Raw genomic sequence first — 144179 nt, 5'->3', positions numbered from 1 at the left:
CTTAGGATGGCATAATGTACTGTATGGGTAGAGCTGTATGTAATGTACTTAGGATGGCATAATGTACTGTATGGGTAGAGCTGTCTCTGTATGTAATGTACTTAGGATGACATAATGTACTGTATGGGTAGAGCTGTCTCTGTATGTAATGTAATTAGGATGGCATAATGTACTGTATGGGTAGAGCTGTCTCTGTATGTAATGTACTTAGGATGGCATAATGTACTGTATGGGTAGAGCTGTCTCTATATGTCATGTACTTAGGATGGCATAATGTACTATATGGGTAGAGCTGTATATAATGTACTTAGGATGGCATAATGTACTGTATGGGTAGAGCTGTATGTAATGTACTTAGGATGGCATAATGTACTGTATGGGTAGAGCTGTCTCTATATGTAATGTACTTAGGATGGCATAATGTACTGTATGGGTAGAGCTGTATGTAATGTACTTAGGATGGCATAATGTACTGTATGGGTAGAGCTGTCTCTGTATGTAATGTACTTAGGATGGCATAATGTACTGTATGGGTAGAGATGTATGTAATGTACTTAGGATGGCATAATGTACTGTATGGGTAGAGCTGTCTCTGTATGTAATGTACTTAGGATGGCATAATGTACTGTATGGGTAGAGCTGTCTGTATGTAATGTACTTAGGATGGCATAATGTACTGTATGGGTAGAGCTGTCTCTGTATGTAATGTACTTAGGATGGCATAATGTACTGTATGGGTAGAGCTGTCTCTGTATGTAATGTACTTAGGATGGCATAATGTACTGTATGGGTAGAGCTGTCTCTATATGTAATGTACTTAGGATGGCATAATGTACTGTATGAGTAGAGCTGTCTCTATATGTAATGTACTTAGGATGGCATAATGTACTGTATGGGTAGAGCTGTATGTAAGGTACTTAGGATGGCATAATGTACTGTATGGGTAGAGCTGTCTCTATATGTAATGTACTTAGGATGGCATAATGTACTGTATGGGTAGAGCTGTATGTAATGTACTTAGGATGGCATAATGTACTGTATGGGTAGAGCTGTCTCTATATGTAATGTACTTAGGATGGCATAATGTACTGTATGGGCAGAGCTGTCTCTCTATGTAATGTACTTAGGATGGCATAATGTACTGTATGGGTAGAGCTGTCTCTGTATGTAATGTACTTAGGATGGCATAATGTACTGTATGGGTAGAGCTGTCTCTATATGTAATGTACTTAGGATGGCATAACATAATGTACTGTATGGGTAGAGCTGTCTCTGTATGTAATGTACTTAGGACGGGTCGGTCAGTGCTAAAAGATGTCCCACTTCTGTTCCAGACAGCAAGACAGAGAAGCGCTCTAGCACAGACGGACTACAGGAGCTGTACAAAACCCTGGAACACGCCAGCCTATCAGCATTCGGGGAGCAGCGACCTTCAACCAAGCAGGAGTTCAGGAGGTCATTCATAAAGCGCTGTAATGACCCCGTTATCAACGAGAAACTTCATCGTATCCGGGTCTTGAAAAGCACTTTAAAAGTAAGTGTTATACCTAGATTATTATACCCCTTTCACAGAAGTCAGTGTTATACCTAGGTTATTATAATTCCTATCACAGAAGTAAGTGTTATACCTAGGTTATTATAACGCCTATCACAGAAGTAAGTGTTATACCTAGGTTATTATAACTCCTATCACAGAAGTAAGTGTTATACCTAGGTTATTATAATTCATATCACAGAAGTAAGTGTTATACCTAGGTTATTATAACGCCTATCACAGAAGTAAGTGTTATACCTAGGTTATTATAACTCCTATCACAGAAGTAAGTGTTATACCTAGGTTATTATAATTCCTATCACAGAAGTAAGTGTTATACCTAGGTTATTATAATTCCTATCACAGAAGTAAGTGTTATACCTAGGTTATTATAATTCCTATCACAGAAGTAAGTATTATACCTAGGTTATTATAATTCCTATCACAGAAGTAACTGTTATACCTAGGTTATTATAACGCCTATCACAGAAGTAACTGTTATACCTAGTTTATTATAACGCCTATCACAGAAGTAAGTGTTATACCTAGGTTATTATAACTCCTATCACAGAAGTAACTGTTATACCTAGGTTATTATAACGCCTATCACAGAAGTAAGTGTTATACCTAGGTTATTATATCTCATATCACAGAAGTAAGTGTTATACCTAGGTTATTATAACTCATATCACAGAAGTAAGCGTTATACCTAGTTTATTATAACGCCTATCACAGAAGTAAGTATTATACCTTGGTTATTATAACTCCTATCACAGAAGTAAGTGTTATACCTAGGTTATTATAACTCCTATCACAGAAGTAAGTATTATACCTAGGTTATTATAACTCCTATCACAGAAGTAACTGTTATACCTAGGTTATTATAACTCCTATCACAGAAGTAAGCATTATACCTAGGTTATTATAACTCCTATCACATAAGTAAGTATTATACCTAGGTTATTATAACGCCTATCACAGAAGTAAGTGTTACCTAGGTTATTATAACGCCTATCACAGAAGTAAGTGTTACCTAGGTTATTATAACGCCTATCACAGAAGTCAGTGTTATACCTAGGTTATTATAACTCCTATCACAGAAGTAAGTGTTATACCTAGGTTATTATAACTCCTATCACAGAAGTAAGTATTATACCTAGGTTATTATAACTCCTATCACAGAAGTAAGTGTTATACCTAGGTTATTATAACGCCTATCACAGAAGTAAGCGTTATACCTAGGTTATTATAACTCCTATCACAGAAGTAAGTGTTATACCTAGGTTATTATAACGCCTATCACAGAAGTAAGTGTTATACCTAGTTTATTATAACGCCTATCACAGAAGTAAGTATTATACCTAGGTTATTATAACGCCTATCACAGAAGTAAGCGTTATACCTAGGTTATTATAACTCCTATCACAGAAGTAAGTATTATACCTAGGTTATTATAATTCCTATCACAGAAGTAAGTGTTATACCTAGGTTATTATAATTCCTATCACAGAAGTAAGTATTATACCTAGGTTATTATAACTCCTATCACAGAAGTAAGTATTATACCTAGGTTATTATAACGCCTATCACAGAAGTAAGTATTATACCTAGGTTATTATAATTCCTATCACAGAAGTAACTGTTATACCTAGGTTATTATAACTCCTATCACAGAAGTAACTGTTATACCTAGGTTATTATAACTCCTATCACAGAAGTAAGTGTTATACCTAGGTTATTATAACTCCTATCACAGAAGTAACTGTTATACCTAGGTTATTATAACTCCTATCACAGAAGTAAGTGTTATACCTAGGTTATTATAACGCCTATCACAGAAGTAAGTGTTATACCTAGGTTATTATAACTCCTATCACAGAAGTAAGCGTTATACCTAGGTTATTATAACGCCTATCACAGAAGTAAGTGTTATACCTAGTTTATTATAACTCCTATCACAGAAGTAAGTGTTATACCTAGGTTATTATAACGCCTATCACAGAAGTAAGTGTTATACCTAGTTTATTATAACGCCTATCACAGAAGTAAGTGTTATACCTAGGTTATAATAACTCCTATCACAGAAGTAAGTGTTATACCTAGGTTATTATAACGCCTATCACAGAAGTAACTGTTATACCTAGGTTATTATAACTCCTATCACAGAAGTCAGTGTTATACCTAGGTTATTATAACTCCTATCACAGAAGTAAGTATTATACCTAAGTTATTATAACTCCTATCACAGAAGTAAGCATTATACCTAGGTTATTATAACGCCTATCACAGAAGTAAGTGTTATACCTAGGTTATTATAACGCCTATCACAGAAGTCAGTGTTATACCTAAGTTATTATAACACATATCACAGTTGTAAGTGTTATACCTAGGTTATTATAACTCCTATCACAGAAGTCAGTGTTATACCTAGGTTATTATAACGCCTATCACAGAAGTAAGTGTTATACCTAGGTTATTATACCCCTATCACAGAAGTAAGTGTTATACCTAGGTTATTATAACTACTATCACAGAAGTAAGTGTTATACCTAGGTTATTATAACGCCTATCACAGAAGTAAGTGTTATACCTAGGTTATTATAACGCCTATCACAGAAGTAAGTATTATACCTATGTTATTATAACACATATCACAGAAGTAAGTGTTATACCTAGGTTATTATACCCCCTATCACAGAAGTAAGTGTTACCTAGGTTATTATAAAGTCTATCACAGAAGTAAGTGTTATACCTAGGTTATTATAACGCATATCACAGAAGTAGGCGTTATAGCTAGGTTATTATAACTCCTATCACAGAAGTAAGTGTTACCTAGGTTATTATAACGCCTATCACAGAAGTAAGCGTTATACCTAGGATATTATAACGCCTATCACAGAAGTAAGCATTATACCTAGGTTATTATAACGCCTATCACAGAAGTAAGCGTTATACCTAGGTTATTATAACGCCTATCACAGAAGTAACTGTTACCTAGGTTATTATAATGCCTATCACAGAAGTAAGCATTATACCTAGGATATTATAACTCCTATCACAGAAGGAAATGTTATACCTAGGTTGTTATAACTCATATCTCAGAAGTAAGTGTTATACCTAAGTTATTATAACGCCTATTACAGAAGTAAGTATTATACCTAGTTTATTATAACGCCTATCACAGAAGTAAGTGTTATACCTAGGTTATTATAACTCCTATCACAGAAGTAAGTGTTATACCTAGGTTATTATAATTCCTATCACAGAAGTAAGTGTTATACCTAGGTTATTATAACGCCTATCACAGAAGTAAGTGTTATACCTAGGTTATTATAACTCCTATCACAGAAGTAAGTGTTATACCTAGGTTATTATAATTCATATCACAGAAGTAAGTGTTATACCTAGGTTATTATAACGCCTATCACAGAAGTAAGTGTTATACCTAGGTTATTATAACTCCTATCACAGAAGTAAGTGTTATACCTAGGTTATTATAATTCCTATCACAGAAGTAAGTGTTATACCTAGGTTATTATAATTCCTATCACAGAAGTAAGTGTTATACCTAGGTTATTATAATTCCTATCACAGAAGTAAGTATTATACCTAGGTTATTATAATTCCTATCACAGAAGTAACTGTTATACCTAGGTTATTATAACGCCTATCACAGAAGTAACTGTTATACCTAGTTTATTATAACGCCTATCACAGAAGTAAGTGTTATACCTAGGTTATTATAACTCCTATCACAGAAGTAACTGTTATACCTAGGTTATTATAACGCCTATCACAGAAGTAAGTGTTATACCTAGGTTATTATATCTCATATCACAGAAGTAAGTGTTATACCTAGGTTATTATAACTCATATCACAGAAGTAAGCGTTATACCTAGTTTATTATAACGCCTATCACAGAAGTAAGTATTATACCTTGGTTATTATAACTCCTATCACAGAAGTAAGTGTTATACCTAGGTTATTATAACTCCTATCACAGAAGTAAGTATTATACCTAGGTTATTATAACTCCTATCACAGAAGTAACTGTTATACCTAGGTTATTATAACTCCTATCACAGAAGTAAGCATTATACCTAGGTTATTATAACTCCTATCACATAAGTAAGTATTATACCTAGGTTATTATAACGCCTATCACAGAAGTAAGTGTTACCTAGGTTATTATAACGCCTATCACAGAAGTAAGTGTTACCTAGGTTATTATAACGCCTATCACAGAAGTCAGTGTTATACCTAGGTTATTATAACTCCTATCACAGAAGTAAGTGTTATACCTAGGTTATTATAACTCCTATCACAGAAGTAAGTATTATACCTAGGTTATTATAACTCCTATCACAGAAGTAAGTGTTATACCTAGGTTATTATAACGCCTATCACAGAAGTAAGCGTTATACCTAGGTTATTATAACTCCTATCACAGAAGTAAGTGTTATACCTAGGTTATTATAATGCCTATCACAGAAGTAAGTGTTATACCTAGTTTATTATAACGCCTATCACAGAAGTAAGTATTATACCTAGGTTATTATAACGCCTATCACAGAAGTAAGCGTTATACCTAGGTTATTATAACTCCTATCACAGAAGTAAGTATTATACCTAGGTTATTATAATTCCTATCACAGAAGTAAGTGTTATACCTAGGTTATTATAATTCCTATCACAGAAGTAAGTATTATACCTAGGTTATTATAACTCCTATCACAGAAGTAAGTATTATACCTAGGTTATTATAACGCCTATCACAGAAGTAAGTATTATACCTAGGTTATTATAATTCCTATCACAGAAGTAACTGTTATACCTAGGTTATTATAACTCCTATCACAGAAGTAACTGTTATACCTAGGTTATTATAACTCCTATCACAGAAGTAAGTGTTATACCTAGGTTATTATAACTCCTATCACAGAAGTAACTGTTATACCTAGGTTATTATAACTCCTATCACAGAAGTAAGTGTTATACCTAGGTTATTATAACGCCTATCACAGAAGTAAGTGTTATACCTAGGTTATTATAACTCCTATCACAGAAGTAAGCGTTATACCTAGGTTATTATAACGCCTATCACAGAAGTAAGTGTTATACCTAGTTTATTATAACTCCTATCACAGAAGTAAGTGTTATACCTAGGTTATTATAACGCCTATCACAGAAGTAAGTGTTATACCTAGTTTATTATAACGCCTATCACAGAAGTAAGTGTTATACCTAGGTTATAATAACTCCTATCACAGAAGTAAGTGTTATACCTAGGTTATTATAACGCCTATCACAGAAGTAACTGTTATACCTAGGTTATTATAACTCCTATCACAGAAGTCAGTGTTATACCTAGGTTATTATAACTCCTATCACAGAAGTAAGTATTATACCTAAGTTATTATAACTCCTATCACAGAAGTAAGCATTATACCTAGGTTATTATAACGCCTATCACAGAAGTAAGTGTTATACCTAGGTTATTATAACGCCTATCACAGAAGTCAGTGTTATACCTAAGTTATTATAACACATATCACAGTTGTAAGTGTTATACCTAGGTTATTATAACTCCTATCACAGAAGTCAGTGTTATACCTAGTTTATTATAACGCCTATCACAGAAGTAAGTGTTATACCTAGGTTATTATACCCCTATCACAGAAGTAAGTGTTATACCTAGGTTATTATAACTACTATCACAGAAGTAAGTGTTATACCTAGGTTATTATAACGCCTATCACAGAAGTAAGTGTTATACCTAGGTTATTATAACGCCTATCACAGAAGTAAGTATTATACCTATGTTATTATAACACATATCACAGAAGTAAGTGTTATACCTAGGTTATTATACCCCCTATCACAGAAGTAAGTGTTACCTAGGTTATTATAAAGTCTATCACAGAAGTAAGTGTTATACCTAGGTTATTATAACGCATATCACAGAAGTAGGCGTTATAGCTAGGTTATTATAACTCCTATCACAGAAGTAAGTGTTACCTAGGTTATTATAACGCCTATCACAGAAGTAAGCGTTATACCTAGGATATTATAACGCCTATCACAGAAGTAAGCATTATACCTAGGTTATTATAACGCCTATCACAGAAGTAAGCGTTATACCTAGGTTATTATAACGCCTATCACAGAAGTAACTGTTACCTAGGTTATTATAATGCCTATCACAGAAGTAAGCATTATACCTAGGATATTATAACTCCTATCACAGAAGGAAATGTTATACCTAGGTTGTTATAACTCATATCTCAGAAGTAAGTGTTATACCTAAGTTATTATAACGCCTATTACAGAAGTAAGTATTATACCTAGTTTATTATAACGCCTATCACAGAAGTAAGTGTTATACCTAGGTTATTATAACTCCTATCACAGAAGTAAGTGTTATACCTAGGTTATTATAACTCATATCACAGAAGTAAGTGTTATACCTAGGTAATTATAACTCCTATCACAGAAGTAAGTGTTATACCTAGGTTATTATAACTCTTATCACAGAAGTAAGTGTTATACCTAGGTTATTATAACTCCTATCACAGAAGTAAGTGTTATACCTAGGTTATTATAACTCATATCACAGAAGTAAGTGTTATACCTAGGTTATTATAACTCATATCACAGAAGTAAGTGTTATACCTAGGTTATTATAACTCCTATCACAGAAGTAACTGTTACCTAGGTTATAATAACTCATATCACAGAAGTAAGTGTTATACCTAGGTTATTATAACTCCTATCACAGAAGTAACTGTTACCTAGGTTATAATAACTCATATCACAGAAGTAAGTGTTATACCTAGGTTATTATAACGCCTATCACAGAAGTAAGTGTTATACCTAGGTTATTATAACTCCTATCACAGAAGTAACTGTTACCTAGGTTATAATAACTCATATCACAGAAGTAAGTGTTATACCTAGGTTATTATAACTCCTATCACAGAAGTAACTGTTACCTAGGTTATTATACCCCTATCACAGAAGTAAGCGTTATACCTAGGTTATTATACCCCCTATCACAGAAGTAACTGTTACCTAGGTTATAATAACTCATATCACAGAAGTAAGTGTTATACCTAAGTTATTATAACTCCTATCACAGAAGTAAGTGTTATACCTAGGTAATTATACCCCTATCACAGAAGTAAGTGTTATACCTAGGTTATTATAACGCCTATCACAGAAGTAAGTATTATACCTAGTTTATTATAACGCCTATCACAGAAGTAAGTGTTATACCTAGGTTATTATAACTCCTATCACAGAAGTAAGTATTATACCTAGTTTATTATAACGCCTATCCCAGAAGTAAGTGTTATACATAGTTTATTATAACGCCTATCACAGAAGTAAGTGTTATACCTAGTTTATTATAACTCCTATCACAGAAGTAAGTATTATACCTAGTTTATTATAACGCCTATCACAGAAGTAAGTGTTATATCTAGTTTATTATAACGCCTATCACAGAAGTAAGTGTTATACCTAGGTTATTATAACTCCTATCACAGAAGTAAGTGTTATACCTAGGTAATTATAACTCCTTTCACAGAAGTAAGTATTATACCTAGGTTATTATAACTCCTATCACAGAAGTAAGTATTATACCTAGTTTATTATAATGCCTATCACAGAAGTAAGTGTTATACCTAGTTTATTATAACGCCTATCACAGAAGTAAGTGTTTTACCTAGTTTATTATAACTCCTATCACAGAAGTAACTGTTATACCTAGGTTATTATAACTCCTATCACAGAAGTAAGTGTTATACCTAGTTTATTATAACTCATATCACAGAAGTAACTGTTATACCTAGTTTATTATAACTCCTATCACAGAAGTAAGTGTTATACCTAGGTTATTATAACTCCTATCACAGAAGTAAGTATTATACCTAAGTTATTATAACTCCTATCACAGAAGTAAGTATTATACCTAGGTTATTATAACTCCTATCACAGAAGTAAGTGTTATACCTAGTTTATTATAACGTCTATCACAGAAGTAAGTGTTATACCTAGGTTATTATAACGCCTATCACAGAAGTAAGCGTTATACCTAGGTTATTATAACTCATATCACAGAAGTAACTGTTACCTAGGTTATTATAATGCCTATCACAGAAGTAAGCATTATACCTAGGATATTATAACTCCTATCACAGAAGGAAATGTTATACCTAGGTTGTTATAACTCCTATCACAGAAGTAAGTGTTATACCTAGGTTATTATAACGCCTATCACAGAAGTAAGTGTTATACCTAGTTTATTATAACGCCTATCACAGAAGTAAGTGTTATACTTAGGTTATTATAACTCCTATCACAGAAGTAAGTATTATACCTAGGTTATTATAACTCCTATCACAGAAGTAACTGTTATACCTAGTTTATTATAACTCCTATCACAGAAGTAAGTGTTATACCTAGGTTATTATAACGCCTATCACAGAAGTAAGTGTTATACCTAGTTTATTATAACTCCTATCACAGAAGTAACTGTTATACCTAGGTTATTATAACGCCTATCACAGAAGTAAGTGTTATACCTAGGTTATTATAACTCATATCACAGAAGTAACTGTTATACCTAGGTTATTATAACTCCTATCACAGAAGTAAGTATTATACCTAGGTTATTATAACTCCTATCACAGAAGTAAGTGTTATACCTAGGTTATTATAACTCCTATCACAGAAGTAAGTATTATACCTAGGTTATTATAACTCCTATCACAGAAGTAAGTGTTATACCTAGATTATTATAACGCCTATCACAGAAGTAAGTGTTATACCTAGGTTATTATAACTCCTATCACAGAAGTAAGTATTATACCTAGGTTATTATAACTCCTATCACAGAAGTAAGTGTTATACCTAGGTTATTATAACTCCTATCACAGAAGTAAGTGTTATACCTAGGTTATTATAACTCCTATCACAGAAGTAAGTATTATACCTAGGTTATTATAACGCCTATCACAGAAGTAAGTATTATACCTAGTTTATTATAACGCCTATCACAGAAGTAAGTGTTATACCTAGGTTATAATAACTCATATCACAGAAGTAAGTGTTATACCTAGTTTATTATAACTCCTATCACAGAAGTAAGTGTTATACCTAGTTTATTATAACGCCTATCACAGAAGTAAGTGTTATACCTAGGTTATTATAACGCCTATCACAGAAGTAAGTATTATACCTAGTTTATTATAACTCCTATCACAGAAGTAAGTATTATACCTAGGTTATTATAACTCCTATCACAGAAGTAAGTGTTATACCTAGGTTATTATAACGCCTATCACAGAAGTAAGTGTTATACCTAGTTTATTATAACTCCTATCACAGAAGTAAGTGTTATACCTAGGTTATTATACCCCTATCACAGAAGTAACTGTTATACCTAGGTTATTATAACTCCTATCACAGAAGTAACTGTTACCTAGGTTATTATAACTCCTATCACAGAAGTAAGTGTTATACCTAGGTAATTATACCCCTATCACAGAAGTAACTGTTACCTAGGTTATTATAACTCCTATCACAGAAGTAAGTATTATACCTAGGTTATTATAACTCCTATCACAGAAGTAAGTGTTATACCTAGATTATTATAACTCCTATCACAGAAGTAAGTGTTATACCTAGATTATTATAACTCCTATCACAGAAGTAACTGTTATACCTAGGTTATTATAACTCCTATCACAGAAGTAACTGTTACCTAGGTTATTATAACTCCTATCACAGAAGTAAGTGTTATACCTAGGTAATTATACCCCTATCACAGAAGTAACTGTTACCTAGGTTATTATAACTCCTATCACAGAAGTAAGTGTTATACCTAGATTATTATAACTCCTATCACAGAAGTAAGTGTTATACCTAGGTTATTATAACTCCTATTACAGAAGTAAGTGTTATACCTAGATTATTATAACTCCTATCACAGAAGTAAGTGTTATACCTAGATTATTATAACTCATATCACAGAAGTAAGTATTATACCTAGTTTATTATAACTCCTATCACAGAAGTAAGTGTTATACCTAGGTTATTATAACTCATATCACAGAAGTAAGTATTATACCTAGTTTATTATAACTCCTATCACAGAAGTAAGTGTTATACCTAGATTATTATAACTCCTATCACAGAAGTAAGTGTTATACCTAGGTTATTGTAACTCCTATCACAGAAGTAAGTGTTATACCTAGGTAATTATACCCCTATCACAGAAGTAAGTGTTATACCTAGGTTATTATACCCCCTATCACAGAAGTAAGTGTTATACCTAGGTTATTATAACGCCTATCACAGAAGTAACTGTTATACCTAGATTATTATAACTCATATCACAGAAGTAAGCATTATACCTAGGATATTATAACTCCTATCACAGAAGGAAATGTTATACCTAGGTTGTTATAACTCCTATCACAGAAGTAAGTGTTATACCTAGTTTATTATAACTCCTATCACAGAAGTAAGTGTTATACCTAGTTTATTATAACGCCTATCACAGAAGTAAGTGTTATACCTAGGTTATTATAACTCCTATCACAGAAGTAAGTATTATACCTAGGTTATTATAACTCCTATCACAGAAGTAACTGTTATACCTAGGTTATTATAATGCCTATCACAGAAGTAACTGTTATACCTAGTTTATTATAACTCCTATCACAGAAGTAAGTGTTATACCTAGTTTATTATAACTCCTATCACAGAAGTAAGTATTATACCTAGTTTATTATAACTCCTATCACAGAAGTAAGTGTTATACCTAGGTTATTATAACGCCTATCACAGAAGTAAGTGTTATACCTAGTTTATTATAACTCCTATCACAGAAGTAACTGTTATACCTAGGTTATTATAACGCCTATCACAGAAGTAAGTGTTATACCTAGGTTATTATAACTCATATCACAGAAGTAACTGTTATACCTAGGTTATTATAACTCCTATCACAGAAGTAAGTATTATACCTAGGTTATTATAACTCCTATCACAGAAGTAAGTGTTATACCTAGGTTATTATAACTCCTATCACAGAAGTAAGTATTATACCTAGATTATTATAACGCCTATCACAGAAGTAACTGTTATACCTAGGTTATTATAACTCCTATCACAGAAGTAAGCATTATACCTAGGTTATTATAACTCCTATCACAGAAGTAAGTGTTATACCTAGATTATTATAACGCCTATCACAGAAATAACTGTTATACCTAGGTTATTATAACTCCTATCACAGAAGTAAGTATTATACCTAGGTTATTATAACTCCTATCACAGAAGTAAGTGTTATACCTAGGTTATTATAACTCCTATCACAGAAGTAAGTATTATACCTAGGTTATTATAACTCCTATCACAGAAGTAAGTGTTATACTTAGGTTATTATAACTCCTATCACAGAAGTAAGTATTATACCTAGGTTATTATAACGCCTATCACAGAAGTAAGTATTATACCTAGTTTATTATAACGCCTATCACAGAAGTAAGTGTTATACCTAGTTTATTATAACGCCTATCACAGAAGTAAGTGTTATACCTAGGTTATTATAACGCCTATCACAGAAGTAAGTATTATACCTAGTTTATTATAACTCCTATCACAGAAGTAAGTATTATACCTAGGTTATTATAACTCCTATCACAGAAGTAAGTGTTATACCTAGGTTATTATAACTCCTATCACAGAAGTAAGTGTTATACCTAGGTTATTATAACGCCTATCACAGAAGTAAGTGTTATACCTAGTTTATTATAACTCCTATCACAGAAGTAAGTGTTATACCTAGGTTATTATACCCCTATCACAGAAGTAACTGTTATACCTAGGTTATTATAACTCCTATCACAGAAGTAACTGTTACCCAGGTTATTATAACTCCTATCACAGAAGTAAGTGTTATACCTAGGTAATTATACCCCTATCACAGAAGTAACTGTTACCTAGGTTATTATAACTCCTATCACAGAAGTAAGTGTTATACCTAGATTATTATAACTCCTATCACAGAAGTAAGTGTTATACCTAGTTTATTATAACTCCTATCACAGAAGTAAGTGTTATACCTAGTTTATTATAACTCCTATCACAGAAGTAAGTGTTATACCTAAGTTATTATAACTCCTATCACAGAAGTAAGTGTTATACCTAGATTATTATAACTCCTATCACAGAAGTAAGTGTTATACCTAGATTATTATAACTCCTATCACAGAAGTAACTGTTATACCTAGGTTATTATAACTCCTATCACAGAAGTAACTGTTACCTAGGTTATTATAACTCCTATCACAGAAGTAAGTGTTATACCTAGGTAATTATACCCCTATCACAGAAGTAACTGTTACCTAGGTTATTATAACTCCTATCACAGAAGTAAGTGTTATACCTAGGTTATTATAACGCCTATCACAGAAGTAAGTATTATACCTAGGTTATTATAACTCCTATCACAGAAGTAAGTATTATACCTAGATTATGATAACTCCTATCACAGAAGTAAGTGTTATACCTAGGTTATTATAACTCCTATCACAGAAGTAACTGTTATACCTAGATTATTATAACGCCTATCACAGAAGTAAGTATTATACCTAGTTTATTATAACTCCTATCACAGAAGTAAGTGTTATACCTAGGTTATTATAACTCCTATCACAGAAGTAAGTATTATACCTAGTTTATTATAACTCCTATCACAGAAGTAAGTATTATACCTAGTTTATTATAACTCATATCACAGAAGTAACTGTTATACCTAGGTTATTATAACGCCTATCACAGAAGTAAGTGTTATACCTAGTTTATTATAACTCCTATCACAGAAGTAACTGTTATACCTAGGTTATTATAACGCCTATCACAGAAGTAAGTGTTATACCTAGGTTATTATAACGCCTATCACAGAAGTAAGTGTTATACCTAGGTTATTATAACGCCTATCACAGAAGTAAGTGTTATACCTAGGTTATTATAACTCCTATCACAGAAGTAAGTATTATACCTAGGTTATTATAACTCCTATCACAGAAGTAAGTGTTATACCTAGATTATTATAACGCCTATCACAGAAGTAAGTGTTATACCTAGATTATTATAACGCCTATCACAGAAGTAAGTGTTATACCTAGGTTATTATAACTCCTATCACAGAAGTAAGTGTTATACCTAGGTTATTATAACTCCTATCACAGAAGTAAGTATTATACCTAGGTTATTATAACTCCTATCACAGAAGTAAGTGTTATACCTAGGTTATTATAACTCCTATCACAGAAGTAAGTATTATACCTAGGTTATTATAACGCCTATCACAGAAGTAAGTATTATACCTAGTTTATTATAACGCCTATCACAGAAGTAAGTGTTATACCTAGTTTATTATAACGCCTATCACAGAAGTAAGTGTTATACCTAGGTTATTATAACGCCTATCACAGAAGTAAGTATTATACCTAGTTTATTATAACTCCTATCACAGAAGTAAGTATTATACCTAGGTTATTATAACTCCTATCACAGAAGTAAGTGTTATACCTAGGTTATTATAACTCCTATCACAGAAGTAACTGTTACCTAGGTTATTATAACTCCTATCACAGAAGTAAGTGTTATACCTAGGTAATTATACCCCTATCACAGAAGTAACTGTTACCTAGGTTATTATAACTCCTATCACAGAAGTAAGTGTTATACCTAGGTTATTATAACGCCTATCACAGAAGTAAGTATTATACCTAGGTTATTATAACTCCTATCACAGAAGTAAGTATTATACCTAGATTATTATAACTCCTATCACAGAAGTAAGTGTTATACCTAGGTTATTATAACTCCTATCACAGAAGTAACTGTTATACCTAGGTTATTATAACTCCTATCACAGAAGTAAGTGTTATACCTAGGTTATTATAACTCCTATCACAGAAGTAAGTGTTATACCTAGATTATTATAACTCATATCACAGAAGTAACTGTTATACCTAGTTTATTATAACTCCTATCACAGAAGTAAGTGTTATACCTAGGTTATTATAACTCCTATCACAGAAGTAAGTGTTATACCTAGATTATTATAACTCCTATCACAGAAGTAACTGTTATACCTAGGTTATTATAATGCCTATCACAGAAGTAACTGTTATACCTAGTTTATTATAACTCCTATCACAGAAGTAAGTGTTATACCTAGGTTATTATAACTCCTATCACAGAAGTAAGTATTATACCTAGTTTATTATAACTCCTATCACAGAAGTAAGTATTATACCTAGTTTATTATAACTCATATCACAGAAGTAACTGTTATACCTAGGTTATTATAACGCCTATCACAGAAGTAAGTGTTATACCTAGTTTATTATAACTCCTATCACAGAAGTAACTGTTATACCTAGGTTATTATAACGCCTATCACAGAAGTAAGTGTTATACCTAGGTTATTATAACGCCTATCACAGAAGTAAGTGTTATACCTAGGTTATTATAACGCCTATCACAGAAGTAAGTGTTATACCTAGGTTATTATAACTCCTATCACAGAAGTAAGTATTATACCTAGGTTATTATAACTCCTATCACAGAAGTAAGTGTTATACCTAGATTATTATAACGCCTATCACAGAAGTAAGTGTTATACCTAGGTTATTATAACGCCTATCACAGAAGTAAGTGTTATACCTAGGTTATTATAACTCCTATCACAGAAGTAAGTGTTATACCTAGGTTATTATAACTCCTATCACAGAAGTAAGTATTATACCTAGGTTATTATAACTCCTATCACAGAAGTAAGTGTTATACCTAGGTTATTATAACTCCTATCACAGAAGTAAGTATTATACCTAGGTTATTATAACGCCTATCACAGAAGTAAGTATTATACCTAGTTTATTATAACGCCTATCACAGAAGTAAGTGTTATACCTAGTTTATTATAACGCCTATCACAGAAGTAAGTGTTATACCTAGGTTATTATAACGCCTATCACAGAAGTAAGTATTATACCTAGTTTATTATAACTCCTATCACAGAAGTAAGTATTATACCTAGGTTATTATAACTCCTATCACAGAAGTAAGTGTTATACCTAGGTTATTATAACGCCTATTACAGAAGTAAGTGTTATACCTAGTTTATTATAACTCCTATCACAGAAGTAAGTGTTATACCTAGGTTATTATACCCCTATCACAGAAGTAACTGTTATACCTAGGTTATTATAACTCCTATCACAGAAGTAACTGTTACCCAGGTTATTATAACTCCTATCACAGAAGTAAGTGTTATACCTAGGTAATTATACCCCTATCACAGAAGTAACTGTTACCTAGGTTATTATAACTCCTATCACAGAAGTAAGTGTTATACCTAGATTATTATAACTCCTATCACAGAAGTAAGTGTTATACCTAGTTTATTATAACTCCTATCACAGAAGTAAGTGTTATATCTAGGTTATTATAACTCCTATCACAGAAGTAAGTGTTATACCTAGATTATTATAACTCCTATCACAGAAGTAAGTGTTATACCTAGATTATTATAACTCCTATCACAGAAGTAACTGTTATACCTAGGTTATTATAACTCATATCACAGAAGTAACTGTTACCTAGGTTATTATAACTCCTATCACAGAAGTAAGTGTTATACCTAGGTAATTATACCCCTATCACAGAAGTAACTGTTACCTAGGTTATTATAACTCCTATCACAGAAGTAAGTGTTATACCTAGATTATTATAACTCCTATCACAGAAGTAAGTGTTATACCTAGGTTATTATAACTCCTATCACAGAAGTAAGTGTTATACCTAGATTATTATAACTCCTATCACAGAAGTAAGTGTTATACCTAGATTATTATAACTCATATCACAGAAGTAAGTATTATACCTAGTTTATTATAACTCCTATCACAGAAGTAAGTGTTATACCTAGGTTATTATAACTCCTATCACAGAAGTAAGTATTATACCTAGTTTATTATAACTCCTATCACAGAAGTAAGTGTTATACCTAGATTATTATAACTCCTATCACAGAAGTAAGTGTTATACCTAGGTTATTGTAACTCCTATCACAGAAGTAAGTGTTATACCTAGGTAATTATACCCCTATCACAGAAGTAAGTGTTATACCTAGGTTATTATACCCCCTATCACAGAAGTAAGTGTTATACCTAGGTTATTATAACGCCTATCACAGAAGTAACTGTTATACCTAGGTTATTATAACTCCTATCACAGAAGTCAGTGTTATACCTAGGTTATTATACCCCCTATCACAGAAGTAAGTGTTATACCTAGGTTATTATAACGCCTATCACAGAAGTAAGTGTTATACCTAGGTTATTATAACTCCTATCACAGAAGTCAGTGTTATACCTAGGTTATTATACCCCCTATCACAGAAGTAATTGTTATACCTAGGTTATTATAACGCCTATCACAGAAGTAAGTGTTATACCTAGTTTATTATAACGCCTATCACAGAAGTAAGTGTTATACCTAGGTTATTATAACTCCTATCACAGAAGTAAGTGTTATACCTAGGTTATTATAACTCCTATCACAGAAGTAAGTGTTATACCTAGGTTATTATAACGCCTATCACAGAAGTAACTGTTACCTAGGTTATTATAACTCCTATCACAGAAGTAACTGTTATACCTAGGTTATTATAACTCCTATCACAGAAGTAAGTATTATACCTAGGTTATTATAACTCCTATCACAGAAGTAAGTGTTATACCTAGGTTATTATAACTCCTATCACAGAAGTAACTGTTATACCTAGGTTATTATAACGCCTATCACAGAAGTAACTGTTACCTAGGTTATTATAACGCCTATCACAGAAGTAAGCATTATACCTAGGTTATTATAACTCCTATCACAGAAGTAACTGTTATACCTAGGTTATTATAATTCCTATCACAGAAGTAACTGTTATACCTAGGTTATTATAACTCCTATCACAGAAGTAAGTGTTATACCTAGGTTATTATACCCCCTATCACAGAAGTAAGTGTTATACCTAGGTTATTATAACGCCTATCACAGAAGTAAGTGTTATACCTAGGTTATTATAACGCCTATCACAGAAGTAAGTGTTATACTTAGGTTATTATAACCCCTATCACAGAAGTAAGTGTTATACCTAGGTTATTATAACGCCTATCACAGAAGTAAGTGTTATACCTAGGTTATTATAACTCCTATCACAGAAGTAAGTGTTATACCTAGGTTATTATAACGCCTATCACAGAAGTAAGTGTTATACCTAGGTTATTATAACGCCTATCACAGAAGTAAGTGTTATACCTAGGTAATTATAACACATATCACAGAAGTAAGTGTTATACCTAGGTTATTATAACGCCTATCACAGAAGTAAGTGTTATACCTAAGTTATTATAACTCCTATCACAGAAGTCAGTGTTATACCTAGGTTATTATAACTCCTATCACAGAAGTCAGTGTTATACCTAGGTTATTATAACGCCTATCACAGAAGTAAGTGTTATACCTAAGTTATTATAACTCCTATCACAGAAGTCAGTGTTATACCTAAGTTATTATAACACATATCACAGAAGTAAGTGTTATACCTAGGTTATTATACCCCTATCACAGAAGTAAGTGTTATACCTAAGTTATTATAACTCCTATCACAGAAGTAAGTGTTATACCTAGGTTATTATAACACATATCACAGAAGTAAGTGTTATACCTAGGTTATTATTATACCCCTTATCACAGAAGTAAGTGTTACCTAGGTTATTATAACGCCTATCACAGAAGTAGGCGTTATAGCTAGGTTATTATAACTCCTATCACAGAAGTAAGTGTTACCTAGGTTATTATAACGCCTATCACAGAAGTAAGCGTTATACCTAGGATATTATAACGCCTATCTCAGAAGTAAGTATTATACCTAGGTTATTATAACTCCTATCACAGAAGTAAGTGTTATACATAGGTTATTATAACGCCTATCACAGAAGTAAGTATTATACCTAGGTTATTATAACGCCTATCACAGAAGTAAGCGTTATACCTAGGTTATTATAACGCCTATCACAGAAGTAACTGTTACCTAGGTTATTATAATGCCTATCACAGAAGTAAGCATTATACCTAGGATATTATAACTCCTATCACAGAAGGATATGTTATACCTAGGTTGTTATAACTCATATCTCAGAAGTAAGTGTTATACCTAAGTTATTATAACGCCTATTACAGAAGTAAGTATTAAACCTAGTTTATTATAACGCCTATCACAGAAGTAAGTGTTATACCTACGTTTTTATAACTCCTATCACAGAAGTAAGTGTTATACCTAGGTTATTATAACTCCTATCACAGAAGTAACTGTTACCTAGGTTATAATAACTCATATCACAGAAGTAAGTGTTATACCTAGGTTATTATAACTCCTATCACAGAAGTAACTGTTACCTAGGTTATAATAACTCATATCACAGAAGTAAGTGTTATACCTAGGTTATTATAACGCCTATCACAGAAGTAAGTGTTATACCTAGGTTATTATAACTCCTATCACAGAAGTAACTGTTACCTAGGTTATAATAACTCATATCACAGAAGTAAGTGTTATACCTAGGTTATTATAACTCCTATCACAGAAGTAACTGTTACCTAGGTTATTATACCCCTATCACAGAAGTAAGCGTTATACCTAGGTTATTATACCCCCTATCACAGAAGTTACTGTTACCTAGGTTATAATAACTCATATCACAGAAGTAAGTGTTATACCTAGGTTATTATAACTCCTATCACAGAAGTAAGTGTTATACCTAGGTAATTATACCCCTATCACAGAAGTAAGTGTTATACCTAGGTTATTATAACGCCTATCACAGAAGTAAGTGTTATACCTAGTTTATTATAACGCCTATCACAGAAGTAAGTGTTATACCTAGGTTATTATAACTCCTATCACAGAAGTAAGTATTATACCTAGTTTATTATAACGCCTATCACAGAAGTAAGTGTTATACATAGTTTATTATAACGCCTATCACAGAAGTAAGTATTATACCTAGTTTATTATAACTCCTATCACAGAAGTAAGTATTATACCTAGTTTATTATAACGCCTATCACAGAAGTAAGTGTTATACCTAGTTTATTATAACGCCTATCACAGAAGTAAGTGTTATACCTAGGTTATTATAACTCCTATCACAGAAGTAAGTGTTATACCTAGGTAATTATAACTCCTATCACAGAAGTAAGTATTATACCTAGGTTATTATAACTCCTATCACAGAAGTAAGTATTATACCTAGTTTATTATAACGCCTATCACAGAAGTAAGTATTATACCTAGGTTATTATACCCCCTATCACAGAAGTAAGTATTATACCTAGTTTATTATAACTCATATCACAGAAGTAACTGTTATACCTAGGTTATTATAACGCCTATCACAGAAGTAAGTGTTATACCTAGGTTATTATAACTCCTATCACAGAAGTAAGTATTATACCTAGTTTATTATAACTCATATCACAGAAGTAACTGTTATACCTAGGTTATTATAACGCCTATCACAGAAGTAAGTGTTATACCTAGGTTATTATAACTCCTATCACAGAAGTAAGTATTATACCTAGTTTATTATAACGCCTATCACAGAAGTAAGTGTTATACCTAGGATATTATAACGCCTATCACAGAAGTAAGCGTTATACCTAGGTTATTATAACGCCTATCACAGAAGTAAGTGTTATACCTAGGTTATTATAACTCCTATCACAGAAGTAACTGTTACCTAGGATATTATAACGCCTATCACAGAAGTAAGCATTATACCTAGTTTATTATAACTCCTATCACAGAAGTAAGTGTTATACCTAGGTTATTATAACTCCTATCACAGAAGGAAATGTTATACCTAGGTTGTTATAACTCCTATCACAGAAGTAAGTGTTATACCTAGGTTATTATAACTCCTATCACAGAAGTAAGTATTATACCTAGGTTATTATAACTCCTATCACAGAAGTAAGTATTATACCTAGGTTATTATAACTCCTATCACAGAAGTAAGTATTATACCTAGGTTATTATAACTCCTATCACAGAAGTAAGTATTATACCTAGGTTATTATACCCCCTATCACAGAAGTAAGTGTTATACCTAGTTTATTATAACTCCTATCACAGAAGTAACTGTTATACCTAGGTTATTATAACGCCTATCACAGAAGTAAGTGTTATACCTAGGTTATTATAACTCCTATCACAGAAGTAAGTATTATACCTAGTTTATTATAACGCCTATCACAGAAGTAAGTGTTATACCTAGGTTATTATAACTCCTATCACAGAAGTAAGTATTATACCTAGTTTATTATAACTCCTATCACAGAAGTAAGTATTATACCTAGTTTATTATAACGCCTATCACAGAAGTAAGTGTTATACCTAGGTTATTATAACTCCTATCACAGAAGTAACTGTTATACCTAGGTTATTATAACTCCTATCACAGAAGTAAGTATTATACCTAGGTTATTATAACTCCTATCACAGAAGTAAGTATTATACCTAGTTTATTATAACGCCTATCACAGAAGTAAGTGTTATACCTAGTTTATTATAACGCCTATCACAGAAGTAAGCGTTATACCTAGGTTATTATAACGCCTATCACAGAAGTAAGTGTTATACCTAGGTTATTATAACGCCTATCACAGAAGGAAGTGTTATACCTAGGTTATTATAACTCCTATCACAGAAGTAAGTGTTATACCTAGATTATTATAACTCCTATCACAGAAGTAACTGTTATACCTAGGTTATTATAACTCCTATCACAGAAGTAAGTGTTATACCTAGGTTATTATAACTCCTATTACAGAAGTAACTGTTATACCTAGGTTATTATAACTCCTATCACAGAAGTAAGTGTTATACCTAGGTTATTATAACTCCTATCACAGAAGTAAGTGTTATACCTAGGTTATTATAACTCCTATCACAGAAGTAAGTGTTATACCTAGGTTATTATAACTCCTATTACAGAAGTAACTGTTATACCTAGGTTATTATAACTCCTATCACAGAAGTAAGTGTTATACCTAGGTTATTATAACTCCTATCACAGAAGTAAGTGTTATACCTAGGTAATTATAACGCCTATCACAGAAGTAACTGTTATACCTAGATTATTATAACTCCTATCACAGAAGTAACTGTTATACCTAGGTTATTATAATGCCTATCACAGAAGTAACTGTTATACCTAGGTTATTATAACTCCTATCACAGAAGTAACTGTTATACCTAGGTTATTATAACTCCTATCACAGAAGTAAGTGTTATACCTAGGTTATTATAACTCCTATCACAGAAGTAAGTGTTATACCTAGGTTATTATAACTCCTATCACAGAAGTAAGTGTTATACCTAGGTTATTATAACGCCTATCACAGAAGTAAGTGTTATACCTAGGTTATTATAACTCCTATCACAGAAGTAAGTATTATACCTAGGTTATTATAACTCCTATCACAGAAGTAACTGTTATACCTAGGTTATTATAACGCCTATCACAGAAGTAAGCGTTATACCTAGGTTATTGTAACTCCTATCACAGAAGTAACTGTTATACCTAGGTTATTATAACTCCTATCACAGAAGTAACTGTTATACCTAGGTAATTATAACGCCTATCACAGAAGTAAGTATTATACCTAGTTTATTATAACTCCTATCACAGAAGTAAGTGTTATACCTAGGTTATTGTAACTCCTATCACAGAAGTAAGTATTATACCTAGTTTATTATAACGCCTATCACAGAAGTAACTGTTATACCTAGGTTATTATAACTCCTATCACAGAAGTAAGTATTATACCTAGGTTATTATAACGCCTATCACAGAAGTAAGTGTTATACCTAGGTTATTATAACGCCTATCACAGAAGTAAGTGTTATACCTAGGTTATTATAACTCCTATCACAGAAGTAACTGTTATACCTAGGTTATTATAACGCCTATCACAGAAGTAAGTATTATACCTAGGTTATTATAACTCCTATCACAGAAGTAAGTGTTATACCTAGTTTATTATAACGCCTATCACAGAAATAAGTATTATACCTAGTTTATTATAACTCCTATCACAGAAGTAAGTATTATACCTAGGTTATTATAACGCCTATCACAGAAGTAAGTGTTATACCTAGGTTATTATAACGCCTATCACAGAAGTAAGTGTTATACCTAGGTTATTATAACTCCTATCACAGAAGTAAGTATTATACCTAGGTTATTATAACGCCTATCACAGAAGTAAGTATTATACCTAGTTTATTATAACGCCTATCACAGAAGTAAGTGTTATACCTAGGTTATAATAACTCCTATCACAGAAGTAAGTGTTATACCTAGGTTATTATAACGCCTATCACAGAAGTAAGTATTATACCTAGGTTATTATAACTCCTATCACAGAAGTAAGTATTATACCTAGGTTATTATAACTCCTATCACAGAAGTAAGTATTATACCTAGGTTATTATAACGCCTATCACAGAAGTAAGTATTATACCTAGTTTATTATAACGCCTATCACAGAAGTAAGTATTATACCTAGATTATTATAACTCCTATCACAGAAGTAAGTGTTATACCTAGGTTATTATAACTCATATCACAGAAGTAAGTGTTATACCTAGGTTGTTATACCCCCTATCACAGAAGTAAGTGTTATACCTAGGTTATTATAACTCCTATCACAGAAGTAAGCGTTATACCTAGGTTATTATAACTCCTATCACAGAAGTAAGCGTTATACCTAGGTTATAATAACTCCTATCACAGAAGTAAGTGTTATACCTAGGTTATTATAACTCCTATCACAGAAGTAAGTGTTATACCTAGTTTATTATAACGCCTATCACAGAAGTAAGTGTTATACCTAGTTTATTATAACTCCTATTACAGAAGTAAGTGTTATACCTAGGTTATTATAACGCCTATCACAGAAGTCAGTGTTATACCTAGGTTATTATAACTCCTATCACAGAAGTAAGTGTTATACCTAGGTAATTATAACGCCTATCACAGAAGTAAGTGTTATACCTAGTTTATTATAACTCCTATCACAGAAGTAAGTATTATACCTAGTTTATTATAACGCCTATCACAGAAGTAAGTGTTATACCTAAGTTATTATAACTCCTATCACAGAAGTAAGCGTTATACCTAGGTTATTATAACTCCTATCACAGAAGTAAGCATTATACCTAGGTTATTATAACTCCTATCACAGAAGTAAGCATTATACCTAGGTTATTATAACTCCTATCACAGAAGTAAGCATTATACCTAGGTTATTATAACTCCTATCACAGAAGTAAGCATTATACCTAGGTTATTATAACTCCTATCACAGAAGTAAGTGTTATACCTAGGTTATTATAACGCCTATCACAGAAGTAAGCGTTATACCTAGGTTATTATAACGCCTATCACAGAAGTAAGCGTTATACCTAGGTTATTATAACTCATATCACAGAAGTAACTGTTACCTAGGATATTATAACGCCTATCACAGAAGTAAGCGTTATACCTAGGTTATTATAACTCATATCACAGAAGTAACTGTTACCTAGGATATTATAACGCCTATCACAGAAGTAAGCGTTATACCTAGGTTATTATAACTCCTATCACAGAAGGAAATGTTATACCTAGGTTATTATAATGCCTATCACAGAAGTAACTGTTATACCTAGGTTATTATAACTCCTATCACAGAAGTAACTGTTATACCTAGGTTATTATAACTCCTATCACAGAAGTAAGTGTTATACCTAGGTTATTATAACTCCTATCACAGAAGTAAGTGTTATACCTAGGTTATTATAACTCCTATCACAGAAGTAAGTGTTATACCTAGGTTATTATAACGCCTATCACAGAAGTAAGTGTTATACCTAGGTTATTATAACTCCTATCACAGAAGTAAGTATTATACCTAGGTTATTATAACTCCTATCACAGAAGTAACTGTTATACCTAGGTTATTATAACGCCTATCACAGAAGTAAGCGTTATACCTAGGTTATTGTAACTCCTATCACAGAAGTAACTGTTATACCTAGGTTATTATAACGCCTATCACAGAAGTAAGCGTTATACCTAGGTTATTGTAACTCCTATCACAGAAGTAACTGTTATACCTAGGTAATTATAACGCCTATCACAGAAGTAAGTATTATACCTAGTTTATTATAACTCCTATCACAGAAGTAAGTGTTATACCTAGGTTATTGTAACTCCTATCACAGAAGTAAGTATTATACCTAGTTTATTATAACTCCTATCACAGAAGTAAGTGTTATACCTAGGTTATTGTAACTCCTATCACAGAAGTAAGTATTATACCTAGTTTATTATAACTCCTATCACAGAAGTAAGTGTTATACCTAGGTTATTATAACTCCTATCACAGAAGTAAGTATTATACCTAGGTTATTATAACGCCTATCACAGAAGTAAGTGTTATACCTAGGTTATTATAACGCCTATCACAGAAGTAAGTGTTATACCTAGGTTATTATAACTCCTATCACAGAAGTAACTGTTATACCTAGGTTATTATAACGCCTATCACAGAAGTAAGTATTATACCTAGGTTATTATAACTCCTATCACAGAAGTAAGTGTTATACCTAGTTTATTATAACGCCTATCACAGAAGTAAGTATTATACCTAGTTTATTATAACTCCTATCACAGAAGTAAGTATTATACCTAGGTTATTATAACGCCTATCACAGAAGTAAGTGTTATACCTAGGTTATTATAACGCCTATCACAGAAGTAAGTGTTATACCTAGGTTATTATAACTCCTATCACAGAAGTAACTGTTATACCTAGGTTATTATAACTCCTATCACAGAAGTAAGTATTATACCTAGGTTATTATAACGCCTATCACAGAAGTAAGTATTATACCTAGTTTATTATAACGCCTATCACAGAAGTAAGTGTTATACCTAGGTTATAATAACTCCTATCACAGAAGTAAGTATTATACCTAGGTTATTATAACGCCTATCACAGAAGTAAGTATTATACCTAGTTTATTATAACGCCTATCACAGAAGTAAGTATTATACCTAGGTTATTATAACTCCTATCACAGAAGTAAGTGTTATACCTAGGTTATTATAACTCATATCACAGAAGTAAGTGTTATACCTAGGTTGTTATACCCCCTATCACAGAAGTAAGTGTTATACCTAGTTTATTATAACTCCTATCACAGAAGTAAGTATTATACCTAGTTTATTATAACGCCTATCACAGAAGTAAGTGTTATACCTAGGTTATTATAACTCCTATCACAGAAGTAAGCGTTATACCTAGGTTATTATAACTCCTATCACAGAAGTAAGCATTATACCTAGGTTATTATAACTCCTATCACAGAAGTAAGCATTATACCTAGGTTATTATAACTCCTATCACAGAAGTAAGCATTATACCTAGGTTATTATAACTCCTATCACAGAAGTAAGCATTATACCTAGGTTATTATAACTCCTATCACAGAAGTAAGTGTTATACCTAGGTTATTATAACGCCTATCACAGAAGTAAGCGTTATACCTAGGTTATTATAACGCCTATCACAGAAGTAAGCGTTATACCTAGGTTATTATAACTCATATCACAGAAGTAACTGTTACCTAGGATATTATAACGCCTATCACAGAAGTAAGCGTTATACCTAGGTTATTATAACTCATATCACAGAAGTAACTGTTACCTAGGATATTATAACGCCTATCACAGAAGTAAGCGTTATACCTAGGTTATTATAACTCCTATCACAGAAGGAAATGTTATACCTAGGTTGTTATAACTCCTATCACAGAAGTAAGTGTTATACCTAGGTTATTATAACTCCTATCACAGAAGTAAGTGTTATACCTAGGTTATTATAACTCCTATCACAGAAGTAAGTATTATACCTAGGTTATTATAACTCCTATCACAGAAGTAACTGTTACCTAGGTTATAATAACTCATATCACAGAAGTAAGTGTTATACCTAGGTTATTATAACTCCTATCACAGAAGTAAGTATTATACCTAGTTTATTATAACTCCTATCACAGAAGTAAGTGTTATACCTAGGTTATTATAACTCCTATCACAGAAGTAAGTGTTATACCTAGGTTATTATAACTCCTATCACAGAAGTAAGTGTTATACCTAGGTTATTATACCCCCTATCACAGAAGTAAGTGTTACACCTAGTTTATTATAACTCCTATCACAGAAGTAAGTGTTATACCTAGGTTATTATAACTCCTATCACAGAAGTAAGTGTTATACCTAGGTTATTATACCCCCTATCACAGAAGTAAGTGTTATACCTAGTTTATTATAACTCCTATCACAGAAGTAACTGTTATACCTAGGTTATTATAACGCCTATCACAGAAGTAAGTGTTATACCTAGGTTATTATAACTCATATCACAGAAGTAACTGTTATACCTAGGTTATTATAACTCCTATCACAGAAGTAAGTATTATACCTAGGTTATTATAACTCCTATCACAGAAGTAAGTGTTATACCTAGATTATTATAACTCCTATCACAGAAGTAAGTGTTATACCTAGGTTATTATACCCCTATCACAGAAGTAACTGTTATACCTAGGTTATTATAACGCCTATCACAGAAGTAAGTGTTATACCTAGTTTATTATAACGCCTATCACAGAAGTAAGTGTTATACCTAGTTTATTATAACGCCTATCACAGAAGTAAGTGTTATACCTAGGTTATTATAACTCCTATCACAGAAGTAAGTATTATACCTAGGTTATTATAACTCCTATCACAGAAGTCAGTGTTATACCTAGATTATTATAACTCCTATCACAGAAGTAAGTATTATACCTAGGTTATTATAACTCCTATCACAGAAGTAAGTATTATACCTAGGTTATTATAACGCCTATCACAGAAGTAAGTGTTATACCTAGGTTATTATAACGCCTATCACAGAAGTAACTGTTATACCTAGGTTATTATAACTCCTATCACAGAAGTAAGTATTATACCTAGGTTATTATAACGCCTATCACAGAAGTAAGTATTATACCTAGTTTATTATAACGCCTATCACAGAAGTAAGTGTTATACCTAGGTTATAATAACTCCTATCACAGAAGTAAGTGTTACCTAGGTTATTATAACGCCTATCACAGAAGTAAGTGTTATACCTAGGTTATTATAACTCCTATCACAGAAGTAAGTATTATACCTAGTTTATTATAACTCCTATCACAGAAGTAAGTGTTACCTAGGTTATTATAACTCCTATCACAGAAGTAAGTGTTATACCTAAGTTATTATAACTCCTATCACAGAAGTCAGTGTTATACCTAGGTTATTATAACGCCTATCACAGAAGTAAGTGTTATACCTAGGTTATTATAACGCCTATCACAGAAGTAAGTGTTATACCTAGGTTATTATAACTCCTATCACAGAAGTAAGTATTATACCTAGTTTATTATAACTCCTATCACAGAAGTAAGTGTTACCTAGGTTATTATAACTCATATCACAGAAGTAAGTTATACCTAGGTTATTATAACGCCTATCACAGAAGTAAGTGTTATACCTAGTTTATTATAACTCCTATCACAGAAGTAAGTGTTATACCTAGGTTATTATAACGCCTATCACAGAAGTAAGTGTTATACCTAGTTTATTATAACGCCTATCACAGAAGTAAGTGTTATACCTAGGTTATTATAACGCCTATCACAGAAGTAAGTGTTATACCTAGGTTATTATAACGCCTATCACAGAAGTAAGTGTTATACCTAGGTTATTATAACGCCTATCACAGAAGTAAGTGTTATACCTAGGTTATTATAACGCCTATCACAGAAGTAAGTGTTATACCTAGTTTATTATAACTCCTATCACAGAAGTAAGTGTTATACCTAGGTTATTATAACGCCTATCACAGAAGTAAGTGTTATACCTAGTTTATTATAACGCCTATCACAGAAGTAAGTGTTATACCTAGGTTATTATAACGCCTATCACAGAAGTAAGTGTTATACCTAGGTTATTATAACGCCTATCACAGAAGTAAGTGTTATACCTAGGTTATTATAACGCCTATCACAGAAGTAAGTATTATACCTAGTTTATTATAACTCCTATCACAGAAGTAAGCGTTATACCTAGGTTATTATAACTCCTATCACAGAAGTAAGTGTTATACCTAGGTTATTATAACGCCTATCACAGAAGTAAGTATTATACCTAGTTTATTATAACTCCTATCACAGAAGTAAGCTATAATATTTTTTACCAAACATCTGTATTGGGGTGTTGATTTGTCGTTTATGGAACCCACTAAAGTGCTAGTTACTGTATGTACTAAGATGGAGTTAGGAAGTGTACCCATCTGTGAAAGCCGCCTTTTTTTGGTATATGTGATGACAAAGTCTATTAATTTATTTGTAGGCTAAATATTGCTTCCTCCCACACGCTGTGTCTCCCTCTTCACTATGGCAAAGTCTGAACAAAAATGATATACTACACATACAATTTAGTACATTTATATATATATTTATTCTTTACAGGCAAAAGAAGGGGACCTGTCAGTCATAAACTGTCTCCTAAACGACCCAGCTTTGTCCTCCAAAAAATTCAAAGACTGGAAGCAAAAAAACATTGAGTTCTTTATGGATATTTGTGAGTATAGCGGAACCCTGAAACCTCACAACGGTGCCTCAGAACTCGCTGCGCCAGCACCCCAGCTCACGCACACACATTCCTTCATTGAAACGCACGTCTGACCGGCAGCAGCGCCAGGGGAGAGTTTGGTTCCTGCCCTGGAGGAAGCACTGTACTTTTTGTACATAATGTACTGAAATGGACTGTAAATAGATTGGATAAGACATTAGTGCCACAGGATGCCTATGACATTGCATGAACAAGCCAGTATTATTATTTGGTCAACTCTTTTACTTTGCTGTTTGTATCAGGATCTGCATCTCCATACTGAATTATTAATGAGTTTCTGCGACGCCATTGCCTACACACAGCGGAGCCATTCGGTGTCTCTGGTGCCTGCAGCAATTCAAGGGCGTTTCTAAGGGGAGAGTGTTGGGGACTGCCTAATGCTTCAGACGCACCTGACAAGCCACACCCCAAATGTGACATAACCACACCTCCTTTCAAAGGAATGCGTGGCCGTGTTCCGATGTAGTCGTAAACGCTGAGGCACCGATAGGTAGCATGCTAGTTCAGTCCACAAAATGTCTGTCTCCGCCGTGTGTAGGTGATCGCTGCTCTCTATGTACTGTATAAAGTGATGAACTCCACGCGTTTTATATATTTAGATATGCAAGCACTGTCTGTATTGGACACGGCATCTATGTATATAAAATGGTACATAATAGCCAAATGTTACAATACGATAAAATATTTCTGGTCTTTCATACCTAAGTAGCATTTCGGTCACTGTTAACCATTATTACACATTTTTGTAATTAAGAACTCCCAGGAGCAGAGGAAGACGGGATCCAGACTAAACAGAAATGGCTCCGCCCCTTAGTGCCTTAAGATGTAAATTGCGCATCCTGCAAACAGCGATTTCCTTGTAAGAAAGAGAGCTTGGGACTCGCACCACCAGGCCAGGGCAGCTCCAGGACTGTTTACGGGATGCTTCACCTAAGGTGGCTTTCAGTCAACTCCAGAGTTCTCGGAATCTAAAGGGACTTGTCTTAATGATAGTAGTGATTGCAGGATGATCGATCTATCCACTGTGATTCTAGTGCCACTAGCCTGTGACTTAAGTCATTTACGATACCATTGTACCAGAGACTGAATGGGGAATGCAGCGGCTCAGTCATGTTCACCGGAAAGTGAATTTTCTTTTTGTGAAACGCGTTACTAATAAGATGCAACTGGACACGGGGAGCGAGGTGAAACAAATCCAATACGTACAATAACAGTGGGCGCTGTTCGCTAGGTTCTTCCAACAGTTGTCCTGTTTATTGCTTTTATAGCCAAGGTTTGTCTCCTGTTAACTGTTAGCTCTTTGTGGCAAGTCACATGTGTTACTTTCAAGGGCAGCCCCTCACCATTGTCACACACCAGTAGAAATGCCTGTGATATTCTGTAGCATGTATGTCCCGTGGGGACAGCTCGGCCGTAGTAAGGGCATGGAACGGATTCACTAAGATTACTCATTATGACGTGCAGGTTCGGTCAAACAATGTGAATATCGGACTCTACAAGGCACTTGAATTTTACGGCATGTATAAAAGTGGAGAATAATGTATAAGGTGGAGATTAGGCTAAAAATTCAAATTTATTTTATTTGGCAAATTCAGGTGCAGAAAAGCTCACGACACAAACACTAAAGCTTCAAACAAGTGATCACATGACCGCTAACTACACCGGCGGGTGTGATGACAGCAGATATTTGGTGAACACGCTACGACAGTACTTGTTACAATGTTACATCTCATTTTTCTTCTATTTGCAGACTTTTTTTTTTTTCCCATTGTAAGCAGCTCCCGTCCCGGGTGTCAGAATAGGGCTCTCCCGATAGAAAGGGCGTCTCTTTAACATTACACGACTGGGCTCTGATCAGGCTACAATGAGGCAGGGGGCCTGATTGAGACCCGGTCGCAAGCGCTGAGCGTTCGCAACCGGGTCGATGGTGGCCCAGAGCGCATGCGCACGATGGAGCCGGCTCCGTCGTGCGCATGCGCGAGACCCGGATAGCGACGGGCAATCCGTCGCTCCGGGTCTCGTACCAAAGGGGGCGTTCTGTCGATGTTGAGTGACAGCACGCCCCCTTTGGTGGGCGGGCCGGGGGAGTGGCTGCCCAAGCGAAGGCATTCCCATGTGAACGCCTCCGTTTGGGGGCGGCCCCACTGACATCACGAGTGATGTCTGTGGGAGAGATTTCGGCTCTGTTAGAGCCGAAATCTCTCTGGGGCTTGCGGCAACGAGACCCTACCACAAGGGTCTCGTCGCGATGGTCTTGACCGTCGCGACCATGTTCCTGGCCGCTCGCTATAGCTGTGGGTGGTCACCCACAGCTATGCGAGCGGCCAGGAGGCCATTCTAAAAAAAAAAAATAGCCCAACCCTGATTCAGAGCGACCGTTCTGTCAGAGCGTCCGGCTCTGAATCAGGGCCAGAGTCCGGAGAACAAACCGTAGTCTAAATATTACTTTAATTTTGCTCCAAAAAGCTGACGCGTTTTACATTATGTCCACTTTTATCCATGCCAACCATTCTATTTTAATGAAAATATATTTTTATAAATATTTATTGAATAAAAGGCATCCACCTAGGGTTTTTTTCTTATTTTAAACAATAACAATTCCCTAATACCAAATGGGCACATTCACAATTATCTCCCCCCCAATTTATGGATGAAAGGGGGATTTCTCCAGCCACTATTATACCATTAATTACAGCCTGACCTCTTCTCCTGCCTCCCACCACTATTAGTCTGCCAGCCTGCGGATGGGCCGGCATGGTGGTCATCCTACGTAGAGACCAACCCTCTGTACTCCCGACCATATTAATGGCATAAACTCCTTTATATACAGCCGGGTGTAATGCTGACTGATCACTGTTATATAAAGTAACCACCTATCCATGTCCTTCTAATATTGGGATTTTCAAAGTACTTTGGTATTATAATTATTACACCACCGTGCATGCACTGCTGTGTATTCTATTGCTGATAATGAATCCCTTAGTAATCGTTGTTGGAGATTATAAGAATATTTGATTTCCTTGGAACGTAAATCATTTTCTTTTATAAAGGAGACAGAATTCTGAGAGTATAAATATCCTTATAAACTTATTCATGGCAAAGGCTATTCATTGTTACGCAACCTAATATAAGGAACCGATGGCAATATTAGTAACCAATGTTAGGTTATAGACAGGGAGAGAGCGGTATATTAGTTATCACTTATTACACTGTATCTCAATATTCACTTTACAGCACTAGTTATCCCAAATGGATTTCTCAGGTTATTTCCCGCATCTGTAACCTGTGGCAAACGGAACCCTTCCTGTGTCCATCCGCTCCTACGCCAATGTAAGGAAGCGAGAAGACAGACGCATCTAAACGCACAATGGCAGCTGGCGGGGTTTTCAGGCCTAAACCTACAATAGTAGGACTCTTCTCATGTATCCTCCCAAATTACCAAAATGCTGAGCTCCACATTACTCCTAAATGCTCCTAAAAACGTTCCCTGGGACAGGTCACTGTGATTACTACGCTGTTCCCAGGGGACGCAGAACATTTGCCACCCATTAAACTTCTCATTGCCATCCAAATACTTGGTCCTCAATGGGACGTTTTGTGTTGGACGTGTCACTGTGAATAACGGGGGGATCACTTCTAGCTGCCGCTGTGATTTGGGCATGTTTGTCTTTCGAGGAGTCGGCACCCTATGGGCAAACCGCTGACCTAGCTGGTGTCTCAGTGTAGACTGATGATTACGCCCAGGCTGTTGGCCTGACCAAGGACACAATCATACCTCTGTATCATCAACACCCATTAGCCATAAACTGGGGATGTTGTCCAATACATGTAGGAATAGAAGGTGCCTGCTTTACTCCCGGATTATAAATGAATGAACCTTTTTCGGCAAAGGGTTGCCAAATCTGCACATAACGGAAGAGGCAAATAATGGCAACTCCGAGTTCTGTAAATATTTAATTTCCCTGTAATTCAGCTGAAAAGCTTACATGGATTTCTTACATAAATATATATATATATATATAGGCACATATATAACTGAATATTTTTTATAAATTATATTACTCCGTATTACCACGGGACGAATGTGACACACTGAGGGAAAAATACTGATGTACAGTATATTACTTATAACAGTTATTTATTTGTTCTATATGTAGGAAGTTAAAAATTAAAAAAAAAAAAAAAAAAATTTTGTTATTAAATAATAAACAGTTTTGCAAAACCTGCATCCAGACAGATCTGCACTGAACTTTTTATTACCTTGTAAATGTTAAACAGCATTTTTATTTAAACGCTCCAGAAAAAAAAATGTTTAATTGTATATTGATTACAAGCCAATCACATAATGCACTGTACTCCGGGGATCGAATGCGGCTGTTTCTATATTATATTGCGCTAGTATATATACGATCGCCTACAATTTCTGTATCATGGGGCATCCACTGAAAGGAACATTCTCTTTATTTAATTTGTTTGCAAATACCGACACATGGACATGAGCCCCAATCCTAGCTGCCCTCCCACAGGTACCAGGGTGTATAAGATAATATACTCCCTAACGTGTGATACAGATATCTGATGCAAATCTAATATCTGTTATCATTTACAGCAGGGAGTGCATTATTCATGATCATGCACAACTTTTCCTAATAAACAACCTAATATACAATATATATACTGTGTGTGTGTGTATATATATATATATATATATATATATTATATATATATATATATATATATATATATATATATAATACAGACTCAGGGGTGCAGTATTTGTGTCACCATACTGTTTGTCTGGATTAAAACAAACATAGTTATGCTTTAATATCACTATTGTACAGTAACAGAGAACAAGAAACAACCTCGCCCCCCATTCAGGGCACTACCTCACTTTTCAGCCCTAAGGGCAGCTAGTCTGCGCACAACCTCACACAAAGACTCGGCCCTTCCTGCTTCTTGCAGGTATGGCCAAAGTCCTTCTGGTCCCCTGGCTTGGCTGCTACAGCCTCTTCTAGGCTGTATAACGTGGTTACACCCATTTTTTAGACCTATTTGGGCAGATCCCACCATCCCAGCACAGATTCAGTGGCTCACCAACGCAACCTAGCTTCATTCTACCACATATGGGTCTCACCAGCTCACAACCCCTGGGGTGAGTGAATTGGGAAGAGGCATTTTCTTGGCAAAGTCCCTCTTCACTTTTTCTCATCAGGGCATTTTACCACATCCAAGAACAACATCCAGACTCTTCTGTCATCTGGGGGTCTCATTCTCCAAGTTCCTGTGTTTCTTCTTTTTCCTGAGCTAATGGAACTTTATATATTCATCTGAATCCTCCATCAGATGTTTCATTGTGCTTTCAAACTTAGCAACAATATTCTGCATTTTAACATATTCAGATAAAGGCTTTAATGTTTCTTTCTCTATTTCAAAACTTAAAATTCTTTCTCTTGAACCTCTACTGTAGCCCAACATTCTGTACAGCCCATTCATCTATTTTTGGCTATAGTTAAGAACCTACAATTTCCCCCACATCAGAAGGGAAGAGCTTAGGACCTTCGTCCTGCACCATTTTTGTGATGTCTGGAATTAAAGAAGCAACATCAGAGACCGTCCAGGAGGTCGAGATTTTGTAATTTCTCTTCATTTCTTTCAAACACAAACAAATTTATCTGTAGTAGAAGTTTCAACTTGGTTGCATAAAGTTTCTGTCTCATGTACAGGAGCATAACTCCTCCACACTTGATATGAACTTCCTGCAAGGTTTTGCTTTCATCTGCAGAGGCGTGTGACATGGTCAACTCCATGGTATTCTGACCATATGGAAGCATTAGAGTCTTATCCTGGGAAGCCATAGATATTTTGGAGTCTTCTGTATGTCTTGTACCTTTGCCTCATTGGACAGAAGATCACTATTTGTCTTTCTTAACTCCATATATCAGCTTTATTATTGGACTTGTAACCATCTGGGAGAGGTGCACACTTTTAGATTTAACAGGGAGCTAAAGGTTTCTGCAAGTCATTTAATTTTCTGTAACATATTCTTTTGGGGAGTTTTTCAGCTGTGACTCACTAATACTAAATGGATCACTCTTAATAACATGGGCAGACTCAAATTCCAGGGTGTAGTCCAACTTCTTTTCCTTTTCTGTTTTTTTTCCACTTCCAAGTAAGAGCTATTGTTTCAGTGCTTTCCAACTTGCTCTGAGTCTGCAGAAGATTGCTCTCCATATCTTAAAATTTACCAAGTCCCAACTTTTGTTCAGTTATTCCAGATTCCTTTCAGTTTACACTCAAGCTCTTTTTCTCTGGCACTCATTTCCACCTGGAGATTGTGCAACTGTTTCTGTGTACTTGACAGACATTTTTCAAGGTTTATATTCTCGCCTTGCAACTCCTCAGTCACACCACATACACATGGTAAAGTTCTTTCTCCAAAATTTCACTATGTTGTGCTGTTTAATGCAGAATTTCCTCTAGAAATAAATTTATTTCAGCAAGACACTGAAGTTGCTCAAGAAATAGCTAAGTTGGGCCGGAATGTTTATATTTGCTCTTCAAAACTTGCTTGAAAATGATCCCCATGTCTTTTATATCCCTGTTGCTCTCCCACTGAGCATAACTCTGCAGTATATAAATATATTCCTCTTTTTTTTCAAGAGCTTTCATGGAGATTCTCAGTTAAACAATTTCTCTCTCATTTACATTTTGAAAGTTTTGCTTGTGTGGACACACAGAGTATTTTTATTTCATTATCAGAGCTAAATCCACCACTTGTGTGCACCCTGCATCACTCTGAAATCATTTTACACATTTGTTTTAAATCTTCCACTTCTCGCTGAAGTACCACACACTTTTGCTGTGCTTCAACAATATCTTGCTCTTTCTCTGCAAGAAGCATCTCATTTTCATGCTGTTTTTTTGAGCATAGATTCTTTTAATACTTCAGCCTCCTCAAAAAGTTCAGACATGCCAATGTGAGGTCTGTCTCTTTAAGAGCTTTAATTTCCAACTTTATTTTTTTTATTCCTCTTGTCTATATTATATTTTTAAAGCAAATAATTAATTCTGTAACTTTTCAACAATTTGCTCATGCAACAGTTTCTTTTCAGCAGACCTTCACCTATCTGCTCCACCAGACACAACAGACTTTCACCTATCTGCTCCACCAGATACAACAGACTTTCACCTATCTGCTCCACCAGACACAACAGACTTTCACCTATCTGCTCCACCAGATACAACAGACTTTCACCTATCTGCTCCACCAGATACAACAGACTTTCACCTATCTGCTCCACCAGATACAACAGACTTTCACCTATCTGCTCCACCAGATACAACAGACTTTCATGCAAAACTTTATTCATATGATCAAATTTGTCCATGCTGACATGGCCATCTCCTGGTAGACCCAGCACCATACACTGACCACACACATGGTTAGTTTTACACTACTTTTGCATTTTAGATGTTTCTTTCTCTGGAACATCACTTTGCAACACAACATCTAGGAACTATTTATCCTCCTTTTCTAGTAACATGCTTCTTTTTATTCCCCATATTTATCTGCACACAGTATATACAGGAACAGCTTTTCTTATTTTACAGTATCATACTTTGCTTCCAAAGCTCTTCTCAACACAGCAAAGCACTTTATCTGACACTGCAGGTGTGGCACCACAACCAATTGCATGTATCACAGTAATGGGGCACATCCACTAGACGATCTACTCCTTGTCCAATCTCTAAATGATTTTCCCTTGATTTTTTCCCTTGAAATGTTATCTTTCAGTCTGAACGATTTGCAAACTATCTTTAATAGATCAAGTGAAATTGACCTGCATGTTCAGTCGACTGACGAGACGATCAAACGACCAGCGGGAGCACGCATCGTTGATCGTTAATGACCAAACACTGCACGATTTATAAATGATTTTTAAACAATTGAACGATAACGACGTCGTTATCGTTCAATCGCCTGCTAAAATCGTGTAGTGGATGCCCCCCTTGACTGTCCCTGTAATTGCCTCTGCATAGGTATCTTACTCTGCACCACGCCCAAATCTGATGAGGAAGATTAAAACTCTTGTTTTCTTCAGCAGAAATACACTTGTATTTTCCTCTATTAACCCCTTCTTTGTCTGCACACTGCTGTATCACTTCACAAACACTTGCTTTTATTTGCAGCAATTCCTGGGCAACTTTATACACCTTTTTATTTTTCTTCCTCTCCAAAGAAAAAATGTTTCCACTTCACACGTGATTTAACACACTTATTTTCTAGCAAATCCAGATATTTCCAGCCAATTCTCCACCATAATGTGACGTTCTGGGTTATTGTGCTCAGTAGAATGGTCAGTGGTGCAGGATTTGGGTGCACAAATAAGGGTCACCATTCCGCTTATCCAGGTTACAACAAACAAAATGGTGCTTTAATATTGTCAGCACACAGCAACAGAAAATAAATACAACCATTCAGGGCACTACCTCACTTCTTCAGCCCTAATTATCAAGGGCAGCTAGTCTGCGCACAACAACCTCACACAAAGTCTAAGTCCTGCCTGCTCATTGCCCCCTGGCTTAGTCACCACAGCCCCACCTGGGCTGTATTCTCTGGGCAGCAGATAGGTGTGGTCACACCCCTCTTGACAACTTTTTGCCCAATCCCACCATCACAGTACAGATTCAGTGGCCTACCAGCGCCACCTAGCTTCATTTGACCAATAAAGAGATACATTTAACACCTCTTACTTAGAAATGAGGCTTAGTAGGTAACTTTATCCATTCTTACAAGAACGTCTGCAGTTCTTAATTGCAAATACGTCCTTTCAAGAGCTAAGAAACTAACTGCAACTGGAAGGTACCAGTGACGTCATACAGCGTTTTAGAAAATTGCAGCCTGCAAGATTAAAGCAGACATTTAGGGGCTGCGGCAGAGCGGGTATGACGCCAGTTGGCGTGGAATATTTTGCGCACTTTCTCATTGTTCAAATCCTGAAAGGAATCAGACACAAATGCGGGAATATAGAATGGGATTAATTATGGAGGCAACGAGCTGTACGACCGGAAAGGGCAGCACGGGGTGTGAAGGGGCGTTCACGTAAATGTATCTTATTTAGGCTATAAAGTGGGCATATATATGCCTATTAGAGGGCGTATCTTCTGCACCTGCTACATGGAAAGGGCAGTTACACACTGACAATGATGACTTGTAGGGAAGTAGGCGCAGATCTGGATGCATCTCCAGATGTTTACGGCTCCGTATATGTATAAAAGACGCAATTTGTGCAACAACTAATTTTTTTTTAGTAATCTGCACCCATTGTGTTTCCACCTGTACATCTGCCCCTTAATGCTCAGCATCTAAACAGCGCAAAATATCTACTTCAACTCCATTCATAGATAACTTCTTACCATGGATGTGCTGAACCCCCAGCTAGTATAGATCTGTAATCGTCCACTGTTACCTTTGACTTTAGTCATTTAATGCCTTTAGCGAAACTGTATTGCTCACAAATAATCATCTTTTAGTCCACAGATTTCAAATGATACTAAAATAGGAGTTATTTAATCATATTAAAGTTATACTGACCACCCAGAGCTACGATACTGGTTGTTACTGGCACCTTTGTGCCCTTGTCACTTAGGGGGTCCCCTGAAAGCAGTTCCACAAAGGACATATGACTGGATAATAGGACACTTCTCAAAAATGTCCCTAAGTTTATTCATAGTTCTTCATTCACAGATCACAAAACATTAACGAGATTAAAGACAAAACATTGTCCTTAGAGAAGATGATGTTGAAGTAGAAGATATCCGGGTAAGGAGGATATAAGGAGGAAATAACATTGGCTGCATGGATACAGGGGCCAGGACAATGGCTGAGACCAAAAGCAGCCTCTCACTGCCAGGGGACCAGCAGGAAGGCACTCTGAATGACAGGTCAGATAATAGCCCCTTGGTGAGGTCCAGTCATGGCACTTTTAGTAAAGGGACAATTGCATTTGGCCCACAATTACATTAATAATAGAACCCGCATACAAGACACCCTAAAATGACTTTTATCTCTGCCACCCTGATGTCACAGGAATACTAGAGACCCCTTATGGAAATATTTACATCAACATTAAGATTTCAGTCATAATCGGATTCGTCCCCCTTACAAAGCCTGAACAACATCCCAAGTCCTAACTATGAAACTATTGTAGTGTAGAACCATCGTCAAGCCCCCAACACATGCTTCTTTGGGGTACGACTGAAGTTTCACGATCATTTTTTGCAAAGAGGTTTGAGAACCTGCTAATGTCTTAGAAGGGGTCTGCCTGACATATACATTAATGTACGTCGCCATAATGGTAGTGCCTTGGCTTATAGGTCCCACCCAGGTAAGCTCACTCACATCTGGTCAAATGGACAAACAGTAACGGAGAACAGAGAATCAACTAATGCCAGGAAAGGGTACAAAATAAATTCTATATTAAGGGGGAGATTTATCAAATCTTGAAGAAAGATCAAGTGTAGTAGTTGCCCATAGCAACCAATCAGCGCCTAACTGACATTTCACAGGCTGTTCGAGAAAAAGTCAGAAGCTGTTTGGTTGCTATGAGCAAATTCTCCACTTTATCTCTCTCCAAGATTTGATAAATCTCCCCCCTAAATGTTTCTCAGCAAAAGATGATGTTGAACATGTAACTATTTGCTCTTAGTACTGCAGTTATTTAATAGCGGATAACTAATATTTCATCCATTGCTCAATGGCATATTATTATTTTATACCTTGCACATTGTACATGATAATGAGTTTCTACAGTAAATACTTCTATAAAGCTCCATTTCCTTGTAATATCTGTAATAATTTATAAAGCAGAGTTTGCATAGGCCTTCATTCAGAGCCGTACGCTCTGAGCAGAGCGCACGCTCTGAATGAGGGCCGGGCTCCATGAAAATGGAGCGTCCTCCTGGACGCTCGTATAGCTGTGGGTCACCACCCACAGGCTATACGAGCGTGCATTGTGATGGCCGCGATGGTCGTGACCATCGCGACCATCGAAATTGCGAGCCGGAGCCTGCGGTTGAGGTTTTCAACCGCAAGCTCCGGAGTGATTTTGGCTCTATCAGAGCCAAAATCACTCCCACTGACATCACTAGTGATGTCAGTGGGCCGGCTTTTGACGGGAGGCGTTCCCGTGGGAACGCCCCCATCAGGGAGGCACGCCCACCAAAGGGGGCATGCTGTCAATCAACATTGACAGCACGCCCCCTTTGATCGGACACAAGGAGCGAAGGACTTTACTTCGCTCGTCGCGTCTGGCGCATGCGCACGACGGAGCTCCCTCCGTCGTGCGCATGCTCAGTCCATAACATCGACCCACTTGCGAGCGGACAGCCGCTCGCAAGTGGGTCTGAATCAGGCCCTTAGTTCCTTAATACTGAAGTCTATGGACACTAGTCACAACATCTGAACTTATCACTTCTATATCTATAAGAGCTCATTTGTCTATTATATAAACATATTGCGCTGCAGAATACATGGCAGTCTACACGTGAGCCCTGTTATCTGATGGCCATTATTCCTCCCCCTTAGCACAGAAAATGCTGAAGATTCATTTATCACCATTGTTTGGAAATAACTTGTGTCTGTGACTCAACTTTCCAACATGGCACAAACAAATCATTAATGTTTCTGGTCACCCTCCCCTGGGCTGCTGTGTATACAAGTAACAGAGTGTGGGATGTGTGTGTGTATCACCACATGGAGCCTGTGTCACCCACACAATGCCACAAAGTTGTGATGTTGTAGCTTTCCATGCAAAAGGAGGTTAAATTGCACTAATACACCCCCCCAGATATAATGACACTGACGCGTGGTTCCGCTACCATGGGTAACCGTTATGTAACCGCACAAAATGTATGTTTTACATGGAATGTTATAATGATGCGTAACTTTATGGAAAGGATCAATTTCTCTTAATGCCAGAAGTATTGACTCCAAAGCCTGTGTCCAATGCATAAAGTGTATTTTAGTTTACAGTACGAACTACGAAGTCTGGCAGCGAATTTAAGTTTCTTCCTGGAGCCACTAAAGTTTCTCCGCTGTATATATAACATGTTCCATATTCCTGCAGCAATAGATTATATGAAACCAAACTGCACAGGACTGTTTTAGCCTAGAGAGGCTCATTGCTCGGTCCTCGGTTTAGTACAGACTTGTCCCACTAGATGGGGCTATTTCTGTTTACTTCTGTGATTATGTACAGTATGTACATAAAGGCAGAACTGTTATTTTATAGACATTCATACAATTTTTGGGGGGGTCTGGGGGGTTATTTATTTAACATATTGTGAAGAGAACAAGCTGTATCTGCGTTTGGAGGCTGGCGTGGAGTTAACGCATGTACATCATAATGTATTTCATTTAAAAGAAAAAAAAAAGACAGACAAAACATTTCCCCAATTTACAACCACAGTGCGAGCTTCACTGAATTATTGTTTAAAAATAGTTGTTTTCACATTTATTATCAATACTATTATTTTGATACGTTTCCATACCAACTGTGTAATCAATAAAATAATTAAAGGGGAGCAAATAGTGTGTTATTTTCTTGGTAATAGACCTGTCAATGTGGTCATTTCATGGATATATGCAACAGTTTATTTATATGGTGTCACCAAATGCACGCAAGCAGGCGGCTTACTGTACAAATGACCAGCAAAGGGGAGACGACGGGGCCTAAGAAATCCTAGCGTCATATTCTCAATGTAATAATACAAATACAAAAAGAAATATACTGTACTTGTTTTAAAACTCCATGGAGAGCGGACAGTGATCACCCAGGACAGTGTGATGTACGGGGTGTGTCCTGCCACAAAAGGGCCTTTTTTTTGCACAATCTAATTTTGGCTGATTGTAGATGTCGTATATATATAGATGTCGTATATATAGCGCGCCATCTAAATCTTCTGCACCATATAGAGAAGTGCTACAGAAAGGGCAGACACAAGTCACGTAAACTAACATCGCACAAGAGACAACATGGTACAAGTAGTAAGACACAAGTCACATAAACTAACATCGCACAAGAGACAACATGGTACAAGTAGTAAGACACAAGTCACATAAACTAACATCGCACAAGAGACAACATGGTACAAGTAGTAAGACACAAGTCACGTAAACTAACATCGCACAAGAGACAACATGGTACAAGTAGTAAGACACAAGTCACGTAAACTAACATCGCACAAGAGACAACATGGTACAAGTAGTAAGACACAAGTCACGTAAACTAACATCGCACAAGAGACAACATGGTACAATTAGTAAGACACAAGTCACGTAAACTAACATCGCACAAGAGACAACATGGTACAAGTAGTAAGACACAAGTCACGTAAACTAACTTCGCACAAGAGACAACATGGTACAAGTAGTAAGATACAAGTCACATAAACTAACATCGCACAAGAGACAACATGGTACAAGTAGTAAGACACAAGTCACATAAACTAACATCGCACAAGAGACAACATGGTACAAGTAGTAAGACACAAGTCACATAAACTAACATCGCACAAGAGACAACATGGTACAAGTAGTAAGACACAAGTCACATAAACTAACATCGCACAAGAGACAACATGGTACAAGTAGTAAGACACAAGTCACATAAACTAACATCGCACAAGAGACAACATGGTACAAGTAGTAAGACACAAGTCACATAAACTAACATCGCACAAGAGACAACATGGTACAAGTAGTAAGACACAAGTCACATAAACTAACATCACACAAGAGACAACATGGTACAAGTAGTAAGACACAAGTCACATAAACTAACATCGCACAAGAGACAACATGGTACAAGTAGTAAGACACAAGTCACATAAACTAACATCGCACAAGAGACAACATGGTACAAGTAGTAAGACACAAGTCACATAAACTAACATCGCACAAGAGACAACATGGTACAAGTAGTAAGACACAAGTCACATAAACTAACATCGCACAAGAGACAACATGGTACAAGTAGTAAGACACAAGTCACATAAACTAACATAGCACAAGAGACAACATGGTACAAGTAGTAAGACACAAGTCACGTAAACTAACATCGCACAAGAGACAACATGGTACCAGTAGTAAGACACAAGTCACATAAACTAACATCGCACAAGAGACAACATGGTACAAGTAGTAAGACACAAGTCACATAAACTAACATCGCACAAGAGACAACATGGTACAAGTAGTAAGACACAAGTCACATAAACTAACATCGCACAAGAGATAACATGGTACAAGTAGTAAGACACAAGTCACGTAAACTAACATCGCACAAGAGACAACATGGTACAAGTAGTAAGACACAAGTCACATAAACTAACATCGCACAAGAGACAACATGGTACAAGTAGTAAGACACAAGTCACATAAACTAACATCGCACAAGAGACAACATGGTACAAGTAGTAAGACACAAGTCACATAAACTAACATCGCACAAGAGACAACATGGTACAAGTAGTAAGACACAAGTCACATAAACTAACATCGCACAAGAGACAACATGGTACAAGTAGTAAGACACAAGTCACATAAACTAACATCGCACAAGAGACAACATGGTACAAGTAGTAAGACACAAGTCACATAAGCTAACATCGCACAAGAGACAACATGGTACAAGTAGTAAGACACAAGTCACATAAACTAACATCGCACAAGAGACAACATGGTACAAGTAGTAAGACACAAGTCACATAAACTAACATTGCACAAGAGACAACATGGTACAAGTAGTAAGACACAAGTCACGTAAACTAACATCGCACAAGAGACAACATGGTACAAGTAGTAAGACACAAGTCACGTAAACTAACATCGCACAAGAGACAACATGGTACAAGTAGTAAGACACAAGTCACATAAACTAACATCGCACAAGAGACAACATGGTACAAGTAGTAAGACACAAGTCACATAAACTAACATCGCACAAGAGACAACATGGTACAAGTAGTAAGACACAAGTCACATAAACTAACATCGCACAAGAGACAACATGGTACAAGTAGTAAGACACAAGTCACATAAACTAACATCGCACAAGAGACAACATGGTACAAGTAGTAAGACACAAGTCACATAAGCTAACATCGCACAAGAGACAACATGGTACAAGTAGTAAGACACAAGTCACATAAACTAACATCGCACAAGAGACAACATGGTACAAGTAGTAAGACACAAGTCACATAAACTAACATCGCACAAGAGACAACATGGTACAAGTAGTAAGACACAAGTCACGTAAACTAACATCGCACAAGAGACAACATGGTACAAGTAGTAAGACACAAGTCACGTAAACTAACATCGCACAAGAGACAACATGGTACAAGTAGTAAGACACAAGTCACGTAAACTAACATCGCACAAGAGACAACATGGTACAAGTAGTAAGACACAAGTCACGTAAACTAACATCGCACAAGAGACAACATGGTACAAGTAGTAAGATACAAGTCACATAAACTAACATCGCACAAGAGACAACATGGTACAAGTAGTAAGACACAAGTCACATAAACTAACATCGCACAAGAGACAACATGGTACAAGTAGTAAGACACAAGTCACATAAACTAACATCGCACAAGAGACAACATGGTACAAGTAGTAAGACACAAGTCACATAAGCTAACGTCGCACAAGAGACAACATGGTACAAGTAGTAAGACACAAGTCACATAAACTAACATCGCACAAGAGACAACATGGTACAAGTAGTAAGACACAAGTCACATAAACTAACATCGCACAAGAGACAACATGGTACAAGTAGTAAGACACAAGTCACATAAACTAACATCGCACAAGAGACAACATGGTACAAGTAGTAAGATACAAGTCACATAAACTAACATCGCACAAGAGACAACATGGTACCAGTAATAAGACACAAGTCACATAAACTAACATCGCACAAGAGACAACATGGTACAAGTAGTAAGACACAAGTCACATAAACTAACATCGCACAAGAGACAACATGGTACAAGTAGTAAGACACAAGTCACATAAACTAACATCGCACAAGAGACAACATGGTACAAGTAGTAAGACACAAGTCACATAAACTAACATCGCACAAGAGACAACATGGTACCAGTAATAAGACACAAGTCACATAAACTAACATCGCACAAGAGACAACATGGTACCAGTAGTAAGACACAAGTCACGTAAACTAACATCGCACAAGAGACAACATGGTACCAGTAGTAAGACACAAGTCACATAAACTAACATCGCACAAGAGACAACATGGTACAAGTAGTAAGACACAAGTCACATAAACTAACATCGCACAAGAGACAACATGGTACAAGTAGTAAGACACAAGTCACATAAACTAACATCGCACAAGAGACAACATGGTACAAGTAGTAAGACACAAGTCACATAAACTAACATCGCACAAGAGACAACATGGTACAAGTAGTAAGACACAAGTCACATAAACTAACATCGCACAAGAGACAACATGGTACCAGTAGTAATACACAAGTGGGGGAAATGTGATGTGAGTAGTAATACAAATGGTTTATTACAAGGAGAAGCCTGGGAAGGAGAATGCTGGTAGCATTGTTGGGCGACGATATATCGGAGGATATAGAAGAAGGTAAAACATTGCGAAATATAGTGTCAGGAGGAGAGTAAAGCCGGGAGGGAAAGGCGAAGTAGCCGACCAGGACAGAAGAGAGATTGGGGAAGATAAGAGGAAGAAAGGCCCTGATTGTGAGAGCGGGAATGAGAGTGGGTGCCACATAGGGGGCAGTGCAATTATTTGTGATGTGCAGCCGCGCGCATAATGGGTAATTAGGGGAGAGCAACATATTTTACCGCTAAAATGTTCAGTGAGCGATGTGGCAGCCACATTCTGCCGTTACAAGTGTTCCTATGCCATTCTGACGTCATATCACCAGCATTGTACATAACTGAATCGTTAGAGGGTATGTAGCTGGAGAGTAGTGGGGTGAGCTTAGGTTTTAGGCTGTTAGGCTGTGGTGATGCTTTGGAGGCCGGGGGACACTCTGATAAAGCCAGGGAGTTTGAAATGTGTGGAGTCAGCATGGTTGAATTCTTGGGGTCCAATGGCTGACTGGAAAGGGTAGAAGCAAGTGTGGAGGTTTGGGGTATAAGGGGCAGGAGGAGAGGGATAAAGCTATAAAGGTGAGGTTGAATTGGAATCTGTAGGGGATAGGGAGCCAGTGGACGGATGGGCAGATAGGGAAGGCAGGTGCATAGTGTCAGGAGAGGAAGCATAAGAAGGATGCAATAGTGAAGGTGAGAGGTGATTACAGAGCGGATCAGTTTGTTGCCAGTGTTGATGGAGAGGAAGGGTCTAATTCTTTCTATATAGCAAAAATGGAAATGACAGGGGAGACGGACTGGATGTGGTAGAGATGGAGGACACCAGGATAATGCAGAAGCAGCGGACTTGAGGAACTGATCAGATTGTAGCATTGTCAACAGTGGTGGAGGCATGAGAGGGGGGGAAGACGAGGAGTTCAGTTTTGGAGATATTTGAGAAAGTGCTGAGACATCCAGGAGGGGATTGCAAAGAGACAGTTGGAAATCCAATGGAGGGAGAGGTCATGGAAGGAAGATGCAGAGTTGGGTCCTGTTGATGAACTGCAGACAGAAAGAACTGAGTGGTATCAAGTAAGGAGGTAAACGGGAAAGAGGTTTAGTAGGAGCTAAAGGTTTACCCATGAGAGGAAAGTAAGGGGTGAACGGTGCACAGTAGAAGGCGGTCCATGGTATCACAGAACTTATAGAGGTTGATAAAGTTACAGTAAGTGACCTTTGGATTTGCCAGAAAGGAGATAATTTGTGAATTTGGTCAGAGTAGTTTCTGTTGAATGGAGGAGACCAAAGCCAGTTTGGAGAGGTCAAAGAGGGAATGTGTAGATGAGCCGCTCAGGTATTTTGGATGTGAAAGGGAGGAGAGAGAGGAGTTTGGCAGTGAGACACGGCTGAGCATAGGATTTTTGAGAATAAGGGGGTGACAAAAAGTTGAGTTTGAAGAACAAGAAAAAATGCTGGTGGAGAGGTTAAAGTGGTGGAGACAGGTGTCTAGGAGATGGGTTGGAGGTGGTAAGAGAGAATAGAGTAGATGAGCCAGAGGATGAAAGTAGAGCATAGACTTTATCTTCCATGGTGGGATGGAAGAAGCACAAGGACGGGCCACTAGAAAGGGGGTGAAAGTTTAGGGGCAGGAATGGGCCTGAAAGCATCTCCAGCTTTGATGAATTGTGGAAGTGAAGAAGTGAATCGACGGCTATAAGAGTGGGAGAGAGGAAAAAAGGGGGGAGGAGGAAGTTTAAGGCTGGATGCCTGGGAGGAAATGAGAGACTTAAAGAAGGATTATTTAATGTTGGAGTAGGCAGATTTTCTTCTTTCGTGTTCAGCTGTGCAAGAACATTTTTACAGCAACTGGGTCTGTTTAGAGTTCCATGGTTGGGAGAGGTGGTCCATTGAAAAAGGCTAAAAGTGAGGAAGAAGGATTGGTGGTAGCAATATCCAAGGGTTCTCAATGAAGATATTGAAATTGTCCAGGATGAGAGTAAAGGAATCTCAGAGGACCGAAAGTGCAGAGACCAGGTACAAGTGGGAAGTGGGTCCCGCCAGGTGATATGATTTGAAGTGGACAAGGAAGAAGAGATGAATCGAGTGGATTTTAAAGAGTATGAAGAAGTTCCGGAGAGCATGCAGGGGGTGTCCAGTAGCCACTGACATGAATGGGCAGGCTGTGGGGGTGGAGGAGACTAGTTCAGGGGTTTTCGCCTTGACGATGGATATTACATAGACAAGTGCTTGCCTATGGGATTGTTTGGTGTGTTGTGCATTTTTTCGAGTGGTTCAGCACCTTTTTGCATTGGTGCACTCAGTCTGACTGTAGAGGTCATGGGATAGCGCATTACCTCAATGACTTCTTTTGCTCCTTCCTTCCCCAGGTGCATTCTGATCATTGTATGGTTTTGTTGCCTTTGAAGGACCTGTTTGTCACGTTTGGGGTACCCATCGCTGCAGACAAGACAGAGGGACAGACTTATTGTGTGTCCTACTTGGGTATTGAAATTGATACTCTGGAGGGATGTGTCACAAGCCAATGCTGGGCGGGGTGAACGCCGGACAAGCATTTGCTGAAGTCTCCTCCTTCCTCCTTAGGATCTGTGGTTAGCAGCATATTGTTTGCAGTTCCAGTCTTGGTTGCTGCTGGGCCTCTGCACTAATTACTGCCTGTCTGTGTGCACTATCAGGTGCACACTGATTGATTCTCCTGTCTGAACACAGCCCAGGTGCTCAATAATCTGTCATTAAGGAGACTTGCTCTGGTTGGGCCCTGTTTCTGTTATATTCCAGCCAGCCCTTCACTCCTTGCCGGTGATAGAGTTTCTCGTGCTTACGGTTTTTCCAGTCTCCTGTTTAGTCAGTTGGGTTCCTGAGCCAGTTTGCTGTGTCTGTTTGTTGCCGTTTGCTCCATCTAGGCGGCACAGTCTGCATTCCACCTCCTCGTGATGTTTGTGTCATCCAGGCGGCACGGTGCACTCCCTCCCTCCGAAGTGCCATATCCCTGTCAGGCGGCTTGTGTCAACTTGTCGACACTAGCTGTCTCCCTGCATCCAGTGCACTTACCAGTGCATCATGGCCAGTGTCAACCCGGCGACACTGGTCGCAACTCTGCGTCATCAGTGCGCAATTTGGTGCACCGTCGCCAGTGTCATCCCGGCGGCGCTGGTACTGTAGCTATTCAGTTACTGTATCTCGGCCCAAGGCCGCATCCTGTCAAAGTTTTCCTGCCCTCAAGGCAACAACTCAGCCCAGAGGCTGCTACCGGCCCAAAGGCCGCATCTCAACCTATAGGCCCACAGGTCTCATCCAGCCCAGAGGATGCTACCGGCCCAAAGGCCGCATCTCAACTATTAGGCCCACAGGCCTCATCCAGCCCATTGGCTGCAACTGGCCCAAAGGCCGCATCTCAACTATTAGGCCCAGCCCAAAGGCTGCTACCGGCCCAAAGGCCGCATCACTACTTACTGGACCACAGGCCCATCCAGCCCAGGGGCTGCTACCAGCCCAAAGGCTGCACCTCAAACTATTGGCTTTCAAGTCGTATTTGGAGCTAGCTTCTCCAGCCCTTCAGGCATCCACCCGTCCGCATCCAGCCAAAATATTTGAACACTCAAGGCTTAGCAGGACTATTCCTTTTGGCTACCACTGTGCCATAACATTATCACCGGCCATAAAATTATATGCCCCCAGGGGTTGACGTCTTATCATGGACCCCGGTCAAAACCCGGCTCAGATCCTGGCTGGTCAAATCCAGTTGTTGACTCAGAAGGTGCAGGAGCTGTCACTCCGTGTCGAGGAAACTCGTGGTGCCACTGCTTCCAGTATAGTAAAACCCAAATTGAACTTGCCTGACCAGTTTTCCGGCACCTGGAAAGATTTTTTGAATTTAAAGAAAGCTACAAGCTCTACTTTAAGCTCCGGCCCAGATTCTCGGGTTCTGAGACCCAGCAAGTTGGCATAATTATTTCTATCCTTCAGAGCGACCCGCAAACTTGGGCTTTCGGGCTTCCTTCATCCAGTCCAGCTTGCATTCTTCACGGCTCTTGGGGTACTCTACGATGACCCCGACAAGGCAGCCTTGGTAGAGGCAAGTCTCAGAGTAGAGCTGCGGAAGACTACAGCATGGAGTTCCGCAAGTGGGCTATTGATTCAGGTTGGAACGATCCAGCCTTGCGTAGTCAGGGTCTGATTCAGAGCCGGACGCCATTTGCGCTCACTCGTTCAGAAAAAGGGGGTGGCTATTTAAATTAACCATTCGCTCTTTGCGGTCTGTTGACGCCTCTAGGTCTGAACGAGCGAACAAAACATGCAGACTTTTTTTGTAAAAAACGCCCCCTGGCCGCTCGCATCATACGTCATGTCTGCTATTTATTAGATTAATCGAGTATATCGAATGGCGTCTGAACTGCTCGCTGTTCTTGTGGTTGGTTTTTCCTACCGCAATCATGCGAGCAGTTCTGGCTTAAAAACACCCAACTGACGTGGTCGATGACGCTGCTTTCTTAATTATGCACTCCCATTAAACGCCCGTTTTGACCGTTTGGCACGCCTGCGTTCGGATCACCACTCCCCGTTTTCAAGCACCTTCCCCTGTTACCACCCACAAACGCCTCATTCTGTCACTCAAAATAGCAGGCATTAGCTATATTGCGAGCACACGATTTCTGACCGCACTGACTGGTTCGCGCATGCGTACTGAAACCCATACGCATGCGCAGATGTGCGAACATCGCTCGGAACGAATGAGCGGCCGCTTACGAGCGGCTCTGAATGAGACCCTCAGTTCCGTTGGGGTCTATCTGATGAAATTAAGGATATCCTGGTCCAGTATCCTGACCCAAGTTCTCTGGACGACCTCGTGAGCTTGGTCATTCGTGTGGATCGTCGGCTCTGGGAGCGCAGATTGGAGAAAAAATTACCGTCTCAAGCCCCTCATTCTCCATTATGGACAGCTCCCTCCGACTCCTATGAACCCATGCAGCTGAGAGCGTTTTGCCTTCCTCCCGAGGAGAAACGTAGGAGGCGGTCGTTGGGTTTATGTCTTTACTGTGGAGGTAAAGGTAATGTGGCCCAACTTTGCCCTTTCAAGTCGGGAAAAGGCAAGGTTTAGGTGAACTTGGGGAGATTCATCTAGGCCTTGCATCTGTCTCCCCGGAAAATTAATTCCTTATCCAAGCAGTCATTCACCTGTCCAACACACAGGTCTCCGTCCCAGCATTTATCGACAGTGGTGTGGTGGATAATTTTATGGACTTGTCATTCTTCCAAACCCTGGGCCTGATTCCGCTGTCATTATCAACTCCTGTGTCAGTGATTGGGCTAGATGGAACCAGTCTTTCTAAAGCTCCGATGCTTTCAAGGACTCCCCTTTTGCAGCTGTCGGTTTGAGCTCTACATCATGAAAAACTTTAATTTCTGCTCCTGCAGTGTCCTTTGGGGCCGGAGGTCTTGGGGTTGCCCTGGTTGAAGAAGCATAACCCTGTGATCCAGTGGCAGACCGGTGAAATCCTGGAATGGGGTACATCATGCTTCTCCCAATGTCTGTCTCGGCCTATCCGACTGATTGCTGCCGCCGCTCCATCTATTCTGGCCCCATATCAGGACCTTGCCGAAGTGTTTTGTAAAAAAAAAAAAGGCGATGTCCTGCCTCCTCACTGTTCCTACGACTGCGCCATCGATTTGTTGCCAGGTGCGGCTGGTCAGACGTGACTTACATGCTGTGTGACTGGCCGATGTGCGTCGATGTTACCGATGTTGTACGTCGTCCTACGGATATGAGAAGGCAGCAGTGGCGTCCCTATGGCCGTTTGTGCTTTGGAAGACATTAGTATATTTTAGCATCTGCGATCCATGAGAGAATGGGGGTGCGATTGCATTAGCGCAAATCTCGGAATCAGGCCGTCAGTCAGGTCATAAGGATATGCATTCTTGTTAATAAATTAAATAATAATTGTAAATCCAAGGGTGTGTGTGAGGGAGAGGGTATCGGGGAGCTGGGGTGGAATCGTAACGTCTTGCCTAGGAAGCCTAGAGACCTTGCACCACCACTGAGTACTGTCCCTCATCACAGAAATATTCCATAGACAAAAAAACCTTACGGTTTCACATGTCCCATAAAGACATGATCTGAAATTTCACAAAACCTATTGAATTTCTGCCACTCAAACGAAAAAAAGCAATGACCTCAGTTGCATAGACTGCATGTGTGTATTCCAATGAGCACACAATTCTGTGAATTAGCAGCTCCACCATTTTGTGAGTGACAGCAATCTCTGTGAGAGTGCTGAATCTGCAGTTAACAACATACCATATCTGTGTTATATAGATAATAAGAATAAGACCTTACCTTGGTTATCTCTATTTCTACGAAGTCCATAGGGATCCACAGGAGACCTTGAGGTATAGGTTGATGACGTCAGTCGGGCACCTCATAGTTAAATTTGTGCTCCCAGGATGCACCGGGCCCCTCTCCTATACCCCGCCCCCAAGCCAAGGCACCTCAGTTTTGTAACAAGCCAATGGCCAGAGTTGGAGAAGAGAGAAGGAAGAAATTCTGGAACACACAAGTATCACAATCTCACATACAGAAGGAGACAGAAAGACTGGTGACCAGAACACAGCCCGTCTGCAGCACAGGTGCGACAGGGTGGGAGTCCTGTGGATCCCTATGGACTTCATAGAAATAGAGATAACCAAGGTAAGGTCTTACCATATCTCTTATTTTCTACTGCAGCGTCCATAGGGCTCCACAGGAGACCTTGGGGATGTCAAAGCAGTCTCCTTAAGGGTGGGGACGCTCCTGTGCAGAAAGGAGAATCTGCCGCCCGAAGGAAGCATCCTGAGAGGCAAAGGTATCGAATGCATAATACCTTAGGAATGTATGGACAGTAGACCAAGTGGCCACCTTACACAGTTGAACCGCAGAGACGCCACGGCGAGCTGCCCATGAGGGACCTTCAGACCGAGCTTTGACAGAGACGGTACAGGAAGGCCCTCATAAACGTAAGCCTCTGATATTTCCAGGCGAATCCAGCCTGCCATCCTTTCTTTCGGAAACCATAGAGGACAAACAACGTGTCAGACGTCCGAAATGAGTTGGTACGGTCCACATAAGTTTTTAAAGCACGTACCACATCCAGGGAGGCCTCACCAGCTGAGAGGTCTGGGGAGTTAAAGGCTGGCACTACAATTTCCTCATTAATGTGGACGCTTGATACCACCTTAGGCAGGGAACCGAGGCGAGTACGAAGAACCGCCCTGTCTCTATGAAAAATCAGAAAAGGAGGGCGACATGAAAGAGCCCCCAAATCTGACACCCTTCTGGCTGATGCAATGGCCAGAAGAAACACAGTTTTAATTGTAAGCCATTTTAAATCCACTGAGCCCAGTGGTTCAAATAGCGGTCCTTGCAGAGCCCTAAGGACCACAGTCAAATACCAAGGAGCCACCGGTGGGATAAAGGGAGGCTGGATGCGAAGCACACCTTGCATAAAAGTGTGTACATCCGGAAGAAGAGCAATCCTACAGTGAAACAGTACTGACAGGGCAGAAATCTGCACCTTCAGAGAAGCAAGGCGAAGACTGTGATCCAAGCCTGCTTGTAGGAATGCCAAAATCCTGGATAATCCAAATGTCTGAGGATTATAACCTCTGGGGCAACACCATTCAAAAACGGTGTGCCACACTCTGTGATAAACTCTCGCCGAAGCAGGCTTGCGAGCTCTGAGCATGGTGTTCACCACCGAGCTGGAAAAACCCCTGGAACTCAAGAAGGCAGTCTCAAGAGCCACGCCGTCAAAGACAGATGACTCAGGTCCGGGTAGAGGCAAGGACCTTGTGACAACAGGTCCGGACGTTGAGGCAACAGCATCGGAGTGTCTATGGATAGACTGAAGATCTGCGTACCAGTGACGTCTGGGCCACGCTGGAGCTGGCAGCAGTAGCACACCTCCTTCTTGTTTGAACTTCCTGATCACCCGAGGCAGAAGGGAGAACGGAAGGAACAGGTACACGAACTGGAAGGTCCATTTGACTGACAGAGAATCTACCAGCAGAGCCCCCACGTCTCTTGTCCTTGAACCATACCTTGGCAACTTGTGGTTGTGCCGAGATGCCATTAGATCCACTTCGGGAAGGACCCATTTGTTCACCAGAAGCTGAAATACTTCCTGGTGAAGTGACCATTCCCCTGGGTGTACATCGTGACAGCTTAGGAAGTCCGCTTCCCAGTTCAGTGCTCCCGGGATAAACACCGCTGATATGGCTGGGACATTTTCCTCCACCCAGGTCAGAATGCGGGACACTTCCCTTAGTGCCGCCTGACTTAGAGTACCTCCTTGGCGGTTTATGTAGGCCACTGTGGTGGCGTTGTCTGACTGGACTTGCATGGGTTTTCCGTGAAGTATGAGCCTTGCTTGCTGAAGAGCCCTCAGAACCGCCCTGAGTTCCAATATGTTTATTGGAAGCATGGACTCCTCTATTGTCCACCTTCCCTGGAAGAGGTGTGAACCAGTCACTGCACCCCACCCCCGGGGACAGGCATCCGTTGTCAGAAGGACCCACTCCGGGATCCAAACGGGGCGGCCCTTGGTAAGGTGACTTGTGTGGAGCCACCAAGTCAGAGACAGATGTACCTCCAGAGACAGTACCAATATCTGGGTTCATATCCGGCGTGGAGATCCGTCCCATCTGGAAAGGATCGGTGTCTGTAGAGGCCAGGAATGAAACTGGCCATTCTCCACCATGTTGAATGTCGACACCATGGAGCCCAGTAACCGCATTGCCGAGTGAATCTACATCCAGCGACAGTGCAGGCAGCTGCGAACCCACTGCTGCAATGTGGTTATCTTGTCCCTGGTCAAGAAAATCCTCTGTTGTTGAGAATCCAACAATGCCCCTAGATGTAGCATCCTCTGTGAGGGCATCAGCGGGGACTTCTTCCAGTTAATTAACCAACCGTGGCTTTGTAGCACTGTTATTGTCAGCTGTAGATGCTGAAGTACTTCCGGAGACCTGGCTAGTAATAGTAGGTCGTCCAGGTAGGGCAACAGACGGACCCCCTGCAGCCGCAGTTGGGCCGCCATCACCGCCATAAGTTTGGTGAACACCCTGGGTGCCGTGGACAGTCCAAACGGTAGGGCCTGAAACTGGAAGTGTTGTTGCAACACTGCGAACCTGAGGTACCTCTGGTGAGCCAAAGCTATCGGGGCATCATGAATATCCAGAGACACCATAAAATCCCCAGTTTCCATAGCCAGTATAATTGACCGCAGGGTTTCCATTTTGAACCGAGGCACTTGGAGAAACTTGTTTAGGGACTTGAGGTTTAGGATAGCCTGTATGTACCATTCGGTTTTGGAAGCAAAAAGAGAGTGGAACAATAGCCCATTCCCCTCTGGGGAGTAGGTACCGGAACTATAACTCCCTGTAGGAGCATAGATCGTATAACTTTCTGCAGTTCCAATGCCTTTTCCTGATCCATCTGAAGTCCCATAGGGAAGAATTGATGAGGAGGTCTGTGTTGGAAGGAAAGGGCGTACCCTTGAGAGACCACTTCTCTTACCCAAGTGTCTGTTGTGGTATGACACCAACACTGGGCGAACTGAAGAAGTCAGCCTCCCACCTTGGGGTACCCCAAGGAGAGGCCCGCCCCGTCAGGCTGAGGGTTTAGCGTCGGGATTGGCAGCTGGGCGCCAGGTACTCCAAGCCTGCTTCTTGGGCTTTGTGACCTTCTTAGCTCCTGACGGTCTGGGAAAGGACTGAACCTTGGCCTTACCCTGAGGACGGAAAGTCCGAAAACACTGAGGGCCTGATTCAGACCCGGACGGTATCTGCAGTCCGTTCGCAATTGCCGATGGTTGCTAATCTGCGCATGCATATGCATCGCAGTGCGCGTGCGCAAACTACACACTGCGTTTGCAGATCCCTCGCTCGCACAGCACAGCCAGCCCAGCAGAGTGAGTGACAGGAGAGGCCGTTTGTGGGTGGTGACAGGGGCAGTCCAGTAAAAACGTGGGGTTGGAGATGCGAATGCAGGCGTGCCCGAGTGTTTCAACGCCGTTTTAGAGGCGTGCATAATTAACAGGCAGCGTCATAGTACACTTCACCAGTCATTTTTTTCCTCGCAATGCTTGCAGTAAAAAAAAAAGCTACCACAAGCGCTGCGTTCACATCCGATAGTGGTCGATGTACCAATGTTTTCACAAACTTCCACGAGATGACGTGGGGCAGTGGGCGTCTCTGCATTCGCTAAGGGGAGTCTGCATACATAGAGCGAACGCTCATACAGATACGATGGGCGTGCTCATGCCTTGGCGAGCGATCGCACCCCGCCGCGTCACTTTCAAATATTTGCATACGCATCATGCGAGCGTACGCTCATAGCGACCGGGTCTGAATCAGGCCCTGAGTTCCAGATCCCGACGGCATTGGGGCCGAGGGTAAGCAGGCAGACTTGGCATCAGTCAAAGTGTCCACGATTTTGACCAAATCTGGCCCAAATAAGACCTGGCCATTAAAGGGTAGACTTTGTAACCCTTTCTTGGACTCAGCATCTGCCCTCCAAGATCGCAACCAAAGAGAACGTCTAGCTGACACCGCAGCGGATGAAATGCGAGATGTTAGGAGACTAACATCCAAAGCGGCCTCATTCACATATGTAGCCGAGTCTCTGAGGTAACCTACCAGTTCAATTTGTTCACCGGTAGCCTCCACTGGCAAGGACGCTTCCAAGGCATTTGCCCAACGTTCCATGGCTCTGGCCACCCAGCATATAGCCATAGCTGGCCTAGCGACCCCCCCTGAGAGGGAATAAATGGACTTTAGGCACACCTCCGCTTTTCTGTCCATAACATCCCTTAATGATGACATGGACGGCATAGGAAGTGTCGCACTTTTGACAAGGCGTGTAATATGAGAATCCACCTGAGGAGCAGTTTCCCATTTAGAGAAATACTTCTCCTCAAACGGATAAGTGGCCTCCAACCTTTTCTGCGGTTGAAATCTCCTGCTTGGAGTTTTCCAGGCTTCCTCCAAGTGTTCAACTGGCCGATCCGACAGAGGAACTTTTAACCTCTTTAAAGAAAGCATGTTTGGATTTGGCTGCTGGGGTATCCTCATCCCCAGTATCCAAGGCCACGCGGACTGCACGAATTAGGCCGTGTACATACATTTTGGACTTAGGCTCCGCCTCCTTTTGATGGGGGTCTGTATCGGACAAGTCCTGAATTACCCCATCATCAGTCGACACATCATCTTGACAGTACGTGGACTGGGACGACAGCACCTCCTTCCTAGCAGGGCGCTGAAAAGACTCCCCCTGTAACACCTCCGTCAGGTTTTGCACCGTATTGGAGAGAGTATTAACCCAAACAGGTTCAGGTGACGCCTGGTAGGGAGTAGGTTGTAAGGGCGCATTATGAGCCACAACCAACTGTCGGGGAAACCCCTGTGACGTAGATGGCATAGCTACCTGCGGAGCGTACCCAATTGTGGGGTCACTGGAGGTGCAGCAAGCCGACTCATCAGGGTAGATAGTGCTTGTGCAAAACAAGCCCAGGGTGGCTCTTGAGAAGAGCTGGGCCCAACAGGTAAACCTGCATTTTTGGTACACAGGGTACACAATCCTCCCACAATAATCTCTCCCTCCTTTAATCCAGCCAAACACCTGTTGCAGGACTGTGTGAGAGGGATATCAGCCTGTCCAGACTCACTTCCAGACATAATGGGGTAGATGTATTATAGCGGCACTTACCGTGCCGCTATAACGCTTCCCGCTTTGCCTCTTTACCGAAGCGAAGCAGGAAGCACTACCGATGAGATGTTTATACATGTTTATAGTGCAGGAAGCACTACCGATGAGATGTTTATACATGTTTATAGTGCAGGAAGCACTACCGATGAGATGTTTATAAAACTTTATACATGTTTATAGTGCAGGAAGCACTACCGATGAGATGTTTATACATGTTTATAGTGCAGGAAGCACTACCGATGAGATGTTTATACATGTTTATAGTGCAGGAAGCACTACCGATGAGATGTTTATACATGTTTATAGTGCAGGAAGCACTACCGATGAGATGTTTATACATGTTTATAGTGCAGGAAGCACTACCGATGAGATGTTTATAGTTATACATGTTTATAGTGCAGGAAGCACTACCGATGAGATGTTTATACATGTTTATAGTGCAGGAAGCACTACCGATGAGATGTTTATACATGTTTATAGTGCAGGAAGCACTACCGATGAGATGTTTATACATGTTTATAGTGCAGGAAGCTCTACCGATGAGATGTTTATACATGTTTATAGTGCAGGAAGCACTACCGATGAGATGTTTATACATGTTTATAGTGCAGGAAGCACTACCGATGAGATGTTTATACATGTTTATAGTGCAGGAAGCACTACCGATGAGATGTTTATACATGTTTATAGTGCAGGAAGCACTACCGATGAGATGTTTATAAAACTTTATACATGTTTATAGTGCAGGAAGCACTACCGATGAGATGTTTATACATGTTTATAGTGCAGGAAGCACTACCGAAGCACTACCCCCTCCGGCGCTACCCGCTAGCGACAGCAGCGCATCAGCCTAGTGCTGATGCGCTGTGTCTCTGTCCCGGCCGGCTCCACTGAGCATGTGCGGGATCTCGCAAGTATCGCGAGATCCCCGCGTGGAGCCGGCAGCCGCCGCAGCAGGGACAGCGCTGTCCCTGCTGTGGGGATAGGCTAGCGCCAGGCTGTAGCTGACGATAACGACAGCTACAGCCGGACGAACGGTCATGCGGTATGACCGTTCGTACATGGCACTGACGCTCGGCGCTGCTATCTTGTCATTTACCTCCCAGACCCCCGATCATACATCGGGGAGAAGCTGATACCGCTTCTGGGCTTCGTACATCTCCCCCAATGAATGTATGTGTCACACTCCTCAGCTCAACTGAACTGTGAAATAAACTAACCCCTGAGCAGCACTGTCACCGCAAGGGCTAGTGACAGAGAAAGTACAGGGATAGTTAAAATGGCTGACAGAGAAAAGAGTTATACAGTCAGACAGCGCTAGCAACAGACACATACAATGCCAGGAAAACCTGCACTATGCTGCACTATTATCAACTAACTAGACCTTGTGTCTAGTAGGAATAGTGCTACACCGACCTGCTTAGAGGAGAGGTATGTAGAGGGACCCAGGCTCCGCAGTTCCCGGTGAGACCAGCATTTTTAGCACATAAAATGGCCGCCGGAGGACTCATAGAGAGCTGCCTGCAACCGCCAGACCACTGTGGAAAGGCACGCAGTGCAGCGAGGGAGGGGCCGGCTGTGCCATACAGGGAAGGCCCGCTCCCCTGGCGTGCTATTAACCCCAGGGATACCACAACGTCCGCACGTTGTGGCCCCCTTTCCCTGGTGGTCTAGTGACAGAGCAGTCGCCATGCCTGGTGATGTCTATGCGTTCCAGACTTCAGGCTGTAATTGCCTGCAAAGGATTTGCAACAAAGTATTAAAAAGTGAAAGTTACATTTAGGATTGTTTAGTTTGTCCCATTACTTTTGGCCCCTTAAAAAGTGGGAGGCACATATAGAAACCGTTGTAATTCCTACACCGTTCCCCTGATTTGGATGTAATTACCCTCAAAAGAAATCTGAAAGTCTGCAGGTAAAGCACATCTTGTTTGTTTCATTTCAAAGCCATTGTGGTGGTGAATAGAGGCCAAAATATGAAAATTCTGTCAATGTCCCAATATTTATGCACCTGACTGTATATAGATATATAATGCACAGGGTGAGGGAATAATCATATAATGAGGGAGGGTATAATGTATATAGATATATAACGCACAGGGTGAGGGTATAATGTATATAGGGAGGGTATAATGTATATAGATATATAACGTACAGGGTGAGGGTATAATATAATGAGGGAGGGTATAATGTATATAGATATATAACGTACAGGGTGAGGGTATAATATAATGAGGGAGGGTATAATGTATATAGATATATAACGTACAGGGTGAGGGTATAATATAATGAGGGAGGGTATAATGTATATAGATATATAACGCACAGGATGAGGGTATAATGTATATAGATATATAACGCACAGGGTGAGGGTATAATATAATGAGGAGGGTATAATGTGTATAGATATATAATTCACAGGGTGAGGGTATAATAATATAATGAGGGAGGGTATAATGTATATATAGATATATAATGTACAGGGTGAGGGTATAATAATATAATGAGGGAGGGTATAATGTATATATAGATTTATAATGTACAGGGTGAGGGTATAATAATATAATGAGGGAGGGTATCATATATATAGATATATAACGTACAGGGTATAATAATATAATGAGGGACGGTATAATGTATTATACATAGATATATAATGTACAGGGTGAGGGTATAATCATATGAGGGAGGGTATAATGTATATGTAGATATATAATGTACAGGGTGAGGGTATAATAATATAATGAGGGAGGGTATAATGTATATATAGATATATAATGTACAGGGTGAGGGTATAATATTAATAATATAATGAGGGAGGGTATAATGTATATATAGATATATAATGTACAGGGTGAGGGTATAATAATATAATGAGGGAGGGTATCATATATATAGATATATAACGTACAGGGTATAATAATATAATGAGGGAGGGTATCATGACAGGAGGGGGAGGGGACGCGAAGCTGTGGGGAGGAGGAGGTATGAGGTACTATGAGCCGCCGAGGCCTCCGTACTGACTGACCGACCCCGTGTGAGGGGGGAGGAGGGGGAGATGGTGTCCAAGGTGAGTGTGAGAGAACTACTGCTCCCAGCATGTCCGTCTGTATTATATATGAGTAACGGGGTGCGGTGTCCGTGCTGTGCAGTATTGGGGAGCAGCCCCCCGGTGCCGTTACCCGCCCCCCCCCATACTGTGACCCCGGCGCCATGTTACACCCAGAGAGTGACAGCTGGGGCGGGGTACAGGACCCCCCATATCCCCTCACCTGTATTATGGGGGCCGGTGCAGGTATTAGGGGGAGGTGTGAGGGTGCAGGTATGGGGGGGAGGTGTGAGGGTGCAGGTATTAGGGGGAGGTGTGAGGGTGCAGGTATTAGGGGGAGGTGTGAGGGTGCAGGTATGGGGGGGAGGTGTGAGGGTGCAGGTATGAGGGGGAGGTGTGAGGGTGCAGGTATGAGGGGGAGGTGTGAGGGTGCAGGTATGAGGGGGAGGTGTGAGGGTGCAGGTATGGGGGGGAGGTGTGAGGGTGCAGATATAAGGGGGAGGTGTGAGGGTGCAGGTATTAGGGGGAGGTGTGAGGGTGCAGGTATGAGGGGGAGGTGTGAGGGTGCAGGTATGAGGGGGAGGTGTGAGGGTGCAGATATAAGGGGGAGGTGTGAGGGTGCAGGTATTAGGGGGAGGTGTGAGGGTGCAGGTATTAGGGGGAGGTGTGAGGGTGCAGGTATTAGGGGGAGGTGTGAGGGTGCAGGTATGAGGGGGAGGTGTGAGGGTGCAGGTATTAGGGGGAGGTGTGAGGGTGCAGGTATGAGGGGGAGGTGTGAGGGTGCAGGTTTTAGGGGGAGGTGTGAGGGTGCAGGTATGAGGGGGAGGTGTGAGGGTGCAGATATAAGGGGGAGGTGTGAGGGTGCAGGTATGAGGGGGAGGTGTGAGGGTGCAGGTATGGGGGGGAGGTGTGAGGGTGCAGGTATGGGGGGGAGGTGTGAGGGTGCAGGTATGAGGGGGAGGTGTGAGGGTGCAGGTATTAGGGGGAGGTGTGAGGGTGCAGGTATGAGGGGGAGGTGTGAGGGTGCAGGTATGAGGGGGAGGTGTGAGGGTGCAGGTATGAGGGGGAGGTGTGAGGGTGCAGATATAAGGGGGAGGTGTGAGGGTGCAGGTATGGGGGGGAGGTGTGAGGGTGCAGGTATGGGGGGGAGGTGTGAGGGTGCAGGTATGGGGGGGAGGTGTGAGGGTGCAGGTATGAGGGGGAGGTGTGAGGGTGCAGGTATGAGGGGGAGGTGTGAGGGTGCAGGTATGGGGGGGAGGTGTGAGGGTGCAGGTATGGGGGGGAGGTGTGAGGGTGCAGGTATGGGGGGGAGGTGTGAGGGTGCAGGTATGGGGGGGAGGTGTGAGGGTGCAGGTATGGGGGGGAGGTGTGAGGGTGCAGGTATGAGGGGGAGGTGTGAGGGTGCAGGTATGAGGGGGAGGTGTGAGGGTGCAGGTATTAGGGGGAGGTGTGAGGGTGCAGGTATTAGGGGGAGGTGTGAGGGTGCAGGTATGGGGGGGAGGTGTGAGGGTGCAGGTATGGGGGGGAGGTGTGAGGGTGCAGGTATGGGGGGGAGGTGTGAGGGTGCAGGTATGGGGGGGAGGTGTGAGGGTGCAGGTATGGGGGGGAGGTGTGAGGGTGCAGGTATTAGGGGGAGGTGTGAGGGTGCAGGTATGGGGGGGAGGTGTGAGGGTGCAGGTATGGGGGGGAGGTGTGAGGGTGCAGGTATTAGGGGGAGGTGTGAGGGTGCAGGTATGGGGGGGAGGTGTGAGGGTGCAGGTATGGGGGGGAGGTGTGAGGGTGCAGGTATTAGGGGGAGGTGTGAGGGTGCAGGTATTAGGGGGAGGTGTGAGGGTGCAGGTATTAGGGGGAGGTGTGAGGGTGCAGGTATGAGGGGGAGGTGTGAGGGTGCAGATATAAGGGGGAGGTGTGAGGGTGCAGGTATGGGGGGGGAGGTGTGAGGGTGCAGGTATGGGGGGGAGGTGTGAGGGTGCAGGTATGGGGGGGAGGTGTGAGGGTGCAGGTATGAGGGGGAGGTGTGAGGGTGCAGGTATGAGGGGGAGGTGTGAGGGTGCAGGTATGGGGGGGAGGTGTGAGGGTGCAGGTATGGGGGGGAGGTGTGAGGGTGCAGGTATGGGGGGGAGGTGTGAGGGTGCAGGTATGGGGGGGAGGTGTGAGGGTGCAGGTATGAGGGGGAGGTGTGAGGGTGCAGGTATGAGGGGGAGGTGTGAGGGTGCAGGTATTAGGGGGAGGTGTGAGGGTGCAGGTATGGGGGGGAGGTGTGAGGGTGCAGGTATGGGGGGGAGGTGTGAGGGTGCAGGTATGGGGGGGAGGTGTGAGGGTGCAGGTATTAGGGGGAGGTGTGAGGGTGCAGGTATTAGGGGGAGGTGTGAGGGTGCAGGTATTAGGGGGAGGTGTGAGGGTGCAGGTATGGGGGGGAGGTGTGAGGGTGCAGGTATAAGGGGGAGGTGTGAGGGTGCAGGTATAAGGGGGAGGTGTGAGGGTGCAGGTATTGGGGGGGAGGTGTGAGGGTGCAGGTATTGGGGGGAGGTGTGAGGGTGCAGGTATTGGGGGGGAGGTGTGAGGGTGCAGGTATTAGGGGGAGGTGTGAGGGTGCAGGTATGGAGGGGAGAGTGAGGGTATTAGGGGGAGGTGTGAGGGTGCAGGTATTAGGGGGAGGTGTGAGGGTGCAGGTATGGGGGGGAGGTGTGAGGGTGCAGGTATGGGGGGGAGGTGTGAGGGTGCAGGTATTAGGGGAAGGTGTGAGGGTGCAGGTATAAGGGGGAGGTGTGAGGGTGCAGGTATAAGGGGGAGGTGTGAGGGTGCAGGTATAAGGGGGAGGTGTGAGGGTGCAGGTATAAGGGGGAGGTGTGAGGGTGCAAGTATAAGGGGGAGGTGTGAGGGTGCAGGTATGGGGGGGAGGTGTGAGGGTGCAGGTATGGGGGGGAGGTGTGAGGGTGCAGGTATTAGGGGGAGGTGTGAGGGTGCAGGTATAAGGGGGAGGTGTGAGGGTGCAGGTATGGGGGGGAGGTGTGAGGGTGCAGGTATGGGGGGGAGGTGTGAGGGTGCAGGTATTAGGGGGAGGTGTGAGGGTGCAGGTATAAGGGGGAGGTGTGAGGGTGCAGGTATGGAGGGGAGGTGTGAGGGTGCGGGTATGGAGGGCAGGTGTGAGGGTGCGGGTATGGAGGGCAGGTGTGAGGGTGCGGGTATGGAGGGCAGGTGTGAGGGTGCGGGTATGTGGGGGAGGTGTGAGGGGCTGGTATGGGGGGGGGAGGTGTGAGGGTGCGGGTATGGAGGGGAGGGGGAGATGTGAGGGTGCGGGTATGGAGGGGAGGAGGAGATGTGAGGGTGCAGGTATAGAGGGGAGGGGGAAGGTGTGCGGGTATGGAGGGGAGAGCGTGCCGGTATGGAGGGGAGGGGTGAGGGTGCAGGTATAGAGGCAGGGGGAAGGTGTGAGGGTGTGGGTATGGAGGGGGGAGAGTGCAGGTATGGAAGGGAGGGCAGGAGGAGGTGTGAGGTTGCAGGTATAGAGGGGACAGGTGAACACAGATGTTGGTTGCAGACCTGAGGGGAATTATATAGGTAGAAATCCTCCCTCGCACCGCAGAGCTATTACCTCCTGTGATTACCCGCACAGTGCGCAGCAGCACATCGCACAAGGTTCTGACAATACCTTGCACCTAATTGAATCTCCACCGAAGTTTGTAAAATCTCCTTTATGGTGGATACTAATGAGCAGACACTGGATCCTGTCCCTGCCTTCTACACTGCAGGTGCCCACACACATACCGACTTTTCATCCAATTTGGCCGTTTTCGACGAATCGTGACGACAGATCATGTAAAAAATGGCCAAATCGTGAGTTTCTACTCTTGATCACGATGCCGATGCGCGTCCCCGCTCATCGTACATCGCATCTTCAGATCTGACGTGCTGTAGGGCAGATTAGCCAATCTGGGATACAATGCATTGGCTGCACGATAGATCTTAACTCAGATTGGACATTTTTAACTCCAAATCGTGACCACGACTGCCGGGGAGCTGCCGGGGGAGAGTTCAGGTGAAATCGTGTACATTGGCTGATTGGGAGCAAGTCGGTATGTGTGGGGGCACCTTGAGTGCTGCCTGCAGCCTCCTATACACAACATATGATTCAGACCAGTTTTGTTCTTACCAGTCTCTTAATTCCATCAGATCTTTAAGCTGGCAGCGGTGCCAGCCGGACTGGCCCTCACTTCCTATGGGTTGTATGCTGTGTCTGACAGGGAGCCTAAAGGAAATTGCCTTACTCCTCATCAGGTAATCATATAGATCAGCCTCCTCCTGTCAGTGTGCTAATGCCAGCATTACATGTCACTACTACATATCTGTTTAATACATAAGGTTATAAAATAATTATTTGCCCTGGATAAGGGCATTCTGAGCTCCAATTAAATTATTTTGGAGGGGTTATATTTATATAATTCTGCAATAAATGTAGATATTGGCAGTAGGAGCTATATAAACATTGCTCCTGAGTATTGTTACCGCAGGTTACATCATCTATGTCTCTTTCAGTTGTCCATATACTCGGTTCCTCCCCGAAAATCTAAATACATTGAAGAGCAGCCAGGCCGACTGCAGTGTGTCTTTACTGCCGTGCGCAAAGCCGTCCTGCCCGCGGTGACTTGGTGTAAGGTGAGTATGGAGCCAGCACGTCCCTCTCACCTCCTACTAACCTTAAAGGGGTCCTTCAGCTAATCTTCCATTGGCCAGGTGTCTATGCTGGAGCTTGTGTAAGAGCCTGCGGCGGCCGGGGGCACCTCCATATTGCTCCGGATCGCATGGGACTGGACGGGTGAGTTATGATATTTATCATACATAGCCTGCAGGCAGAACAGCACCTACGGAATAACATTGTTCAGCTACAGAACCCCCTTATATGACATAGGGCCATATTCCATTTGGGAGCGAAAAGTCCGTGCTGGACTTTTTCGCTCCACATCGCAGGTTTTCCGGGGATAAAGTATCGAGCACGTGTTCGCTTTATCCCCATATTCCATTAGAAATCAACGAAAACGGGAGCCAGGGAAAGGTAAGTATCGGCAAAAAATTTTCGGGAAATATTCCAGGGACCCCCCTGAAGATGTCTAGACATGGGGGATCACTATGGGTACCCCCATTTTTACCTGCTGAAGGAAGTCGAGGTTTCTAATAGCCGCGGCAGGTGCATATTTGCGGCTATGAAGAAGGGGTGAAGAATAGCACTTAGCAATAGTTATTTTTTCCAGCAAAAAAATCTATCAAATTTGGGGTACATGAAAATGGGGGTAAGCATTTTTTTTTTTAAGTCCCTAAAATGATTTTTAAAATTCAGCAAAATGCACCTGCCGCTATCACCCGCAATGAAGAAAATCCTCTGAATTTAATTTGGCTATCTTAGAAGTGTGTTCCCTATTTTTTAATTTTTTTTACCCCCAAAATTAAAGTACATTTTTTTGGGGAGTCCCTTTATTTTTTAAATACTTTTTATGACAGTTTGTTTTTAAATGCCATTCCCAGGGGTGCAGTCTGTTTTTTTTTTAATTAAGTCTGCACCCCCTAAACCCCAATTCTGCACTTTTTTTCGTCACCTATTTCAGTTTTGAAAAGTTTATCCCCGTTTTTTTTTTCAGACTTTTTGAACCTGCGAAAAGTCTTTGAAATTGAAGACGGGGATAATTTTAATAGGCGAAAATGACGTCATCGGCGGTAAATTATAACCAGTTCCGACATTTCGCTCCAAATTGAATATGGTCCTGATTGCCCATTTATACCTGATTTGTTTTCAGTGTCACGGTGCCCTTTAGCTCCAGCCCAGCAGGACGCTGGGACTCGGCAAACTTACTGTATTCCCTGAGGGTGGTTTCACATTATGAACAAATGGCCTTGGAAACCTACCGACATGTTATGGGGCTGATGGGGGCGCACCTAGCAAGTGGGCGTAAGATACACCAAAGGAAAGTGCTGATAAATAGAACTTTCTCTCGCCCCCATATGCTGCAATGACGTCGTGTTCCACTCGGCAGAGGTTCGCACCAGGTGCGTCACAGCCACTTCCCGTCCTGTTGTAAACTATTTCCTATAAGTGCAACAAACACTTTGCTTATTAGGTATCATTTAAACCTCTGTAATGCAGCGTACACACGGTCAGATAACCTATTGTACGATTCTATTGTTAAAATCTGACAGTTTCTGTCCCCTGCGAATGACCAAACGATAGTCGATGCGGCACGAATGGTCGCTATCGACCATAGTCCGTGCATGCAGGCCAACCTGGTCGATAACGACCAGATTAGCCTGTTTACTATAGGGTCCCGCGATCGTTAATCACGGGTCGTTAGAGGGTTAATGCATGTGTTGGATCCCTGACCGCCCGCATAGGATACAGCTTTATACGTCTCCTTCCAAGTCTGCAGGTGCTCACATTTGTGCAAACATTTATATGAAATATTCTCTATAACTAACAGAGAGCTATAACGTATTGGTTGCATACAGTGTAAGTTTGTGGTATGTGTAGTTAGTGCCTGAGCATCTTTCTGAGTCTCTGCTCATCTGTCTCCCAGTGTTGGTGGGTAGGGACAGAACAACCTGTAGCCAAACCATTATGCAATGTTCACAGCAGCACAGTGTATATCAGGAGATGAGTGTGCTGATCGTGTCTGAGTCCATGTCCTGACCACTTGTGTCATTGTGTTACTGGTGACGGGGGCAGTGACGAGATGTGAGGAGGGGGGAATGGAGGCAGCAGAGAATTATATAGTGGGAGGAGCAGGGTCCCCCAGCAGCACAGAGTATATCAGGAGATGAGTGATGTGTTAGTGAGGACAGGGCTGTATGTGACAGGGGCAGTGACATGATGTGAGGAGGGGAATGGAGGCAGCAGGAAGTCACAGACTGAGAGTTATATAGTGGGAGGAGCAGGGTCCCCCAGCAGCACAGAGTATATCAGGAGATGAGTGATGTGTTAGTGAGGACAGGGCTGCATGTGACAGGGACAGTGACATGATGTGAGGAGGGGATTGGAGGCAGCAGGAAGTCACAGACTGAGAGTTATATAGTGGGAGGAGCAGGGTCCCCCAGCAGCACAGAGTATATCAGGAGATGAGTGATGTGTTAGTGAGGACAGGGCTGCATGTGACAGGGACAGTGACATGATGTGAGGAGGGGATTGGAGGCAGCAGGAAGCCACAGACAGAGTTATATAGTGGGAGGAGCAGGGTTGAGTTATTTTTTATCCAAATTGTATTGCCGGTGTTATTTCATTATTAAATATAAACTTTTTTGATCCCCTTTTATTTAGTATGCCTGTGATTCCATCAAGAATGGAGTGGAGGATACATTCCAGTTTGGGAAAGGTGAGTGTTATAATGTGTGCTTGTAGTATTATAAATACCTTGATTTGTCCCTCCTCACATTGGTCCTGATCTATCACCAGACAGGTGACCTGTCAGATTGGGTTATTTCCCCCTCCAAGGTCCAACCTGAGAGAGGATTATTTTGTTTTGTGGATTATCCTGAAATTGGATAAATGTTTATACTTTCTACATGAAGGTTCCCAGACTCTGTATTAATTACACTGAACCTCCTAAATGAGTGTGCGGTCACCATTAGCTCCTGTATGTCAGTGCGCTTTGTTTTTCTCATTCAGACAGTTACGTTTATCTGAAGAATCCACCCCCAGAGTTCCTGCCCAGAGTGGCCATTATATCGGTCAGTGGACTAGCAGGCCTGGTGCTGGCCAGGAAAGGTGAGTTATGGTCTGTAGGGAAATGACACCGTATCTAACACAGAAGTTGCTTTCCTTATATCCTACATATGTCCTGGGGAGGAGTGGGCCCATCGCAGACATATAGGTAGTATGGGGAAACAGTCTACGTTACTGTGGCGGCCTATTAAATAGTCCCACGGGTTACATAAACCATCCGAGGGACAGTGCTTGTTGCGTCTCTTGCGTCATCCTTGGCCTCATCGTACATCAGGTTTTTTATTTTCAGTGATCAGAGCGCATGAATGCGTCACTATTTCTCCATCGTACCAAAAAGAATGATCTAGTCCTCACGAGGGCCAAAGTTACATTGATTTTATCTCCTGCAACAAATGTTACTTGACTTTTGTTTTTTGTTCATTATTATTTTTGAATATTTTTTTTTTTTTATATATTGAAACAATGGGCGTACAAATAACAGGCAAATGTGCAATGATTGCCATAGAGCTAAATAAGTTCGACATGATGATGGGACATTATAAATGACATCATGACACAATGTGCTTACAATAGTGAAACATAGTAGCGATATATAAAAACGTCCCACAACAGTAAGTCTCAACAGAGACACGAAAAGACACAATGAAAATAAAATGTGCTCATGGTTACGCAACGGCAAAAATCAAAGAAAAAAAAAGCAGTACGCCCAGGAAAAAAAATGGGGGGTATCCTGTAATGGGGATGGGGGGGAATACAGTGATGCAGACATTGAGACTGCATTTAGTCATAGAGTTATCAGATTTGTCATTATTTAACAAAGCAAAACAAAATTGCCGTGTGCAAGAAAGTAAGCCCACCTTTTGCTGTGGTTACTCTGAGCCAGGTGCTGCTATCTGAGTCACTTCATCATTCCATCATTAGGAATTTTATCACCTTGATATAGAAGCAGAACCTCTGACATTCAGGGTAAACCAGGAGAGCGCCTCTTATCTCCTAAATAAAGGTTTTGGTCCTGCAGTATCTGATCAGAATACAACACAAGAACATGAGTATAACGTATCTACACAAGAACCTATTCCAGCTATCTGACCGTTATTGGTACGGGTGGAAATTTAGGGTGGTTTTGCAGCTACACGGCCATTGAGTCCACTGTGAACTGCTTCATTATACCAGAATATCCTAGTGGAAAATGTGAGTCCACCTGTTTGTCTATTTAGGACAATGATCCTAAGCACATATACAGTACAAATATACAGCTGGCTGACAGACAAATAAAATAATCCTTCTGTAACGGCCAAGTACAGACCTCATTCCTATGGAGATGCTGTGATGGGACCTTCAGAGAAAAGTGTATAAAGAAGTGTCCTCACACATCAATGGACTGAAAGAGTGCTGGAGGGATGCGTGGGGCAGAATTCTGTAAATACAGAGGAAGAGATCGGTATACCCATGCAGGGAATAATTATGTCTAGCTATTAAATAGGCTTATTTTTTGTTGAATAAATAAGTAATACCTATTATATTTTATCTGTCACATAAGGATTAGGTTTATCAAATTCCAGGACTCGGTGAGGGATAGATTGTTATTTATAGCATGAAATATTTTAGGGACTTCTAGGGGATATGTCCGATGAATGTATGGATTCTGCAGATTGAGCATGGAGATTAATGTGTTTCTGCTGTTCCATCTTTGTTTTCTAGGTTCTAGACTGAAGAAAGTAATGTACCCATTGGGTCTGACAGCATTAGGGGCATCCGTTTGTTACCCGGCACAAACTGTCATTTTTGCAAAGGTACAAAGCTTCTGTCAGTCACTCTGCCAGGAATTTGTAAATAAAAACGTTATGGCCTCCAGGTTGCCAAAAGTGCTGATGTTTTTGGGATTCAGCCGTGGTGTTTAAAGCGGTGAGTTTTGTAAAGGCAAAATCAGGTTGGTTTTGTCCTTAAAAATATTGCCACTTTATCGTGCAAGAAAAAACAAAAAACAAAACCAAAGTCGCTATTGATTAATAAATAAATAAGTGGTTAATGGTTGCAGGGCTCAGCAGCTGTTTAACTTGACCTCTGTGTGGTTTACACTAATTGGAGTAGCAAAAAAATAGATATAAACAGCGCTTAGAGTCTACAAATAAAAAGCTTCTAAAGGTCCTATTTCCCCTATTATCAGGAGTAATGCTGGGTACACACCACCAGATATATCACCCGTTCCATTGAATGGGCAATATATATGTAGACCATCGCCGGGTGCGTACAGATATGTCTGTGAATGACATTGTTCAGACATCGGACCTGCTCTGCAGCACAGCCGATGCTGATCTATCTCGCAGGTATATTGGCACATCCGGGTGTGTGTACGGGCGACTCGCCATCCGCCCATACACTTGCTGCAGGGACCGCTGGGGACTGACACCAATTGGGCAGGAAAATTTAAATGCCTGCCCAGTTGTGATGTCAGCGCAGACACATCGAGCGGCCGATTGGTAAGTGTGTATAGCTTACCAATCTGCTGCTCTGTCTGCAGATCCCTGGTTCGGCAGATATGATGCCCAGGTGTGTACCCACCTTAAGGCACTAAAATTGATTGTACTGACACAATGTATCATAGGACTGTAATAAAATGTCCTCCTCCTGTTGTCAGGAGATCAGGGCTGAGAGTTAGTATGAAGATCAGGCTGTCCCGTGAAATCTTTGTTTTTAGGCATATAAAATAACTAATCAACGTGAATGGAGAAATCTTGTGTGTGTCAGGAAATGCTCTCTCCTTAATTAGGACAATAAATGGATGTGTTTTCGGTAACTAAGGACTTGTATGGATAAGTACAGTAGGGTGAAGAAAATCGCCTCCATAAAGGATCTCCCTGAAGTCCTTACTCCATTCTTGTCTGTTCCACAGTGTTGTCACCGAATCCAGTTGCTGTCCTTAATTAGATGGAGATTTGCTGCCATGTAAAAAAAAAACTCCAGTGTCCCTGGGTGTAGCTGGAGAGAGGTAAAGGTGTGCCCTGCCAGGATATGTCCCTGGGTGTAGCTGGTGAGGGGTAAAGGTGTGCCCTGCCAGGATATGTCCCTGGGTGTAGCTGGAGAGAGGTAAAGGTGTGCCCTGCCAGGATATGTCCCTGGGTGTAGCTGGAGAGTGGTAAAGGTGTGCCCTGCCTGGATATCTCCCTGGGTGTAGCTGGAGAGTGGTAAAGGTGTGCCCTGCCGGGATATGTCCCTGGGTGTAGCTGGTGAGTGGTAAAGGTGTGCCCTGCCAGGATATGTCCCTGGATGTAGCTGGAGAGAGGTAAAGGTGTGCCCTGCCGGGATATGTCCCTGGGTGTAGCTGGTGAGAGGTAAAGGTGTGCCCTGCCAGGATATGTCCCTGGGTGTAGCTGGAGAGAGGTAAAGGTGTGCCCTGCCGGGATATGTCCCTGGGTGTAGCTGGTGAGAGGTAAAGGTGTGCCCTGCCAGGATATGTCCCTGGGTGTAGCTGGAGAGCGGTAAAGGTGTGCCCTGCCGGGATATGTCCCTTGGTGTAGCTGGAGAGAGGTAAAGGTGTGCCCTGCCGGGATATGTCCCTGGGTGTAGCTGGAGAGAGGTAAAGGTGTGCCCTGCCAGGATATGTCTCTGGGTGTAGCTGGAGAGAGGTAAAGGTGTGCCCTGCCGGGATATGTCCCTGGGTGTAGCTGGTGAGAGGTAAAGGTGTGCCCTGCCAGGATATGTCCCTGGGTGTAGCTGGAGAGAGGTAAAGGTGTGCCCTGCCGGGATATGTCCCTGGGTGTAGCTGGTGAGAGGTAAAGGTGTGCCCTGCCAGGATATGTCCCTGGGTGTAGCTGGAGAGAGGTAAAGGTGTGCCCTGCCGGGATATGTCCCTTGGTGTAGCTGGAGAGAGGTAAAGGTGTGCCCTGCCGGGATATGTCCCTGGGTGTAGCTGGAGAGAGGTAAAGGTGTGCCCTGCCAGGATATGTCTCTGGGTGGTCAGCAAATTACCATGTAAGGGGCAGAGCTGACTTTTTCTTCCCCTGTCATGGCATGCCGGGAAGGAAGGCGCGGCTGAATATCCACTCTGCGCCCGATGTGTAAATAAATGTGGCGCTCCGACGGTAGATTGTCACTCCGTTAGTAAGTCCAATGCAGAGAGGAAGTGTAGAGGCGTTTCGTCATGCCCACATGACTTTATCAATGGTAATTCTCCTCATAGTGGTCTCTTGTATACCTGATGGGTAAAGATACCTCGCACCTGAGATGTAATTAAATTATTCACCATTTCCTTTGTCCATGTTATTTAAACCTACATTTGTATTTATTGGAAACATCTTGCTGCTAAATCACAGAAACGTCAGCACTTGTGGCATACTGGAGGCTATGTGATTGGTCCTTTATCAGTTTATAATCTCTTATAATTTGGGATTTTATAATTAATGACCTCATTAATCATACTTTGAATGTATTTTTTTGGAAACTATCCCACAATAGTGCTCAGCAGTTCCTTTCATGTACTGTGCACCTTATGTAATGTGTGCAGGATCCTGAACGCTTCCTGACTGACACATGTTCATCTCCGTCCTAATTCCTCAGGTAACAGGTAAGAAGTTGTACAGCACAAGTCATTGGACGTACGATGCAGTTAGATCTCTCTGGAAAGAAAAACCACAGACACAGAAAGAAGACAGGAGCCCGACCCCAGCAGCTGACGATCAGGTATTTCCAGTACATTATCCACATTGTATTAATTCATAGGAACCAGACATGGTCTCCTTACATACAGACGCACAGCACACACAGCGCGCTTAGTGAGTATGTAGGCGGCGTTTACCATAGAGGCCGGTGATCTGTATAGTTACAGCCATTATAGTTATCTGCACCTGAGGTAACACAGAATTGTCACCTGAGTGTGCCAGACCCCAGATTATAGATTATTCTATGGCGGAGCAGCTGGTACAACAATACATTACACTGACTGTCTGCATAATGATAGGGATTAATCTAGCGCTGCCCTGTATGATGATCCCCAACTTTCCATGGCAGCTGTGCTGCTTGGCTCCAGGCATCCTGTAGTGAATAGGCCCATATTTAGGGGCGAGATGGGCAGCAGTTTGTATTCTGTGTTTAATGAAATAATGATAAACCTAACAGGAGGCTGTGAGAGAAGAGGATGACCGCGAAGCTTCAGCTGGGAGGACAGCGACAGGACAGAGTGTCACAGAACCGTCCCTGTCTCCTGAGTCTGCTCATTCACTATGCGTGAGCTCAGCAGAGCAGATTACTGAAAGCGTCTCTGCAGGTAAATATAACGGTAGACGGAGATCTCCCTCCGCTGCGCAGCGGCTGCAGTAACCCCTCTGTCCAGCAGATGGAGACTCTGCAATTTTCCTTGTGTCCCACATTTGCTATATTATTCTGGCTCGGGATTTGTTCTGGGTGTCTCTATGTAGCCGAGTGATGGGTAGAGGCCAGTCGGAGGCATAGAAAGAGGAATAAGTAGCAGGAGATGGATAGAGGTGGCATGGTATAGGTCATTGGTTAGTTCTGGAGGTCGTATCTCCAGAAGGACTTGAATAAATGTAAAGTTGTGCAAAGAAGGGCAACTAAAACCGTGCAAGTCCCACATCTCCGAACTTACCGGGACAGACTAAAGGACCTCAACACACACAGGTTGCAGTAGGCAGAGGGGGTATAAGATGGAAGCCCCCAAGGGTTTTATCAAGGCATAAGAGGGCACATGCACCCGCACTGTATAGGGAAATTCATGGAAGAATGAAGAGAGGCGGAACAGCCATTCAGCAGAGGAGCTAGAGGCAAATGCAATAGGGGATTGGAGTCATGTTTGTGACAGACAGAGGTATCCTAAACCTGATCAGTGTAAAGGATCACATACGGTCTAAAGATTGAGGAATAAATTTGGTCAGAGAGGAGGAACCGCGTGTAGGGAAGCCAATCCCGATCCGTGGGATCCCGGGAATTAGTCTCAAAAACACCGGGATTTTAATCCTGGGATTAGTCACCTTAGAAAATGTGTCAGACGGAAATTCTATCGGACACATCTTTTAAATTTCACGAAGAGCTGGATTAGCGACAAGATGCCCACCTGACGCCACCGGGCCCTTCTCAGATCTGGTGTAAAAGCTGCATGTGTGAGCACAGCAGCGGGCACCGTGCTTCAGAGGCGCCCGATAATTTGCCAGATGCTCCTGGTACTTCTAGCGGCATTTCCACTGACAGGAGCCGGAGACAAGTGACCTCTCTGTGCGGCTTTCACAGGAAGAGTGGGAGCGCAGCATCGGGCACCCGGCGGGATGGTCGCGTGGCTGAGGAGCGCATGAGAGAGACAGGAAAGAGACCTGCATGGGGGGGGGGAGAGATCTGAGGGAGGGGAGGGAGAGCTGTGCGAGAGGGGGGGGGTGGGGAAGAGATCTGTGCGAGGGGAGGGGGTGGGGGGGAGAGCTGTGATGGGGGGAGATCTGTGAGGGAGGGAGAGCTCTGGGGGGGGAGGGAGAGCTCTGGGGGGGGAGGGAGAGCTCTGGGGGGGGAGGGAGAGCTCTGTGAGGGAGGGAGAGCTCTGGGGGGGAGGGAGAGCTCTGGGGGGGAGGGAGAGATCTGTGAGGGAGGGAGAGATCTGTGAGGGAGGGAGAGCTCTGGGGGGGGGAGAGATCTGGGGGGGGTTACAAAGCTGGGGCGGGGTTACAAAGCTGGGGCGGGGTTACAAAGCTGGGGCGGGGTTACAAAGCTGGGGCGGGATTGGCTCCCTAGCCGCGATGGTTCTTGTTGTTTGTCACAAACTAAAGGGAAATTTGCTCCATCTGTGAATCCAGTTGGATTCATGACTGCAGCCAACACAAATTTTGCTAGGAGGAAATAATTAGCCCCCAAATTACTGGCTGTGCTAGACACATAAGGTAATTACCCCTGACGAGGTTACTTCATTATGTTGCCGTCCATGTTTTCCTTGTGGGATGTTGGTGTTTCCCCCACACGCTCTGCATTTCTCCATATTGGGCTCCTGGCCCTTATAATAGGTCTCATCATGCGTCTGGTTCTGAGCTCAGAGAATAGAAAATGAAAGCTGTAACTTTGCACCTGGAACAAAGCATCCTGCAAGGGGGCAAATACACGTATCATGTGCATGCAGGGTTACTACTGGCCCACAAATGCTGGCTAGCTTTATTCCCACAGTGCACATTACATGTGAGTTTGGCTCCCCCCGCCCTGCGCACGTCTTACACCTGCCCCCCCGCAGTGCAGAATGCTTTTACCAATGTGCAACGTTACTGGCTTTCTTTTATTTGTTCCCAACTCAGAATTAGCCCCCATATGGTTATTATAAGGACCAGCTTATAGTGTAGTTTGCTGCATCTGACTCCTCAATTTGCCCTTTAAGCACATTCGAGAATTTGCCAGGGACTGAGTGCTGCAGATATAACCGTGTGCTATGTGTGTGTGGGAGAGGACAGAGTGCTGCAGATATGACCGTGTGCTGTGTGTGTGGGAGAGGACAGAGTGCTGCAGATATGACCGTGTGCTATGTGTGTGTGGGAGAGGACAGAGTGCTGCAGATATGACCGTCTGCTATGTGTGTGTGGGAGAGGACTGAGTGCTGCAGATATGACCGTGTGCTATGTGTGTGGGAGAGGACAGAGTGCTGCAGATATGACCTATGACCATGTGCTATGTGTGTGGGAGAGGACAGAGTGCTGCAGATATGACCGTGTGCTATGTGTGTGTGGGAGAGGACAGAGTGCTGCAGATATGACCGTGTGCTGTGTGTGTGGGAGAGGACAGAGTGCTGCAGATATGACCGTGTGCTGTGTGTGTGGGAGAGGACTGAGTGCTGCAGATATGACCGTGTGCTATGTGTGTGGGAGAGGACTGAGTGCTGCAGATATGACCGTGTGCTATGTGTGTGGGAGAGGACTGAGTGCTGCAGATATGACCGTGTGCTGTGTGTGTGGGAGAGGACTGAGTGCTGCAGATATGACCGTGTGCTATGTGTGTGGGAGAGGACAGAGTGCTGCAGATATGACCGTGTGCTATGTGTGTGGGAGAGGACTGAGCGCTGCAGATATGACCGTGTGCTATGTGTGTGTGGGAGAGGACTGAGTGCTGCAGATATGACCGTGTGCTATGTGTGTGGGAGAGGACTGAGTGCTGCAGATATGACCGTGTGCTATGTGTGTGTGGGAGAGGACAGAGTGCTGCAGATATGACCGTGTGCTATGTGTGTGGGAGAGGACTGAGTGCTGCAGATATGACCGTGTGCTATGTGTGTGTGGGAGAGGACAGAGCGCTGCAGATATGACCGTGTGCTGTGTGTGTGGGAGAGGACAGAGCGCTGCAGATATGACCGTGTGCTATATGTGTGCGGGAGAGGACTGAGTGCTGCAGATATGACCGTGTGCTATATGTGTGCGGGAGAGGACTGAGTGCTGCAGATATGACCGTGTGCTATGTGTGTGGGAGAGGACAGAGAGCTGCAGATATGACCATGTGCTATGTGTGTGTGGGAGAGGACAGAGTGCTGCAGATATGACCGTGTGCTATGTGTGTGTGTGGGAGAGGACTGAGTGCTGCAGATATGACCGTGTGCTATGCGCGTGTGCTATATGTGAAGACAGAGTGCTGCATATATGACCGTGTGCTATGTGTGTGGGAGAGGACTGAGTGCTGCAGATATGACCGTGTGCTGTGTGTGTGGGAGAGGACTGAGTGCTGCAGATATGACCGTGTGCTATGTGTGTGGGAGAGGACTGAGTGCTGCAGATATGACCGTGTGCTATGTGTGTGGGTGAGGACAGAGTGCTGCAGATATGACCGTGTGCTATGTGTGTGTGGGAGAGGACTGAGTGCTGCAGATATGACCGTGTGCTGTGTGTGCGGGAGAGGACTGAGTGCTGCAGATATGACCGTGTGCTATGTGTGTGTGGGAGAGGACTGAGTGCTGCAGATATGACCGTGTGCTATGTGTGTGGGAGAGGACAGAGTGCTGCAGATATGACCGTGTGCTGTGTGTGTGGGAGAGGACTGAGTGCTGCAGATATGACCGTGTGCTATGTGTGTGGGAGAGGACTGAGTGCTGCAGATATGACCGTGTGCTATGTGTGTGTGGGAGAGGACTGAGTGCTATGTGTGTGGGAGAGGACAGAGTGCTGCAGATATGACCGTGTGCTATGTGTGTGGGAGAGGACTGAGTGCTGCAGATATGACCGTGTGCTATGTGTGTGTGGGAGAGGACAGAGTGCTGCAGATATGACCGTGTGCTGTGTGTGTGGGAGAGGACTGAGTGCTGCAGATATGACCGTGTGCTATGTGTGTGTGGGAGAGGACTGAGTGCTGCAGATATGACCGTGTGCTATGTGTGTGGGAGAGGACTGAGTGCTGCAGATATGACCGTGTGCTATGTGTGTGGGAGAGGACAGAGTGCTGCAGATATGACCGTGTGCTATGTGTGTGGGAGAGGACAGAGTGCTGCAGATATGACCGTGTGCTATGTGTGTGGGAGAGGACAGAGTGCTGCAGATATGACCTATGACCGTGTGCTATGTGTGTGGGAGAGGACAGAGTGCTGCAGATATGACCGTGTGCTATGTGTGTGGGAGAGGACAGAGTGCTGCAGATATGACCGTGTGCTATGTGTGTGGGAGAGGACTGAGTGCTGCAGATATGACCGTGTGCTATGTGTGTGTAGGAGAGGACAGAGTGCTGCAGACATGACCGTGTGCTATGTGTGATGACTGAGTGCTGCAGATATGGCCGTGTGCTGTGTGTGTGGGAGAGGACTGAGTGCTGCAGATATGTCCGTGTGCTATGTGTGTGGGAGAGGACTGAGTGCTGCAGATATGACCGTGTGCTATGTGTGTGTGGGAGAGGACTGAGTGCTATGTGTGTGGGAGAGGACAGAGTGCTGCAGATATGACCGTGTGCTATGTGTGTGGGAGAGGACTGAGTGCTGCAGATATGGCCGTGTGCTGTGTGTGTGTGGGAGAGGACTGAGTGCTGCAGATATGTCCGTGTGCTATGTGTGTGGGAGAGGACTGAGTGCTGCAGATATGACCGTGTGCTATGTGTGTGGGAGAGGACAGAGTGCTGCAGATATGACCATGTGCTATGTGTGTGCGGGAGAGGACTGAGTGCTGCAGATATGACCGTGTGCTATGTGTGTGGGAGAGGACTGAGTGCTGCAGATATGACCGTGTGCTATGTGTGTGTGGGAGAGGACTGAGTGCTGCAGATATGACCGTGTGCTATGTGTGTGGGAGAGGACAGAGTGCTGCAGATATGACCGTGTGCTGTGTGTGTGGGAGAGGACTGAGTGCTGCAGATATGACCGTGTGCTATGTGTGTGGGAGAGGACTGAGTGCTGCAGATATGACCGTGTGCTATGTGTGTGGGAGAGGACTGAGTGCTGCAGATATGACCGTGTGCTATGTGTGTGGGAGAGGACAGAGTGCTGCAGATATGACCGTGTGCTATGTGTGTGTGAGAGGACAGAGTGCTGCAGATATGACCGTGTGCTATGTGTGTGGGAGAGGACTGAGTGCTGCAGATATGACCGTGTGCTATGTGTGTGGGAGAGGACAGAGTGCTGCAGATATGACCATGTGCTATGTGTGTGCGGGAGAGGACTGAGTGCTATGTGTGTGGGAGAGGACAGAGTGTTGCAGATATGACCATGTCCTATATGTGCGGGAGAGGACAGAGTGCTGCAGATATGACCGTGTGCTGTGTCTGTGGGAGAGGACAGAGTGCTGCAGGTATGACCGTGTGCTATGTGTGAGGACTGAGTGCTGCAGATATGACCGTGTGCTATGTGTGCGGGAGAGGACTGAGGGCTGCAGATATGACCGTGTGCTATGTGTGTGGGAGAGGACAGCGTGCTGCAGATATGACCGTGTGCTGTGTGTGTGGGAGAGGACAGCGTGCTGCAGATATGACCGTGTGCTATGTGTGTGCGGGAGAGGACAGAGTGCTGCAGATACGACCGTGTGCTTAGTGTGTGTGGGAGAGGACAGAGTGCTGCAGATATGACCGTGTGCTATGTGTGTGGGAGAGGACAGAGTGCTGCAGATATGACCGTGTGCTATGTGTGTGGGAGAGGACAGAGTGCTGCAGATATGACCGTGTGCTGTGTGTGTGGGAGAGGACAGAGCGCTGCAGGTATGACCGTGTGCTATGTGTGAGGACTGAGTGCTGCAGATATGACCGTGTGCTATGTGTGCGGGAGAGGACTGAGGGCTGCAGATATGACCGTGTGCTATGTGTGTGGGAGAGGACAGCGTGCTGCAGATATGACCGTGTGCTGTGTGTGTGGGAGAGGACAGCGTGCTGCAGATATGACCGTGTGCTATGTGTGTGCGGGAGAGGACAGAGTGCTGCAGATACGACCGTGTGCTTAGTGTGTGTGGGAGAGGACAGAGTGCTGCAGATATGACCGTGTGCTATGTGTGTGGGAGAGGACAGAGTGCTGCAGATATGACCGTGTACTATGTGTGTGGGAAAGGACAGAGTGCTGCAGATATGACCGTGTGCTATGTGTGTGGGAGAGGACAGAGTGCTGCAGATATGACCGTGTGCTATGTGTGTGGGAGAGGACAGAGTGCTGCAGATATGACCGTGTGCTATGTGTGTGGGAGAGAACAGAGTGCTGCAGATATGACCGTGTGCTATGTGTGTGGGAGAGGACAGAGTGCTGCAGATATGACCGTGTGCTATGTGTGTGGGAGAGGACAGAGTGCTGCAGATATGACCGTGTGCTATGTGTGTGGGAGAGGACAGAGTGCTGCAGATATGACCGTGTGCTATGTGTGTGGGAGAGGACAGAGTGCTGCAGATATGACCGTGTGCTGTGTGTGTGGGAGAGGAGAGAGCGCTGCAGATATGACCGTGTGCTATGTGTGCGGGAGAGGACTGAGTGCTGCAGATATGACCGTGTACTATGTGTGCGGGAATGGACAGAGTGCTGCAGATATGACCGTGTGCTATGTGTGTGGGAGAGGACAGAGTGCTGCAGATATGACCGTGTACTATGTGTGTGGGAAAGGACAGAGTGCTGCAGATATGACCGTGTGCTATGTGTGTGGGAGAGGACAGAGTGCCGCAGATATGACCGTGTGCTATGTGTGTGGGAGAGGACTGAGTGCTGCAGATATGACCGTGTGCTATGTGTGTGTGTGGGAGAGGACTGAGTGCTGCAGATATGACCGTGTGCTATGCGCCTGTGCTATATGTGAAGACAGAGTGCTGCAGATATGACCGTGTGCTATGTGTGTGTGGGAGAGGACTGAGTGCTGCAGATATGACCGTGTGCTATGTGTGTGGGAGAGGACAGAGTGCTGCAGATATGACCTATGACCATGTGCTATGTGTGTGGGAGAGGACAGAATGCTGCAGATATGACCGTGTGCTATGTGTGTGTGGGAGAGGACTGAGTGTTGCAGATATGACCGTGTGCTATGTGTGTGGGAGAGGACAGAGTGCTGCAGATATGACCGTGTGCTATGTGTGTGGGAGAGGACAGAGTGCTGCAGATATGACCGTGTGCTATGTGTGTGGGAGAGGACAGAGTGCTGCAGATATGACCGTGTGCTATGTGTGTGTGGGAGAGGACAGAGTGCTGCAGATATGACCGTGTGCTATGTGTGTGGGAGAGGACTGAGTGCTGCAGATATGACCGTGTGCTATGTGTGTGTGGGAGAGGACAGAGTGCTGCAGATATGACCGTGTGCTAAGTGTGTGTGTGTGTGGGAGTGGACTGAGTGCTGCAGATATGACCGTGTGCTATGTGTGTGTGGGAGAGGACAGAGTGCTGCAGATATGACCGTGTGCTATGTGTGTGTGGGAGAGGACTGAGTGCTATGTGTGTGGGAGAGGACAGAGTGCTGCAGATATGACCGTGTGCTGTTTCTACTTCAGGGTCCATAGGGGGTCCACAGGGTTGACCTTGGGGTATAGCTGGATCTGGATCCACGGGCACCACGCAGTTAAAGCTTTGCTGCTCCCAGGATGCACTTGGGTCCGTCCTCCTCTATACCCCGCCCCGGCCACAGGCACCTCAGTTTTAGTTGGTGCCCGGCCGGAGTCGGGTCACCCTGTCGCAGTGGGGCTGCAGGAGCAGCCCCTAAGCTTTATTTTAAAAGAGAAATTTTTTATTTTTTTCTTCTTTTTTTACACTTTTAGAGCGGCAGCATCAGACTGTCCTTTAGGACGTCCACGCTGCCGCTCCTTCTCCCCGCTGGCGCCGCGACGCCAGTACAGCTCTGGGGATCGCGGCGGGACCCCAGAGCCTGTACTAGACGGGCTCTGGGGACTCCCTTGACTGCTGCCGGACGCGACGGGGATCAGGTAAGCCGCGGGTCGCCGCGTGCGGCGGCCCGCGGATACTTCAATGCAGTCAGGAGCCTCCGGTCTCTGGGGACAGACCGGAGGCGCTAGCGGCGGCGGCGGGCTCCCCCTCAATTGAGGAATACCCCGCGTGTCCGCTAGACCACCAGGGTATCAGGCTGGTAGCGGGACCGGCAACCCGGGGGTTAATTGCTAGCCAGGGGAGGCAGCCTTCCCTGTCTAGCGGCTCCTCCCCTCAGCTCAGCGCGCCTTTCAACAAGCAGTCTGGCGTCGCTGAGCTGCTCTTATCTCTCGGCCACTCCTCCTCTGAGGTCTCCGGCGGCCATCTTTACTGGCACATCGCAGACTCCCAGGCGGTATCAAGTGGACCGGTCCCCCTGTGTACCTCTCCCCTGCTAAAGGACAGTGTACACAGCGCTATAGCCCTCCCAGACACTGAATCTGGGCGGTTGATTGTAGCGGAAGGTGCAGTGAGTATAACTTTTCTGCATTGTATGTGACTATTGCTAGTGCTGCCTGTCTGTGACTTATTCTCCTTACTGTCAGCTTATAACTATCCCTTTCCTTCTCCTACGGCCCGGCAGGTGTGTGGGGGAAGGGCGTTTTTCTGAGACCCTCACATATATAAAACACGTATTTGTGGGGTCAGTCACATACTGTTGTGTGCTACACAGTACCATATCTGGGCTGTTGTTTCGCATACTGGTGAGTGCGCGGGTGTTAAAACCGTAATTCCTCTGGTGATACCTATTTCTTGTGTATCTACGGTATCATGTCGGATGAGGAGACTGAGCGCTCTGTGGCTCCTGTGCTATTTTCCTGCAGACGCTGTGCTGCTGGAGTTGATGGGGAGGACTTATCTCAGGATGGTCTGTGCGGGCGGTGCCAGCTGGTACCGGGCCCCTCCAACCCCCCTGTATCACAGGACCCTCCTTGGGCGATGTTTTCACAGGTGCTGGCGTCTATTGCGGACCGGTTATCGGTCCCATCAGCGGTCCCTTCTAGGGCGTTACCGCAGCCCACCATCCCCCATTCCCCGAGGATTCCACAAATGTTGCGGTCTTCCCCCGGGGCCCAGACTGTGGGTCCTTACTCGGGACTGCCTGTGTATGTGCAGTCTTCCCCAGGGACGTGTCAGTCTGTAGTGCCTTTGCAGAGTGTTGCTCCGACGGCTCCTCCGCCTTGGGTGGATGTTCTATCCAGCTCCGTACAGAGTCTGGCGGCTTCATCCTCGGCGTTTCAGTCTATGTTGCAAGGTGATGTGCCACCAAGGGTGTCTAAACGTCCGGTTGTGAGTTCACTAGCTGCGCAGTTGTCGGACTCGGAAGTGTCCTCAGATGATGGAGAAATCCATGAGGACTCTGACTCTGATGTCATGGGGCAGGAGGTGGAAGCTAAGTCCTCCATTAATGTTCCAGCCTTAGTTAGGGCGGTGCGGGCTATCCTACATGTTGAGGATGATGCGCCGGCTCCTAGGTCGAAGTTTCCTAATTTAAAAAAGGCCAAGGTGACCTCAACTGTGTTCCCCCTGTCTGATCAATTATCGGATCATATGGCGGCGGCCTGGCAATTACCTAGTAAGAGGTTCCATCCACAGAAGAGGTTGGCGGCGAACTATCCTTTTCCTGAAGCTCATTGCAGGAAATGGGAAACTCCGCCGGCGGTGGATTCCCACGTTACCCGCTTGATCAAAAGCGCGACGTTGCCATTGCCGTCTATCTCCTCTTTGAAGGATCCCACGGACAGGAAGGTGGAGACTTGTTTAAAGTCCATTTATTCTCTTTCCGGGGCGGTGGCTCGCCCGTCCATGGCTATCTCCTGGGTGGCTAAAGCCATTGAGGCATGGGCCAATGCCTTGGAGGATACCTTTCCTGATGAGGCTCCGGATATCCAGAGAGCGTTAGTGGGACAGATGCGGGATGCAGCTTCCTATATTGGGGAAGCGTCTTTGGATGCCAGCCTGCTCACTTCTAGGGTGTCGGCTGCAGCGGTATCTGCTCGGCGCTCCCTGTGGCTGAGGTCCTGGAGGGCTGATGCAGATTCAAAAAAGGGTCTGGAGGCCTTGCCTTTTAATGGTGATTTACTATTTGGTCCGGATTTGGACAGAATAGTGGATACTTTGGCTAAGTCCAAGTCGGCTTTTCTCCCTTCGGCCTCTGCGCCGGCTAAAGTGAGGAGCTCTGCCTTTCGGTCCTTTCGGGTTCAGGGTAAGGCCAAGGGCCAGTCCTTCCCGAGACATTCGGCGACCAAGGCCGCACCCAAGCCCAAGAAGCAGGCATGGAGTGCTCGGCGCCCTTCTTCCAAGCAGGAGGATAAGCCTGCTGCCTGATGGGACGGGCCTCTCTCTGGGGGACCCCAGAGTGGGAGGCCGACTTCTCCAATTCGCCCAGTGTTGGCACAATACCACCACGGATGCCTGGGTTCGAGAAGTAGTCTCTCAGGGGTACGCCCTGTCTTTTCGGTTCAGGCCGCCCCACCAGTTTTTTTTGTACGAGTCCTTCTCTGGACAAGACCAAAGCTGGTCAGATTCAGGTAGCTATAGAATCCTTGCTACAAGCAGGGGTCATTGTTCCCGTTCCGCAGTCTCAGCGCGGGACGGGGTACTATTCTACTCTGTTTCTGGTACAGAAACCCAATGGTTCTCATCGCCCTATCCTGAATTTGAAGTCTCTGAACAGATACCTCAGAGTTCCCAGGTTCAGGATGGAAACGTTACGTTCCATCATTCTGGCGATGGAACCCGGGGATTATATGGTCTCCCTCGATATCCAGGACGCCTATCTCCATGTGCCCATAGCACCGGCACATCAGCGGTATCTGAGGTTTGCTATCCTGAACCATCACTACCAATTTCGGGCGTTGCCTTTTGGCCTTTCCACGGCTCCGAGGGTGTTCACCAAGGTGATGGCGGTTATGGCTGCCCACCTTCGGGGTCAGGGTCTACGTCTGTTGCCGTACCTGGACGATCTTCTGCTGCTGGCGAGCTCCCCGGAGGTGCTTCTTCGACATCTCCACCTGACCATTGCTTGTCTTCAAGCACACGGGTGGTTGATAAACTGGAAGAAGTCCTCCCTGATTCCATCACAGCGGATGGTTCATTTGGGAGCCCTGCTGGATTCTCGTCAGCAGCGGATTTTCCTGACTCCAGAGAAGGTCTCCTCCCTGCAGCTGCGGATACACAGTTGCCTGAGCAGTTGCCGCCTGTCGGTCCATTCAGCTATGAGAGTTCTGGGGTCCATGGTGTCGACATTCGACATGGTGGAATTTGCCCAGTTCCATTCCCGGCCCTTGCAGGGGCTGATTCTATCGGAATGGAACGGGTTACCTCACCGGATCCGCTCTCAGATGCTGGTGTTGTCCGCGGAGGTTCGGCAGTCTTTGGCTTGGTGGCTTCAGACGGTGCATCTGGTCGAGGGGCGCCCCTTTTGGATCCCGGACTGGGTCCTGCTCACGACGGATGCCAGTCTTCGGGGTTGGGGGGCAGTGACCGGCTCATTATCGCTTCAGGGTCGTTGGTCCGCGGAAGAAGCACTTCTCCCCATCAACATCCTGGAACTGCGGGCTGTGTACAGGGCCCTGCAGTCGTCCGGCCCCGCTCTTCACGGAAGGGCGGTTCAGGTGCAGTCCGACAACGCCACCACGGTGGCGTACATCAACCACCAAGGGGGAACTCGCAGTCGGGCAGCAATGTCGGAGGTGTCTCGCATTCTTGCTTGGGCGGAGTGTCACGTTCCAGCGATCTCGGCAGTCTTCATTCCCGGAGTCCTCAATTGGGAGGCGGACTTCCTCAGCCGTCACGATGTGCATCCCGGGGAATGGTCGCTTCACCCAGAGGTGTTTCAGCTACTCGTGGACAGGTGGGGGCTGCCGGAGCTGGACTTGATGGCCTCCCGTCACAATCACAAGTTGCCCGTTTACGGGTCAAGGACAAGAGACGCAGGCGCCTGTCTGGTAGACGCTCTGTCGGTGAAATGGACGTTTCACCTGGCGTATCTGTTTCCTCCGATATCCTTACTTCCTCGGGTTCTGCGGAAATTCAAGCAGGACGGCGGCACGCTCGTGTTGGTGGCTCCGGCGTGGCCCAGACGTCCTTGGTACTCCGATCTGAGGTGCCTCTCCATCGACGCTCCGTACCTTCTTCCTCAGCGTCGGGACCTGTTGTCTCAGGGGCCCTGCCTTTACCCGGATCTGGGTCGGCTGTCTTTGACGGCGTGGCTCTTGAGACAGCCGTCTTGAGGTCTAGGGGTTTCTCCAGTTCAGTGATTGGTACCATGCTTAGGGCACGCAAGCCTGCCTCCGCGCGGATTTACCACAGGGTGTGGCGCACTTATTTTCAGTGGTGTGAATCCAGAAACTATGATCCGCAGGTGTTCCGGGTTTCCAGAATCTTGGAATTTCTTCAATCGGGTTTGGACCTCGGCTTACGCCTGGCCTCTCTGAAGGTTCATGTGTCTGCTTTGTCCGTGTGGTTTCAGCGACGGATTGCTACACTGCCAGATGTTTACACCTTTTTCCAAGGTGTTCTCAGGATCCAGCCTCCCTTCGTGCCTCCGGTGGCTCCGTGGGACTTGACGGTGGTACTGAGGGTCTTGCAGGGTCCTCCTTTTGAGCCGCTTGAGTCGGTGGAGCTCAAGTGGCTGACGTTTAAGACCATTTTTCTCCTGGCAATTGCTTCGGCCAGGAGGGTTTCAGAATTGGGGGCGCTTTCCTGTCGCCCTCCTTTTCTGATTTTTCACCAGGACAGGGCAGTGCTCCGCACGCGTCCTGAGTTTTTGCCCAAAGTGGTTTCAAAGTTCCACATTAATCAGGAACTTGTTGTGCCAGCTTTTCAGTCACCTGATCTTTCGGCTGGTGAGGCTTCCTTGGATGTGGTCCGGGCACTTAGAATCTATGTGGACCGAACTGCTTCGGTTAGGAAGTCGGATTCTTTGTTTGTCCTCTTTGGTTTTCACAAGAGGGGTTGGCCTGCCAACAAGCAAACGATAGCCCGTTGGCTTCGTTCAGTTATTTGTGAGGCTTATGCGCAGGAGGGTTTACCTGTGCCAGCCTCTGTTAAGGCTCATTCCACTCGTTCTGTGGGTCCCTCTTGGGCTGCTAGACGTGGCGCCTCCGCTGTTCAGCTGTGTAAGGCGGCTACTTGGTCTTCAATTCGGACGTTTTTGAGGTTTTATGCGTTTGACACCTTCGCCTCTCAGGATGCATCCTTTGGGCGCCGGGTACTCCTTTCAGCACAGGAGCGTCCCCGCCCTTAGTTGAACTGCTTTGGGACATCCCCAAGGTCAACCCTGTGGACCCCCTATGGACCCTGAAGTAGAAAACAAGAGATATGGTAAGAACTTACCTTTGTTATCTCTGTTTCTACGAAGTCCATAGGGTCCACAGGGCGCCCGCCCTGACGCACCTGGCTTCAAATGGGCTGTGTGGCTGGTCACCGGTTTTCCGTCTCCCATTTCTGTGAGTATGGTTTCTTGTGTGTTCCAGTCTTCCTTCTCTCTGTTTAGTCTCCTCCTCCGGCCTTAGCTGCTTACCAACTGAGGTGCCTGTGGCCGGGGCGGGGTATAGAGGAGGACGGACCCAAGTGCATCCTGGGAGCAGCAAAGCTTTAACTGCGTGGTGCCCGTGGATCCAGATCCAGCTATACCCCAAGGTCAACCCTGTGGACCCTATGGACTTCGTAGAAACAGAGATAACAAAGGTAAGTTCTTACCATATCTCTTGTTGTGTGTGGGAGTGGACTGAGTGCTGCAGATATGACCGTGTGCTATGTGTGTGTGGGAGAGGACTGAGTGCTGCAGATATGACCGTGTGCTATGTGTGTGGGAGAGGACAGAGTGCTGCAGATATGACCGTGTGCTATGTGTGTGGGAGAGGACAGAGTGCTGCAGATATGACCGTGTGCTATGTGTGTGGGAGAGGACAGAGTGCTACAGATTTGACAGTGTGCTATGTGTGTGGGAGAGGACAGAGTGCTGCAGATATGACCTATGACCGTGTGCTATGTGTGTGGGAGAGGACAGAGTGCTGCAGATATGACCGTGTGCTATGTGTGTGTAGGAGAGGACAGAGTGCTGCAGACATGACCGTGTCCTATTTGTGCGGGAGAGGACAGAGTGCTGCAGATATGACCGTGTGCTGTGTGTGTGGGAGAGGACAGAGTGCTGCAGATATGACCGTGTGCTATGTGTGTGTGGGAGAGGACTGAGTGCTGCAGATATGACCGTGTGCTATGTGTGTGGGAGAGGACTGAGTGCTGCAGATATGACTGTGTGCTATGTGTGTGGGAGAGGACTGAGTGGTGCAGATATGACCGTGTGCTGTGTGTGTGGGAGAGGACTGAGTGGTGCAGATATGACCGTGTGCTATGTGTGTGGGAGAGGACTGAGTGCTGCAGATATGACCGTGTGCTATGTGTGTGTGGGAGAGGACAGAGTGCTGCAGATATGACCGTGTGCTATGTGTGTGGGAGAGGACTGAGTGCTGCAGATATGACCGTGTGCTATGTGTGTGTGGGAGAGGACAGAGCGCTGCAGATATGACCGTGTGCTGTGTGTGTGGGAGAGGACAGAGCGCTGCAGATATGACCGTGTGCTGTGTGTGCGGGAGAGGACTGAGTGCTGCAGATATGACCGTGTGCTATGTGTGTGGGAAAGGACAGAGTACTGCAGATATGACCGTGTGCTATGTGTGTGGGAGAGGACAGAGTGCTGCAGATATGACCGTGTGCTATATGTGTGCGGGAGAGGACTGAGTGCTGCAGATATGACCGTGTGCTATATGTGTGCGGGAGAGGACTGAGTGCTGCAGATATGACCGTGTGCTATGTGTGTGGGAGAGGACAGAGAGCTGCAGATATGACCGTGTGCTATGTGTGTGTGGGAGAGGACAGAGTGCTGCAGATATGACCGTGTGCTATGTGTGTGTGTGGGAGAGGACTGAGTGCTGCAGATATGACCGTGTGCTATGCGCGTGTGCTATATGTGAAGACAGAGTGCTGCATATATGACCGTGTGCTATGTGTGTGGGAGAGGACTGAGTGCTGCAGATATGACCGTGTGCTGTGTGTGTGGGAGAGGACTGAGTGCTGCAGATATGACCGTGTGCTATGTGTGTGGGAGAGGACTGAGTGCTATGTGTGTGTGGGAGAGGACTGAGTGCTGCAGATATGACCATGTGCTATGTGTGTGCGGGAGAGGACTGAGTACTATGTGTGTGGGAGAGGACAGAGTGCCGCAGATATGACCGTGTGCTATGTGTGTGGGAGAGGACTGAGTGCTGCAGATATGACCGTGTGCTATGTGTGTGGGAGAGGACAGAGTGCTGCAGATATGACCGTGTGCTGTGTGTGGGAGAGGACAGAGTGTTGCAGATATGACCATGTCCTATATGTGCGGGAGAGGACAGAGTGCTGCAGATATGACCGTGTGCTGTGTCTGTGGGAGAGGACAGAGTGCTGCAGGTATGACCGTGTGCTATGTGTGAGGACTGAGTGCTGCAGATATGACCGTGTGCTATGTGTGCGGGAGAGGACTGAGGGCTGCAGATATGACCGTGTGCTATGTGTGTGGGAGAGGACAGCGTGCTGCAGATATGACCGTGTGCTGTGTGTGTGGGAGAGGACAGCGTGCTGCAGATATGACCGTGTGCTATGTGTGTGCGGGAGAGGACAGAGTGCTGCAGATACGACCGTGTGCTTAGTGTGTGTGGGAGAGGACAGAGTGCTGCAGATACGACCGTGTGCTTAGTGTGTGTGGGAGAGGACAGAGTGCTGCAGATATGACCGTGTGCTATGTGTGTGGGAGAGGACAGAGTGCTGCAGATATGACCGTGTGCTATGTGTGTGGGAGAGGACAGAGCGCTGCAGATATGACCGTGTGCTGTGTGTGCGGGAGAGGACAGAGCGCTGCAGATATGACCGTGTGCTATGTGTGCGGGAGAGGACTGAGTGCTGCAGATATGACCGTGTACTATGTGTGTGGGAAAGGACAGAGTGCTGCAGATATGACCGTGTGCTATGTGTGTGGGAGAGGACAGAGTGCTGCAGATATGACCGTGTGCTATGTGTGTGGGAGAGGACAGAGTGCTGCAGATATGACCGTGTGCTATGTGTGTGGGAGAGGACTGAGTGCTGCAGATATGACCGTGTGCTATGTGTGTGGGAGAGGACTGAGTACTGCAGATATGACCGTGTGCTATGTGTGTGGGAGAGGACAGAGTGCTGCAGATATGACCGTGTGCTATGTGTGTGGGAGAGGACAGAGTGCTGCAGATATGACCATGTGCTATGTGTGTGCGGGAGAGGACTGAGTGCTATGTGTGTGGGAGAGGACAGAGTGCCACAGATATGACCGTGTGCTATGTGTGTGGGAGAGGACTGAGTGCTGCAGATATGACCGTGTGCTATGTGTGTGTGTGGGAGAGGACTGAGTGCTGCAGATATGACCGTGTGCTATGCGCGTGTGCTATATGTGAAGACAGAGTGCTGCAGATATGACCGTGTGCTATGTGTGTGGGAGAGGACAGAGTGCTGCAGATATGACCATGTGCTATGTGTGTGCGGGAGAGGACTGAGTGCTGCAGATATGACCGTGTGCTATGTGTGTGGGAGAGGACTGAGTGCTGCAGATATGACCGTGTGCTATGTGTGTGTGGGAGAGGACTGAGTGCTGCAGATATGACAGTGTGCTATGTGTGTGGGAGAGGACAGAGTGCTGCAGATATGACCTATCACCGTGTGCTATGTGTGTGGGAGAGGACAGAGTGCTGCAGATATGACCGTGTGCTATGTGTGTGTAGGAGAGGACAGAGTGCTGCAGACATGACCGTGTGCTATGTGTGATGACTGAGTGCTGCAGATATGGCCGTGTGCTGTGTGTGTGTGGGAGAGGACTGAGTGCTGCAGATATGTCCGTGTGCTATGTGTGTGGGAGAGGACTGAGTGCTATGTGTGTGGGAGAGGACAGAGTGCTGCAGATATGACCATGTGCTATGTGTGTGCGGGAGAGGACTGAGTGCTGCAGATATGACCGTGTGCTATGTGTGTGGGAGAGGACTGAGTGCTGCAGATATGACCGTGTGCTATGTGTGTGTGGGAGAGGACTGAGTGCTGCAGATATGACCGTGTGCTATGTGTGTGGGAGAGGACAGAGTGCTGCAGATATGACCGTGTGCTGTGTGTGTGGGAGAGGACTGAGTGCTGCAGATATGACCGTGTGCTATGTGTGTGGGAGAGGACTGAGTACTGCAGATATGACCGTGTGCTATGTGTGTGGGAGAGGACTGAGTGCTGCAGATATGACCGTGTGCTATGTGTGTGGGAGAGGACAGAGTGCTGCAGATATGACCGTGTGCTATGTGTGTGGGAGAGGACTGAGTGCTGCAGATATGACCGTGTGCTATGTGTGTGGGAGAGGACAGAGTGCTGCAGATATGACCATGTGCTATGTGTGTGTGGGAGAGGACTGAGTGCTATGTGTGTGGGAGAGGACAGAGTGCCGCAGATATGACCGTGTGCTATGTGTGTGGGAGATGACTGAGTGCTGCAGATATGACCGTGTGCTATGTGTGTGGGAGAGGACAGAGTGCTGCAGATATGACCGTGTGCTGTGTGTGGGAGAGGACAGAGTGTTGCAGATATGACCATGTCCTATATGTGCGGGAGAGGACAGAGTGCTGCAGATATGACCGTGTGCTGTGTCTGTGGGAGAGGACAGAGTGCTGCAGGTATGACCGTGTGCTATGTGTGAGGACTGAGTGCTGCAGATATGACCGTGTGCTATGTGTGCGGGAGAGGACTGAGGGCTGCAGATATGACCGTGTGCTATGTGTGTGGGAGAGGACAGCGTGCTGCAGATATGACCGTGTGCTGTGTGTGTGGGAGAGGACAGCGTGCTGCAGATATGACCGTGTGCTATGTGTGTGCGGGAGAGGACAGAGTGCTGCAGATACGACCGTGTGCTTAGTGTGTGTGGGAGAGGACAGAGTGCTGCAGATATGACCGTGTGCTATGTGTGTGGGAGAGGACAGAGTGCTGCAGATATGACCGTGTGCTATGTGTGTGGGAGAGGACAGAGTGCTGCAGATATGACCGTGTGCTGTGTGTGTGGGAGAGGACAGAGCGCTGCAGATATGACCGTGTGCTATGTGTGCGGGAGAGGACTGAGTGCTGCAGATATGACCGTGTACTATGTGTGTGGGAAAGGACAGAGTGCTGCAGATATGACCGTGTGCTATGTGTGTGGGAGAGGACAGAGTGCTGCAGATATGACCGTGTGCTATGTGTGTGGGAGAGGACAGAGTGCTGCAGATATGACCGTGTGCTATGTGTGTGGGAGAGGACAGAGTGCTGCAGATATGACCGTGTGCTATGTGTGTGGGAGAGGACAGAGTGCTGCAGATATGACCGTGTGCTATGTGTGTGGGAGAGGACAGAGTGCTGCAGATATGACCGTGTGCTATGTGTGTGGGAGAGGACAGAGTGCTGCAGATATGACCGTGTGCTGTGTGTGTGGGAGAGGACAGAGCGCTGCAGATATGACCGTGTGCTATGTGTGCGGGAGAGGACTGAGTGCTGCAGATATGACCGTGTACTATGTGTGTGGGAAAGGACAGAGTGCTGCAGATATGACCGTGTGCTATGTGTGTGGGAGAGGACAGAGTGCTGCAGATATGACCGTGTGCTATGTGTGTGGGAGAGGACAGAGTGCTGCAGATATGACCGTGTGCTATGTGTGTGGGAGAGGACAGAGTGCTGCAGATATGACCGTGTGCTATGTGTGTGGGAGAGGACAGAGTGCTGCAGATATGACCATGTGCTATGTGTGTGCGGGAGAGGACTGAGTGCTATGTGTGTGGGAGAGGACAGAGTGCCGCAGATATGACCGTGTGCTATGTGTGTGGGAGAGGACTGAGTGCTGCAGATATGACCGTGTGCTATGTGTGTGTGTGGGAGAGGACTGAGTGCTGCAGATATGACCGTGTGCTATGCGCGTGTGCTATATGTGAAGACAGAGTGCTGCAGATATGACCGTGTGCTATGTGTGTGTGGGAGAGGACTGAGTGCTGCAGATATGACCGTGTGCTATGTGTGTGGGAGAGGACAGAGTGCTGCAGATATGACCTATGACCATGTGCTATGTGTGTGGGAGAGGACAGAATGCTGCAGATATGACCGTGTGCTATGTGTGTGTGGGAGAGGACTGAGTGTTACAGATATGACCGTGTGCTATGTGTGTGGGAGAGGACAGAGTGCTGCAGATATGACCGTGTGCTATGTGTGTGGGAGAGGACAGAGTGCTGCAGATATGACCGTGTGCTATGTGTGTGGGAGAGGACAGAGTGCTGCAGATATGACCGTGTGCTATGTGTGTGTGGGAGAGGACAGAGTGCTGCAGATATGACCGTGTGCTATGTGTGTGGGAGAGGACTGAGTGCTGCAGATATGACCGTGTGCTATGTGTGTGTGGGAGAGGACAGAGTGCTGCAGATATGACCGTGTGCTAAGTGTGTGTGTGTGTGGGAGTGGACTGAGTGCTGCAGATATGACCGTGTGCTATGTGTGTGTGGGAGAGGACAGAGTGCTGCAGATATGACCGTGTGCTATGTGTGTGTGGGAGAGGACTGAGTGCTATGTGTGTGGGAGAGGACAGAGTGCTGCAGATATGACCGTGTGCTGTGTGTGTGGGAGTGGACTGAGTACTGCAGATATGACCGTGTGCTATGTGTGTGTGGGAGAGGACTGAGTGCTGCAGATATGACCGTGTGCTATGTGTGTGGGAGAGGACAGAGTGCTGCAGATATGACCGTGTGCTATGTGTGTGGGAGAGGACAGAGTGCTGCAGATATGACCGTGTGCTATGTGTGTGGGAGAGGACAGAGTGCTACAGATTTGACAGTGTGCTATGTGTGTGGGAGAGGACAGAGTGCTGCAGATATGACCTATGACCGTGTGCTATGTGTGTGGGAGAGGACAGAGTGCTGCAGATATGACCGTGTGCTATGTGTGTGTAGGAGAGGACAGAGTGCTGCAGACATGACCGTGTCCTATTTGTGCGGGAGAGGACAGAGTGCTGCAGATATGACCTTGTGCTGTGTCTGTGGGAGAGGACAGAGTGCTGCAGGTATGACCGTGTGCTATGTGTGAGGACTGAGTGCTGCAGATATGACCGTGTGCTATGTGTGCGGGAGAGGACTGAGGGCTGCAGATATGACCGTGTGCTATGTGTGTGGGAGAGGACTGAGTGCTGCAGATATGACCGTGTGCTATGTGTGTGTGGGAGAGGACAGAGTGCTGCAGATATGACCGTGTGCTATGTGTGTGGGAGAGGACTGAGTGCTGCAGATATGACCGTGTGCTATGTGTGTGTGGGAGAGGACAGAGCGCTGCAGATATGACTGTGTGCTGTGTGTGTGGGAGAGGACAGAGCGCTGCAGATATGACCGTGTGCTGTGTGTGCGGGAGAGGACTGAGTGCTGCAGATATGACCGTGTGCTATGTGTGTGGGAAAGGACAGAGTACTGCAGATATGACCGTGTGCTATGTTTGTGGGAGAGGACAGAGTGCTGCAGATATGACCGTGTGCTATATGTGTGCGGGAGAGGACTGAGTGCTGCAGATATGACCGTGTGCTATATGTGTGCGGGAGAGGACTGAGTGCTGCAGATATGACCGTGTGCTATGTGTGTGGGAGAGGACAGAGAGCTGCAGATATGACCGTGTGCTATGTGTGTGTGGGAGAGGACAGAGTGCTGCAGATATGACCGTGTGCTATGTGTGTGTGTGGGAGAGGACTGAGTGCTGCAGATATGACCGTGTGCTATGCGCGTGTGCTATATGTGAAGACAGAGTGCTGCATATATGACCGTGTGCTATGTGTGTGGGAGAGGACTGAGTGCTGCAGATATGACCGTGTGCTGTGTGTGTGGGAGAGGACTGAGTGCTGCAGATATGACCGTGTGCTATGTGTGTGGGAGAGGACTGAGTGCTATGTGTGTGTGGGAGAGGACTGAGTGCTGCAGATATGACCATGTGCTATGTGTGTGCGGGAGAGGACTGAGTACTATGTGTGTGGGAGAGGACAGAGTGCCGCAGATATGACCGTGTGCTATGTGTGTGGGAGAGGACTGAGTGCTGCAGATATGACCGTGTGCTATGTGTGTGGGAGAGGACAGAGTGCTGCAGATATGACCGTGTGCTGTGTGTGGGAGAGGACAGAGTGTTGCAGATATGACCATGTCCTATATGTGCGGGAGAGGACAGAGTGCTGCAGATATGACCGTGTGCTGTGTCTGTGGGAGAGGACAGAGTGCTGCAGGTATGACCGTGTGCTATGTGTGAGGACTGAGTGCTGCAGATATGACCGTGTGCTATGTGTGTGGGAGAGGACAGCGTGCTGCAGATATGACCGTGTGCTATGTGTGTGGGAGAGGACAGCGTGCTGCAGATATGACCGTGTGCTATGTGTGTGCGGGAGAGGACAGAGTGCTGCAGATACGACCGTGTGCTTAGTGTGTGTGGGAGAGGACAGAGTGCTGCAGATACGACCGTGTGCTTAGTGTGTGTGGGAGAGGACAGAGTGCTGCAGATATGACCGTGTGCTATGTGTGTGGGAGAGGACAGAGTGCTGCAGATATGACCGTGTGCTATGTGTGTGGGAGAGGACAGAGCGCTGCAGATATGACCGTGTGCTGTGTGTGTGGGAGAGGACAGAGCGCTGCAGATATGACCGTGTGCTATGTGTGCGGGAGAGGACTGAGTGCTGCAGATATGACCGTGTACTATGTGTGTGGGAAAGGACAGAGTGCTGCAGATATGACCGTGTGCTATGTGTGTGGGAGAGGACAGAGTGCTGCAGATATGACCGTGTGCTATGTGTGTGGGAGAGGACAGAGTGCTGCAGATATGACCGTGTGCTATGTGTGTGGGAGAGGACAGAGTGCTGCAGATATGACCATGTGCTATGTGTGTGCGGGAGAGGACTGAGTGCTATGTGTGTGGGAGAGGACAGAGTGCCACAGATATGACCGTGTGCTATGTGTGTGGGAGAGGACTGAGTGCTGCAGATATGACCGTGTGCTATGTGTGTGTGTGGGAGAGGACTGAGTGCTGCAGATATGACCGTGTGCTATGCGCGTGTGCTATATGTGAAGACAGAGTGCTGCAGATATGACCGTGTGCTATGTGTGTGGGAGAGGACAGAGTGCTGCAGATATGACCATGTGCTATGTGTGTGCGGTAGAGGACTGAGTGCTGCAGATATGACCGTGTGCTATGTGTGTGGGAGAGGACTGAGTGCTGCAGATATGACCGTGTGCTATGTGTGTGTGGGAGAGGACTGAGTGCTGCAGATATGACAGTGTGCTATGTGTGTGGGAGAGGACAGAGTGCTGCAGATATGACCTATCACCGTGTGCTATGTGTGTGGGAGAGGACAGAGTGCTGCAGATATGACCGTGTGCTATGTGTGTGTAGGAGAGGACAGAGTGCTGCAGACATGACCGTGTGCTATGTGTGATGACTGAGTGCTGCAGATATGGCCGTGTGCTGTGTGTGTGTGGGAGAGGACTGAGTGCTGCAGATATGTCCGTGTGCTATGTGTGTGGGAGAGGACTGAGTGCTATGTGTGTGGGAGAGGACAGAGTGCTGCAGATATGACCATGTGCTATGTGTGTGCGGGAGAGGACTGAGTGCTGCAGATATGACCGTGTGCTATGTGTGTGGGAGAGGACTGAGTGCTGCAGATATGACCGTGTGCTATGTGTGTGGGAGAGGACAGAGTGCTGCAGATATGACCGTGTGCTGTGTGTGTGGGAGAGGACTGAGTGCTGCAGATATGACCGTGTGCTATGTGTGTGGGAGAGGACTGAGTACTGCAGATATGACCGTGTGCTATGTGTGTGGGAGAGGACTGAGTGCTGCAGATATGACCGTGTGCTATGTGTGTGGGAGAGGACAGAGTGCTGCAGATATGACCGTGTGCTATGTGTGTGGGAGAGGACAGAGTGCTGCAGATATGACCGTGTGCTATGTGTGTGGGAGAGGACTGAGTGCTGCAGATATGACCGTGTGCTATGTGTGTGGGAGAGGACAGAGTGCTGCAGATATGACCATGTGCTATGTGTGTGCGGGAGAGGACTGAGTGCTATGTGTGTGGGAGAGGACAGAGTGCCGCAGATATGACCGTGTGCTATGTGTGTGGGAGATGACTGAGTGCTGCAGATATGACCGTGTGCTATGTGTGTGGGAGAGGACAGAGTGCTGCAGATATGACCGTGTGCTGTGTGTGGGAGAGGACAGAGTGTTGCAGATATGACCATGTCCTATATGTGCGGGAGAGGACAGAGTGCTGCAGATATGACCGTGTGCTGTGTCTGTGGGAGAGGACAGAGTGCTGCAGGTATGACCGTGTGCTATGTGTGAGGACTGAGTGCTGCAGATATGACCGTGTGCTATGTGTGTGGGAGAGGACAGCGTGCTGCAGATATGACCGTGTGCTGTGTGTGTGGGAGAGGACAGCGTGCTGCAGATATGACCGTGTGCTATGTGTGTGCGGGAGAGGACAGAGTGCTGCAGATACGACCGTGTGCTTAGTGTGTGTGGGAGAGGACAGAGTGCTGCAGATATGACCGTGTGCTATGTGTGTGGGAGAGGACAGAGTGCTGCAGATATGACCGTGTGCTGTGTGTGTGGGAGAGGACAGAGCGCTGCAGATATGACCGTGTGCTATGTGTGCGGGAGAGGACTGAGTGCTGCAGATATGACCGTGTACTATGTGTGTGGGAAAGGACAGAGTGCTGCAGATATGACCGTGTGCTATGTGTGTGGGAGAGGACAGAGTGCTGCAGATATGACCGTGTGCTATGTGTGTGGGAGAGGACAGAGTGCTGCAGATATGACCGTGTGCTATGTGTGTGGGAGAGGACAGAGTGCTGCAGATATGACCGTGTGCTATGTGTGATGACTGAGTGCTGCAGATATGGCCGTGTGCTGTGTGTGTGTGGGAGAGGACTGAGTGCTGCAGATATGTCCGTGTGCTATGTGTGTGGGAGAGGACTGAGTGCTATGTGTGTGGGAGAGGACAGAGTGCTGCAGATATGACCATGTGCTATGTGTGTGCGGGAGAGGACTGAGTGCTGCAGATATGACCGTGTGCTATGTGTGTGGGAGAGGACTGAGTGCTGCAGATATGACCGTGTGCTATGTGTGTGTGGGAGAGGACTGAGTGCTGCAGATATGACCGTGTGCTATGTGTGTGGGAGAGGACAGAGTGCTGCAGATATGACCGTGTGCTGTGTGTGTGGGAGAGGACTGAGTGCTGCAGATATGACCGTGTGCTATGTGTGTGGGAGAGGACTGAGTACTGCAGATATGACCGTGTGCTATGTGTGTGGGAGAGGACTGAGTGCTGCAGATATGACCGTGTGCTATGTGTGTGGGAGAGGACAGAGTGCTGCAGATATGACCGTGTGCTATGTGTGTGGGAGAGGACAGAGTGCTGCAGATATGACCGTGTGCTATGTGTGTGGGAGAGGACTGAGTGCTGCAGATATGACCGTGTGCTATGTGTGTGGGAGAGGACAGAGTGCTGCAGATATGACCATGTGCTATGTGTGTGCGGGAGAGGACTGAGTGCTATGTGTGTGGGAGAGGACAGAGTGCCGCAGATATGACCGTGTGCTATGTGTGTGGGAGATGACTGAGTGCTGCAGATATGACCGTGTGCTATGTGTGTGGGAGAGGACAGAGTGCTGCAGATATGACCGTGTGCTGTGTGTGGGAGAGGACAGAGTGTTGCAGATATGACCATGTCCTATATGTGCGGGAGAGGACAGAGTGCTGCAGATATGACCGTGTGCTGTGTCTGTGGGAGAGGACAGAGTGCTGCAGGTATGACCGTGTGCTATGTGTGAGGACTGAGTGCTGCAGATATGACCGTGTGCTATGTGTGCGGGAGAGGACTGAGGGCTGCAGATATGACCGTGTGCTATGTGTGTGGGAGAGGACAGCGTGCTGCAGATATGACCGTGTGCTGTGTGTGTGGGAGAGGACAGCGTGCTGCAGATATGACCGTGTGCTATGTGTGTGCGGGAGAGGACAGAGTGCTGCAGATACGACCGTGTGCTTAGTGTGTGTGGGAGAGGACAGAGTGCTGCAGATATGACCGTGTGCTATGTGTGTGGGAGAGGACAGAGTGCTGCAGATATGACCGTGTGCTATGTGTGTGGGAGAGGACAGAGTGCTGCAGATATGACCGTGTGCTGTGTGTGTGGGAGAGGACAGAGCGCTGCAGATATGACCGTGTGCTATGTGTGCGGGAGAGGACTGAGTGCTGCAGATATGACCGTGTACTATGTGTGTGGGAAAGGACAGAGTGCTGCAGATATGACCGTGTGCTATGTGTGTGGGAGAGGACAGAGTGCTGCAGATATGACCGTGTGCTATGTGTGTGGGAGAGGACAGAGTGCTGCAGATATGACCGTGTGCTATGTGTGTGGGAGAGGACAGAGTGCTGCAGATATGACCGTGTGCTATGTGTGTGGGAGAGGACAGAGTGCTGCAGATCTGACCGTGTGCTATGTGTGTGGGAGAGGACAGAGTGCTGCAGATATGACCGTGTGCTATGTGTGTGGGAGAGGACAGAGTGCTGCAGATATGACCGTGTGCTGTGTGTGTGGGAGAGGACAGAGCGCTGCAGATATGACCGTGTGCTATGTGTGCGGGAGAGGACTGAGTGCTGCAGATATGACCGTGTACTATGTGTGTGGGAAAGGACAGAGTGCTGCAGATATGACCGTGTGCTATGTGTGTGGGAGAGGACAGAGTGCCGCAGATATGACCGTGTGCTATGTGTGTGGGAGATGACTGAGTGCTGCAGATATGACCGTGTGCTATGTGTGTGGGAGAGGACAGAGTGCTGCAGATATGACCGTGTGCTGTGTGTGGGAGAGGACAGAGTGTTGCAGATATGACCATGTCCTATATGTGCGGGAGAGGACAGAGTGCTGCAGATATGACCGTGTGCTGTGTCTGTGGGAGAGGACAGAGTGCTGCAGGTATGACCGTGTGCTATGTGTGAGGACTGAGTGCTGCAGATATGACCGTGTGCTATGTGTGTGGGAGAGGACAGCGTGCTGCAGATATGACCGTGTGCTGTGTGTGTGGGAGAGGACAGCGTGCTGCAGATATGACCGTGTGCTATGTGTGTGCGGGAGAGGACAGAGTGCTGCAGATACGACCGTGTGCTTAGTGTGTGTGGGAGAGGACAGAGTGCTGCAGATATGACCGTGTGCTATGTGTGTGGGAGAGGACAGAGTGCTGCAGATATGACCGTGTGCTGTGTGTGTGGGAGAGGACAGAGCGCTGCAGATATGACCGTGTGCTATGTGTGCGGGAGAGGACTGAGTGCTGCAGATATGACCGTGTACTATGTGTGTGGGAAAGGACAGAGTGCTGCAGATATGACCGTGTGCTATGTGTGTGGGAGAGGACAGAGTGCTGCAGATATGACCGTGTGCTATGTGTGTGGGAGAGGACAGAGTGCTGCAGATATGACCGTGTGCTATGTGTGTGGGAGAGGACAGAGTGCTGCAGATATGACCGTGTGCTATGTGTGATGACTGAGTGCTGCAGATATGGCCGTGTGCTGTGTGTGTGTGGGAGAGGACTGAGTGCTGCAGATATGTCCGTGTGCTATGTGTGTGGGAGAGGACTGAGTGCTATGTGTGTGGGAGAGGACAGAGTGCTGCAGATATGACCATGTGCTATGTGTGTGCGGGAGAGGACTGAGTGCTGCAGATATGACCGTGTGCTATGTGTGTGGGAGAGGACTGAGTGCTGCAGATATGACCGTGTGCTATGTGTGTGTGGGAGAGGACTGAGTGCTGCAGATATGACCGTGTGCTATGTGTGTGGGAGAGGACAGAGTGCTGCAGATATGACCGTGTGCTGTGTGTGTGGGAGAGGACTGAGTGCTGCAGATATGACCGTGTGCTATGTGTGTGGGAGAGGACTGAGTACTGCAGATATGACCGTGTGCTATGTGTGTGGGAGAGGACTGAGTGCTGCAGATATGACCGTGTGCTATGTGTGTGGGAGAGGACAGAGTGCTGCAGATATGACCGTGTGCTATGTGTGTGGGAGAGGACAGAGTGCTGCAGATATGACCGTGTGCTATGTGTGTGGGAGAGGACTGAGTGCTGCAGATATGACCGTGTGCTATGTGTGTGGGAGAGGACAGAGTGCTGCAGATATGACCATGTGCTATGTGTGTGCGGGAGAGGACTGAGTGCTATGTGTGTGGGAGAGGACAGAGTGCCGCAGATATGACCGTGTGCTATGTGTGTGGGAGATGACTGAGTGCTGCAGATATGACCGTGTGCTATGTGTGTGGGAGAGGACAGAGTGCTGCAGATATGACCGTGTGCTGTGTGTGGGAGAGGACAGAGTGTTGCAGATATGACCATGTCCTATATGTGCGGGAGAGGACAGAGTGCTGCAGATATGACCGTGTGCTGTGTCTGTGGGAGAGGACAGAGTGCTGCAGGTATGACCGTGTGCTATGTGTGAGGACTGAGTGCTGCAGATATGACCGTGTGCTATGTGTGCGGGAGAGGACTGAGGGCTGCAGATATGACCGTGTGCTATGTGTGTGGGAGAGGACAGCGTGCTGCAGATATGACCGTGTGCTGTGTGTGTGGGAGAGGACAGCGTGCTGCAGATATGACCGTGTGCTATGTGTGTGCGGGAGAGGACAGAGTGCTGCAGATACGACCGTGTGCTTAGTGTGTGTGGGAGAGGACAGAGTGCTGCAGATATGACCGTGTGCTATGTGTGTGGGAGAGGACAGAGTGCTGCAGATATGACCGTGTGCTATGTGTGTGGGAGAGGACAGAGTGCTGCAGATATGACCGTGTGCTGTGTGTGTGGGAGAGGACAGAGCGCTGCAGATATGACCGTGTGCTATGTGTGCGGGAGAGGACTGAGTGCTGCAGATATGACCGTGTACTATGTGTGTGGGAAAGGACAGAGTGCTGCAGATATGACCGTGTGCTATGTGTGTGGGAGAGGACAGAGTGCTGCAGATATGACCGTGTGCTATGTGTGTGGGAGAGGACAGAGTGCTGCAGATATGACCGTGTGCTATGTGTGTGGGAGAGGACAGAGTGCTGCAGATATGACCGTGTGCTATGTGTGTGGGAGAGGACAGAGTGCTGCAGATCTGACCGTGTGCTATGTGTGTGGGAGAGGACAGAGTGCTGCAGATATGACCGTGTGCTATGTGTGTGGGAGAGGACAGAGTGCTGCAGATATGACCGTGTGCTGTGTGTGTGGGAGAGGACAGAGCGCTGCAGATATGACCGTGTGCTATGTGTGCGGGAGAGGACTGAGTGCTGCAGATATGACCGTGTACTATGTGTGTGGGAAAGGACAGAGTGCTGCAGATATGACCGTGTGCTATGTGTGTGGGAGAGGACAGAGTGCTGCAGATATGACCGTGTGCTATGTGTGTGGGAGAGGACAGAGTGCTGCAGATATGACCGTGTGCTATGTGTGTGGGAGAGGAGAGAGTGCTGCAGATATGACCGTGTGCTATGTGTGTGGGAGAGGACAGAGTGCTGCAGATATGACCATGTGCTATGTGTGTGCGGGAGAGGACTGAGTGCTATGTGTGTGGGAGAGGACAGAGTGCCGCAGATATGACCGTGTGCTATGTGTGTGGGAGAGGACTGAGTGCTGCAGATATGACCGTGTGCTATGTGTGTGTGTGGGAGAGGACTGAGTGCTGCAGATATGACCGTGTGCTATGCGCGTGTGCTATATGTGAAGACAGAGTGCTGCAGATATGACCGTGTGCTATGTGTGTGTGGGAGAGGACTGAGTGCTGCAGATATGACCGTGTGCTATGTGTGTGGGAGAGGACAGAGTGCTGCAGATATGACCTATGACCATGTGCTATGTGTGTGGGAGAGGACAGAATGCTGCAGATATGACCGTGTGCTATGTGTGTGTGGGAGAGGACTGAGTGTTGCAGATATGACCGTGTGCTATGTGTGTGGGAGAGGACAGAGTGCTGCAGATATGACCGTGTGCTATGTGTGTGGGAGAGGACAGAGTGCTGCAGATATGACCGTGTGCTATGTGTGTGGGAGAGGACAGAGTGCTGCAGATATGACCGTGTGCTATGTGTGTGTGGGAGAGGACAGAGTGCTGCAGATATGACCGTGTGCTATGTGTGTGGGAGAGGACTGAGTGCTGCAGATATGACCGTGTGCTATGTGTGTGTGGGAGAGGACAGAGTGCTGCAGATATGACCGTGTGCTAAGTGTGTGTGTGTGTGGGAGTGGACTGAGTGCTGCAGATATGACCTTGTGCTATGTGTGTGTGGGAGAGGACAGAGTGCTGCAGATATGACCGTGTGCTATGTGTGTGTGGGAGAGGACTGAGTGCTATGTGTGTGGGAGAGGACAGAGTGCTGCAGATATGACCGTGTGCTGTGTGTGTGGGAGTGGACTGAGTGCTGCAGATATGACCGTGTGCTATGTGTGTGTGGGAGAGGACTGAGTGCTGCAGATATGACCGTGTGCTATGTGTGTGGGAGAGGACAGAGTGCTGCAGATATGACCGTGTGCTATGTGTGTGGGAGAGGACAGAGTGCTGCAGATATGACCGTGTGCTATGTGTGTGGGAGAGGACAGAGTGCTACAGATTTGACAGTGTGCTATGTGTGTGGGAGAGGACAGAGTGCTGCAGATATGACCTATGACCGTGTGCTATGTGTGTGGGAGAGGACAGAGTGCTGCAGATATGACCGTGTGCTATGTGTGTGTAGGAGAGGACAGAGTGCTGCAGACATGACCGTGTCCTATTTGTGCGGGAGAGGACAGAGTGCTGCAGATATGACCTTGTGCTGTGTCTGTGGGAGAGGACAGAGTGCTGCAGGTATGACCGTGTGCTATGTGTGAGGACTGAGTGCTGCAGATATGACCGTGTGCTATGTGTGCGGGAGAGGACTGAGGGCTGCAGATATGACCGTGTGCTATGTGTGTGGGAGAGGACAGCGGGCTGCAGATATGACCGTGTGCTGTGTGTGTGGGAGAGGACAGCGTGCTGCAGATATGACCGTGTGCTATGTGTGTGCGGGAGAGGACAGAGTGCTGCAGATACGACCGTGTGCTTAGTGTGTGTGGGAGAGGACAGAGTGCTGCAGATATGACCGTGTGCTGTGTGTGGGAGAGGACAGAGTGCTGCAGATATGACCGTGTGCTATGTGTGTGGGAGAGGACAGAGTGCTGCAGATATGACCGTGTGCTGTGTGTGTGGGAGAGGACAGAGCGCTGCAGATATGACCGTGTGCTATGTGTGCGGGAGAGGACTGAGTGCTGCAGATATGACCGTGTACTATGTGTGTGGGAAAGGACAGAGTGCTGCAGATATGACCGTGTGCTATGTGTGTGGGAGAGGACAGAGTGCTGCAGATATGACCGTGTGCTATGTGTGTGGGAGAGGACAGAGTGCTGCAGATATGACCGTGTGCTATGTGTGTGGGAGAGGACAGAGTGCTGCAGATATGACCGTGTGCTATGTGTGTGGGAGAGGACAGAGTGCTGCAGATATGACCATGTGCTATGTGTGTGCGGGAGAGGACTGAGTGCTATGTGTGTGGGAGAGGACAGAGTGCCGCAGATATGACCGTGTGCTATGTGTGTGGGAGAGGACTGAGTGCTGCAGATATGACCGTGTGCTATGTGTGTGTGTGGGAGAGGACTGAGTGCTGCAGATATGACCGTGTGCTATGCGCGTGTGCTATATGTGAAGACAGAGTGCTGCAGATATGACCGTGTGCTATGTGTGTGTGGGAGAGGACTGAGTGCTGCAGATATGACCGTGTGCTATGTGTGTGGGAGAGGACAGAGTGCTGCAGATATGACCTATGACCATGTGCTATGTGTGTGGGAGAGGACAGAATGCTGCAGATATGACCGTGTGCTATGTGTGTGTGGGAGAGGACTGAGTGTTGCAGATATGACCGTGTGCTATGTGTGTGGGAGAGGACAGAGTGCTGCAGATATGACCGTGTGCTATGTGTGTGGGAGAGGACAGAGTGCTGCAGATATGACCGTGTGCTATGTGTGTGGGAGAGGACAGAGTGCTGCAGATATGACCGTGTGCTATGTGTGTGTGGGAGAGGACAGAGTGCTGCAGATATGACCGTGTGCTATGTGTGTGGGAGAGGACTGAGTGCTGCAGATATGACCGTGTGCTATGTGTGTGTGGGAGAGGACAGAGTGCTGCAGATATGACCGTGTGCTAAGTGTGTGTGTGTGTGGGAGTGGACTGAGTGCTGCAGATATGACCGTGTGCTATGTGTGTGTGGGAGAGGACAGAGTGCTGCATATATGACCGTGTGCTATGTGTGTGTGGGAGAGGACTGAGTGCTATGTGTGTGGGAGAGGACAGAGTGCTGCAGATATGACCGTGTGCTGTGTGTGTGGGAGTGGACTGAGTGCTGCAGATATGACCGTGTGCTATGTGTGTGTGGGAGAGGACTGAGTGCTGCAGATATGACCGTGTGCTATGTGTGTGGGAGAGGACAGAGTGCTGCAGATATGACCGTGTGCTATGTGTGTGGGAGAGGACAGAGTGCTGCAGATATGACCGTGTGCTATGTGTGTGGGAGAGGACAGAGTGCTACAGATTTGACAGTGTGCTATGTGTGTGGGAGAGGACAGAGTGCTGCAGATATGACCTATGACCGTGTGCTATGTGTGTGGGAGAGGACAGAGTGCTGCAGATATGACCGTGTGCTATGTGTGTGTAGGAGAGGACAGAGTGCTGCAGACATGACCGTGTCCTATATGTGCGGGAGAGGACAGAGTGCTGCAGATATGACCTTGTGCTGTGTCTGTGGGAGAGGACAGAGTGCTGCAGGTATGACCGTGTGCTATGTGTGAGGACTGAGTGCTGCAGATATGACCGTGTGCTATGTGTGCGGGAGAGGACTGAGGGCTGCAGATATGACCGTGTGCTATGTGTGTGGGAGAGGACAGCGTGCTGCAGATATGACCGTGTGCTGTGTGTGTGGGAGAGGACTGAGTGCTGCAGATATGACCATGTGCTATGTGTGTGCGGGAGAGGACAGAGTGCTGCAGATATGACCATGTGCTATGTGTGTGCGGGAGAGGACTGAGTGCTATGTGTGTGGGAGAGGACAGAGTGCTGCAGATATGACCATGTGCTATGTGTGTGTGGGAGAGGACAGAGTGCTGCAGATATGACCATGTGCTATGTGTGTGCGGGAGAGGACTGAGTGCTATGTGTGTGGGAGAGGACAGAGTGCTGCAGATATGACCATGTGCTATGTGTGTGTGGGAGAGGACTGAGTGCTGCAGATATGACCGTGTGCTATGTGTGAGGACTGAGTGCTGCAGATATGACCGTGTGCTATGTGTGTGGGAGAGGACTGAGTGCTGCAGATATGACCGTGTGCTATGTGTGTGGGAGAGGACTGAGTGCTGCAGATATGACCGTGTGCTATGTGTGTGTGGGAGAGGACAGAGTGCTGCAGATATGACCGTGTGCTATGTGTGTGTGGGAGACGACTGAGTGCTGCAGATATGACCGTGTGCTATGTGTGAGGACAGAGTGCTGCAGATATGACCGTGTGCTATGTGTGAGGACAGAGTGCTGCAGATATGACCGTGTTCTATGTGTGTGTGGGAGACGACTGAGTGCTGCAGATATGACCGTGTGCTATGTGTGTGGGAGAGGACTGAGTGCTGCAGATATGACCGTGTGCTATGTGTGTGTGGGAGTTGACAGAGTGCTGCAGATATGACCGTGTGCTATGTGTGTGTGGGAGAGGACAGAGTGCTGCAGATATGACCGTGTGCTATGTGTGTGGGAGAGGACTGAGTGCTGCAGATATGACCGTGTGCTATGTGTATGGGAGAGGACAGAGTGCTGCAGATATGACCGTGTGCTATGTGTGTGTGGGAGAGGACAGAGTGCTGCAGATATGACCGTGTGCTATGTGTGTGTGGGAGACGACTGAGTGCTGCAGATATGACCGTGTGCTATGTGTGAGGACAGAGTGCTGCAGATATGACCGTGTGCTATGTGTGAGGACAGAGTGCTGCAGATATGACCGTGTTCTATGTGTGTGTGGGAGACGACTGAGTGCTGCAGATATGACCGTGTGCTATGTGTGTGGGAGAGGACTGAGTGCTGCAGATATGACCGTGTGCTATGTGTGTGTGGGAGTTGACAGAGTGCTGCAGATATGACCGTGTGCTATGTGTGTGTGGGAGAGGACAGAGTGCTGCAGATATGACCGTGTGCTATGTGTGTGGGAGAGGACTGAGTGCTGCAGATATGACCGTGTGCTATGTGTATGGGAGAGGACAGAGTGCTGCAGATATGACCGTGTGCTATGTGTGAGGACAGAGTGCTGCAGATATGACCGTGTGCTATGTGTGTGTGGGAGAGGACTGAGTGCTGCAGATATGACCATGTGCTATGTGTGTGCGGGAAAGGACTGAGTGCTATGTGTGTGGGAGAGGACAGAGATTCGCAGATATGACCGTGTGCTATGTGTGTGGGAGAGGACTGAGTGCTGCAGATATGACCGTGTGCTATGTGTGTGTGGGAGAGGACTGAGTGCTATGTGTGTGGGAGATGACTGAGTGCTGTAGATATGACCGTGTGCTATGTGTGTGGGAGAGGACTGAGTGCTGCAGATATGACCGTGTGCTATGTGTGTGTGGGAGAGGACAGAGTGCTGCAGATATGACCGTGTGCTGTGTGTGTGGGAGTGGACTGAGTGCTGCAGATATGACCGTGTGCTATGTGTGTGGGAGAGGACTGAGTGCTGCAGATATGACCGTGTGCTATGTGTGTGGGAGAGGACTGAGTGCTGCAGATTTGACCGTGTGCTATGTGTGAGGACTGAGTGCTGCAGATATGACCGTGTGCTATGTGTGTGTGGGAGAGGACAGAGTGCTGCAGATATGACCGTGTGCTATGTGTGTGTGGGAGAGGACTGAGTGCTGCAGATATGACCGTGTGCTATGTGTATGGGAGAGGACTGAGTGCTGCAGATATGACCGTGTGCTATGTGTGTGTGGTAGATGACAGAGTGCTGCAGATATGACCGTGTGCTATGTGTATGGGAGAGGACTGAGTGCTGCAGATATGACCGTGTGCTGTGTGTGTGAGGACTGAGTGCTGCAGATATGACCGTGTGCTATGTGTATGGGAGAGGACTGAGTGCTGCAGATATGACCGTGTGCTATGTGTGTGGGAGAGGACTGAGTGCTGCAGATATGACCGTGTGCTATGTGTGTGTGGGAGAGGACTGAGTGCTGCAGATATGACCGTGTGCTATGTGTGTGTGCTATACGTGAGGACTGAGTGCTGCAGATATGACCGTGTGCTATGTGTGAGGACTGAGTGCTGCAGATATGACTGTGTGCTGTGTGTGTGGGAGAGGACTGAGTGCTGCAGATATGACCTTGTACTATGTGTGTGTGCTATACGTGAGGACTGAGTGCTGCAGATATGACCGTGTGCTATGTGTGAGGACTGAGTGCTGCAGATATGACCGTGTGCTATGTGTGTGTGGGAGAGGACTGAGTGCTGCAGATATGACCGTGTGCTGTGTGTGTGCTATACGTGAGGACTGAGTGCTGCAGATATGACCGTGTGCTATGTGTGAGGACTGAGTGCTGCAGATATGACCGTGTGCTATGTGTGAGGACTGAGTGCTGCAGATATGACCGTGTGCTGTGTGTGTGTGAGGACTGAGTGCTGCAGATATGACCTTGTGCTGTGTGTGTGTGTGTGTGTGTGAGGACAGAGTGCTGCAGATATGACCGTGTGCTATGTGTGTGGGAGAGGACCGAGTGCTGCAGATATGACCGTGTGCTATGTGTGTGTGGGAGAGGACTGAGTGCTGCAGATATGACCGTGTGCTATGTGTGTGGGAGAGGACTGAGTGCTGCAGATATGACCGTGTGCTATGTGTGTGGGAGAGGACTGAGTGCTGCAGATATGACCGTGTGCTATGTGTGTGGGAGAGGACAGAGTGCTGCAGATATGACCGTGTGCTATGTGTGAGGACTGAGTGCTGCAGATATGACCGTGTGTGTGTGTGTGTGTGTGTTTGAGGACTGAGTGCTGCAGATATGACCGTGTGCTGTGTGTGTGTGTGTGAGGACAGAGTGCTGCAGATATGACCGTGTGCTATGTGTGTGGGAGAGGACCGAGTGCTGCAGATATGACCGTGTGCTATGTGTGTGTGGGAGAGGACTGAGTGCTGCAGATATGACCGTGTGCTATGTGTGTGTGGGAGAGGACTGAGTGCTGCAGATATGACCGTGTGCTATGTGTGTGGGAGAGGACTGAGTGCTGCAGATATGACCGTGTGCTATGTGTGTGGGAGAGGACTGAGTGCTGCAGATATGACCGTGTGCTATGTGTGTGGGAGAGGACTGAGTGCTGCAGATATGACCGTGTGCTATGTGTGAGGACTGAGTGCTGCAGATATGACCGTGTGCTGTGTGTGAGGACTGAGTGCTGCAGATATGACCGTGTGCTATGTGTGAGGACTGAGTGCTGCAGATATGACCGTGTGCTGTGTGTGAGGACTGAGTGCTGCAGATATGACCGTGTGCTATGTGTGAGGACTGAGTGCTGCAGATATGACCGTGTGCTATGTGTGAGGACAGAGTGCTGCAGATATGACCGTGTGCTATGTGTGAGGACAGAGTGCTGCAGATATGACCGTGTGCTGTGTGTGTGTGTGTGTGAGGACTGAGTGCTGCAGATATGACCGTGTGCTGTGTGTGTGTGTGCTATATGCGAGGACTGAGTGCTGCAGATATGACCATGTGCTATGTGTATGTGTGAGGACAGTGTGGGGCTGGTTTGGATGACAGAGATCTGGAACTTTATCTCCTTCATGCAAATTCTGCAGCTTCTTTTCCTCTTATCTCTTTATCTCTCTGTTTTGCAGAACCCCGACATGAAGTAAAGTTTAAGCTTCCCGCAGACCTCGCAGACCACGGACAGTCCCACCCTGAGGACGTGGACATGTATAGCACCAGAACCTGAATATTAGTTATATAATATATATGGGATAACAATCTTTATAAACAGATTTTTGACATAACTTTTGTTTTCTATCCCCTGGCTCAGGATTATGAATGATCTATACTTTGTCACGTGTTACAATACAGCAGAAATATTTCTTATATGTTCTCGTCTTTAGTTTTTTACCTTTTCATGTATTTCTCGTGAACGCCGAAAAATGTGTCTCTGATGAAATAATATACCCTGGTTCCCATATTAGATAGACGTGCGCTGTGATAAGTGACTGATGTCTTCATTTAGATAGGAGTTGTAGTTCTAATAGGCAGAGAAGGTAACACATGGTACTTTAAATTGAAGCTGTTTGATTGCGTGATGACAGACGTTGGCATTGGTACATGCACCATGTTACACGTAGTGATGCCGCCTCCTGCCCTGCTTTGTCCCATGTACATGTTATGAATTAGAGGTCCGGCATAACCTGTGGGAGTCTGCCCTGTTTGACTGTATCTGTATATTGATGTTAGAGCACCAGTGTCTGTGCACAGCTGTCAGTGCCTGATTCAGACCCGCTCGCGAGCGCATAGCACTTGCAAGCGGGTCGATGGACGCGAGACCTGGAGCGAGAGAGAACTTCACTCGCTCGGGGCTCGCAGCAAAATGGGGCGGCTGTCGATGTTGATCGACAGTTCGCCCCGTTTTGTAGGCGGGTCGGGGGGAATGGCTACACAAACAGAGGCGTTCCCGAAGGAACGCCTACCATTTGTGGGTGGCCCTACTGACATCACACGTGATGTCAGTAGTGAACTTCCTGCTCTATTAGAGCAGGAAGTTCACCGGGGCTTGCGGTGGACGAGACCCTACCACAAGGGGCTCGTTTCAAGCCCGATGGTCGCAATAATCGCGGTCACCCACAGCTATGCGAGTGGCCTGGAGGCTGATTTTTACATAAAATAATCCGCCCTGATTCAGAGCGAGCGCTCGCAAATAGCGAGTGCCTCTGAATCAGGCCCTAAGTCCTTTGTCCGAGCTCTGCGTCCTTACTGGTTCCACATTCATGAGCTGGGGGTGAAAAACGTTAGTCTCTACGGGCAAGTGCTGAAGAGCTTCCACAAAAGAGGCTGGATGCAGAAAGTGATAGTAAAGTCGTTTCCACGTTCTTACCCGTAAATTTATACCTCCAATTTACAATCAGAAAACTGACCGTAATCTAACTTCCGCTTTTGGAGAAAAGCCCCCATAAGGAGAACAAGGGAAATGCTGGGGGTCCCCAATAAACACGTCCCCTGCTCACTCGCAGACCCAGCATGATGGTGGTGGAAGGATATCTGTGATTCTCCAACTGTATAGAAAAGTCATTGTTACAGCAGGCAGCTCATTAATAATTAGTCTTCCCGTTAGGCTGTTTTAGCTGGGCGGCGTTGTCCTGCCTGATTTTAAAACTGCCGGTGAAACAGCCTGCCGGGTGCCGTCCCCACCCACAGGCTGGGAAAAATAGCGGTTCACCGCTCTTCACCGGTGAATAGAGGCTGTGCATATGCACAGTTAGGGGAGAGCTTGGGGGGCAGCCCAGCATGTCCGTAAGAGCTTTGCACACACACACTCCCAAGAGTGCCGAAAAGGTGGCGTGTCTTAATACACCCTTTTCTCATGGTCATGCCCCCTTTTGGGGCGCGTGGGCACCTTCTAAGCCTGCATAAGTGCCCTTTTTACAGTCCGGCGCCCTGCCCAGCACCAGACCTAGAATTAACACTAAATAATGTGTTGGATAATTTGTTATGATGTATTAAACCCGCATTTACTCAAATCTGCAAATCTAGATGAACTAAGATATGAAACGATTAGCATCAGACAAAATCCAAGGATACACTCTGACATTTGTCACATTCCAAAATCTGGGGGTGACCTCCTGTCTTGTGACCGGACACTACATCTGTGAGACAGCAGCAGAGGTCATGTCACTAGTGAAATTGCGCATTACTTTGTTTATATCTCTGTAGAAGACCACAGTGCGCTGCTAATGTTCTGGGTTATTTTTCTCTGACACTCCAGCAGATAAGTATCGTGCGTGCAACATAGTCGGCCTCCAACGCTAATTGGGGTGTGAGCTACTTTAGAAAAATGAAAGCTCCTGAAGAGCTACTAACATTGTAGAAAAAAAAAATCTGGTTAATAAATTAAACAATTAAAGGTAATTTAATGACAAAAAAAAAAATTTCATATATAATAAAAATGCATTTAATTATTACAGTGATGTTGTTTTAGTTTGTAAATAAAATGTAAGCACAGACACATTTCACTGTTAATTACCGGCTCCAAGGAGAAACGTGCAGTAGAGGAGCACAAGATATCGGCAGGGCTGGGCGGGAGTCACTCGCTCCGCTGTAGCGTAGACGCCGTGGGTGGAACCACAGGACAGCACGTCAGGTGATTGCTATAGAGGCTGCGGAAATCACCTGACGTGCTTCCCTGCGGCTCCACCCATGGCGTCGATGCCATGGGAGAGCACACGTCAGAGGTCACTTCCTCCTAGTTGACCCGGCAGTACTGCAGCTACAGTAGGTGAGCTACCAAAATTAAGACCACGAGCTGCAGGTTGGAGACCCCTGGTCTAAGGGCTGGATTCAATGAGCCTCGTCAATTTAACGCTTGGGGAAAAGGGTGATAGCCCCGGCTGTAACTTTTACGCCTGAAGCTATTCAATTTAAGGCCCTTTTACTTGCGTGGTAAATCTGCTGCTAACGAGCGTTAACCCATAGATTCCGGGATAAATAGCTGGAGCTAGGGGTAAACCTGTTGGTGACTGCAGTGTTCAGCGCAGAAAGCCCTATTTAATGCTGATTTCTGTTGGAGCCTCAGGAGGAGGGGAACAGAAATCTGTGGCTTGGATACAAATAAAGAGTTAGGGGTAAGAACCGCCGACAGTGGTACTTCCTGCCGTAGCTCAGTGTGTTCTGAGTGCTCCATAAGAGGTGGGTTCTCCTGCTGTGGCTCTGTACCACAAGGGCTACTTACATACTGTTAGATATAACATTACCTAATTAGTAAACCATAAAACCTATTCAAAAATAAAATCATGCAAATGGATTTTTGAAACCTTTTAAATGCACATGAAACGTCCGGAATGTACACACCTAAATAATAGTGATGGGAGCAGGCGGCCTGGGGGCCATGTGTTACTCTTCCCATTGGGTGAGTGCGTAGGCGGGCTTGGTATACACCAGTGTCTGGTATATTTCATGCTGTCTCATCTTCCTTTGGAAACATGGAGCCACGTGTTAGACCACGTAAAAATATACTACATCATATTTCCCCCCCAGAATAAAGGCTCTTATCGCATTGAAAACTGAAATATACACTTATTTTTGTTCTCTCCTTCTGTTCATCTTTTTCCTACATATTTTATCCCTGATTGTAAATGAATATCCCGTGCAGAGCTTTATGCCGCTACGTCAGCAGACTGCTAATTGGACGCTTACCCTCTTTGCGTCATTTTATTACTATGCATTCAAAAATGGAAACATGACTAGAAGTTTACAGAATCCTGTGTGTGACCGTGTAGACGGAAACCAGCACGCTGGCTAAAGCTGGACATACATAGTCATTTTACACCTTTTTTTATTATTATCATTTCCTGGACACAAAGTGTTATCTTATTACTGCAGTTCATTGTTCTGGATGTGAGATATGATATGAATGTGGTTCCTTATAGGTCTGAACTGTGACTCCTGACATTGCTCGTACACAGTGACAGTCACTCGCTGCTATACGTTTAATGTCCTCTACAGAGAATCTAAACAGGTGCCAGCCTTCGGCGTCCGTCAGGTCCTCGGCGCCTTTCCTCTTGTAGTATTCTATAGATGTCGCGTTCCAGTACAAGGAGATGAAATACAGAGCTCTGCAGTGTTGCTCAATGGCTTCCTAGAAAGAAAGAAATTGCAAAGAGGAAGGTTTATATAAATACACTCAATAAATGCATTCACATATAAAGAAAATACAGACTTTATAAAGGAGTTTCAGTTGTGATATATTATATAATGATAAACTACTTTTACGGCAGACCCTCAGTCTATCATTTGCACGCCTTTCATTTTATCTTAATAAATGAGCTTAATTGAAGAAAAAAGCCATGTCCCAGACACAGCTTACTCCCAAGAGCCCCGGCTGCGCATTGTGTTCAAATCAGGTTGTCTGGCTAGTTTATAGCTAGCTCAGCCAATCAGGGCTTCCCAAGCTTCTGAATGGACTTGAAAATGAAACAAAGCTCCTGATAGGCTGTCCGGCTTTTCACGGTCTGGGTTCTCCGGAGCAAGTTGCATCAAGGACGTGGGCTTTCTTTGAATCCAATTGAACTACGTCAGATCAAGGCAGGGACAGGGTATAATTCAGTTATGGAATTTATGGTGGCATATGGAGGTGACCGGGTATAGTCCTATGCTCTGGCAGCAAATCTAGATCTCTCTGTATTGGGTGAAGACCCTTGTTCCTTTGTCTGTCACTATAATAGGGGGATGCGTTCAGCATCCCGATGGTCGGGATGCCAATGCTTACATTACCAGCATCGGCATACCGACGCCAGTCTGAATCCCTGTGCCAGCATACTGACCGCCAGGATTCCGAAGGTAAGTAGCGGGGAGGATGGGGGAGGGTTATATTTAGGGGTTAGACACTAGGGGGAGGTTTAGGGTGTGGGGAGGGAGAGGCACCAAAGAGGGAGGGTTAGCATACTGACCAACAAGTGTCGGTATGTAAATCCTGTCAAGATCCCAGCGTTGGGATTCTGAGCGCCAGGATCCCGACTGTCGGTATTTCATACCAATCCCATAATAGGAATGTGATGGCTGCATTGGATACCCGCATACTCATACAACAACTTTTATCTCCTTGGATTGACAACACTGCCGGGAGAGGACATCAAAGCCCTAACGTTATTCTTATCATCAACACTTAACTATCCATGGTGTGGGGAATCGACCTTTCCCATCAATATGGTGTGAGAGAGAGGGGGGGGGGCATTGACCTTAAATAATTGATGTTGATATCAAATGCCTACAACAGTGTTGGCGAGCCGAAAAAGCGGGTGGCCGCATGGAGGAAGGCTTACCTGGTAGAGGTAAAGCTGAAACTACACGCATGCTGAAGAATACAAACCCACAACCACCAGTAAGAAGGTAGAGTTCCTATCAAGTGAGAACAGTCTAGCTCCGCTCTTACATATAGTGGAATTGCTTTGTAACCCTCTCCCTGCCAAGATGCATGAATTTGCAATGTTCCACCGTAGCCAGAATCCCAACCATGCCGTCAAATAAGTGCCAAGGTTCCAAACCTGCAAATGTAGGCCACCTGGCTTCCTGAACTAGCTCTGACCCAATAGAAAGCATTGATGAAATCACCCAAAGGTTGTGTCCCACCTGCGATCTGGACCCTGTGTCAACCAAGTATCTAATAGGGTGTATTGATGCCATTGGCCAAGTATATGCCAATATACAGTAGTATAATGCTATGCTATAAAGCTTTAGATGTCCTCTTCTAAAAGCCCTTATTTCCAACTCAACTGCATGACCACCTACTGACCAATATCGAACATTTCCTTTTCTAGGAACGTTTATTGCGAAAGTGGCTGCAACTCAACTGGAAACCCGTCTGTCAAACCCATAGAACTTCTGCTCCATTCCAGTCAGGAGATGACATGGCGCTGAATCAGTCCTGGTAAGTGTGCTTAATGGTCTAACGGCAGGAGACAGCATTTGGTACCGTGGACCATGGGGATACTAATTGAGCGCCTGGAATATTTCTGTGTACTGGATGGTACTCTCCTTAACTGGTTCAAATCTTTGCTCACCGGCAGGTCACAGAGTGTCCTCAAAAGTATACTCATCGTCACCAGTGCCACTGTCCTGTCCACATGGCCTGGTCTACTGTACCACCGCTATGCAGATGCTACTCCACCATATCTGTGCTTTACTCTGGGTTCTGAGGGCCTGATTCAGCGATGCACGCAATGTCCATGTCAGACACTAGAGCAATATTTTTTTGTTGCTACTGCGCTCTGCTGCTCCTCTGTACACGTACAGCGATTGGTCAGCGACTGTTGTAGATAGGATGGTGCGTCGATGGTGTAGTGGTCCCATCCATCAGCGCTCTTGAGCATTGCTCACATATGCAAAGTGGACGTGGCAGGGATTGCTCAGTCCGTCGCACGGAAGTACACACGAGGAATGCATAAACTAGAATTTGATTCTATTGTCGCTTGCAAATCCGTAACAACTTGCAGTTGCGCATGAACGACGTGCACCTTTGGATCAGGACCACCGTTTAATAGGAGGGCAGCTAACAAGAATGATCACCAGGTACATATTGAATTTAAAGAATAAAAAATATTTATGTCCTTTAAAAGAATTTAAAAAAAAATTATTATCTTTGTGTCAGGATTGTGTAGATGTATCCAGTCTTGTGTGAGGAAAGTTTGGTTATGTCGGAGTAAGTTTTAGTTGCTGAACTAATCGCATGAAAATAACCAGTGAGGATTGTTTTTCACTATTGTTACCCGGTTCTCCATGCGTAAGTGTATTAAATGCAAAACAACCCTGGTTCTGCATTTAAGCTGTCACTTAGTAAGTGTATCCCATAATGTATGGATTCATAAAAAAAATGTTTTATTCAAACACTCCAAGAAAACACAGGAAAATAAAATAATTTCCAGCATATCTGGCGCATCGAAAAATGTGATAATTGGTCATCACAGTATAAACGATGAGGGGTACAGAGGTCAGATGATCATATACTCAGACTGCGCAGGTCGGGTAATGATGTAAACTCACCTGGCTTATCCTCCTCAGTATTTCTGATCCAATTCCCAAACCTGTTAAAAAATGTTAAATTTAGTACAAAATTGATGTAAAAAAAAAAGGATTAAATGAAAGCAATACAAAAACTGATTAAACCAGTTCTTACCTCTGTATGGCTCCATGACAAAGAAATCCTCAAGGTGAAGGGTCTTCCCCACCCAAGGATCGTACGTCAGATAATACATAGCGAACCCCACCTTAGCACTGCCTGGAATAAGAGAGAGATGGGTCATAAAGCTGTAATTAGGTCCTGGCGGCTCCTCTAATACATATAGCTGTAATCAGGTCCTGGTGGCTCCTCCAATACATATAGCTGTAATCAGGTCCTGGTGGCTCCCCTAATACATATAGCTGTAATCAGGTCCTGGTGGCTCCTCCAATACATATAGCTGTAATCAGGTCCTGGTGGCTCCCCCAATACATATTGCTGTAATCAGGTCCTGGTGGTTCCCCCAGTACATATAGCTGTAATCAGGTCCTGGTGGCTCCCCCAATACATATAGCTGTAATCAGGTCCTGGTGGTTCCCCCAGTACATATAGCTGTAATCAGGTCCTGGTGGCTCCTCCAATACATATAGCTGTAATCGGGTCCTGGTGGCTCCCCCAATACATATAGCTGTAATCAGGTCCTGGTGGCTCCCCCAATACATATAGCTGTAATCAGGTCCTGGTGGCTCCCCCAATACATATAGCTGTAATCAGGTCCTGGTGGCTCCCCCAATACATATAGCTGTAATCAGGTCCTGGTGGCTCCCCCAATACATATAGCTGTAATCAGGTCCTGGTGACTCCCCCAATACATATAGCTGTAATCAGGTAACTGGTGGCTCCCCTAATACATATAGCTGTAATCAGGTCCTGGTGGTTCCCCCAGTACATATAGCTGTAATCAGGTCCTGGTGGTTCCCCCAATACATATAGCTGTAATCAGGTCCTGGTGGCTCCCCCAATACATATAGCTCTAATCAGGTCCTGGTGGCTCCCCTAATACATATAGCTGTAATCAGGTCCTGGTGGTTCCCCCAGTACATATAGCTGTAATCAGGTCCTGGTGGCTCCCCCAATACATATAGCTGTAATCAGGTCCTGGTGGTTCCCCCAGTACATATAGCTGTAATCAGGTCCTGGTGGCTCCTCCAATACATATAGCTGTAATCGGGTCCTGGTGGCTCCCCCAATACATATAGCTGTAATCAGGTCCTGGTGGCTCCCCCAATACATATAGCTGTAATCAGGTCCTGGTGGCTCCCCCAATACATATAGCTGTAATCAGGTCCTGGTGGCTCCCCCAATACATATAGCTGTAATCAGGTCCTGGTGGCTCCCCCAATACATATAGCTGTAATCAGGTCCTGGTGACTCCCCCAATACATATAGCTGTAATCAGGTAACTGGTGGCTCCCCTAATACATATAGCTGTAATCAGGTCCTGGTGGTTCCCCCAGTACATATAGCTGTAATCAGGTCCTGGTGGTTCCCCCAATACATATAGCTGTAATCAGGTCCTGGTGGCTCCCCCAATACATATAGCTCTAATCAGGTCCTGGTGGCTCCCCTAATACATATAGCTGTAATCAGGTCCTGGTGGCTCCCCTAATACATATAGCTGTAATCAGGTCCTGGAGGTGGTTCCCCCAATACATATAGCTGTAATCAGATCCTGGTGACTCCCCCAATACATACAGCTGTAATCAGGTCCTGGTGGCTCCCCCATTACATATAGCTGTAATCAGGTTCTGGCGGCTCCCCCAATACATATAGCTCTAATCAGGTCCTGGTGGTTCCCCCAGTACATATAGCTGTAATCAGGTCCTGGTGGTTCCCCCAGTACATACAGCTGTAATCAGGTCCTGGCGACTCCCCCTATACATATATCTGTAATCAGGTCCTGGTGGTACCCCAATACATATAGCTGTAATCAGGTCCTGGTGGCTCCCCCAATACATATAGCTGTAATCAGGTCCTGGTGGCTCCCCCAATACATATAGCTGTAATCAGGTCCTGGTGACTCACCCAATACATATAGCTGTAATCAGGTCCTGGTGGCTCCCCCAATACATATAGCTGTAATCAGGTCCTGGTGACTCCCCCAATACATATAGCTGTAATCAGGTCCTGGTGGCTCCCCCAATACATATAGCTGTAATCAGGTCCTGGTGGCTCCCCCAATACATATAGCTGTAATCAGGTCCTGGTGGTTCCCCCAATACATATAGCTGTAAGCAGGTCCTGGCGGCTCCCCAATACATATAGATGTAATCAGGTCCTGGTGGTCCCCCAATACATATAGCTGTAATCAGGTCCTGGTGGTTCCCCCAATACATATAGCTGTAAGCAGGTCCTGGCGTCTCCCCCTATACATATATCTGTAATCAGGTCCTGGTGGTCCCCCAAAACATATAGCTGTAATCAGGTAACTGGTGGCTCCCCCAATACATATAGCTGTAATCAGGTAACTGGTGGCTCCCCCAATACATATAGCTGTAATCAGGTCCTGGCTGCTCCCCCAATATATATAGCTGTAATCAGGTCCTGGTGGCTCCCCCAATACATATAGCAGTGCCTTGGGGTGGTTTGGCTGGGCTAGTTTGGGGGTGTCCTTGGCTCTGGATTTGAGCCTTAGTATGTTAGGGACCTGCCCGACAAGAGGTTACCCGGATATGGTGGGCAGGCCCATAACCTTGGCCAAGATTATGCCAAAAACCTCTATTGTATTTACTGCAAAATGAATTTATTTATATATAATCAGTTAATTTGGAGTTGTGCACCTGTATTTCCTCTTTGTGTATATATCAATGGTCTCCACAGGTAGCACCTCCAATTATATATATATATGTCCAGAATGTGCAGTCTGAGATCCATTTTCTTTAGCTGTAATCAGGTCCTGGTGGTTCCCCCAATACATATAGCTGTAATCAGGTCCTGGTGGTTCCCCCAATACATATAGCTGTAATCAGGTCCTGGTGGTTCCCCCAATACATATATCTGTAATCAGGTCCTGGTGGTTCCCCCAATACATATAGCTGTAATCAGGTCCTGGTGGCTCCCCCAATACATATAGCTGTAATCAGGTCCTGGTGGTTCCCCCCATATACATATAGCTGTAATCAGGTCCTGGTGGCTCCCCCAATACATATAGCTGTAATCAGGTCCTGGTGGTTCCCCCAATACATATATCTGTAATCAGGTCCTGGTGACTCCCCCAATACATATATCTGTAATCAGGTCCTGGTGGTTCCCCCAATACATATAGCTGTAATCAGGTCCTGGTGGCTCCCCCAATACATATAGCTGTAATCAGGTCCTGGCGGCTCCCCCAATACATATAGCTGTAATCAGGTCCAGGTGGTTCCCCCCATATACATATAGCTGTAATCAGGTCCTGGTGGTTCCCCCCATATACATATAGCTGTAATCAGGTCCTGGTGGCTCCCCCAATACATATAGCTGTAATCAGGTCCTGGTGGCTCCCCCAATACATATAGCTGTAATTAGGTCCTGGTTGCTCCCCAAATACATATAGCTGTAATCAGGTCCTGGTGGCTCCCCCAATACATATAACTGTAATCAGGTCCTGGTGGCTCCCCCAATACATATATCTGTAATCAGGTCCTGGTGACTCCCCCAATACATATTGCTGTAATCAGGTCCTGGTGGTTCCCCCAATACATATAGCTGTAATCAGGTCCAGGTGGTTCCCCCCATATACATATAGCTGTAATCAGGTCCTGGTGGTTCCCCCCATATACATATAGCTGTAATCAGGTCCTGGTGGCTCCCCCAATACATATAGCTGTAATCAGGTCCTGGTGGCTCCCCCAATACATATAGCTGTAATTAGGTCCTGGTTGCTCCCCAAATACATATAGCTGTAATCAGGTCCTGGTGGCTCCCCCAATACATATAACTGTAATCAGGTCCTGGTGGCTCCCCCAATACATATATCTGTAATCAGGTCCTGGTGACTCCCCCAATACATATTGCTGTAATCAGGTCCTGGTGGTTCCCCCAATACATATAGATGTAATCAGGTCCTGGCGGTTCCCCCAAGACATATAGATGTAATCAGGTCCTGGCGGCTCCCCCAATACATATAGCTGTAATCAGGTCCTGGTGGCTCCCCCAATACATATAGCTGTAATCAGGTCCTGGCGGCTCCCCAATACATATAGATGTAATCAGGTCCTGGCGGCTCCCCCAATACATATAGCTGTAATCAGGTCCTGGTGGTTCCCCCAATACATATATAGATGTAATCAGGTCCTGGTGGTTCCCCCAATACATATAGATGTAATCAGGTCCTGGCGGCTCCCCCAATACATATAGCTGTAATCAGGTCCTGGTGGCTCCCCCAATACATATAGCTGTAAGCAGGTCCTGGCGGCTCCCCAATACATATAGATGTAATCAGGTCCTGGCGGCTCCCCCAATACATATAGCTGTAATCAGGTCCTGGTCGTTCCCCCAATACATATAGATGTAATCAGGTCCTGGCGGCTCCCCCAATACATATAGCTGTAATCAGGTCCTGGTGGTTCCCCCAATACATATAGATGTAATCAGGTCCTGGCGGCTCCCCCAATACATATATCTGTAATCAGGTCCTGGTGACTCCCCCAATACATATTGCTGTAATCAGGTCCTGGTGGTTCCCCCAATACATATAGATGTAATCAGGTCCTGGTGGTTCCCCCAATACATATAGATGTAATCAGGTCCTGGCGGCTCCCCCAATACATATAGCTGTAATCAGGTCCTGGTGGCTCCCCCAATACATATAGCTGTAATCAGGTCCTGGCGGCTCCCCAATACATATAGATGTAATCTGGTCCTGGCGGCTCCCCCAATACATATATCTGTAATCTGGTCCTGGTGGTTCCCCCAATACATATAGCTGTAATCATGTAACTGGTGGCTCCCCTAATACATATAGCTGTAATCAGGTCCTGGCGACTCCCCCAATACATATAGCTGTAATCAGGTAACTGGTGGCTCCCCCAATACATATAGCTGTAATCAGGTAACTGGTGGCTTCCCCAATACATATAGCTGTAATCAGGTCCTGGTGGTTCCCCCAATACATATATCTGTAATCAGGTCCTGGTGGTTCCCCCAATACATATAGCTGTAATCAGGTCCTGGTGGTTCCCCCAATACATATAGCTGTAATAGGGTCCTGGTGGTTCCCCCCATATACATATAGCTGTAATCAGGTCCTGGTGGCTCACCCAATACATATAGCTGTAATCAGGTCCTAGTGGCTCCCCCAATACATATAGCTGTAATCAGGTCCTGGTGGTTCCCCCAATACATATATCTGTAATCAGGTCCTGGTGGTTCCCCCAATACATATAGCTGTAATCAGGTCCTGGTGGCTCCCCCAATACATATAGCTGTAATCAGGTCCTGGTGGTTCCCCCCATATACATATAGCTGTAATCAGGTCCTGGTGGCTCCCCCAATACATATAGCTGTAATCAGGTCCTGGTGGTTCCCCCAATACAAATATCTGTAATCAGGTCCTGGTGACTCCCGCAATACATATATCTGTAATCAGGTCCTGGTGGTTCCCCCAATACATATAGCTGTAATCAGGTCCTGGTGGCTCCCCCAATACATATAGCTGTAATCAGGTCCTGGCGGCTCCCCCAATACATATAGCTGTAATCAGGTCCAGGTGGTTCCCCCCATATACATATAGCTGTAATCAGGTCCTGGTGGTTCCCCCCATATACATATAGCTGTAATCAGGTCCTGGTGGCTCCCCCAATACATATAGCTGTAATCAGGTCCTGGTGGCTCCCCCAATACATATAGCTGTAATTAGGTCCTGGTTGCTCCCCAAATACATATAGCTGTAATCAGGTCCTGGTGGCTCCCCCAATACATATAACTGTAATCAGGTCCTGGTGGCTCCCCCAATACATATATCTGTAATCAGGTCCTGGTGACTCCCCCAATACATATTGCTGTAATCAGGTCCTGGTGGTTCCCCCAATACATATAGATGTAATCAGGTCCTGGCGGTTCCCCCAAGACATATAGATGTAATCAGGTCCTGGTGGCTCCCCCAATACATATAGCTGTAATCAGGTCCTGGTGGCTCCCCCAATACATATAGCTGTAATCAGGTCCTGGCGGCTCCCCAATACATATAGATGTAATCAGGTCCTGGCGGCTCCCCCAATACATATAGCTGTAATCAGGTCCTGGTGGTTCCCCCAATACATATATAGATGTAATCAGGTCCTGGTGGTTCCCCCAATACATATAGATGTAATCAGGTCCTGGCGGCTCCCCCAATACATATAGCTGTAATCAGGTCCTGGTGGCTCCCCCAATACATATAGCTGTAAGCAGGTCCTGGCGGCTCCCCAATACATATAGATGTAATCAGGTCCTGGCGGCTCCCCCAATACATATAGCTGTAATCAGGTCCTGGTCGTTCCCCCAATACATATAGATGTAATCAGGTCCTGGCGGCTCCCCCAATACATATAGCTGTAATCAGGTCCTGGTGGTTCCCCCAATACATATAGATGTAATCAGGTCCTGGCGGCTCCCCCAATACATATATCTGTAATCAGGTCCTGGTGACTCCCCCAATACATATTGCTGTAATCAGGTCCTGGTGGTTCCCCCAATACATATAGCTGTAATCAGGTCCTGGTGGTTCCCCCAATACATATAGCTGTAATCAGGTCCTGGTGGTTCCCCCCATATACATATAGCTGTAATCAGGTCCTGGTGGCTCCCCCAATACATATAGCTGTAATCAGGTCCTGGTGGTTCCCCCAATACATATATCTGTAATCAGGTCCTGGTGACTCCCCCAATACATATATCTGTAATCAGGTCCTGGTGGTTCCCCCAATACATATAGATGTAATCAGGTCCTGGTGGTTCCCCCAATACATATAGCTGTAATCAGGTCCTGGTGGCTCCCACAATACATATAGCTGTAATCAGGTCCTGGCGGCTCCCCCAATACATATAGCTGTAATCAGGTCCTGGTGGTTCCCCCAATACATATAGATGTAATCAGGTCCTGGCGGCTCCCCCAATACATATATCTGTAATCAGGTCCTGGTGACTCCCCCAATACATATTGCTGTAATCAGGTCCTGGTGGTTCCCCCAATACATATATCTGTAATCAGGTCCTGGTGGTTCCCCCAATACATATAGCTGTAATCAGGTCCTGGTGGTTCCCCCAATACATATAGCTGTAATCAGGTCCTGGTGGTTCCCCCCATATACATATAGCTGTAATCAGGTCCTGGTGGCTCCCCCAATACATATAGCTGTAATCAGGTCCTGGTGGTTCCCCCAATACATATATCTGTAATCAGGTCCTGGTGACTCCCCCAATACATATATCTGTAATCAGGTCCTGGTGGTTCCCCCAATACATATAGATGTAATCAGGTCCTGGTGGTTCCCCCAATACATATAGCTGTAATCAGGTCCTGGTGGCTCCCCCAATACATATAGCTGTAATCAGGTCCTGGCGGCTCCCCCAATACATATAGCTGTAATCAGGTCCAGGTGGTTCCCCCCATATACATATAGCTGTAATCAGGTCCTGGTGGTTCCCCCCATATACATATAGCTGTAATCAGGTCCTGGCGGCTCCCCCAATACATATATCTGTAATCAGGTCCTGGTGACTCCCCCAATACATATTGCTGTAATCAGGTCCTGGTGGTTCCCCCAATACATATAGCTGTAATCAGGTCCTGGTGGTTCCCCCAATACATATAGCTGTAATCAGGTCCTGGTGGTTCCCCCCATATACATATAGCTGTAATCAGGTCCTGGTGGCTCCCCCAATACATATAGCTGTAATCAGGTCCTGGTGGTTCCCCCAATACATATATCTGTAATCAGGTCCTGGTGACTCCCCCAATACATATATCTGTAATCAGGTCCTGGTGGTTCCCCCAATACATATAGATGTAATCAGGTCCTGGTGGTTCCCCCAATACATATAGCTGTAATCAGGTCCTGGTGGCTCCCACAATACATATAGCTGTAATCAGGTCCTGGCGGCTCCCCCAATACATATAGCTGTAATCAGGTCCTGGTGGTTCCCCCAATACATATAGATGTAATCAGGTCCTGGCGGCTCCCCCAATACATATATCTGTAATCAGGTCCTGGTGACTCCCCCAATACATATTGCTGTAATCAGGTCCTGGTGGTTCCCCCAATACATATATCTGTAATCAGGTCCTGGTGGTTCCCCCAATACATATAGCTGTAATCAGGTCCTGGTGGTTCCCCCAATACATATAGCTGTAATCAGGTCCTGGTGGTTCCCCCCATATACATATAGCTGTAATCAGGTCCTGGTGGCTCCCCCAATACATATAGCTGTAATCAGGTCCTGGTGGTTCCCCCAATACATATATCTGTAATCAGGTCCTGGTGACTCCCCCAATACATATATCTGTAATCAGGTCCTGGTGGTTCCCCCAATACATATAGATGTAATCAGGTCCTGGTGGTTCCCCCAATACATATAGCTGTAATCAGGTCCTGGTGGCTCCCCCAATACATATAGCTGTAATCAGGTCCTGGCGGCTCCCCCAATACATATAGCTGTAATCAGGTCCAGGTGGTTCCCCCCATATACATATAGCTGTAATCAGGTCCTGGTGGTTCCCCCATATACATATAGCTGTAATCAGGTCCTGGTGGCTCCCCCAATACATATAGCTGTAATCAGGTCCTGGTGGCTCCCCCAATACATATAGCTGTAATTAGGTCCTGGTTGCTCCCCAAATACATATAGCTGTAATCAGGTCCTGGTGGCTCCCCCAATACATATAACTGTAATCAGGTCCTGGTGGCTCCCCCAATACATATATCTGTAATCAGGTCCTGGTGACTCCCCCAATACATATTGCTGTAATCAGGTCCTGGTGGTTCCCCCAATACATATAGATGTAATCAGGTCCTGGCGGTTCCCCCAAGACATATAGATGTAATCAGGTCCTGGCGGCTCCCCCAATACATATAGCTGTAATCAGGTCCTGGTGGCTCCCCCAATACATATAGCTGTAATCAGGTCCTGGCGGCTCCCCAATACATATAGATGTAATCAGGTCCTGGCGGCTCCCCCAATACATATAGCTGTAATCAGGTCCTGGTGGTTCCCCCAATACATATATAGATGTAATCAGGTCCTGGTGGTTCCCCCAATACATATAGATGTAATCAGGTCCTGGCGGCTCCCCCAATACATATAGCTGTAATCAGGTCCTGGTGGCTCCCCCAATACATATAGCTGTAAGCAGGTCCTGGCGGCTCCCCAATACATATAGATGTAATCAGGTCCTGGCGGCTCCCCCAATACATATAGCTGTAATCAGGTCCTGGTCGTTCCCCCAATACATATAGATGTAATCAGGTCCTGGCGGCTCCCCCAATACATATAGCTGTAATCAGGTCCTGGTGGTTCCCCCAATACATATAGATGTAATCAGGTCCTGGCGGCTCCCCCAATACATATATCTGTAATCAGGTCCTGGTGACTCCCCCAATACATATTGCTGTAATCAGGTCCTGGTGGTTCCCCCAATACATATAGATGTAATCAGGTCCTGGTGGTTCCCCCAATACATATAGATGTAATCAGGTCCTGGCGGCTCCCCCAATACATATAGCTGTAATCAGGTCCTGGTGGCTCCCCCAATACATATAGCTGTAATCAGGTCCTGGCGGCTCCCCAATACATATAGATGTAATCTGGTCCTGGCGGCTCCCCCAATACATATATCTGTAATCTGGTCCTGGTGGTTCCCCCAATACATATAGCTGTAATCATGTAACTGGTGGCTCCCCTAATACATATAGCTGTAATCAGGTCCTGGCGACTCCCCCAATACATATAGCTGTAATCAGGTAACTGGTGGCTCCCCCAATACATATAGCTGTAATCAGGTAACTGGTGGCTTCCCCAATACATATAGCTGTAATCAGGTCCTGGTGGCTCCCCCAATACATATAACTGTAATCAGGTCCTGGTGGCTCCCCCAATACATATAGCTCTAATCAGGTCCTGGTGGCTTCCCCAATACATATAGCTGTAATCAGGTCCTGGTGACTCCCCCTATACATATAGCTGTAATCAGGTCCTGGTGGCTTCCCCAATACATATAGCTGTAATCAGGTCCTGGTGACTCCCCCAATACATATAGCTGTAATCAGGTCCTGGTGGTTCCCCCAATACATATAACTGTAATCAGGTCCTGGTGACTCCCCCAATACATATAGCTGTAATCAGGTCCTGGTGGTTCCCCCAATACATATAGCTGTAATCAGGTCCTGGTGGTTCCCCCAATACATATAGCTGTAATCAGGTCCTGGTGGCTCCCCCAATACATATAGCTGTAATCAGGTCCTGGTGGTTCCCCCAATACATATAGCTGTTATCAGGTCCTGGTGGTTCCCCCAATACATATAGCTGTAATCAGGTAACTGGTGGCTCCCCCAATACATATAGCTGTAATCAGGTAACTGGTGGCTCCCCCAATACATATAGCTGTAATCAGGTCCTGGTGACTCCCCCTATACATATAGCTGTAATCAGGTCCTGGTGGCTCCCCCAATACATATAGCTGTAATCAGGTCCTGGTGGTTCCCCCAATACATATAGCTGTAATCAGGTCCTGGTGGCTCCCCCAATACATATAGCTGTAATCAGGTCCTGGTGGCTCCCCCAATACATATAGCTGTAATCAGGTAACTGGTGGCTCCCCCAATACATATAGCTGTAATCAGGTCCTGGTGGCTCCCCCAATACATATAGCTGTAATCAGGTCCTGGTGGTCCCCCAATACATATAGCTGTAATCAGGTCCTGGTGACTCCCCCAATACATATAGCTGTAATCAGGTCCTGGTGGCTCCCCCAATACATATAGCTGTAATCAGGTAACTGGTGGTTCCCCCAATACATATAGCTGTAATTAGGTCCTGGTGGCTCCCCCAATACATATAGCTGTAATCAGGTCCTGGTGGCTCCCCCAATACATATAGCTGTAATTAGGTCCTGGTGGCTCCCCCAATACATATAGCTGTAATCAGGTCCTGGTGGCTCCCCCAATACATATAGCTGTAATCAGGTAACTGGTGGTTCCCCCAATACATATAGCTGTAATCAGGTCCTGCTGGTTCCCCCAGTACATATAGCTGTAATCAGGTAACTGGTGGCTCCCCCAATACATATAGCTGTAATCAGGTCCTGGTGGCTCCCCCAATACATATAGCTGTAATCAGGTCCTGGTGGTCCCCCAATACATATAGCTGTAATCAGGTCCTGGTGACTCCCCCAATACATATAGCTGTAATCAGGTCCTGGTGGCTCCCCCAATACATATAGCTGTAATCAGGTCCTGGTGACTCCCCCAATACATATAGCTGTAATCAGGTAACTGGTGGCTCCCCCAATACATATAGCTGTAATCAGGTCCTGGTGGTTCCCCCAATACATATAGCTCTAATCAGGTAACTAGTGGCTCCCCCAATACATATAGCTGTAATCAGGTAACTGGTGGCTCCCCCAATACATATAGCTGTAATCAGGTCCTGGCGGCTCCCCCAATACATACAGCTGTAATCAGGTCCTGGTGGTCCCCCAATACATACAGCTGTAATCAGGTCCTGGTGGTCCCCCAATACATATAGCTGTAATCAGGTCCTGGTGACTCCCCCAATACATATAGCTGTAATCAGGTCCTGGTGGCTCCCCCAATACATATAGCTGTAATCAGGTCCTGGCGACTCCCCCAATACATATAGCTGTAATCAGGTAACTGGTGGCTCCCCCAATACATATAGCTGTAATCAGGTCCTGGTGGTTCCCCCAATACATATAGCTCTAATCAGGTAACTGGTGGCTCCCCCAATACATATAGCTGTAATCAGGTCCTGGCGGCTCCCCCAATACATACAGCTGTAATCAGGTCCTGGTGGTCCCCCAATACATATAACTGTAATCAGGTCCTGGTGACTCCCCCAATACATATAGCTGTAATCAGGTCCTGGTGGTTCCCCCAATACATATAGCTGTAATCAGGTCCTGGTGGCTCCCCCAATACATATAGCTGTAATCAGGTCCTGGTGGCTCCCCCAATACATATAGCTGTAATTAGGTCCTGGTGGCTCCCCCAATACATATAGCTCTAATCAGGTCCTGGTGGCTCCCCCAATACATATAGCTGTAATCAGGTCCTGGTGGCTCCCCCAATACATATAGCTGTAATCAGGAACTGGTGGCTCCCCCAATACATATAGCTGTAATCAGGTCCTGGTGACTCCCCCAATACATATAGCTGTAATCAGGTCCTGGTGACTCCCCCAATACATATAGCTGTAATCAGGTCCTGGTGACTCCCCCAATACATATAGCTGTAATCAGGTCCTGGTGACTCCCCCAATACATATAGCTGTAATCAGGTCCTGGTGGGACCCCCAACTTACTTTCATTGGCGCTTGGCTTTGGCAGTTCCGCTATCAGACATCGGTAACAGGGGTGCTCTCCAAAGCCATCTTCTAATAAATCTGGGAGGGTAATCAGAAGGGAATCACTATTCTACTAATTGTTACTGCTAGCAATAAATAACCTTAAACTACTCAGATTAATCTGTCACAATAAAAACTCCCTGATTGCACAGCGCTGTATATAACATTCTCTCTGCACAGCGCTGTATATCACACTCTCTCTGCACAGCGCTGTATATCACATTCTCTCTGCACAGCGCCGTATATCACATTCTCTCTGCACAGCGCTGTATATCACATTCTCTCTGCACAGCGCTGTATATCACATTCTCTCTGCACAGCGCTGTATATCACATTCTCTCTGCACAGCGCTGTATATCGCATTCTCTCTGCACAGCGCTGTATATCGCACTCTCTCTGCACAGCGCGGTATATCGCATTCTCTCTGCACAGCGCTGTATATCGCATTCTCTCTGCACAGCGCTGTATATCACACTCTCTCTGCACAGCGCTGTATATCACATTCTATGCACAGCGCTGTATATCACATTCTCTGCACAGTGCCGTATATCACATTCTCTCTGCACAGCGCCGTATATCACATTCTCTCTGCACAGCGTTATATATCACACTCTATCTGCACAGCGCTATATATCGCATTCTCTCTGCACAGCGCTTTATATCACATTCTCTCTGCACAGCGCTGTATATATCACATCCTCTCTGCACAGCGCTGTATATCACATTCTCTCTGCACAGCGCTGTATATCACATTCTCTGCACAGCGCTGTATATCACACTCTCTCTGCACAGCGCTGTATATCACATTCTCTCTGCACAGCGCCGTATATCACACTCTCTCTGCACAGCGCCGTATATCACATTCTCTCTGCACAGCGCCGTATATCACATTCTCTCTGCACAGCGCTGTATATATCATTCTCTCTGCACAGCGCTGTATATCACATTCTCTCTGCACAGCGCTGTATATCGCATTCTCTGCACAGCGCTGTATATCACATTCTCTCTGCACAGCGCCGTATATCGCACTCTCTCTGCACAGCGCCGTATATCACATTCTCTCTGCACAGCGCTGTATATCACATTCTCTCTGCACAGCGCTGTATATCACATTCTCTCTGCACAGCGCTGTATATCACATTCTCTCTGCACAGCGCCGTATATCACATTCTCTGTGCACAGCGCTGTATATCACATTCTCTCTGCACAGCGCTGTATATCACATTCTCTCTGCACAGCGCTGTATATCACATTCTCTCTGCACAGCGCTGTATATCGCATTCTCTGCACAGCGCTGTATATCACATTCTCTCTGCACAGCGCCGTATATCACATTCTCTCTGCACAGCGCTGTATATCACATTCTCTCTGCACAGCGCTGTATATCACATTCTCTCTGCACAGCGCTGTATATCACATTCTCTCTGCACAGCGCCGTATATCACATTCTCTCTGCACAGCGCTGTATATCACATTCTCTCTGCACAGCGCTGTATATCACATTCTCTCTGCACAGCGCTGTATATCACATTCTCTCTGTAATTACATTTATTATTATTTTTTTGTTTTTGTGGGGGTTGGCGGGTGGGGGGTATTAGTTTAATCTTTCTGGCTGCCTGTCTCAGTACTGTCTTATACCAATGAGAGGGTCCAATCTTTGTGTCTGTATTATTCCAGCTGTAATACAGTATGTCAGAGTACTGTAATATAGATTTTGTTTTTGGTTGAACAATTAATTTTTAGGGTGAATATGTTTTATCTAATAAGTATTAGGTTCTCTGCAAGTTATGGCTTTGTGGAACTATAAGTCAGAGAATGTCCATTGACACTTGGTGACAGACTCAAACATCACATATTGTAGCAATATACAGTAATATAATAGTGACATATATATATATATATATATATATAATATATATAACATTAAGCTTATATATTTGTAAATATCATGATTGATATAAGTATTTTCAGCCCGTATCATCTCACCTTTCTCTGTTAGTTGCACAGCATGTGGCATGTTTTCATAATTAGCAAGCTCCTAATTAATAAGAAAAGAGAAGTATCATTTATTCTGTGTGTGATACATATTTAGTTGTATTAATCTCTCCGCGCCCCTGGGGACTTCTGTTTAACTCCAGTTTTGTACATTTAGCTGAATAATAATAACGTATTGTTTCTAATTAAAGCTGCCTACACACATAGCGATATTTTACCCGGTTTGGCCGATTTCGAAGAATCGCGACGACAAATCGTGTAAAATATGCCCAAATCGTCAGTGTCCAGTCACGATCACAATGCCAATGCATGTCCCCGCTGGTCGTACATCGCATCTTCAGATCTGCCGTGCTGTAGGGCAGATTTGCCAATCTGGGACACGATGCACAGGATGCATGATAGATCTTAGGTCAGATTGGACATTTTATTGCTCCAAATCGTGACCACGACTGCCGGGGAGCTGCCTGGGGAGAGTTCAGGGGAAATCGTGCCTCAGGTCGGATCGTGAGCACATCGCTATGTGTGTGGGCACCTTAAGGGCCTGATTCAGACCCGTTCGCACGCAGCTGTCCGCATCCAAAGTATGCAAATCGCGCGATCAGAAGCAAGACATTAGCACGCCCATTATGTCTTGCCGTGCGATCGCGGTATGTATTTAGACACCCACCAGCCTGACACAAGACGCCCACTTTCCCTTAGTAACCTACATCATCTCCAGGAGGTGTATTAAACAATCGGTAACATCGGACTTATACGCAGCACTTGTGGCTGACCATACCCTACCGCAAGCACTGTGTGTAATTCAGCCATGTGACGTGTACTATGACGCGGCATCTTAATTATGCACGCCCCTGAAATGGTGTTCAGATACACAGACACGCCTGCGTTCGCACCACTACACCCCCATTACCATCGACCACCCCCTGTCACCACCCACAAACAGCTCGTCCTGTCACTCATGCTTGTGGAGCGCCTGTGTACAGGGTGCGAACGCTTCCCGATCGCATGGACTAGTTTGCGTACGCGCACTGGGTCTTGTACACATATGCGGCTTGCAAACATCGGCAGGCTGCGTGCGAACGCAGCCTTGCGTCTGGGTCTGAATCAGGCCCTGAATGCAATAACTGTAGTCCCTCAGCATACAGGATATATATATAAAAAAGGTGAGATCAGATATTTCTGAAATGATGTTCCCCATGTCCACCTATTTCATGTGAATATTGGATATTGGCATAGCGGCCATAGGGACCTATTTATTAAACCTAAAAATTCTCTGGAGATAATTAGGTTTAGAGCTCTCATGGAGTTGTAGCTAATTATAGGTGGAATTCATCATTCCTCCTCTCCATAAGTATCTATTCCGGTACCTGTCATTTTTGCGATGACAGCTTTTCGGGAAATAGATACTTTTCCCTCTCTACACTACCTTATCGCATCTGGAAACAGTGCTGCGCATGCTCTGTTACATCTGTAAAACCAGCGCATGCGCAGCACTGCCTACAGATGCGGTAAGTTTGTGTACCCCCCCGACCCCCCTCCCCCCTCCGCTCACCTCCCCCCCCCCGACTTACCTGTCCACGCAGCAGCCTCCGGCTCCGTCCTGCTGGTCTGTCATGTGGTTTCCCAGCAGATCACATGATAGATTAGAGCACACATGTCCGACCAGCCTCCGGAGCCTGAGGACGGAGCAGAGCGCCGGAGGGACTCGTCGGGGGACCTGCACACGCGGATACAGGTAAGTCGATTCTGCTATTCACCACCTCACAGTGGCGAATAGTAACTGCATCAAATTCCGAAAATTGATAATTTTCAGAATTTGATGAATACCACAATTTCCACATCCCCATACTAATGTACTAATGTACCCATACTAATGTACTAATGTACCCATACTAATGTACTAATGTATGGGGAGTGTGGAAATTAACGCAGGGGAACTTAGCAAGGAGATATCTGTGATATCTCCTATGCTAAGTGGCTACATGAATACCAAAATAACGTTATTTAAGGAAAATGTCCTTAAAAACGCTATTTTAGTGTTGATGAATAGGCCCCATAGTGTGTAGATAATACCAGTATTTGTCATATATACTGGTATTATCTACACACTGGGGCCTCCGTGAGTCAGGGTAGAGGCAGAGGTATCGAGTGTACAGGCACTACATGTAGCATGATGCTTTCGCCACCTCACTTTAATCAGTCGCAGGAGATCAGAGCAGTCGCTGGGCGTGGCCTCTTTAATAACGAATTCTGCTTTCTGATGGCGGCTGTGGTCGGGCCCCGCAGCGTCCTGGTCCCTCACTGCTTCGGGGGGTGGGTCCTCGCTAGAACCGGGACGTGGACGGCATTGCTCTAAGGAGCGGTGTTTGTCCTCCGTGCTGCTGGTGATCTGGGGCCCGCGCACAGATGTGACTCCCTGGCCTGTGGTGTCCTCTAGCCGTATGCACCCCTCGTACTGCAGACCCCTGTGACCTTGTAGCCAGCAGCCCATTGTGACACAAGCACCTGAGTCAGGGGATGGCACCAGGCTGTGGCCTGTATGGGGGGGGCTGTGTAGTATCTGGGCAGCGTATTATGAAACAGAACCCAACAGTTTCGTAGTAAATACAGAAGTGAAGATAACAGTTACAGGTGTATTCTGCCTTTGGCCAATTACTAATGATTTTCATCACAGGAAACATTATCTATGAGCCAGTGACGTGACCAGTGTGTGCTGCCTGCGTGCTGAGGGCCTGATTCAGAGCCGCTCGTTCGCTCCAAGCGATGTTCGCACATCTGCGCATGCGTATGGGTCGTAATGCGCATGCGCCAACCAGTCAGTGCGGTCGGAAATCCTGTGATCGCAAAATAGCGAGGGGCTGCTAATTTGAGTGACAGGATGAGGCGTTTGTGGGTGGTAACAGGGGAAGGTGCTTGAAAACGGGGAGTGGTGATCTGAACGCAGGCGTGCCAAACGGTCAAAACGGGCGTTTTAGGGGTGTGCATAATTAACAAAGCAGCGTCATTGACCACGTCACTTGGTTGTCTTTTAGCCAGAACTGCTCGCATGATTGCGGTAGGAAAATGCTACCACAAGAATAGCGAGCAGTTCATACGCCTTTCGATGTACTCGATTAATCAAATAAATAGCGGAGATGACGTCTGATGCGAACGGCCAAGGGGCGTCTTTACAAAATAGCGAGCGCATGTTTCGGACACTCGCTCAGACATAGAGGCGTCAACAGACCGCAAAGAGCGAGCGCTCAATTTAAATAGCCGGACCATTTCTCTGAACGAGCAAGCGCAAATAGCGTCCGGCTCTGAATGAGGTCCACAGAACATATAGGCAGATGGGACACGGGCACTCTGTATATACCATTATATACCATGCATGTACTCTTTTGTACTGTTATTGTTGTACTGTACCTATAAAGCACTTTGTACCCTGCTGTACGCACTCTGCGCCTGGTTCTGCAGGGAAGCCGCTGGGCAGTACCGTCCAACTAAAATGCAAATGCAGCAGTCATCTGTAGGAAATAGACACCTCCCGCATTGCATCGCAACCATCCGCTGACGCAGACCCTGGGCTCGGCCCGCATACAAAATGGGGACGCCGCACCCCTATTTCGTAGAACGGTCCTGGTCGCCACACCCCAAACGACGCAGCATGTTAATCATTCTGCGGCTACGGGAGGACTGCAAGCGATCGGGCAGGATCCGTTCTGCACATGCGCAGATCCAGAACCATTGGCTTTGTATAAACCATCGCGTTTTGTGTACAAATTCAAACCAGGCCCTCTGTACAGTGCTGTGTACCCCACTGGCAACTAATAAAGGATGATAATCATAATAATAATAATAATAATACTTCTTGCTATTAGCAAAGATTCCTAATATAAAGTCCTGAGCACAGAAGAATTATAACAGACAGTAATGCGACCGTGTCCCCTATGTATATGGATATACTGTACATCTAGAACTTTGTGACCTGATATCGGCAGGTTTTGGATTTCGGCTTTGCATCGTGTTTGGCAGGGGCTGGCTGGCAACTTTTAGCATGGGGGGCAAATGCATGCAGGCGGCCCTGGCAGAGGAGTAGCGTGTAGCCAGGGTGCCCGGAGCACGTGCATGCTACGGCGCCCCCCCCCCCTCCCCTCCCTCAAGTGTTCCAGGGAGGAGGGGAGGCCATATGGGATTAATGTAAAGTAAAAATAAAGATTAGGGGCAGCCCTCTGTAGTGGCGCCCATATGCTGTGCCCCAGAAGAGGACCCCCTTATGCAGGCCTCCAGTAGTGCCCCCAGTAGTGATCCCCCTATGTAGTGCCCCTTATACAGTACCCCCAGTAGTGGTCCCCACTGTGCAGTGCCCCTTGTGCCCTCAGTAGTGGTACCCCTATGCAGTGCCCCTTGTGCCCCCAGTAGTAAGCCCCTTATATAGTTCCCCTAGTAGTGGTAGCCTCTATGCAGTGCCCCAAGTAGCAGTCCACCCCCCATGCAGTGCCCCCAATAGTAGTAACCCTTATGCAGTGCCCCCAATAGTAGTAACCCTTATGCAGTGCCCCTTAAATAGTGGCCCCAGTTGTAGTCTCCCCCCTATGCAGTACCCTCAGTATTACCCTTTATATAGAGCCCCCAGCAGTGATCCCCCGATGCAGAGCCCCCAGTGGTAGTCCCCTCCCCCCTATGCAGTGCCCCTAGTAGTAGTCCCCTCCCCCTATGCAGTGCCCCTAGTAGTAGTCCCCTCCCCCCATGCAGTGCCCCTAGTAGTAGTCCCCTCCCCTCTATACAGTGCCCCTAGTAGTAGTCCCCTCCCCCCTATGCAGTGCCCCTAGTAGTAGTCCCCTCCCCCCTATGCAGTGCCCCTAGTAGTAGTCCCCTCCCCCCTATGCGGTGTCCCTAGTAGTAGTCCCCCCTTGTAGTGCCCCCAGTAGTAGTAGTCCCCCCTCTTAAAAGCCCCCAGTAGTAGTCCCCAGTAGTGGTCTCCCCCTTGTAGTGCGCCCAGTAGTGGTCTCCCCCTTGTAGTGCGCCCAGTAGTAGTCCCCCACTTTGTAGTGTCCCCAGTAGTGGTCTCCCCTCTTGTAGGCCCCCAGTAGTGCTCTCCCCCTAGTAGACACACACATAATAAAAAAATAAACACTTACCTGAATCCCCGCTCCCGCCGCCGTCATCCGCTTCTCCGTCTGTCCTCCCAGGCCGGGCCTCTCTGCATTATGGGAGAGACGTCATGACGCCTCTCCCATTACCCACTGCAGTAGCTGGAAGATGGAGCGGCTCCGGCAGTGGGCGCAGCAGCAGCTAATGAGAGTCTGACAGAGTCTCATTGGCTGCTATTTAAAACAAACACACAACTGACGGCGCCGGCGGCTGTGTGTTTGTCAGTCACTGTGTAGCACTGACCGAACTCCGTCCGGTCAGCGCTACACGCGCGGTGCAGGCAGCTGTGTCACAGAGATACAGGCGGCCTGCGGCCCGCATGGCGCTGCAACCCGGGGGGCCCAGCCCGCCACTGGTGTTTGGTACAGTCTGTACTTCTTGTTCTCTGCAGACTCTTTTTAGTTTCCTTTGGGGTCTGCAACCTGGGAGACTTGGAACATTCATGTGATGCGTCTGTACTTAGTTACATCATATAAAAATGGCTTCCCTGGAGACCAATATTTGCTTGTAACACGGGCTGATATATATCACACTAGCTGACGTACCCGGCGTTGCCTGGGTTTAAATCTTCAAGCTGTTAAGTTTTATTATGTGATGTCGTCCAAATCCATCCAGTGGGAGGCCCAGAACATACTCCCCGGGTCACAGTTCTGCCCAGCGTACACCAACAAAAGGTCCGACCAAGACCCTAACCCCTCTAAAACCTGGCCAGGGTCCAACTGAACCACCTTGCATTGGTTTCATCCCAATTGGTGCAGGGGTGTCCGAATGCATAACCAGACAAACACATAGGGCCTGATTCAGAGCCGGACGCAATTAGCGCTCGCTCGTTCAGAAAAAGGGGGTGGCTATTCAAATGAACCGTTCGCTCTTTGCGGTCTGTTGACGCCTCTAGGTCTGAACGAGCGCACAAAACATACATCGACCAGGGTATGAACTGCTCGCTATTCTTGTGGCTGGTTTTTCCTACCACTATATTGCGAGCAGTTCTGACTATAAAACAACCCAGTGACGTGGTCAATGACACTGCTGTATTAATTATGCACACCCATAAAACGCCCGTTTTGACCTTCAAGCACGCCTGCGTTCGGATCTCCACTCCCCGTTTTAAAGCACCTTCCCCTGTTACCACCCACATACGCCTCCTTCTGTCACTCAAAGTAGCAGGCATTCGCGATATAGTGAACAAACGATTTTCGGGGGCACTGACTGGTTCGCGCATGCGTATTATAAACCGTACGCATGCGCAGATGTGCGAACATCACTTGGAACAAGTGTACTGCCGCTTACGAGCGGCTCTGAATCAGGCCCATAGACCAATGAATTTTATATATAAGATATATTTATACATACAGTTATCTTTTGTTTGTTTTGTCATTTTCAGATGTGCTTTCCTTGTTGGTGCGTAACTCCGTGGTGCACACAGAGGGCCTGATTCTGTAAGGGATGCATGTGAGAGATCGCACGCACGCACTCGGCCGATGTTTGCGCCTCTGCATGCGTATGTGTCATTGCGGCCGGCTAAAGTTTCACACGGCTTGCGCAGTGAGGACGGAGACGGCTTGCGCAGTGAGGACGGAGACGGAGAAGTGTCATTTGTGGGTGGGGACGGGGGGGGGGGGGGCGTGCGAACCCAGGTGTGCCTGTGCGTCTGAACGCCGTTATAGGGGCGTGAATAATTATAGCTGTGCGGCGGCATATGCAGCCAGACAACTCGATGCACGCAGGAAGTGGCCAAAATCCTGCGCGAGGTCAGGTCATCCTCTATTGTGCACCTGGGTCCAGTGGTTCTCGATGTTACCAATGTTTGCACTATCCGGCGTACTGATTGAGTAGAGGGAGATGAACGGCACTATGTATTGCTGGGCGTCTGCATCCTTGTGCTGCGGTTTCCGTGTGTATGCACTGATTAGCATATACACGCAGCGGCCGAATGCGTGCGATCTCTCACATGCGTCCAGTCCTGTTATTAGGTTCCCTGCAGCGCCCTGGTCTGGCAGTTACCGCTCTGTAGTACAAGCAGGAATATATTCCACACAGGGCCGGATTAAGAGCAGGGCGACAGGGGCGGTCGTCCTGGGGCCCCCACACACTGTCCCTGACCACATGCCCGGCAAAAACCTTGATCGCGATCTACTGGAAGCTCACGGAGCTCACACCTGTAGATCGCGATCAACTTACGGTAAGTGGGAACGTTGGCCTCTGAATACTGATCGCTTCAGAGGCCAGCGTTCCCAGTGATGCAGTGCGCGGGTGATGTCATGACGTCACCCGCGCACTGCAGAGGAGAGGAGCCTGCCCGCCAGATTCAGCAGACAGCGGTAGCAGCAGTAGCTGTGACGGCGGGACTCGGGAGCTGTGACGGTGTGGAGCGAAGACAGGTAAGTTTTTTTAACAGGGGTGTGGGCGGGGAGGGAGAGCTACTGGAGGCAGTACTTTATGGGGCACATCTACAGAGGGCTTTTAAGAAGAGGCACAACTACTGGGGGCATTGCAGGGCGCATTGGAGGAAAGGCACATAATGGGGGCATTGGAGAAGGGGCACAACTACTGGGGGCATTTAAGAAGAGGCACAACTACTGGGGGCATTGCAGGGGGCATTGGAGGAAAGGCACAAATACTGGGGGCATTGGAGAAGGGGCACATCTACTGGGGGCATTGCAGGGGGCACAAACACTGGGGGCATTGGAGGAAATGCACAAATTCTGGGGGCATTGAAGAAGGGGCACAAATACTGGGGGCATTGTAGGAAAGGCACAAATACAGGGGGCATTGCAGAAGGGGCACAACAACTGGGGGCATTCCAGAAGGGGCACAACTACAGGGGGCTTTGGACATCAGGCAGATAGACTGGTATGTGTATATATATATATATATATATATATATATATATTTATATTTATTTTTTTATATATATAACTTATTGATAGGTGCTCCCACACGTTTGTTGCCCAGGGGCCCCCACAGAGTGGCTGCGGCCTGATTCCACAGAGTGACTGCAGCCTACCTGCTGGGGCCAACTTACTTGTAATGCCTGGAAGTGTGTTTTGTGGGCTCTGGACCATTTGCTGAAGGCCCTGAATTTCTTGTGCCATCTATGCCACCAATTCCGGCATCTCATCATAGGATTTCAGCAGAAATATTTTTTATATGTGACACGTGACACTTAATAGGCACATCTTCGGTGGTCTCCATCAGGGGCGTTTTAAGATATCTTGTACTCTCCATCGCACCATGGAGCACAAAAGGAAGATTGAGATTAGTATTTGCATATTCCCACTACTGCAATTGCGAGAGAGGGGGCAACCGTGGCTGCATTACCCACCATCTCTGAATCAGGCCCTAAGATGGTATGTTCTGAGGTGGCACTGGCTATCTTACATTTACTAAAGTGCGAGTTTTTAGAAGTGGCATTGTCGCCCATAGCAACGAATCAGAATCTACTGTACTTATCATTTATCTAGTACCTTCTAGAAGATAATAGCTAGAATCTGATTGGTTACTATAGGCAACATCTCCACTTCTAAAAACCCGCACTTTAGTAATTATACCCCATAGTGTTGTGTGTTCCTTCCAAATAACTCACCTCTCATTTTATCACAGAACATTTTGCCAAAAGAGCCTAATTAGCTACCTTTACACACCTGATACTTTATACACTTATTAGCTACCTTCACACACCTGATAATTTATAACACTCATTAGCTACCTTCACACACCTGATACATTATACACTTATTAGCTACCTTCACACACCTGATAATTTATAACACTCATTAGCTACCTTCACACACCCGATACATTATACACTTATTAGCTACCTTCACACACCTGATACTTTATACACTTATTAGCTACCTTCACACACCTGATACTTTATAACACTTATTACCTACCTTCACACACCTGATACTTTATAACAATTATTAGCTACCTACACACACCTGATTCTTTATAACACTTATTAGCTACCTTCACACACCTGATGCTTTATAGCACTTATTAGATCCCTTCACACACCTGATACATTATAGCACTTATTAGCTACCTTCACACACCTGATATTTTATAACACTCATTAGCTACCTTCACACACCTGATACATTATACACTTATTAGCTACCTTCACACACCTGATACTTTATAGCACTTAATAGCTCCCTTCACACACCTGATACATAATAGCACCTATTAGCTACCTTCACACACCTGATATTTTATAACACTCATTAGCTACCTTCACACACCTGATATTTTATAACACTCATTAGCTACCTTCACACACCTGATACTGTATAACACTCATTAGCTACCTTCACACACCTGATACTTTATACACTTATTAGCTACCTTCACACACCTGATACTTTATACACTTATTAGCTACCTTCACACACCTGATACTTTATAGCACTTATTAGCTACCTTCACACACCTGATAATTTATAGCACTTATTAGCTACCTTCACACACCTGATACTTTATAGACTTGTTAGCTACCTTCACACACCTGATACTTTATACACTTATTAGCTACCTTCACACACCTGATACTTTATACATTCATTAGCTACCTTCACACACCTGATACTTTATACACTTATTAGCTACCTTCACACACCTGATACTTTATACACTTATTAGCTACCTTCACACACCTGATAATTTATAACACTTATTAGCTTCCTTCACACACCTGATACTTTATACACTTATTAGCTACCTTCACACACCTGATACATTATACACTTATTAGCTACCTTCACACACATGATAATTTATAACACTTATTAGCTACCTTCACACACCTGATACTTTATAGCACTTATTAGCTACCTTCACACACCTGATACATTATACACTTTTTAGCTACCTTCACACACCTGATGCGTTATAGCACTTATTAGCTCCCTTCACACACCTGATACATTATAGCCCTTAGCTACCTTCACACACCTGATATTTTATAACACTCATTAGCTACCTTCACACACCTGATACATTATACACTTATTAGCTACCTTCACACACCTGATACTTTATAGCACTTATTAGCTCCCTTCACACACCTGATACATTATAGCACTCATTAGCTACCTTCACACACCTGATACTTTATACACTTATTAGCTACCTTCACACACCTGATAATTTATAGCACTTATTAGCTACCTTCACACACCTGATACTTTATAACACTCATTCGCTACCTTCACACACCTGATACTTTATACACTTATTAGCTACCTTCACACACCTGATACTTTATACACTTATTAGCTACCTTCACACACCTGATACTTTATAGCACTTATTAGCTACCTTCACACACCTGATACTTTATACACTCATTAGCTACCTTCACACACCTGATACTTTATACACTCATTAGCTACCTTCACACACCTGATACTTTATAACACTCATTAGCTACCTTCACACACCTGATACTTTATAACACTCATTAGCTACCTTCACACACCTGATACTTTATACACTCATTAGCTACCTTCACACACCTGATACTTTATACACTCATTAGCTACCTTCACACACCTGATACTGTATAACACTCATTAGCTACCTTCACACACCTGATAATTTATACACTCATTAGCTACCTTCACACACCTGATACTTTATACACTCATTAGCTACCTTCACACACCTGATACTTTATACACTTATTAGCTACCTTCACACACCTGATACTTTATATACTCATTAGCTACCTTCACACACCTGATACATTATACACTTATTAGCTACCTTCACACACCTGATACTTTATACACTTATTAGCTACCTTCACACACCTGATACTTTATAACACTTATTACCTACCTTCACACACCTGATACTTTATAACAATTATTAGCTACCTACACACACCTGATTCTTTATAACACTTATTAGCTACCTTCACACACCTGATGCTTTATAGCACTTATTAGCTCCCTTCGCACACCTGATACATTATAGCACTTATTAGCTACCTTCACACACCTGATATTTTATAACACTCATTAGCTACCTTCACACACCTGATGCTTTATAGCACTTATTAGCTACCTTCACACACCTGATACTGTATAACACTCATTAGCTACCTTCACACACCTGATACTTTATACACTTATTAGCTACCTTCACACACCTGATACTTTATACACTTATTAGCTACCTTCACACACCTGATACTTTATAGCACTTATTAGCTACCTTCACACACCTGATAATTTATAGCACTTATTAGCTACCTTCACACACCTGATACTTTATAGACTTACTAGCTACCTTCACACACCTGATACTTTATACACTTATTAGCTACCTTCACACACCTGATAATTTATAGCACTTATTAGCTACCTTCACACACCTGATACTTTATAGCACTTATTAGATACCTTCACACACCTGATACTTTATAGCACTTATTAGCTACCTTCACACACCTGATAATTTATAGCACTTATTAGCTACCTTCACACACCTGATACTTTATAGACTTATTAGCTACCTTCACACACCTGATACTTTATAGCACTTATTAGCTACCTTCACACACCTGATAATTTATAGCACTTATTAGCTACCTTCACACACCTGATACTTTATAGACTTATTAGCTACCTTCACACACCTGATACTTTATACACTTATTAG

General features: G+C 45.3%; 3 protein-coding genes across 3 annotated transcripts in view; 2 read left to right on the top strand and 1 right to left on the bottom strand.

The window, feature by feature from the left end:
* LOC148453994 (connector enhancer of kinase suppressor of ras 2-like) overlaps nucleotides 1-32251 on the top strand; it is a 970642-nt gene extending 938391 nt beyond the window's left edge. Inside the window, exons 23-24 of the mRNA XM_088461402.1 lie at nucleotides 1335-1534; nucleotides 30289-32251. Coding sequence (XP_088317528.1) covers nucleotides 1335-1534; nucleotides 30289-30504 — 416 coding nt within the window. The 3' untranslated portion in view covers nucleotides 30505-32251. The remainder of the gene's footprint in view (nucleotides 1-1334; nucleotides 1535-30288) is intronic.
* A 29575-nt stretch (nucleotides 32252-61826) lies between these two features.
* Nucleotides 61827-111171, top strand: APOOL (apolipoprotein O like). Its single transcript, XM_088461400.1, has 9 exons — nucleotides 61827-61926; nucleotides 66079-66183; nucleotides 66442-66561; nucleotides 69206-69260; nucleotides 69554-69652; nucleotides 71312-71403; nucleotides 74168-74290; nucleotides 74726-74873; nucleotides 110932-111171. The coding sequence occupies exons 1-9, from the start codon at nucleotides 61915-61917 to the stop codon at nucleotides 111027-111029; spliced, it is 852 nt and encodes a 283-aa protein (XP_088317526.1). The 5' UTR covers nucleotides 61827-61914; the 3' UTR covers nucleotides 111030-111171.
* Nucleotides 111172-114671: 3500 nt separating this feature from the next.
* Nucleotides 114672-136415, bottom strand: LOC148453992 (diamine acetyltransferase 1-like). The gene is made up of 6 exons (XM_088461401.1): nucleotides 136407-136415; nucleotides 132369-132420; nucleotides 130341-130421; nucleotides 117960-118061; nucleotides 117827-117867; nucleotides 114672-114926 (listed from the first exon to the last, which is right to left on the bottom strand). Exons 1-6 carry the CDS (start codon nucleotides 136413-136415, stop codon nucleotides 114672-114674), a joined length of 540 nt encoding a protein of 179 aa, XP_088317527.1.
* Between the last annotated feature and the right edge of the window lie 7764 nt (nucleotides 136416-144179).

This window comes from Taudactylus pleione, unplaced genomic scaffold (genome assembly GCF_031769625.1).
Source record: "Taudactylus pleione unplaced genomic scaffold, aTauple2 ptg001043l, whole genome shotgun sequence".
Lineage (NCBI taxonomy): Eukaryota > Metazoa > Chordata > Amphibia > Anura > Myobatrachidae > Taudactylus > Taudactylus pleione.
Note: the sequence above shows the minus strand (reverse complement) of the source record. Positions and strands in the feature narration are given on the sequence as shown.

Excerpts from the sequence above, each read along its gene's own strand:
- APOOL (XM_088461400.1), top strand. Across the intron at positions 66,184-66,441 it reads ATTGCCTTACTCCTCATCAG|TTGTCCATATACTCGGTTCC; the intron begins GTAATCATATAG and ends TGTCTCTTTCAG. Across the intron at positions 74,291-74,725 it reads CCCCAGCAGCTGACGATCAG|GAGGCTGTGAGAGAAGAGGA; the intron begins GTATTTCCAGTA and ends TAAACCTAACAG.
- LOC148453992 (XM_088461401.1), bottom strand. Across the intron at positions 118,062-130,340 it reads AAAGCCAAGCGCCAATGAAA|GCAGTGCTAAGGTGGGGTTC; the intron begins GTAAGTTGGGGG and ends CTCTTATTCCAG. Across the intron at positions 117,868-117,959 it reads TGTCATGGAGCCATACAGAG|GTTTGGGAATTGGATCAGAA; the intron begins GTAAGAACTGGT and ends ATTTTTTAACAG.